Here is a 144,179-nt window from a genome sequence, read left to right as displayed (position 1 = left end):
TGATGTGAGAAAAGGAAAGAGTCAGTCTACAGTTGTCACCTAGACACAGAGGAAGCAAGATGAGGATGCCTCACTGATAAAGGTACCAAGCCATGTGGCTAACACAGACAAGAATTATGGGCTAATATAAGATGTAAGAGTTAATAGAAAGCCTGAACTAATAGGCCAACCAGTTTATAATAATTTAGGCCTCTGTGTATTTCTCTGGGACTGAATGGCTGCTGGACCAGGAAGGACAGAAATCTCTGTCAACAGACAGTGACCAAAACAATCAGTTTCTAGAATGTTCATGAACTCTGTGTAGAAGTAGACATTTGAAAAAGTTAAATTTCTAATTAATGGGCATCTCTCTCACCTGGACAAGCGAGACAGACCCAGGCCCAGGTGTCTTCTGGGGTTCCACACCAACTGACCCTGATTCGGGAACACTGGGTCAACATTTCCTTATAAACTGAGGAAAACACATATTTGGGTTTGGGTTTTGAAGGTGAAGAGGCCTGTTAGAAGTTTTCCATGTGGTTCAACTGGAAGATAATAATTTATCATTGAGTTTTGGACAACATCCCAGCTAACTCTGTGGCTTTTGTATCTTCTGTATGTAACTCACTGCCCAGAAATTTCCCTTCCTTGATATCGCTTGAGGAAGGGGTGAGTCTGATGCTATATGATAGCCATTATTGGTTTCCTGATGACTATTTGTCTTATGGGTGGCTAGGGTCCTGAAAATATTCAACAGTCTATTAAAGAGTGAAGGCAATTCTTTCTGCTCTCAATCTACACCCATTAGGTTGCATAAGGTTTTTAAGAAAATTAAAGGAGCACAGACAATACAGAAGAAAATAAATGTCTACATGAAAAATGATGACTTTAAAATAGGAACAGCAGTCAGATATAGCAACAGTCAAAGCAGAAGTAATAAGGACATGTGAAGTATAATCTATGCATGTGAGCTCTTGAAAGTTCAATAAAAAGAAAAGAGAGAACTAAGGCAACACACACAGAAAGCCCATGTTCCTGAGTTGGGAGATGGCTTTTAGTGGGCAAAATATTTGTGCGGAAACATGAGGCCCTGAGTCCAGATCATTAGAACCCACTTATAAATATTCTGGAAACACAATGCTGCAGGCCAGAGCAAAGACAATTAGATCCTAGGAGCTTACTTGCCAGCCAGTATAGCCAAAGTGATAAGCTGTGAGTTCAACAAGACCTTGTCTTAAAAAGTGGAGTGTAACAAAGACAGACATTCAATATCACCATCTGGTATTCACATGAGCATGAATGGATGAATGTACATGCACACATGTGCATACCACACAGAAAAAGGAGAAGGAGGGAGGGTAACAGAGAGTTGGACCAACAGAGAGAGTCAGAGAAGTTGAGGTTATTTTTAAAAGAAAATATTGAGAAAAAAATTGGGGATTAAATATTTAAAATTTTGTAATATTTCAACATAGATTATCTCTCATATTTCCTTTAAGTATAAGGTTGTCTGTGATGTGCAAACAGGCTATGTAGTGACAAGATGTATTTTGGAACAACTGAAAAAATTTTCCAGCACCATACCTCATTTTACTATATTACTAAGCTGAATTTTTCAGTTTATAGACTATGAACATTACAATCACACATGGACATATATACACTCAGAGTCATATACTCCCACTCACTAATATGCCGTGTTGAAATACCTAGTGATGGAAATAAAGACCATATTAAGAGAATAAAATTAAAGACATTGGCTGATTTGTTGCTGAATGTGACCTTTGTATATGAATAAGGTAATTGATAGTCATAATAAGACAAATTTCAAAAATGTCATTTATCAGACAATTGTTCTCAGAGGGAAAAATTTTACAGAAATAAAAGCCACTAAATGTCATGCATGGTGTTTTGGGAATGGAAGCATGTTCTCAAATCTGCGTATTCTCTGAGTGTAGTACCAAGACCGTGATGTCCCTGTTGATCAATGTTCTCTGCTCCTCTGTATCATTTCTCAGTGGTATTTCCCCAGTGTGGGGACTCGAGAGGTTCTATGTTCAACTAGAAGTGTTACTAATCATGGAAGTGGACAAAACTCAGGACTAGACAGAAGAAGCAGAGATTATATGGTTTTCATGTGCAGTTATGGAATTGGTCTGCACACAAAGCCTGTCTCTAAAAGAACACATTTGCAAAATGTCCAGCTAATAGAAGTATTGACTTTTGCACTCTCTGATGTTTCCAGAAAAAATAGAACTAGTAGAAGACATTTAAAAATATGTAAAAATGAGATGTAAGCCAGAAGGTGGTGGCACACACATTTAATCCCTGCACTAGGAAGGCAGAGGTAGGTGAATGCTGAGTTCAAGGACAGCCTGGTGTAAGACTTTTGTACAAATACATGTGACATCTGTAAAAGTCCACTGATCTTCCTTCTGCAGGCTGAAGACCCAGAAGTGTGTTGCTACAGTGTGGAGACCTGACAACAAAGTTGAAGATTTCGGTTCCAGGAATATGCCGAAGGGCTGAGAACAAAATCAGCACTCTTTCATGGACTTGTTCCAATCACACATTGCAGTGATTCCCTCCCACAATGGAGAAGAATGTCTCTTACTCAGACTACCAGTATCAAACTAATCTCTCCTTGAACCCCTTCAAACACACAGATATAGGCTAATGTGACCTCCCAGGGTACAGAGCTTATATAGGGTTTTTGGGGGGTGGAGCTTTCCAGAGGAGGGGTTGGGGTTGGTGACATTTTGAAGCCTGATTCTGGGGCAAACTTGGGGATTGGTGGGATTCTGTGCTCAGGACTTGGTAGGACTCAGCTGGTGAGAGTTCCTGCTCAGGAACCTCATGGATTGGTGGGATTCCGTGCTCAGGAACTGATGAAGATGTGAGAGTTAGCTAATAAGAAGCTAGAGATAATGGTCCAATCAGTGATTTAATTAATAAAATTTCTGTGTGGTTATTTCAGGGCTAAGCCAGCTGAGTGGTCGGGAGGAACAAGCAGGCCCTCCTCTTCTACATGGATTTAGCTAGCACCAATTGTAAGAGGAGGGCCCTCTCACATCTTGATTTAACCCATTTCTATTCATCTGTGTATCGCCACATGACACTGGCTTACCGGAAAAGACTTAGGGAAAAACAGTGGTTTTGCCCTACCTCATAATTACGGGATTTAATATGACAAGGGTATACAGACAAGCAGAGGTTTCAGGGCTCAATACCCTGAGAAATAGTCTCATATTTACTTCTGGATATGTGAATAATAAAGGAATTTGCTTGTTATATATGTATTTATATATGCATTCTTATATGATGAGAATATTTGTACTGATTCAATTGCCTAAGCTGAATTATCATATCTAGCACCTAATACATTTATTGTCCTGTTTTGGCAAAAGCATTAAAATGAAACAACTAACATGGAACTATTTTAAATGTATAAACTCTTTACTTTTTCAAGGTGGTCTCACTATGTAGACCTTCTCTGGCCTGGAATTCACTGTGTAGCCTGGAATATTCTTGATCCATAAAGATTCGCTAGCGTTTTCCTCCTTGATGCTGGAGTTAAAGGCATGTATCACCATAAAATAAGGAACATGCAGGTGACGACTACCTTGTATCACCATAAAATAAAGACCATGCTGGCGATAACTACCTTATGATTTTCTGTGTTGTGGTAAGACAAATAGATAAGGGGCTTCCCACTCATCGTTTTGTGCATGAGAGTAGCAGAAAGAGAGCTGTTTCTTCACAGACAGATCAGACAAATGCCTTCAAGGAAATCACATTTGAAGAAGCTATCTACCTTCTATCAAAAGCAAAGTAGGGATATAAATTAGAAACCAAAGGCTAGATAAAACTGCTGTTTCTCAGAGCCAGAAATTAGAGGCTTGGGGAGAGGGGCATGCATGAAGCCATTTCTTTCAAAACGTAAACATATATCATTATAATGGAGTGTTTTCTTTTTAACATAGAGCCACAGCTGTATACAATATGTAAATATGTGTCTCAAATTCAAAACACACACTAAAATGGAGTTAGCAGCCTGGGTTTCGTGCATCTAAATTTTGATATCAAGGTTATGCCGAGTCTCCCAGCTGCACACAGTGGCAAGGGTCCATCTTTAGTCTGGTCCTTTACAGGGGGTCGTCTGGGCACTAGACACTTACTGGTGATCTGCGAAGCAGAGGCTGTAGCTTGTTTTCATTTTTCATCCTGTGAGGTCAAGTCTCAGTGGGGAGAGACCAATACCTGTTAGCCTTTGAATTGTCTGCATTAGCAGTGAGTAAAACGAGGGTGATGGCAATGCGGAGGAGGAAGAATGACAGCTTTTATCCATGTCCCTTGGTGGAAACCAAGAGGAAGAAGACCAGATCATAGCAAAGAAAACTCTAGGAAACATCTAAGACCTCGGTGTAAGAACTGTGGTAGATAGGGAACAAACATGAGCCTTGAAGTTGTATCTTAACTCTGGTTAAAGCAGACTTAGGAGCTTTCCCTTGAAAATGATAAAGAACAGAGAAAATATGCTTTGGACTTCTGCAGAACAAAGGTTACGCACTAGTGGATGTTGGGACCAATTGAGTCCTGGCCTTCAGCTGCTCTTCCCTGTTTAGAGCCTTCTAATTGAAGCTGTGTCTAGCCTAGAGGATCAGAGGATGGGATTTTCACCTGTTGGCCATTGACTGCAGGGTATTTAAGCCTTCAAGGCGCTATTAAAGAGGGGCTTTTTGGTACCAGTGTTTGAATGTCTGTGTGTCAGTCTGTTTTTGCGCGTGTATTCTCAACCTCCAGCCCCTTGCCCAAAGCTCGCGAACTGGGTTCTAGCTCATAGAGCACAGACGGGAAGGGGGGCAGGGGAGGCGGTGAGCAGCAAGTGGAGTGGAGGATATTCATTACATTTCATATCACCATGACAAAAATGACCTGTCAATATAATATTGGCTGATGTAAAGAGAGTCTGTTTGGCCATTCAGGTCTCAGTTTCCATCCTTCTCCGTGGGGAAGGCACAGTAGAGTTCACGATGGTGAGTTTCGCAGGTAGCAGAGAGGCTCCAAGCAGAGAACTCACACTTGAAAACCAGGCTGACAGATACTTCAGGACCCACACCCTCTGCTAGGTCAGCCACATGCCCAACAACTGAATCCACAACTTCCCCAAGCAGTGCCACCAAGTGGACATCATGTGCCCTAATACCAGGACCTCTGGGAGACCTTTCACATTCTAGCCATAGCGGGATGACTTCAAATCTGATGTATACATTATCTAAACAACAACAACAACAAAAAGAGCAATTGCATATTGATTATGTAGCTATTCTATAGCCACATCTATCATGTTCTTTTCCATATAGACTATACATGTGCAGGTAACAAGAACCATGTCTATTCTAACAGGTCTTACAATTGGAGGAAAGTGATCCTATAAGAAATCTCTAAATCCTCTCAGGTGGAAATTAAAATGTGTCTTCTTACCATGTTGTGCTGGATGCTGCTGGCACTACCTCCTTCTCACTGTGGTGTGTGACCTCAGGGAAGAACAGCTTCACCTCCTGTCCTTTATCTCTATCAATATAGATATTGGGATAACAAGACACACAGGATGGCCATGTGAGGATGCAGCCAGCGATGGCATTTTCAAGTCAGGGAGAGATGTCTGGGATGGATCCTTCCCTCATACCCTCAAAGGAACCCCCATGCTGGCATGCTGGTCTTTGACCTCCAGACTGCAGAACTGTGTTTGTTTAAGCCATCCAGCCTGTGATCTTTTTCTAATATTACCAAAGTAGAATAATACAAGTTCCCATAAAGCTTTGCCATGAAGACAAAGAGAGTGGAAGAATGCAGGCGGAAGCAACTCTGGAATTGAACTGCCTGTGGTTTCAGCTTCTCCTTTAGATTGTCTGGAGTAGCTTCATCCTTCTAGCACCAGAGTGGACACCTTTATCAATAAGGACACCCTGGAAAGAAGTGCACTTACCACAGACAGAGAAGTAAGACATTCCTATCTGTGTCAATATACAGATTTATTTTGGAAGATGATTGTGAGAATCATTCAAAATCAGCATAGGAACCAAAAGCAGCCCATAGTCTCCCCCAAAGCTTCTGTCCTTTTGCAGCAGACTTGAGTCAATACTGTGTTTTCAAAATAAAAGTCTTGACTTTTCCATGCAAAGAGAATTGGAGTCTGGAGTGAAATGAAATAGCTCTGGAAGGTCTGTGTCAGCATCTATTAATGAAGAACTACTTACGGCAGCCACTAAATACAGCATTCGCTGTAAGTTGCTTGCACTGGGTAATATATGCAAATGGTATATTCAGTTCCATACCGTGGACCCAAACAAACTGCTAAGGTTCCAGTGCAGCACAAGAGGCTAACGGGGAACATGATCAAGGCTCTCCATCTAGCAATGTCATCACAATCACAGGAACACCAAAAATTCCACAGCAATCTAATAGTATCTTGCTGCCAATAGCTCAATCTTTTTATTACTAAACGTTCTCTTGCTCCTTTGCTTGTGGCATATTTTTAAAATCACATAGTACAGCTTATGTTTGGGAGAGACCAGATGATATCTCTAAACCCTGAGGTCTGACCCCAGCAGCCCATCAGTTAGCACTTGTCGGCTATGGACTATGTGTGCGACATTCTAAGTACTTCATTAGTCTGAGGCCATGCTCCCGGGGCTCCCATATAACAAAGGGTATTATGGGTGCTTTCCAAATGTTCCACTGTTATAAATCATTGTTATTAAAATGTAGATGCTGTAGAAGGAATAGAGTCCTAGTATTTTAGATGGTGCTTTTGAAATCTTCCAGTTCATGAATGGTAAGTAGACTTTACCCCAGTGGTAAGTTTATAGCAGTTGCTGGTGACTACCTAAAGCATCCTATCTCATACCCAAGAAAAGTCAAATGCAGTAAGGATAGGTTTACTTTTGGCTTATAGTTCGAGGGACCAGCCCTACATGGCAAGGAAGTCTTAGCAGCCAGAATATACAGGGTAACATAACAGAATCATATGACAGCTGGTCACATGGTACCCACAGCCTAGAGGCAGAGAGGAATGAGTGCTCACGTGTAGCTTACTCTCTCCCTTTCTACATTTTATTCAGCCTGGGATGCTAACTGTACTGTAAGATGGTGCTGGGTGCCTTTAGGATTAATCTTACATCCTCAGCAAACCTTTCTAGAAATATGCTCAGATGTGCCCCAAATTGTCTATCTGAAGTGGATCTAAATACAATAAAAATGAGCAAGCACAATCTTGGGAAATGTGCTAGCACCAAATCGAAAGGGAACTTCCTCCAGCCAATGATCTGCAAGAGTCTGGACCACGTTAGGACGTGATCTGTTAGGTACCCAGAGAAAACCCGTCAGCCTCCCCAGGGCTACTTGTGTCCTTACTCCCCCTTCCAGTAACATCCGGTGCCCCATGTGAGGTTCAAATTCACAACCCTGGTACTAAGAGTCTCATGCTTACATGAGTCTTACCAACAGCATCCTCACTCCCAACACAGTTTTTCCTCAGGTTTTGGAACACTATTTAGGGGTTGATTATTACTTGTCTAGGGTAGAGGGTTAGAGTAGAAGTGATATAGGTCCAGAGATCTCTTTAAAAACAAAGAAGAAAAAAATGAATGGGATAATAGGTAGTTTAGTATAAGCTTACATTAATAATAATAGCAAGTAAAAACGTAAATACTCGTGAGCTATTACTTATGGAGGACTTGCATTGGTATCGATTCTTGTGTATTGATACAAGTTAAAATTATATTTGTTATTTCTGTTTACAATATTTGTATACCTTTGTAAGTTATTTTGTCAGATTGTATACATGCATGTTTCTACCTCTGTTTAAGACATTTTGTTTATTGATGTAATTCTTAGGATATATTTATCATATTGCATTATGTATTTCTACCTCTGGACTTCATTCTCAAAAGAAGCTGTAATCCAGACAGTACTGCTATCCGGCTTCCCTTCCCGACACAGACATGATCTCCTTTCTTTAGGGGTTTCTCCTTTGCATCTGTGCAGGGTCCCCTTCACCCGAGAAACTTTTTTGGGAGGGATTGAGACTAGGGACAGGTCTACATACCAATACTCATCTTCAAATGGTGACTAAGCATGAGGTCTGCATTCTGTATGTTCCACTCAAAGTGCTAAAGCTCTGAGTTCTTTGAAAAAAAAACTAGTACAACGGAATATAAATTTAGTTTGTTAGCAATATGCCAAATACAGGTAAAATATTAATGAACATAGAAATATAAAATATCCTGCAGTTAAATTGGACAAACCATGGGGGGACCTAAAAAATGCCAGAAAACCTTTTTGAAGTAATAAGAGCAAGGAGTTAAATTTTAATTCCTTTTAGCAATTATTTTCTCCCCTGGGGAAAGGACATTAAGAACATTGTATGGCAATGACATCTATTTTTTATTATGCCCATGAACAAAGTACATCTCTCCAAACTGCTGCTATTCGTTGCTTTTAAATCAGAATAGATGAGCTTGAAAAGATATGAAGATTCATTAGTCCCAGCTCTAAATATTGCCAGAGAAATTATTCTCAGCTACTGCAACCTATTGAAGACTCAAAGGACAGTCAAGTAATACCCTTGAGCCAAAGACTGTGTCCTTGTTCATATAAATTCAGAGGCAGCAAGGCATTGTCCCTTTGCTCACTAATCCAAATAATCGTGCATTCTAACCAGCAATGTGCATTAGAACTTCACAGGAAGGGCCATTTCTGTGTGGGAGAAGGGAAGTTTGCTTTTTATGTAGAATTTTAGATATTTTGTAATCTTTAGAAATATATTATTAGAATCCACTTATGATAATAAAATTATAACCTCCAGAATACAATAATGGGATGGTATCTGCTCTCTGCTGGAAACGGGTATGAAGAGCCATGTATTCTGCTGAACACTTGGTTGCTGGTTTTAGCATCACTGTATTAATTGGCACAACATTGTAAGTGAGTTGATGTTATAATCATATTTTACAGATGAAATATTGAGACACTTAGGACATATATGACTTAATCAGAGGATGAGTGACCAGCAAATGTGAATGTTTAGGGAAAGCAAATAGAAACTACAGTGAGTCAAGACTTTCCATTAGGCTAACATGAAGTCTGGTAACCAAGTCACATGCTCAGAATTCAGATTTTTCCAAAGATCTTCTTTATGAATAAGTAGACATGTGCCCAAACAGGCAAGCATCTGGTTCACAGCCTCACATGTCCAACCTGGGAATAAAACCTCTGATCCTTCCCAAATATTGGAAAGACTAGCGTACAGTTGTTCCCGAGGTGATATTTTAAATGTGCAGTACACACAGATATTAAAATACAGGGAGAGAAGCATTGCCACACCTCATTCATTTATGACATTCACTTCACCTTGCTTTTTACTAGATTTTGTTATTTCTGTAACAAGGACAAACATTGCATCATACACCTTAAGTCACCCACAGCATTTTTTACCTTGCACACAGTGGGCGTTGAATGCAAATAAAACTTCCTGATTAAGTGAAGGATCCATCCACATTACCGTGACAGAGCGTCCTTAGCTGTCAAAAACAAACACTCCCCTTCTAATTCACCGGTGACTTTTGAACAATTTCCGGATATAAGAACAACCCCCATCTGACCTCTTTTCTCAGCCGCTCACCTGGTTTGCCCTCAGCTCTGCCACCTTCACTGACTCACCCCGGTGTAATGAGGCTCGAGGAGAATGACTCAGCACCTATATTTTCCTTTTTTTCTCTTTCACCATTTGCTTCATTGCTAGTCCCAGTGACTCAGCTCTTGGCTTAACGGAAGCAGCGTTTGTTTTCAGCATATATAATATTCCTTGTACATAATACATTTTCAAAACTCTTCCACATCTACTGTTTCATTTGATGACAGAACTTCCTGAGATCACCAGGATTCATCTTTGGGGTTTTATACCATTGAGAGGACAGAAACACAGTGTAACTTGGTCAAGGTCACATAGTTAAGCCACTTAACAGTAGACTCGTGTATCTCATATTCTTTTCAGGTTTTGCTTCACGTGACCTGTGGCATTGTTTCCATCCCCCAGGCCGAAGTTTTACTCCATTTTCTCAGACCCCCACCTTAGCATATTGAATACTAGGAAACGAGACTCTAACTTTCAAAAGTTTCATTATAGTTCTTTACATTGTTACAGCTTTCAGAATTGAAGCAGTTCTGGGAGAATATTTTTTGTTATGAACAAAAAACTGTCAGAAATATTTGATATTTTGATTTGATATTTCACTGAAATCTTATAAAAAGTAGATATTCTCTATTCTCTCTTCTATGAAGATTTGGACATGGAGGTGGCATAAGAATATGAAAACTCTCTTTTTTATTTAACTTCTGTGTCCCAGAGAGGCATCCTAGAGACAGAGTTACATGAGTAAGACTCCTAGGTAGTATAAACCATGAATGGATGGACGTGCAAGGGTTCTATCTTTAGAAAAAAGGAGGCTCGTCTAGGAGGAATTGGAAAGTGAAGGGATTCTTGGAGAAAAAGAGGACATAGACAGAGATGTGGAAGTTGGTGGGCTAAGGGCTTGGTTACAATATACATCTGTGGGAACAAGGAGGATTATACGTATTCATGCCTGCTTCTTTATTTCTTTTATGATGGTTTAAAAATATTTTCACGTGAAAGCATTTTGTGACCTGTTAGGTGTTACACTAAGGACAAATATACAGCCTCTTAGCTACGTGTACTGGGGTTGTTTTTCTGAGCCTCAGCTTTCTGTCTCTGAAACAGTGATGACTTGGTGCACAGTGTGGCAGTGCAGTTAAATGAGATGACCTGCCTGGTGCGGATGGTTGATAGGGAATTTATCTGGATGGATTTCTTGTGCCCCTCTTTCTCCATACAAAATGAATGTGTCCCAAACTCTCTCGATCCTCTAAGGCCAGATCTCTTCAAACACTCTTATCAGTATTTCGTCAACCCAGAAGTATGTTGGTTAAGATAGGTAGGTAGGTAGGTAGGTAGGTAGGTAGAGAGGTAGGTAGGTAGGTAGAAGATGGGTAGATAGAAGCAAACATATAGATGGAAACACACACGGAAAAAAATTGAGCATCATAGGAATTCAAGTATTGTTCTCACCCTACCCACACACTACAGAAACTCACCATTTAATCTTGCTGAAACCAATGCCTGAGTAATTGCAAATGATACTTGGGTGAGGAGGTTTCACTGAAGGTCCTGGTTATTTATATTTTGTCTTGTTACTGAGCAATGAGACATCTCAGGGAAAAAAAAGTAGAGGATAAGAGAAATGCATTAAACCTACTCAGACACTAAAATTGGGATCAAATAAAAGCTGGGAAACAAAGAATGCACATTTTTTCTCATTCTGATTGTACCTTTTCAAATCCTATAACTCTGTCATGATTTCAATGATGCCCACTCCTCTCACCCCCATACCGCCTTTCCCCTGCCAAAAGTACCCATGACCTCAACTATTGCCATGTAGCTGGGAGGTAACTAAAATTACTGTTTACATGGAACTCAGGAATGCTAAAATTTAATCTGATTGAGTAGGAGTGAAGACTGGAACTGGAGAATTCTCAGAACAAATGGGTGGTGGCAAGACCTGTCAAAACAGAGTGTATTGGAATCGTCTATCCAGGTTTCATATTCCTGGAGTAGGAACAAGTCCCAGGACTAGCATTTTTACTGACCACCTCCTGTGTTCAGAGAGTTCTATAGTTTGGATCTGAAATGCATCACAAAGATCCTGTGTGGAAGGCTTGGTCTATAGTGCGTTTTGATACAGTAGTTTTTAAAGTTGAAGATTTGGTACAGTGGTTAGATCATGATGTTTCTGGCCTCATTGATGTTTTAGTTAAGTTATTTTATATTAATGGGTAATTTGGAGATGGCGAGAAAAATAGACACGTGGAAGGATGGAAATTAGAGGAAAAAATGAGGTCATACCTTGAAGAATGTATTTTCTGGCCACCTTAGTAATAATTTGGTAATATCTCTCTCTCCTTCCCTTCCTCCCTCTCTCCCTTCCCCTTCCTTCTTTCCTTCCTTTCTCCCTCCCTTCCTCTCCCCTCCCTCTTTTTCTCTCTCTCCAATCTGTTTCTCTTTCATGCCTGTCTGTCTCTGTCTCTTTCTCTCTGTGTCCCTCCCTCCCACTCCCCGCTTTCTTCTTCCTAACTGGCTTGAGATTAGTAGCTCAGGCCCACCATCCGCTCTCTACCACAATGATTCTGCTTTGTCACAGGCTAAAAAATGCTGGGAGAAGCACCTGGATGCAGGGACTGGATCCTCTAAAACTGGAAAAGCTGGTTTTCTCAAACATTTTTCACCAACAGAAGGCTACCTTGCACAGGGAGCATCAAGTAAGAATGAACACATGTCTGAGCATAGAAAAATCCATGTATTAACTGCCTTGCAGCCAGAGACCAGAACATCTAGGATTCACAGCCACAATGGAAGTGGCTCTGATTTTTCCAGCCCGACTCCTAGAATAAAAGGATGTTTTACAACTAAACTTCCCATAGTTCAGAACTCATTTTCAGCTATAAAGTGTTTTATATCTGCCTGTGTTGTTATAATGGTTGCTAACACTTTTGCAAGGCTTATCCTATGCCAGGCACTGTTTAAATGATTTTTGGTATATTGATTTCATTAATATTCATTCTAATCTAGGGATGGAAATGATAACATGTCATTTCATAAATATAAAGCTCAAGGCACAGAGAAGTAACTCACACAAAACCACACAGCCAACAATGGGGTTCTAGATACGAGCCCAGGCATTCTGAGTGAACTGTCCCCATTCCTGCCAGCTAGGCTATGCCTCCTCCTAATGAAAGGTGTGCTTTCTCTGGAGAATGAGTCAAGGAAGGACAAAAGGTACATCAAGAGACACTTTAAGTTAATGCCATACGGATGAAAAATAGCACACCTACTGCATCATTTATTTGCAACCCATGAAGCAACACTGGATATGTAATTCCTCTTTACGGTCTGCTTACCCTGATAATGTATGGCCAGTTCCCATATACTGAATGCCCACAGTTCCCTACTTTTAGTGTTTTTACTGCTTCAAGGCCATATCTACCCCCTTTGGATGCCGACTGAACCCCTGAGTTCCTAAGGTCTTCATTATGGTCGTTTATCTATCCATCCTATCTTGACTCATACTTAAATGAAGCAGAGTTCTAAGATTTACTCCTACTTTATCCACCAAGGACTTTTTTTTTAAAGACAGATGATCTCGAAACACTAGCTTACACTGTACAGTTGATGCTGATTCTTGGAACTTTGAAACAGAAATATCAAGAGATCTTGGATTTGAATGTTCACCCTCTAAAGGAACAAATAGAAACAAAAACACAGGATCGGTTCCAAGGGCATCTTCTGTGGCATCTGATTTACCAGCTTTTAAAAGACAATTAGAGATGTCTGGTCAGTGGAAACAGCTGTCTGGCGTCCAGAACACCTTCTGTGAAGATGACAAGGTTTTGGCGAGTCCAGGGTTGCTTCAGACTGTGACTTTCATGTGAAATGTGAGACAGAGTAAGAAGCACGTCCCTGCAGTCCTTACAGATGACACAGCTGCCAGGAAGATGAAGCAGATGGATTTAGGGGTTTGGGAAATCTGCCTGGCTGCTTGTTCCAAATAACGGCATAATGGGAGTGGCGCCTTCGGGTCAGATTCCGAACATCCCACACAGTCTTTCCCGACTTCTTCCAAGAGCATCCCCCTGAAAGGGATACAGGTGCTGTTATTTAAACAAACAAACAACAGAAGAGACACAGTAACACCTGACGAGAGTTCCCATGTAGAGAATAAAATTGGAAATTGTTACCCAATTCCAAAGTTGCTGGTACCTGGTGAGTACGGGATTGCGTACTATTCGTGAATCCTATATTTACCACAGGGAGAATTTGTGGGTTCATGATCTACATTTCAGCTGAGAAGTCTTAGGTGATGCTCAGGCTAAGTGCAGCCTTGAATAAATAAAAACCCTCAAAAGGTAGCAAAATAAACCACGTGTGATTTTTAAACGACCTTTCTGAAATGGATATTCTATCACTGATTTGGAGAGTTTTGATGTCAAATTGGACTACATGTGGTAAGTTAGTGTATTCCTTTCTATAAAAGCCCATGTGACCTAACTCTGGTGTTCACCTCTGAGATGAACGAGATAAGAAACAGAGGATGGTCTCAAATAACTTGCCATTAACGTATAACACAAGACAACTGTGTTTGACTCCTGCTCAGAAAGAGCCTTCTGAGTTGACAACCAGGAGAACTGAAACATTCTTGTCCTTCACTTCTGAATGGATTTCCTCAGACCCTTTGTGATATTTGGGGACTTTTCTTTAAAAATAAGTCCTAGTTCTCACACTATATGTGAACACAGCAGCAAGGTGAACACAGATTAATCCTTGCAAGTCAAACTTTTATGTGTCTCAAAAATAAGAAACATGAGAAAAACTTGGTAGGCTTTGTCAGGCTCATACAGCCTTTTAGTTTGTGTTGTCAAAAAAAAAAAAAAAAAAAAAAAAAAAACCTCAAAATCAGACGCACTGCCTGCCTGTGGGAGAGAACCCGTTAGGGACTGGCAGGATCAGGTCTCTCCATCTGAATTACACAGACAATCCAATTGCAGATTGACCAGGCAGAGAACAGCTCTGGCTTCAGTTGTTTTTAATTAGGATGAATAAAAAGAGACGGGAAGAGAAGTGAACCTGAGTGTCATGGGCAGAAACAGCTACTTGAGGATAGGAAATGCATTTTTCCTGGTACCTTGGAAAATTGCTTCATGTGTCTGGTCCATTACTGACACTATAAAATTTGCACCTAATAGGCTCAAGGATGTTTCTGACAAATACTTCCAGAAACCCAATCTATAAGAGCTACATGGGCCCAGACGGTGAAGGAAAAGAATGGATATGATTTCATTTTTATTTATAGTGAGTATATTTCTTAGATTATCATACATGATTACCGTGTTACCTCATTCTCTCTCTTTGCATCTTCAACTCCTCCCATGCACCCCCAAAGAATGACTCTTTTGGTCTAACCTACACAAAAGATAGTTTTCCGTCTTGCTTTACAGAAAGCACTGTGCTGAGGATGTTGTGAAATGTAGATATCCATCCGATAATCATTTAATTTGTACCTTCTGGTGTTGTCTGCTCTGTCTGGGGCTAAACGCACTATTCTGTTACTGTATTTATAAAAGAAATGAACTTTTAGCCTATGCAACGTAGAGACAACTTTAAAAAAAAAGGTACAAGGGTAGAAAGAACTACATGGACAAACCACAAAACATACCAGAATATTTTGTAGGAATTCTTCATGTTAAAACATCCCCCCCAATACACTCCTACTTTCTAGCCAAGAGTGAGATTGGAGAGTTATTTTAATCTTAACTCTATTTACGGGGCTGGAACATTCCAAAGAGAAGGAGGGTTTTGCTGAGCATTTTAAACAATTGATTCCAGATGGAGTCTCTCTGTATCATTTCTGGAATTGTTCTCTGAATGTGTTCTAAAGATAGAATGTACATGTTCACTAAAGCCTGAAGGATGCTGAACTATTCAGCAATACAAGAAAGCAAAACTTTCTGCATTTTTGGTCTCACTTGGCCAAATGGTTTTAATTCTCACTCTTTTTTTTTTTAGTTTTAGTTTTTGGAGGTCACTCATTCTCACATGTGTGCATATGTGTGTTTATGAGGTATCCAATACATCAACTCCAGGAATATAAGATCTACAGGAAAAGTACTGTGGGACAATGGTCTGTACCCTGTCAATTATATTTTAAATAAATGCTGATTAGCCATCAGCCAGGCAGGAAGTATAGGTGGGGCAACCAGGCAGGGCAATGAAAATTCTGGGAAAAGGGAAGTTTCAATCTGTAGTTATCACCCAGACAGAAAGGAAGCCAGACACACAGCAAGCAAGATGTCACTGCCTCCCCGAAAAAGGTACAAAGAAGAAAGCCATATGGCTAACACAGACAAGAATTATGGGCTAAAATAAGTTATAAGAGTTAATAAGAAGCCTGAGATACTAGGCCAAACAGTTTATAATTAATGTAGACCTCTGGGTGTTTATTTGGGACTAAATGGATGTGGGACCTGGTGGGACAGAAACCCCCAGTCAAAAAATGGTACCCAAGGTGTGCATCCACATAAAGCCTGAGAGAGCTGGGAAAGTAATACCAGACAAAAAGACCAGAGTTGCAAGGCTTTTTGGTAGCATTTTCTCAGGTGGGCTCTGTTTGCTAGAGGCAAATGTGCCTCATTTTAGAGAGGCTTCCTGACTCAGCTTTAGCTGCAAAACCTTGCAGCTCTTTTAAGAGGACCTGTCACCAAACACTTAAATGGTGTTTATGAATTGCCAACAGCATGCTTCTTGGTGATGTCAGGGATCTTGAAATGCCATAAAGTTGTGGCAATAAACATGGCTCTGGTACTTTTGCCTTGAGGCTAGATTTTCAGAAAGCTAAGGAAAGGGTTGGATCCAGCTGTCAAAGCCACAGCTTTAATCCTAACCATATTGCTTAGCAAATTAAAGACTCACGTGGTCAGAAAAAGAAAGATATACAGTAAAGATAGATTCAGATGAAGAAAACATCATGGTGGGACAGAAATCTCAGCCAACAGATAAGTATATCCACTATGCACAGCTCCACTCTACTCAGGTAAGTACTATGGGACTATCTTATTATAATAATGCATGACTTTTCTTTTGAACTAGATTTTGGAGTGTTTAGACTGAGAAATGTGTGTGTGTGTGTGTGTGTGTGTGTGTGTGTGTATTAGGGGTAGAGAAGGAAAAACTGCGAGTAACTCATTGCCACTCACATTGTATGACACACATCCTTTTATTCTATTTGGTTTCTATCCAATAATACTCTATCCAAAACTCATGGTTAAGAATACCCTTAGCGGATCCCTAGAACCAATCAAAAACAGAATGAACATCAGTCATAGCTTCCAGGCTGACTGTTACTGTGCAACAAGATGAATATCAGCCTTGAACTGATGCCCCACAGTCCGACCCCTCGGAACAGAAGTGAATTACTGTCCTCTTCCATGGCAGTAAGCATACTGTGTAGATACAACTGAATGAGCCAGAACTTTACTTCTTAATTAAAAACCCAGCTTTGAAACATAGCTAAGTACAAAATTGGAATCTCTGTTTTGTGACAAAGAATGGCTAACATAGAAAGAGACTTGTCCAGAGAAGTTAAAGAGTGATTTAGGAAGGAGAAAAAGAAATTCTGACAGGGAAGGCATTCAAGGAATCAGAAAACAGAGGGAGAAAAAAAAGTGAGCAAAAGGGAGTTAGATGTTGAGAATGATACATTTAGTAAACAGGTCCCAGTGTGCACTGTCAACAGAGAGGCGAAGGTTCCAGAACAGCTGAAGATCTTCAGAGATGATCCAGGCGTTTTGACGCCTTGCTGTGAGAAAATTGAGGTTATTTCCTGGCCATATACATATTCCCAAGTGAGTGTTGAAATTCCCATCACCCCGGCTGTCACCAGCCTCTCTCAGTCCTATAACACAAAGCAAGCTAATCATAGCTACAACAATAAAGTGCATACTGTACACCAAATATTTAAATCATTTTTTCAGTGATTTTCAAAAAATTTGCAAAGCATGTATCATAATTATGTTATCCATTGTACAATAAGAAAATAGAAGATATGGAAAACTTTCTTTTTTAATAAATATTAAATATGTAATTTTAATTAGCATAAAATTACATCATTCCTTACTCCATTTCATCACTCCAGCCCTTTCTAGCTACCCTATTTTAAGCCTTTCCTACATCCATTATACTCTCAAATTGATACCTTCTTTTTATTTGATTATTAATGTTACATACATGTATATCGGTGTATAGGTGCATCTGTTATATATGTTAGATTATATTCACATATATGTATTCATATTACATAACATGCACACACACACACACATTGAAAGTAATTGGCCCCAGTACAGTTAGATAGAAAGAATAAGTCTAGTGTTCTACAACATAAGAGGCTGACAATGTCTGGTAATTATTTATTATGCCATCCATAAAGTACTGGAAGAGACAAGCTTCCCCACATCTATGACCAATATTTAAGGAACTAGAAGTACTCAAATTCATCAGGACACACTGCAAGCATTCATCAAACTGTCACCCTGCTTTTTACAAACATGTGCAATTATTATGTCAATTATCAAATTCATAAAGATAGTTGTAAAGTTTTCTATTTTCATTCTTGAGTGCTGATGGATTTTTAAAACTGTCAACTGAGTTCATAAAGCTGGGATAGAAGCCAGACTTTCTGCACACCTCTGAACACAGCTAGAATTGAGTTAAGTGGCTCTAAAGAGTAAACAAGATGGATGAGAATTAGATTTGGCTCAGTGACTTGAGGGCACAAAGACACCAGACATTGGAAGAAGGACCACTGAGCATCATCCCAACCTTCTACTCTCATGGCGGCATTTTCACGGACGGTGACACCGAGCTACCCTCTTTCCTTTTTCCCCACCCCATGTCCCTGACTAAGTGCCTATTTTCTTCTAGCAGAGAGCATGTGAGAAAGAGAACATGGCTGGAGCAGATGATTGCATTTCTGTCCTGTGGAATGTTATAATCTCCCACTTAGGAGATTTATTCTAGAAGAGCTAGTCCTTGATTATATCTGAAGAGAAGCCTCTGAGGACCCATAGAACCTTCAAGTACAGCCCCAGTGACACTCACTATTACTCATAGGTCTTCCAAGCTTGTATATGTTATAGAAACAAACCCATATACTGAATTTTAGTGCTATGTTATCAAGTACATACACACATATGCCCAGAAAATTATTACATAAAAAAGAAGTGCCTCTAGCTATAACTGGAAATGTTTTAATGCTATTTTTCCCAAGCATTTCCCAAGGACTTGTATCATAAGGTCCTGTAGAAAATTTTAACCTATGATCTTTATTGAATTCAGTTCTGACCAAGACAAAAAGAGAGGTCTAAATGATATTTTGGAGTGTTTCTGGTAAACAAATAGACTGGGAGAACATTTTCATCTTGTACTTTTGTCTGTAAATTTAATTTGCTTTTATTTGGAAGGACATTGATGCAAAGTGTTCATAAACATGATTACCTGGAACAGATGTTATTGAAGTATGATTCTCCTGGGTGCAAAACAAAACTTGCAGTTAAAATTCCATTTGCTTTAATTATCTCAAATCAAAGTAAACAAGAAAGTTTAAACCTGTGAACAATGGAGGCTGCATTTTCTCCCAGGTCACTGGGAGAGTCACGTGTGTGTGTGTATTTATGTGTGTATATAGATATGTATATATGTACGTATGTATGTATAATTTTGTGTATATGTGTATATATAGATATGTATATATACATAGATACAGATGATAGATAGATAGGTAGATGGATATAAAGATAAAGAGATAATAAAAAGATAGATAGTAGATAGATAGATAGATAGATAGATAGATAGATAGATAGATAGATAGATAGATCAATATTGATAGTAGACAGTGTGTGCATGCATGTGTGTGTCTGTGTACACAATTTTCTACAGGATATTGTGGCACAATTCCTTTATCTTTGGGAAAAATAGTCTTATTTCTTTCCAATTACAGATAGATATTTTATTAATTCTTTGAGAATTTCATGTGTATACACAGTATATTTTGGTCATATTCACTGGGAGTTTGTGGACAGACTTACACTAATGTATTTCTAAATACTATGATTTTATTTCAGGTCTGAATCCCTGTAGGGTGTTTGTAAGTCTTCTCTAAGGGGAGTCTTGAATGGTTTCTTCCATGAAAAGAGCAAAGCTTTTTAGCTTCTGGTAAACTTTATTTCTTGCTTCCGAAAGGATGGTCATCATCGAGAGTTTTGTTGAGGTCATGCAGGAATGGTGACTTGTGGTGCTGATAATGGTGGTGCTATGGGAAAAGTGGAAGGGGAGTGACAAAGAAGATGAAGATAGCCAAAAGCTCTTACAGCTGAAAGGAGTGTGCAGTAAAGATTTCTCGGTCTGGCCAGCAGATGCCTGCCTTTCAAGTCTCCCAATCAAGACATTGTGGTGATTTTACTTGGATTTAAAATCAGCACATTATTATTATTTCAGAGCTGTGTGTTTAAAGTCATAACCAGGTTTATCAGGGATATTTTGTTACACAGTTTAACCTACTTTTTGCAAAAGTTTATGTTTAATCAAATGTGTAGAAATACACATTTTTGATGCCCTGAGGAATTCTTATTTTGGGATATCACCTCTCCCCTTGATGTTCTAGGCAATACTTTTAGTTCAATAACATCCTTTTATTTTTTTCTGCACTTCCTTTTCTTCATCAATTTATTTTTAAACTTCCAATAATCTCCTCTGAACTCTATGTGCCATGTTTTATTTTTCTAGCAGATTCATTTATTAATTGCCCTCACAATGTAATGAGAACCCAGTCTGTACCTTTCCTTCTTCTAGGTGTCTTGGGAGCAACAGCAAATGAAATACAGCCCAGCGCTCATGGATGTTGTGCACTAACAATAGGACATATTAAGGACATAGTAAGGAATGGATAGACAGAACTTGTACTCCGTGACAAATGATCTCTGAGAAAAACAGAAAGCAGAGAGTAAGAGAATAGTGCCAGTTTTACAGAAATCTGAAAAGACCTTGACACAAAGCAGCAACATGGTTCCATGAGGACATATGGGAAAGAGTGCACTGGGCTTCATCTACCCAGTAATTTATAGCAGGGATGTTCTTGACAGGTTTAAGTTTCAGAACAAGCCAGAATGAGCAAGTAGAGAGTTGACAGGCTAAGGAGTAGGTCCTTGAGGGACTTTGCAAGGACAGTGAGATGGGACCTCAGCAGAGAAGATTTGAATAGAGAGAAGTGTGCTTGGTTTACATTCTGACATGATAGGTTTGCTTCTCAGTGTACTAAGAGACTGGAAGGAAGAAGCATGCATTGCCTCTTCCTGGTATGGGCTGTCAAGGATGCAGCTACTCTTTGGCTTGGAGGAGCATCATTCTAGTCGCTGTCTCCATAATTACACAGCAGCCTTCTGCATGTCTGCAACTCTGCATGCTCTCCATTTGACTGACAAAGACACTGGTTGCCACTGAGGGCTTTTGCTTATGGATTCTGTCTTCATCTTCACTAATAAGCTGTATTGAGCCTATTTCCTGTCACTCTCTGATGTCCTAGACAGTCATTGTTGGAGGAAGCAAGTCAACTTAGAATAATTGGTGTTTTTGAGCTCTTGTAACAGGTTTATTAGAGAAGATGGAGGCTTAGACCAGCAAAGGAGGTGGTCTTCTGTGATTAGATCTGAGAAAAATGCTGAAAGAATGAGCTGCCTGGGGGCTGCAGAGATGGCTCACTAGTTAGGAGCATTGCCTGCTCTTTCAAAGGTCCTGAGTTCAGTTCCCAGCAACCACATGGTGGCTTACAACTATCTGTAATGAAGTCTGGTGCCCTCTTCTAGACTGCAGGCATATATGCAAACAGACTATTGTATACATAATAAAAAATATTTTTTTTAAAAAAAGAAAGAGTTTTAAAAGAGGAATGAGCTGACTGAATGTAGATACAAAGAAGTGGAGTAAGGAGATCAAATTTCGGGAGTCTGAACAACAGCAGGAGGGGTGGGAGGGAGAACTGTGGTTCGAATGTAAAATGAAATTAAAAACTAAATAAATAAATTAAAAATAACATAATTCCTATTACAGAGGCAGCAGGAACTCAGGATTTTAAAGAGAGACAGAGTTTTGGTTTGGCTAGAGGGAGTGTAAGGTGCCTTGTCTCTTACTGCATGTAAGAAATTTGTGCAAAGTCAAGCCAATCAAAATCCAGTATGGATGGCACAAGAAGTCGTGAAGTCACACCCCTAGCTGAGGAGTCACTGGTGACTGACGGCTGCTGGGGGAGGGAGTCGGTTCTCTTCAGGAATGCAGCCTATAGAGGCTGCCCATGCTCCAGTAGATGGCTCTGACATATGCACATGCAGGCTGCACTAAGTTGACTCAGTGGAATTTTTAAAAAGAACATTTGAAGGTGGGAGGTAATAGTGGTATGGGGGATGGGGAGGGACTAAAAGGGAGGGAACGGGTGAATTTGATCAAAACATTATACACATGTATAAAATTCTCAACACTATTTAGTAACAGACTGAGAAAAGAGAAGACAAACAGGAGATGTCAGGCAGAGGATCCCTAATTGACTTTCACAAAGCTCCGTTATTTAGTGGTCGCTAGCTTTCCCTCCTATTGGAATTAAGGCTTAAGTGTGCACAGAAAGGCCTTGCTCTGAGCTCTCTGTCGGAAGCCTGTATAAAGAGCATCTCCCTGAAATTCTGCAGTCTTGGTTTGTCAGTCACACCATAGGCAGTCCAACTCTTTACTACTTACCCAAGAACACGGATATCACGTCTGGAGTGAAGAGAAGCAAAGGGGACGAGGATGGGAAAAGAACGGGAGCGGGAGAAGGAAGCTCTGCTTTGAAAGAACAGCTGCCTTCTGCTCTGCACTGTGTTTTGTGATTAGTCCACGGACTTTTCCTTTACCTGAAATTTCACTGGAATCTTTCTGTCCAAAGAACCAAAGCTTTGTTACTCCTAACCTTTGGTTCACTTTCTTGGTCTTGATTTTACTTTTCAGCCACACCTGGTAACTCTTGAGGTCTTCTATTTAGAAGCAGTCCTTTTGACCTTGGCATTTGTATTTTTCAGTATTTCTGTTGACTTTGTGAAATTCTCATTCATATTCTTCCCCCTCTCTCCTCCCCCCTCCTCTCTCTCTCACACAGAGAGACAGAGAGGGACAGAGATCATCTCAGGGCACAGCTTTCTGTTTTCTCTTGTGGTGTTAGAAAGGGAAAGTCATTTTGCAAACAGAAAACGTTTGCAAATAGGAGAAATTGAAAACATGCAGATACTGCTGGCTTGTTTGGAAAAGTGTATATAAAATGTTTTAGAGTAAGGTTTACACTTTTAGAAAAGTCATATCATGAAGACTCGAGAGGGAATTACTTATTACTCTCAATCTCCCACGTGCTCCAAGTGATCTGTAGTTTTTAGGACAGTGTTGTTTAAAACAACCTTGTTAGCCTTGGCTAATTAACAAGATCAATAGCAGCTGTGGAGGTGTGGGTTTAATGTCCAAACACCCCTGGGATCAGAACTCTCAGGGTTACTGCAAACTACAGCACTTGCTTACATGATGGTATCTGTTTTCTTGAACTGATAAGAATTAAGCTAATTGTGTAAAGTACCATGGTAAGATCCTAGAACTTGGCCTACTGTGACACGTCATATGGGGGGGGTGTGTGTGTGAAATAACCCAAGATCCTCTGCAAGAGCAGCAAGTGTTCTTTATTTCTGAGCCATTTTTCCATCCCCTAATGTGTGTTTTATAAATGACACATTAATTGCTACATCACAGGTAATTGTTACATTTGGGGCCAAAATCAAATTTGTTTTGTTTAACTCCTCAGGAAAGGGAAGAATATTTAGGCATCATAACAACAACAAAATGGTGTCACTAATTCTGAGATATGATGGCAGGGATTGGAAAGAACAATTGGGCTCTAATGGAGCAAAAGCAAGGGGTTGGAGAACACAGGTGGTGATGCAGAAGCAGGCACTTGATTTACTATGGTGATCTCTCTCTCTCTCTCTCTCTCTCTCTCTCTCTCTCTCTCTCTCTCTGTGTGTGTGTTAGGACCAGTGTGAGATAAAAACTCTACCAGTGAGTTAAAAATCTAACTATTCTGCCATATATTTAGTTAGTGCAACATATAAAAATTAAATTTTATTATTATTTAAAGAAATATCAGATGACAAGCTGTAATTACTCTGAAGTGTTTAGAAGCTTTTGTTAATGAAGAAGCCGTCTTCTATTTCATGAGACTGTGATCAGCCTTCCTTTCTGAAATCATGGTTTTGATGTCTCCTGAGAAGAGGGAAAGGATACATGGCTGTCTGGGGGATGCTCTGGTGTCTCTGTTGTTGTACATTACCTGATCCAGTGGAAGCAGAAGACACACTCATGCCCCAGACCTGGGCTTGCAAGTCTTAGTGCTTGCTGATGCATCTTTGTGGTTTTCAGTCCCATACTCTGATGTCACCCTTGTGAGGAGGGAACCTGTCTTGCCTTGCACGCCCCATTTCCCTACACACAGTGCCCTCACTTCTGCAACATGTCCCCTTCTTCCTAAAGTGTTCTCTCCACCTCCTCTTCTGATTTTCAAATGACCGCCCAGGCTTGAGGAGCCAGGTTCCGTGGTATCCCAGGGACAACCTCTCCTGATGCCCCAAGGACAACTCTTCCACACCCCCACCCCTCCAGACTGCTGCATCTCTTAGCTCACCTGGAACTGCCATGTGTGATGCAGGACTATAGTTGCTCATTTCTTACCTCCAGGGCCTCAGTCCATCCTGCTAACAGTGTGTAGGTACTACACCAGTACCTACAAACAGGTCTAAAGAAAAGCATACTACATTCAAAATTGAGAGCTAACTTTAAAACGATGTGTTAAGTCACAAAGCAAACAAGGAGCCTCTTTTTTTCTCAGAAAAATGTATTTGCAATTCAAATGTTCATATATAAAAAGCATAGATTTTAAAAAGTCCATGGATGTACGATTAGAAGTGCTATGGTTTTGCCATTCATTGCAATTACATTCCGAAATGTGCAGGTTCCACTCTCTGCTGCTGCGTGTATCTGTCACACGGACGTCACTCTCATTACCACCTCCCCAGAGCCATTGTCTTCTGACCCATCTTCATGGGCCCGCATCCGATTGAATAGATGTAATAGCACATAGCCACACTGAAACCGTGGTGAGGTTAACTGCGTGGGGTGGACCAAGTTCCTGTTCCTCAGGGCTGACAATGGTAACCACAAAGTCCTACTTGTGGAAGAGTCTCCTCGGCTGCTCTCTTCAATGTCTGTGGCTTTGTCGTAATTTAATACATCCCAGTGCAAGTTGACAGCTCGCCATCGCTTGAATACTCTGTAAACTGCAGCTCCTTCATGGACAATGAGGCCTAAAATTCAAAGAAAGAAAATAACTATTGGCAAAATGTTGGAAGCATTATCTTGTGTAAAGGAATTAAAAAATAGACTTATCTGTTCCCCATCATATCAGAGAACACAGCACTCTTAGGAATGGGGTAGCTACAAGCAAACTACTCCATGATAGGTAGAGGTGCTCATTATTTAGAGATAACTCAGTAACACGTGGTGAGTTTAACTGTCATTAATATAAATGTTTTCCAACATCCTAGCTCAGAGTACACAGAGAAGGATCACATTGCTTTTGATCATTGGGTTCATTTTTTAAACTTGACATTGTGCCAACTGTGTATCATTCAGCACGTTATTAACTGGGATTGAATGGGCCATCTAAGAGGTAGATATGAGGGTCACCACCATTTCCCTGCTCTTAAAGCGACAGATGACACAACCATGGATGTCTTGAAACCATAATAAAAATGTCAAAATCACAGTGGGAGGAAATGGACCCTTCTCACAGCATGATTCAAGTGAAGAGCACTGAACTTTTTTTCTTAGTAGAGATATGTGATCAATGTATAAAAATATGAAAAAGTGAGACTAGGGGACCTTATAAAAGTCCTTTGAATTATACTTCACATAAATAAATAAGGACACATAATCAACTGTCATTCTGAGTACTTTTGCACCTGAGTAATTCAAATTTCCCAGATAATAGATAATTTATAAGTATTCGAACATTTATTGAAAACTTTAGGGAAACAAAGATTTGCTACCTTAACCTTGAAAAGCAGAGAAGTCAAAGTCATAACTAGACTACAGAAGGAAAAGGAAGAAAAAGGAGTCTTCACAGAAGGAAATAGTTGGAGTTGAAGTAACAGAAAAGGGCACAAATCAGCCCAGGGACTTTAAGTTTGAAAGAATGAGGGATTAAAAGAGCTCTGATTTACCAGACACTCAGCAAGTGGGGGTTGAGAGTATGCTTGTCTCGAGAAAATTGCCAGCCCCTTCCTCTCTTTCCCCCTCTCCCTCCCTTCCTTCTTTTCTTCCTTTTGACCTTCTCTTTTCTCTTCCTCCTCTCTCCATCCCTTCCATACATTTATCAGTGAAAACAATGCCAAGCAGGTGATGAACATATCTAGACCTTGAAAAAAGAAGTCAGACTTTTATTCGTTCACATTGCCCCCTTAGCAGAAGAAAAGTTTCTTGTATATGTGACTTAACAGCTCGCCGGGACATTTACAGGCCCACTAAAAATGTGTGTGACCTGGTACATAAGCACATCTTCAAGGCCAAGTCCTTCATGTCTCAAATAGCAGGAAAAACATGCTCTGTCCATCGTGAGGATAATCAATGATGAAGCTCCTTTTCCTGAAGGAATGACAGAAGTTGACCCAACCAACCAGTTATTTACAGGGAACAGCTGGAATTACAAGTCAAGATGACTATGTTTTAATTGGTGCTTCTATTATTAGCTTCCAGAATTAATCACAGCCAGTGAGTTAGTCTGCCTGACTTTCTCTTTCTTCCTTAAAATGCAATTGAAACACCCAAGTTTTGCATTGAGCCAGGGAGTTTGCAGATAAATTGCAATTCCTCAATACTGAAGGACTTGGGTTTCCTCTTAGATGGTAAGTACATAAATGTAAGAAATTACTCTGAATTACAAAATCAATAGTGAGTCTATGGATGTGAGACCTTGTTCACACTAATCAAAAAGCAATTACAGTCCAAGGTATAGCACATTCAAAGTGTCTGCGGCGGTGATGAGGGTTGCAGGATGGCTTTATCATAGAAAACACTTGTTTTTCTGACATTTTATTCCTTTCCCACTAGCTCTCTTTGAAGGGCTAGAAGTTGGATCATTTACAAGAACTCAGATAGAGTCACTTTCTAGGAATATACTTTAGAATCCCTTCCTTGAATATAAAAACCACCCCAAAGTGCAGGAATAAGTTCTCTCCCCTGGAGTACCTTCTGAGTGGTGTTTAAAGAGAATCCCTTCAAAGTTCTCAGAAGACACAGTCCTTTTTTTCTGTCCACCTCTATAGGTTACTTATCAATTACATCAGTCATGAATCATGTCTAGATCTTGTTTTAGTCCTCATAAGCATTCAGAGCTGCCCTTTGCCTTCTGAAGCTTAAATTCCCCTAAACAGAATGAACCCCATGCTGCCTACAAGGAACCTCTTGTCTCCTCTTCAAAGTCTCTGAAGCTGTGGCAAGTGCTATTTGAGCTGGTGCCTATGGGAAGACATGACTACCAGGATCTTAAACTAAGGGTTAGGATTCATGCAAATCTAGCTCATTGCGCTGAAAAATCAACATTGAAGCACTCTATCAATGGTACTTTCCCACAGGTCAAAGGAATTTTTGTCCTGAACATTTCAGGCTACATAATAAGAGGCTTGAATTTATATTTCACTTTAGCCCTTAACCTTGCAGAGAAAAACAATGATAATTCCTATAAAATATAAATATTGACTGTTTTAGGATATGTTTTATATTTCATATCATAGATGCCAACAGAGTATGAGAGTTGAAGAGTGTGGCAAGCACGTAGTCTTTTTTCTTGCCAATACATTTAATTGAAAATATTATTGATATTCAAGGGGCACTTTTGTTAAGCTTAGATAGGTTTTGGTTTCATCGACATAAAAAATTTATTTAAGTAAAATCAATCCCAAATTTCAAAGTAGTATGTTAGCCTCAATTGTCAAGGACACAGAGCCTAAGAGGTGAAGGAGATAATCAAGGACTATGTATTCACTTGGCCACATGTCTGTCCACGTGCACACATGTTCTCACACATACACACAAGCTGTAGCGGCGTAAATGAAGGCAGACAGAAATTATAATAAAATATTCAGCTTTAATTAGGAAAAGACTTACAGAACCCAAGCATCCTGCGTAGACCAGGAAAGCAGAAGGGAAGGGGGGAGCACACCAGCAATATTTATTAGTAAAAAATATCTTCAGGGGACCCTGCCCTACAAACTAGGTGATTGGCTGAAGCCATGTTTGTCTCTACCTATCTTCACACCTGAAGAATTGAAACTAATGGAGAGTTGGGCTAGGGGTGTGTCTCAGTGGTAGAGCACTTGCCTAGGTATATGTTGCACTGCCCTGGGTTCAGTACCCAACACACAACAGAAAGAGGAAAGGATTGCGGAGGGAGAGACTTTCAAGCTTTCTAATCAAATATAAATTATATCAGACATGAACTACAAACCCTCTGGCAAGCAAGGCAATGTGAAGTTATAACAAGGAGATGTCAGTCCTAATGCCTCTATGAGGTATAAAGTATGCCAGCACCCTGAATTATCTGACTTCCAGAACCACAACAAATAAATGTTTGCTGTTTCAACCATCCAGCCCCTAGTATTTCATTATATCTTATAATCTGACTTCAATATTATAGAAAATCTATCGTCGTCTTCATTTAAAACTTAAGTAAATCAAATACTAGAGGTTGCAATTTGAGAGAAGCTACATAACTTGTTGCTATCATCAGAACCCCTGTGCTTTAGTGACATTTAATATTGATAGGATGCTTTCTATCCTATGACAAAATCCCTGAGGGAAATGATTTAATCGAGAGGATGGTTATCTGGTTCTCAGATTCAGGAGTTTCTTCACTTTTAAGTCTAAATAAGTGGAGCTATGCACACATGGTGGTCCAGGGAGGGGCTTGGACTAACACCAGGTCGCTTGGTGCTACTCCTGGTTTCTCCCACCTTCCACTAGGATCATCAAGTCATGGATTAATAGCAGATTAATTAATTAAGTAGGTAGGAGCCCACAAATCCAATCACATCCTCAGAACGCCACCTCTGAAGAGAGCACTAGGGATTAAAACTTCAGTAGAGCCAGGTGGTGGTGGCACACACCTTTAATCCCAGCACTCAGGAGGCAGAGGCAGGTGGATCTCTGACTTCGAGGCCAGTCTGGTCTGGTCTACAAGAGCTAGTTCCAGAACAGGCTCTAAAAAACTACAGTGAAACCCTATCTTGAAACAACAACAACAAAAGTCTTCAGTAGAACACATGTCTTCATGGGATAGTCCATAGCCCTAACAACAGACTTCAAACAGCTGTGGCCCTGACCAACCCCCTCTACTTCATGGGGGAAAAAGGTCGTAGAGTCTTTTTGAAAGACAGTGTCACAAACTGTGAAGACTTTGTCTAGTGATTGGGTAAATTATTTTCATCTCGGTTTTCCCAGGCTGCGCAGCCCTCTGTAAGTCTTGCTCTCCTCAATCCAAATGCCTTTGGCAAAGCTGGTAACGGCAGAGATCTGGCCAAAGGATAATTTTTGTTGAAATCCGCTAAAATTTCTAGTTTAAATTTTCCTTCGTCCCTTACCAAGACGTCACTACCCCAGTACATGCAGGTGTACACATGTACATTTGCATGCGAGTGTATGTGGTCAAATGCTTTACATGACAAGATCAGGCCCTGCAAGGGTCTGCACCTGTCCTCTGCATGCACGTTGTGACTGTAAGCTTGATGTTTTTGTGGAATTTTTAACTGTGGGCGTGGGTGTGTCTTTGCAACTCACTTCCTTCTGTAGTATTACCTTGTCCAGCTTCAGTGTGAGGGCTTTTGCCTTTTCTTGCATTTTGGTTGGTTATGATTAGTTGTTAGAGTTCTTCGAAACATTAAAGTAATATTTTAAAACACTGGCAGATGGATTTAAATATGTGATTCAAAACTGGATTTAAAAAAAGCCTAAGGGGTCATTGCCCTATTTTATGACAACAGCTTTGCCTTCAGGGGAAAACAAGGATGAAGAGAAAGATCATTAGTGGCAAAAAAGTTACAGGGAGTTTTAGCCCAGCAAACTGTGTCCTTCTCCGCTCTCTTGTCAGCCTGGTCACCAAATACTTGGCTGAATCAAACAATTACGAACCCAGATGCTTACAAAATGACTGGGCCAGGACTAAAGTTTAAAGAACAGTATGGATTCCTCACTGTTGCTACTGAGAAAAAAGAAAGATAACAGAAAGCAAGCCATTTCTTCATCTCAAACTTTCTGCATGTCAATTCATCAATTGGTCATATTTTTTACTGTTCTGATTACTTAGTACTGAGAGACTTTCTTGATCATTCAGTTACTAACCTTGGAGCACAAACCTATCACTGGTATAGTCATAGAACGTTTCTCCAAAGCTGTAATAAAATGCTGCAGGTTATAAATCCAGGGCATGGCAAACGCTCAGCAGAATAATACTTACATCTTCTACAATTTTAGCCGGTAATCGTTGGAAAGGATCTGTGGCTAAAGCTTTCTTCAGTGACGTAAAGAAACAGGCCTAACGTGTTGGTAGGTAACAAAAGTAGCCATGATGTATAATTAGGAGCACAGATCAGAATTAGTTAACCAGCTGAAGGAAACATCAGTGTTATTTATCAATGATAATGAAATATCTGGTAACAAAGCAGAAATACCCTGTAGCGTGGGGGCTAAGGACTGAAGACAGCCTGGTTGGCACAGTGGTCACTTCACTTCAGAGTGACACAGCACTCTTGTTTCACTTGTTTGGGAGGAGAAAAGGGTTCTGATATCTAGAGATGGATGTGACGTGGGTCATTCAAGGGCCTGAAGGTTAAATGTGAAGTTGTAACGTACAACTTCAGACCTCAGAGCCAAAGACCTCAGAAGTCAAAGCCAGGCATTCCTGACCACCGAGTGGTCAGTGGCAAAAAGGGAGATTATACTACTCAAGAAGAAGATGAAATAGCACCCAAGGCTGAGATGAGGCCTTTTCCTAGTGAAAGTTCAACAAACACACCGGGTTCCCATTTCTTACCCAACTAACAAACTCCTACTGAAAACTCACAAAACACGATGAATAAACCTTCAAAACTGGGATGATACATGTACTGCTGGGTTGGTTTTGAGGGGTGAGAATAATATGTTAAAACACCTAAACTGAAAGATATAACTGAGTGGTTAAAAGTGTATTTATCTTTTTGAATCATAATAGGCTTCTTTGTTTCTGTTGACATTTTTTAGTATTTCCCATAGAATATAAAAGAAATGGGAAAAATTTCCAAACATATAGGGCCAGCTAAACATTACAATAATGTTTGACTCCTCTTTTATTCTATGAACCAAGCAAGATACTTTCTTTGAAGATAATGAAATTTTTAGTTACAAATAAAAATTCTCGAACTTTAATTTCCTTAATATTTGTTCTGTAACCTAGTTAAATGGAGAACTTCAAGCTGAGGAAGGAGTGTGTGTGTGTGTGTGTGTATGTGTGTGTGATTGGTGTGTATATATATGTAGGTAGCTTGGCATGTGTATAGAGATCAGATGGCAACTTCATAGAGTTTGTTCTTTCTTTCCATCTTTTATGAGTTCCAGATATGAAACTCAACTCGGCAGGCTGACATTACAAACAACTTTGCCCACTGAGCCTTCTCTCCAGGCCAGATAAGATTCTTCATATGGATAATTTTTATTAAGAAAAACAATGGAAACAAAGAAAGGGTTTATGAGACAGGTTATCATGTTTTATACTCCCTTTACTAATACTTCTATACTTTTATGTGATTAATTATAAATAAGTTAATGAATAAAGATATATATGATTTTAGGGAAAAAAATTTTTATCTAAAATCAGCCCCTCCAATCATAAAACTTACTCTTTATGCCATATTTTCATATTCTTCCATTATTATATAGACATAGTTCCCATTATTATATAGATGATAAGCTTTATAAATTATTCCAGTTTAGCACTGAAGGAGGGTTTTCTGGTCAAATAGGCAATTTAATTCACTGTCACATAACTATTATTAGACTTTCTACATAATCACTGGAGCAAGAGAATGCCGATCTTAGATCTTGTTTCTGGTCTGTGCAGCCATAGTCATGGGCTGTCTGTACTCAGATTTCTCAACCCTAAGACGAGAATGACAAGGGCAGCCTCACAGTCTTCTGTGCAGGTCAAACATGAACACTGAGGTGAAGGGCTTGGGATGGTGCATGGGTCCTAGTAACTCTGACTTCAGAAATCTCCTAGGATACATTAAAAAGATCTTGTCTATTTACTTGTCAGTAGCTGTGAAAACACAAAGCTCCGACTTCTGGGCCACTCCCCTTAGCTCCTGATGACTCAAAGCAGTGTTTCTCTCCTTTCAGCCTCCAGGGTCCCAGTCATCTGTGGAGGAATAGTCCCTTGAGTGAGAAATGTATCTCAAATTAGTTCAAAGCCAGGAAGTGCCCAAAGGTCTAGGCATCAGATGAGAGGGACAGTCGCAGGGTTTGGGGGATTAGAGAGTCGACTTTTCTGTGTCCTTCTGAATGGGTCTTCTTGCAAGTTTGGCCTCATTGTCATGTGATCTAATTTCTTCTTTCTCTTTCTAAGCTGATTTATCTTTCTTGACCTCGTCATCTCACAGGGCCATGGAACACACTTGAGTTTCTCTAAGATCCGAACTGCTGCTTCCGAGTCTTACCCGTTTCCCAGGCACACAAAGCCTAGTCTAGAAAGTACCCAGGTCACAGAATGCCTCTTTACCCTCACATAGAGCACATAATTACAAGAGATGTGTACTTAGACCCACTCCACAAATGTCTACAATCAAAGAAGGTCTGCTTCCTATGCCTGCAGGATCTGTGGAAATGCGGGTTCTATAGACTCAGATGCAAAATCCTCTTCTGGGCATAGCCTGCCTCCTGAAAGCAAAGTCATCTCCAAGCTCCGACTCCACTTCCCAGTCCTCTGCCCTACCCACTCTCTTCACCTTGATGCCCATTTTTCAGAGGCTTTGCCAATTTCATTGCTAGTTTGCAACATTTTTCTTCCCTATAAGCCAGTAAAGAGCTCAGCCCATCCTGAGGCTGTTGTCTCACCTCCGAAGGTCAGATGCATGGCTACTCTGTCCCAGAAACTCTGTCACCCAAATCCCACCTTTATCCCAGATACAGCACTTTATCCCTCTGAAGTGCTGCTTCCTGGGATAAAATGTACTGTCTGGCTGTATCATGCAGGGCTGGTAATCTTTGGCCTTGGGAGAATGCGGGATCACTCCCAGTGGCTCTTCCTATTCCTGGGATCAGCTAATCCCTCATCGCGCTCAACAGCCAGCCACCACGTTTATTACTCTCCCGAGACTCTTCTTCCCATATTGTGCCATCTCTAAGAAGATGCCCACTCCACCCATCTTACAAAGGGTAGAGGCTGACTCCATCAGTGGCATTCTCTCCAGCTGTGCTCACCCTCCTGCTTCACTCAGGGGAATGGTCCAGCTGTTACTGGGCGTGGAACTCTTGCCCCCTGGAAGCTGCTCTCGGGTCTCGGCACTCTGGGGGATGTCAGGCTGTTCCTCCCCATCTCTGGAGCTTCATTCTCTCTTCTGACTTTGAACAAACATCTCTCCTTACCAATTGTCTATAGCTAACCCTGCCAATAAAATGTGCAATCCAGTAAGCAACATCTTTCTCAAGCCCACATCCCTTTAGGTTTTACCCGTTTTTAACTGTGTCCTCTGTCGGACAAGACTCACGAACTCAATGTTTGGGGCCCTCTTGCACCCAGCTTCATGCTGCTGTCACCTCCTCTTCTCCATGCCCCCCCATACTGCCAAATCAGCTCTGCCCTCCCTTCCTGGGATGATTTCTGATTGGGCCACCTTTCCAACTCTGGCCATGCTCCTCTGCCCTTTCTATCTCCCCGTATTCCTCAAGCTTCTTCTCATCCTGCCCAAATCATTTCCTTTGTAGACACTGGTCTCAGAGACCACATATAAATCTCTAGCTTCAACTTCTATCTTGAGCTGCAGATGCTTAATTCCAGCCGCTTGCTGGCCACATTCCCTGGGATTCCACAGAAATTCTGACAAAAAATAAATGTTCAAGAGGAATCCATTATTTTCCTCTCCTTCAACCCTCTTTTGATGTCCCAGCCTTCAGGAACTGACAGTAGCTTCTGTGGGTCCCAGCAGAGGGGCTCTCCCAGTATCCCCAGCTGCAACGCCTCCCAGTTGGTACCAGACCAATCACTGTCGTCTGATTCATCTCTCTTCATTCTGGTAGTTCCCTACCGGGACTAAGAAATCCAGAATCACCCTTTCCTACATGACTGTCCTCTCCACCTATGATTATCAACAACATTTCTTCAGTGTCAGGATGTTCAACAGCACAGAAAAGGATTTCTTAAGGAACTTTTGAACTGCGGTCCAGAAGTCAGTCTGATTTACATATCATGCTTCAGTCCAGCTAGGGCTGTGGAGTGAAACCCAATCTTTAAGAAAAAAAAGGAAGAAAGGAAGGTAGGAAGGAAGGAAGGAAGGAAGGAAGGAAGGAAGGAAGGAAGGAAGGAAGGAAGGAAGCTATGCACTACTATATGTATGTTTATAGTTATGTTAGTCCCAGTCATTGCCCCCTCTCTGGCCCTTTCCAAGTTTCTGCTCTTCTGCGAAATTCAGCTCAAGACTTTTTCTCCACGTGGGTTTTACTGACCCTTTATTATCTACCCCTCCTTTTACCAGTTTTCAGAAATTTCTCTCCTGGCACTTTCCAGGTTACAGCCAATCTTTTCTTCCTGTGAATGTCTCCCGGTAGCAAGTAGACAAAGTGGTGGGCATGTTAACATCCCTGCTTAGCAAATGCAAAGGGGCCAGATAGGGAATTTTTATTTATGTATTTAATGTACATTGTTGGTTTTGCCTGCATGCATGTCTGTGGAAGGGTGCCGGGTCCCCTGGAAATGGAATTACAGACAGCTGTGAGCTGTCATGTGGATGATGGGAATTGAACCCAGGTCCTCTTGAAAGAGCAATTAGTACTCTTAACCACTGATTCAACTCTCCAGCCCCAGATAGTGAATGTTTCAGGCTGTGCAAACCCTCTGGTCCCTGTTGCAACTTCCTATTGAAAGCACACATATACATGGATGAGGCTTTGTCTCAATGTAATGTTATGAGCATTAAAAGTTTCAGTTCAATATAATTTATATGTATTGTAAAATGCAAAAAATACATCAAATTATTCTCAACGTCAAAAAACAGGCAATGTGTGCTGACGACTTTCTGCTTCTTTCTCTGCCCTGCCCTTCAGGAGAAGCACACACTATAAATACATGATGCAAGCGGCATGTGTCTCAACAGGCAACTGACGCCCTTTTGGCTCCACAGTGGAGAGACACAGCTGAGAGTGTCTTGATTTCCCATGTATGAGATGGAAGTCAAGAAATAATAGCACGCTTGGTCTGCTATTTGGTTAATTTGGTTAATATTTCTTCAGAAGAACTAGGTCTTTACAAGGTCATTACGATAACGGCTTTCTTGGGTTTTTCTGTTCTCTTCCTCAGAGGAGACCTATAGGGTTAATTAGTATTGAGACCATTCCAACACAGCCCAGAAAGCTTGGGTCAAAGATGAGTTCCTTTCTGTTTTAATCCCCGAGGTTCAAAACGCAACAGTATCACTAACAGCCAACCGAGATAATAATCCTTTTAGAAATTGGTAAACATCACTATGATTAAGACATAGAAAACCCTATAATTTATACCTCCAGGGAAAGAGATAATGACCTACTTCTCAAAGCTTATGAAGTGTAAAAGTCTGTTTTTCTTTAACCATTTCAAACATCCCAGGGCCACTCTGCCTCTTCCCCCAGCAGGCACTCAAATTGTGGTCACATTCTGCAGTATTGGAGGCTGGGGCTGGTGATTAGGGTAGACTTGGTTGACTGATGTATCAGAGACTTTCTGAATGAAACAGTAGCATTTCCTAGGGTCTGAAGCATGTTAACCTATTCTGAAGTCAAGGAATAATGATATGTTTATGTATATAAATTCTACTACAACTAGGGAATGATTTCTAGTGTGCTAGCACAGTATGCTTTCTGTAGTAACTGTGGTCAAACATGGCAAAGACTCAGACAGTGCAGTGAACCACACAGCCTATGAGATGCATTCAACGGGGAAACCCCAGAGGGTTCAGGCCAAGAACAGAAGAATGTTCTGTCCTTCATATAGAAGCAGAAGGGTGAAGGTCTCTTAAGTAGCCAATTTATAGTACTGAAGGAGGTGGGTACCTGATCAAATACAGTTCCAGGAAAAAAAAAGGAATTTTCTAGTCTAAAATTGCAGTGATATAAACATTCAAGAAAGGAAACACAAACTAATCAACTGCTGTGGTTATTGTGCCTAATGGTGTTTAAGCTCCTCCATCACGTGTCTTGTGAATCATGTGACGAAGGAAGCCCAGCACCACCATCACCCGGTTGATAATTTATTTTTTTAACACTTCTGTCTCCTCTGTAGATCCATTTTTCACACAAACCACTTTAAAATACTGTCATTTCAAAAGGCACCAGAAAATAAGAATTAAGTCTTTTCTTACTTTTTTTTTTACTTTTATTTTTCTTTCTTTTCGTTTCCACACCAGGAGATCTGTTTCTTCATTGTGTTTTCTTATGCCAATTGCTTCATATTTAGTGAAAGCAATGGCGATGACCCACAGCCTCATTTTGAGTGGAAACTTTTGGTCATTATGGGGGCACCACCGAGGAGAGAACGTATTTATGGTCTTATTGAAATTTCTTCTTGCCAGAATTATTCATCCTTATTCACATAATATCAAGAGTTAGAAAATGTACTTTTAAATTTTCCTATTAATACATTAGACCACGTGATTATTTAGTGCTCTGCCTTGCTTCCTCCCTCCCTCCCTGTGTGTGTGTGTGTGTACAATGTATGTGAACACATACTCATGTGCCACCAAAATGGTGTAAAGTCAGAGGATAATTTTCAGTCCTAGTCTTTACACATTTTTTATGGATTTACTTTCTATGGGTATGAATGTCTTTGCCTGCATGCACTATGCACAGCACACACATGCTGGCAGAGAAGGACCCTCAGACTCCTTGGAACTGGTGCTGCAAATGGCAGTGATCTGCTCTGTAGGCGCTAGGAACCAAACCTAGGTTCTCTGCAAGAGTAGGAAGTGTTTGTAGCCACTGAGCCATCTCCACTGTCCCTGTCCACAATGGTTTTGAGACCGGGTATCTCTGGGTGTGCAGGCTAGTGATCATGAGCTACATGGCTGCTTTCCTGTCTTCACTCCCATTTCCCACAGGAACAGTGGCTTTACTGGAACCTACTGACATAGTACAATATGGGGGTCAGAGTCGTCAGGTCATCAGGCTTGCGTCACAAGCACATTTACACACTGAACCATCTCGCTTTCCCTATTTTTAGCTTTCTACCTGGAAAAAATTCACAAAGTGAAACAAAACCACCTGTACAATGAATGGCAATCTAAATTTAAACGCCAAATAAAAGCATTATATTGACTCGTTAAAATTACTCTTTTATAATATATAAAGTGTTTCTCTAATCCAGCCAACCAAACACTGACTTTCATTTATCATTCTTATACTCTACAGTGAAATGTGAGTGCATTGGTGACTGTGACTCAGAGAAGCTTGTGAGCCCAAGAAACTTCAGTTGATAGTCAACTATGAAAAGTACATTTCAATAGGGCTACCACCACAATTATAGGAATTGCTGGAATTTAAATAACTGTTTTGATTGAAAATCTAAGCGAATAAAAGTTTATTTGGGGTAAAATGAGCCTCCTGCCTAAGAAGCATATGTTTCAGTGTTGACTGCACTTGGTACGGCAAGAAGAAAATATTTTGATCTGGTTGCCATTCTAGCACATCCCAGTTTACTTTTTAGAATTCATAGACTTGGAAGCATCCAAAAGCAGCACAGTGTGAATAGTCATATCAAACTCATGTCATTATTTTATATGAGATCAGTTGCATTTAGGGTGTAGACAAAGTCACTGTTGCAAAAGAGCCCTGAGAGAGTGTGTTGGTTCCTGGTGGGTACAGTCAAGTGTGTGTTCAAAGGTGCCTGAGTATGTCAATAGCCCTCCATTCTGTGATCCTGTGCTTTAAATTCAGAAATTAATGGGGAAATAAAAGTAACAGATGAGTATTTTAGCTGGTAAACCAAGTGAGAGAGCGAGGCTGTTGTCTTCAACTATTTTCAGGCAATGGATTCCACACAGAAACCGACAGTCAATGGAGCAGAAGCAGCTGGCCCCAGAGCATCTAAGTGTATTGGGGAAATCACAGTATGTGAGAGTCGGTCGGTGCCATCTCCATCGCCCATGCTCAGCTTCACCTTGGAGAGGAAACGAGGAAATGACACACAGGAAACTTTCTCTGTCTTGTGCATTGCTGTAGGAAAGACCAGCTGCCCACTGGTGTGACCCATGGCAGTCTTGCTTATTTTCTTAGATAAAATGTTCATAATGATTTAATTATAGACGTGATTTGGAGAAACTGAGTCTAATATTGTTCTGAATAGCTGAAGCCACCAGTGGCAAAGTCAGAGAATGGTGCTATCCATGGCTGTCAAGGCATGGGAACACAAGGACTTTTTCTTGGTGGGTTCGAAATAGTAAAAGCCATATAGTGCGTTATTGAATGGTATCTTCTAAAATCTAATACACAGGCCTACTACTCTAGTCACACTCTGCTCTCAGGATTTTGTCTGCTACCACAGTGTCCCTCCTGGCAGGAGGGACACTGAGCAGTGACGTCACCATCAGCGGATAGAAGGGGAAGCAAATTGTGGAACAACCAGCAGAGAAGAGAAGGGTCTTGAGGTCACATTGCTGGTGAAAAGGATTATCTGCTGTACGTGTTTGCAGAGCATAAAAAATGAACTTCCTCAGAATCTGTGTGTGCATAACAACAAAATGATTTGGATTGACATTTCCACAAAGGGAACGTCACACCAAGAAGAGGTGGGTGAGTGAGGTGGCCTTGTGATAACTGCAGGTGCATAGTTGGAAACAGTTTAAAAGAACAGTGTCAATCCATTTTAAAAGAAGGGAACAATAATCAGTGCTTTCCATATTATCCCAGGAAAAAAAACAAAACCCATCTTTCAGTCATGGATTTGCCATCAAATTATGGGGTTTATTAGAATTTTTAGAAGTAGGCTTTCTAACTCTGAGATATTACATAAACAAAGATGTGGTAAGTTTAGCAAGAAGATATTTCAGGATTATTTGCTGTGGTTACTACAAATAAGTTCCCTCATCGGGGATGCTTATGCAGTGACACAGGGCTTCCTTTTCACAGGAAGCTGTGGGAATACCCCTAATAGAGCTTTAAGTCTGTTGCTTCTACAGTGTGCACATTCTCACTCCTCCTGAAACCGGGATGGCTTGGGAAATACCTTCATTTTAGATGCCAGTTAATAGACTGACTCCATGTTCTTTCATCTCCTAGAATGCCCAAATTAGTCATTATTACCTTCCTCTCACAATACAGCCTCTGAATCACACAATCAATGGGTGTATGACCTTCCGTCCCCCCTCAAGGTGCAATGTGAATCCTCTGGCCAATGTCCTGCCCTTCTCCCCACACTGGCTCTTCCATTCTTGGGTTTCTAACTTCTCCTGGTTCAGGGTGCAAATCTTTCTTGGAAAAGCCAGCAAAAGTCTATGTTAGTTTATACTTCTTCCCACGTTATGATCTCTGACTATTCATCTCAGAGACTCAGGCTGTCCTGCGAATGACGATGACCTAAATGGCACCCACTAAATGTTTGCAGGAGATCTCCAAATACCTTTTCATATTTCACTTGTTGGAAACAAATGTGGGCTGTACATAAAAGGTAGGCTGAAATTGTAGTTCATGTATAAACTTCAGAAATCTCTCTTCAAGGTTCAGAAAAGGGTACCAGAAAAAGGACAGCTGTCAAGCATGTCTCCAGCTTGTGGCTCTTGGTCTCTCTTTTGGCATCGACCCTCTCTTTCTTTCATACTCTTCTCTTAGTCTTTCTGAATCCCTTGTCACCTTACTCCTCTCTCAGAACTAAGTCCCTTTATTGTTAAGAACGTCAACCCATGTATTTGAGCAGGGTGAAACTTGTTTGCACTTTACTTACAAAATTTCAACTTACACAGTGGCCATTCTGTCATCTAATGGTTTTCATTAGCCACATTCGTCTACTTAAGTTAATTTAAACAAATCTGAACTTAGAATCTAATTTTCTCACAATTTAGATCCTAAACAGTCAATCATAATTATATTTATGGTACTCAACAGCACATATATGGACCACTTTTATATCTATGGAAAAATTTCTACCTGGCAGACATGATCTCAACATTTCAAATTTGACCCTTGGGATAATTTAAAACACTAATAAAAGAAAGATGCTAAATCTTAAGGGAGAAGAAAAGTGAATGATTAATAATAAAAATATATGACAAACCAATACAATGTATCAGGAAATAAGTAATCAAATGCCCTCAATTAAGGATGTCTTCTGGGGTTTGGGAATTTATCTCTGTTGTAGAGGACTACTCTACCCAGCACAATGCCCTGAATTTATTCCTAGACCCAGAAAACAGGCTCAGAAAAAAATCTTTAAATTTGTGTTTAATGATTCAATTTCTTACACATTTCATAAAATAGCTGCACTTTAATTTTTATCCTATAATAATCATCTGTGTATTTTTCTGGGTTATCTTTTTTCTTTTTTCTTCATTTTTTCCCTTTACTTCCCCTCTCCTGATCCGCCCATCTTTCCCCCATTACACTCCTATCCACTCCCCCAGAGAGGGTAAGGCTTCCTATGGGGAGTCAACAAAGTCTGATATATCACTCTGAGGCAGGGCCAAGGCCCTCCCCGCTATATCTAGGCTGAGCAAGGTATCCCCTGAATTATTCTCTAAAAGAACATTCACACTGTTTTTCTTGTTTGAAAATGAGCAAGTTTGAAAACCTCGTAGAAGTCCTTCCAGTGGTGGGAAGGGGGCATTTCTGCTTTAACCAGGCATCAGCATTACCTTGCTTAACTATCACTTCCAAAGCAGAGATCACTCCCTGCACCACTGAATGACTATTTACCTGTCTATGGTATCACATCCCGTTTTTTTCAATTACATGTTTACACACCTATGCTCTCTGTCAAACTAAGTAACAAACAAAGAAAGAAAGTCTCCAAAGAATTATGCATTGTAACAGTAATGAGAATATTGATACAGCTTAGATATGTGTTCTGAGAAATGGAGGCTGGCAAAACTTTATAAAGAAAAATGAAGGGAAGTAGATAAAATACTTTGAAATGACAGTCTTTGACCACAGGGGTTAAAATCAACTCTGCTCAAGGATAGTTACCAAGGGAGACACCAGTTCAAGGTCAAACAGGGAGCCTGTTTGGCTACAATGTCCTACAGAGGTATTGTCTGTGTGAGTTTGTGCTGGCCTCTGTTCAAAGCTGTGGTTCTGTCTTCTTTGGAAACGGTTCTTACCAGGCATAGCATGGACTTGTCTTCTAGGAAGTAGATTTAAGGTGTAATCTATGTGATTGTTGTTAGTGTGCACCTTTAATGAAAACATTCAAATTAATTTGTAATGTTGGTTGGGGCTAATACTGGACATAATCCAGCCGGCTAATGCATCCTTTACTATCTGACTTCCTCAGTTTCTTATGGCAAAAAAAACTAACATTTTCATAGTCTAAAATAAACTAATGAATGAGGTTGCCAAATGAAATAACATTCCATCTCAATTATTTAAAGTTTTTCCAATGCTGCAAATAGATCAGTGAATGATGAGAGCTGGGGTCTGATGAGCCAAAAGACAACAGAATGGGTTTTCAATATTTATAACACAGATAAAATTCACTTTCTAAAATGTCCCCAGAAAATATGGCAACTATTTTTCTTTCTCAGGAATTTGACTTTTATAAGACGAAAGGATATTCAATTTTTAAAAGAGGATCCCAAATATAGCACATATTTCCTGAAGATCACTGGTTCACATGCCTGTGTTCTTGAAGGTAGTTCTAATAGTCTTAATTAAAATGCCGACAGTAACATGTAATAACTTAGCAATAACTGTACACCCTGAAACTCATAGAAATGATTTCCTACTTCAGGTCCTTCTTAGTTTTTCAAGGAGTTATGAAAGGCAGCTAGACTTCCCCCCACAGGCTAACTTCTGAGCTTAATGATCAAAGTGTGTGTTTGTTGTGTTTAACTTTCTTTCTTAAATTTATTTTAATTGGTTCACAAAAATACAAAACTGAAGCTATTAATGGAAAACAATGTTCATATTAAGGAGTAAATAAATCTGTCCCCTCCTGAATTTATCCATTATTTATGGTGAAAACTTCCAAAATCCCTTCCTCTGGGCTAAGGAAGCGCTTCTCCTGTGATATCGAAAGCATGGCACATTTTATACCAGACATTGAAGGAATTAACACATTCTCTGAGCTGCTGGAGGGATTTGGTGTGCTGAAGGGTCTCATTACTCCTCTTTATTTAGAGCAATGCCCTAGAGATTAAATATGAAGAGATTTGGAATTTTCAAGCACTTGCTTGGGCATTAGCACATTCACGGTAGAGTGCACTCCTGTGTGTGATCAGACTAATTATCCAGGAAGCCTGTGCTTAGATTACCGTCTTCACAACATTTGCCTCCTTCATTTCTCCTTTGAGACTTAACTTTCATCATTTCCTTTCTCGTTAGTCTTGTATTAGTGACAAGGGAAGAAAGGAAGGAAGGAAAGCGGGAATGGTTACATTTTAAGTGTGTATAAGCTTCCTTTTATAAAACAACAGAGGGTATGAAAATTCCTTGTTAACTTTAGACTCTCTTAAGTACAGACATTAATTCAAGCGGCCGAGAGTAACTTGGGTGTTTCTGACTAGTGTTTACATATCCCATCTGCCATTGCCTACTAACCATGGGTTCTTCACAGTCGCTGCTGCCTTCATTTAGATTTGCATGGTGGAAATTGTTGTTCCATTTTGTGGGTGGAAAGAGAGAGCCTCGAGTAAAGGCCAGGATTGGAAACCAAGTCATCTGATCACCCAGGCATCATTTCCCGAGGACTTCCCAAAATCCTCACCACTGCAGAAAATGTGGACAACTCAGAGGCCAGCTCCACTGTCCGGTTTCTGGTTCAGTAGGTCGGGGGTGGGCCTGGTGGATCAGCATTTCTAATCAGTGACAGGATGCCACTCTTGCCAGTGGTCTGGGGACCACATTTGGAGCAAACTGTTGCTTTCAATCATGGCTACCTTTCCATTTGGTTCTTTTCATGACCCAGGAGGCTGTGAACCAACTCAAAGCTGGCAAATTTTCCTGAATGTCTTTCTCCGGACAGCCTCATGGCATCCCCACCAGCTGTCACTCTCACAGTGCCTGCAAGGACACCTCGCACACACACACACCATACAACGTTGCCTAAGTCAACTTCTGGTGAGTGGTCCGGTGAACCATAGCCTAACCTTCCAGTGAAGTCTGACTGAGCTACACTTAGGGAAAGGAGGAAGCTTTCCCTCTTCTTAGACACTGAATTCATTAAGCACAATAAGAAAAAAAAATGAACAAGGAAAATGTCCCCATGCCCTCAACTTTCCGAGGGGCCATTTATGTTCCCAAAGGAATCTGAGCACCAGTTATGAAGCAGGATTTTTAGGGAACAGTCATCTCTACAAACACACAATATTGCCGTTAGCACTGGCCATTCTTCCTCAGCTTTTGAAAGGGCACCGGTTTGTTCTTGCTTCCTGGAAACAAGTGGCAATCCTAACATTACTGCCCATCCCCCACCTATTAATTTCCGCAGCCACTCCATCTTCTTTTTAGTTGAAAAATATGCCACATTCAGTGAACACTACCCTGCTTTTTTTTTCCCCTTTTCAAACTACCCTGGAAGCAACCAAGTTGTGGCAACCTCCTCTTCCTGCCCCAAACCTTTAACCGGAAGTCAAGATAATTTATACGGCAACATTCTGCATATATTAGACGCGCTGGCAAAAGTGCAGGTGCTGAAAGAGAGGCGTTACGGACAGGTTGTGAACATTGAACACCGTGGTCTTACCTATGCACACTAGATCCATAAAACCATACATTCCATAGCAGATTTGAAAAAGGATGTCCTTCCTCTGCCACACTGCATAGGGGCTGAAGGCTGACCAGAGGAGCCAAGTCACACTCGCTATTAAGAACAGGGATCCTAGGATTACAGCAATCATCTGAACTTTCTCAACCAGTGTTATAGAAATGCTCTGCCACTAGAAGAGAAACAGAGGCATGTAAGAGAGAGGCGCCGTGCAGACTCAGACAAAATTTACAAAATCACATTCTTTGTGTTGCTCGACATAACGCCAGACCCCTTCCAATTTGATCGTCCCCCAAATGAGTTTCTCCATCATACCCAGGATAGAAAAAATAGACTGCAGAAATGATTAATGAATTGTCTTTGACTCCATTCTTGTCATTAATTTGCCATTCTCAAAGTGTAATGTGGTTTTAGTCCAGATAATAATACTGAGTGTGAATGGGTCAAGAACACTTGGTATCTGGAAATCACATACCCACATGAAAATAAATACCTTCTGACAATACACAATGAGGATTCCTCTGTCTCATGCTCTTTGCTCCTTCGCAGATTTGGTTTTAAAGAAAGGAAAAAAAAATTCTTTCTTGTTCTTGTAGAAGAATGTAAAAATAGCAAAGTATATGTGATCATCAGTGAAAATCGTAATTGAAAGTAACAGAAAGTAATCATACAGGAGTCACAAATCTGCTCTTATCTGTTAATGGGGTAGCTCACGTTCTCAGACATAATTGCTCTTACTAGCAGTGGGTAAGCCATGGAGCATTCTTATCAAGATTTAGAATTTGTATACCAATGGCAGATCTTAGAAACACTGGGAAGCAAAGCAGCACACAGTATTCAATGAAGAGTGACTTAGTAGAGCCTAAGTATCAGTATTTCAGAGGAATTACAGGGCCTGGCAATATCCTGCAGTGGTCCTATTAGATTGAGAAGATCAGTTAATCACGTTCTCACTTGTATATGCTTGAGAAACACACAAGACAAGAAAATGGTTGACCCAGAAGCAATAAAACGCGTAAGAATCTCCTCAGTCTGTGGAGGAAAGGCCTGGCTCTTGTCACTTTGGGCTCATTAAAGAACCTTTCCCAAAGGAGCTCAACCTTTATTTAATGTCCATTAAATAAATCTGAGTTTTCTTAAAACTCATACTTACCTCTGTCTGCATATACCTGTCTCTAAACAGCAAATCGGCCTCACTTGTAATTTCCCTCTGTATTCTCTCTTCTCTCCTCCCCTTTTTCACAGATATCTCATCAGCAGACAACCAAATAATCCACTTGTAATATTTTAAATTGGAACTTAACCTCCAGTATTTACATATATATTACTGAATTCTCTGGTATTATGGGTTAAATATCAACATACATTTAAGATAGTACTCTATAGTCATTTACGTAACAGAGGACAGAATGAACCGACAGTGAACAACTGTTCACCCTGATAAATGAATTCTTCATTTGAGTGTGGGCTTTCCTTTTATAGCTAACACATATGAAAATAATAATAAACTATTGTGTGTTATTTCCTCTTTATAAGTTAACGGGGTTGCATTTCAAGTGCATTTTTGCTTTTTCCCTTAGCTTCCTGATGTGATTAGAAACACATTGATCCCCCCTGCTAGGGATTTAATGGCAAAGCATCTCCAGCTTGTTGTCACCTGGAAAGCGGCAGGGTAACTGGTTCTTGTTTACCGTGGGTTTATGTTAGAATTTGCCTTAAGTACAGCAGCACAGGAAGCAGCACAGAAAGCCGCCATGCATCCTAAATGGAGGTGGCCACATCTACATGTAGGATCTTCCCCTGAACCCATCCCTCTGGGTAAACAGAAACAAAACATAAAACAAAGCATACATTTGGGGGTTTGCTTGTCAGACAAGTCCTTTATCAGAGCACTGAAGTCACAGTTCTCTTGCTGCACAGACTCCTGACCACACAATTGGCTCTAAAGTAACTCATGCTTTTAAGTTCACAGAGCAACGGTGGTGGTGGTGATGGTGGTCGTGGTGGTGGTGGTGGTGGTGTGTGTGTGTGTGTGTGTGTGTGCATGCGTCTGGTGGTGGTGATGTGTCTGTGTGTGTGTGTATGTATGTGTGTCTGTGTTTCTGTGTGTGTACTTAATTTTCATCTGGAGGTTCATATACCAAGGAGAAAGGACTTACAGGACTCCTGGATAATCAAAAATGCATGAATAGGATTCAGCGAGTATGTTATTTTACACTGGTCTATATTGTTCTTTTTCAAATAATCTGTGTAACAGGAGAGTGGAATTTTTAAGTTGAAGAGTTGAGCGTCAGGTAAGTCATTATACTCAGTTTTGGTTAGACCTTGTCTGCAGGTCAAACTTCTAACCTAGGAGATATGCCCCTCACTGGCAGAGAAGCCAAATGAGAAAGGGACACTTCCAGGAGCAAGAAATACGGATGCGTCACGCTTGTCTGGTTGAGGCCAAATTTAAGGTGGCTTACTGTGTGGATGCCTGTAGGTTGAAGGAACATGTGTAGGCTCATGAGAGCAACCACAGGGAAGAAAATTGATCACACTGCACTGGGAGGGTCAATTATGTGCTGTTATAACAGAAGTTTCCTGGGATTTTTCAAATTTAAAGAAGGATAAACCATATATAGTCTATAAGGAATCCTCTGTAATTTTCTGGTATCACTCTGTGAATAACTCAACTTTCTCCATTAACAACACAAACTTTCCAGTACGTTTATGTTCTTCATGTGCTGATGAGCGCTAAATATCACATCCCTTTACTGGATAGCTAGTGAGGACAAACACTGTCAAAGGCAGAGTTCTGGAATGTGGTCATGCGTATAGGGGCTTCTTTCGATATAGGAACATCAACTTGGTAGTTCCTTTGCTCTCCCTTGAAACTCCCTCATATTTCTAGAGTTAACTACAAAAGGGGAGAGAGTTGCCTCATTTCTCCCATAGGAATAATAGATCTAGATTCTCTGGTAGGGAATTCAGCCAACATCGTTACTCTCAGAAGTAGGAGAGTATCCATAGTTTCCAGCTCAGAGACCACGAGACAATAAAAAAGTAGATGATGATGACCATCTTGGGGCCTGTCTTTCCACCTCATGGTATCTAAGGACTAAACTTCAGTTTGGGAAACATTTGAAACTTGAGCTAATTTTCAATGGTGAAAATAACTGTCTCCTCTGGAGATACCATAGTAGTGCATGCCTGAAATCCCAGAACTCAGAGAAGGAGGGAAACTGCCATAAAACTGAGCCAACCTGGTATGCTGAGTAACTTCTGGAATAACTAGGACTACATAATGAGACCTTGTCTCAAAAGGATGTTTTTCTCATATGCTCCCTTTGTCCCTCTCTCCTCTCCCTCTCTTCCTCCCATCCTCTCTCTCTCTCTCTCTCTCTCTCTCTCTCTCTCTCTCTCTCTCTCGTGATTTTTACTGACCTCATGCCATTGATGTGTAGAAAGATGATACACCAGTCCCTAAATTAAGTATGGTTTCCCATACTTAATGTTATTTTATTTTTAGTCCATGAGACTTGATTTACAGTAGTCTTTAAAACTATTTGTATCTATACAACAAACTACTATTTCTTTAAGAATTGGAACCAAGAAGGTCCTCTGTTGGATGTTTACCCTCACTTAATGTCCTGGAGACAACTTAGTAATAATAACTTCCATTCATCTAGGACAACATGTGGCTGTCATCTTGCATTAATTCACTGAATTACCATAGCAACTCTGTGAGAGCAGCATCATCGCTTTAAAGAGAAGTATATGTGGGCAGAAATGACAAGATACTTAATATTGATTACTAACTTGACAGGATTGATAATCACTTAGGAGAAGCCTCTGGACCTGACTGTGAAGGATTATATTGATTAGGTTAGTCTTTGGTCATGTCTGTGAGGGATTACATTGATTAGGTTAACTATGGTGGGCGAGTCACCAATTCCCTGCTCTTGGGTCTTTGACAGAATAGAAAGGAAAAACCTAGCTGAGTACATTAATTTGTCATTCTCTGATTCTTAACTGCAGAAGCCATGTGATCAGCTACCTCACGTGTCTGCACAGTGTGTGTCAGAATAAACCTTTTCACCCTTAAGTTGCTTTTGACAGGATATTTTATTACAGGAGCAGGGAAAATAATTAAGACATAAAATTGATGCCAGCAGTGGCATCGTTATTGTGATAAACCTCACTGAGCACGAGGTCTCTAGGCCTCTACAACTATTCTGTGAATGAAATGTGAACGAGCTTGGCAGTTTGGGCTTCAAACCCCTTTGCATGCTGCCACCCGAACATGGTTGGTTATTCCGGTGGGGGCTTGGAGGACAAGGATCCTAAAAGAAATGTGCATAGCAGAGGCCCCCGAGTTCATGAGCTTTGGGAGGAACTGAACTAGGAGGCTATGTGTGATATTTTGACCAAGAACTTGTCTTCATTCTGCCAGTGTCCTGAGAAGATGAGTGTAGTTGAATTTAAAGATGATGAACTAATCTGTTTGCTGGAGGACATTTCAAATCAGCAGAACATTTCAGGTTTGAGCATAGCTGATGAGTTTTTATGGCTCTTATCCGTTCTGTAGTAAAAAAGAATAAATATTGAACAGATAGATATTGAAAATGTTCAGATTACTGAGGAAGAGAATGGCTTAAAGAAGTTAAAGTTTGCAGTCTAGGTGCACGCTGAAAAGAGGGTTGCAGTTCTTAAAGAAAAACACCCCGATCTTCACAGGAACAGTAGGACATGCGTCTCAAGAGCATCCTTCCTCTCACCAAATGCAGCTCAAGAGGGTCCGTGGCCCATGAAAGGGATTGCCTGGGCCAGTGTTTCCCCGTGATCAGCACAGAGACCTTTACATATCTGGGACCCTGTAAGGCCTGGCTACATCTCAAGCTGATGGACCTGGCAGCAGCATCAAGGTGATACCATCTTCAAGGATGTGACATATGCAAGACTGGGGTAGCAAAACAAGGTCTAAAGTTTCCTTCTGTAGAAATGACTTCCAACCAGCAAAACATGTTTGTTGTCTAGGAAACCACTTAAGAGATGTGTCTCCGTCCTGTTATCTAAAAGAGTTAAGGCATTTTCTAAGTTAAGAGGCCAGGTTGCTCCTGGAGAATAACATGTGCTCAGAGAAAAGCAGCCTGGACTTGGAGAGCACAGTCCCGTTTGGTAAGCATTAAATCACTGGGTCCCAAGTACTGTGTCATCTTTGTTTCTACAAGGAAGGCCAGATATAAATCATAAGCTCATGGGCCTGTAGTCAGTGACAGGTGGGGTTATTCGCAGGGCTGCTCGAGAGAACATCTGTTCCTAAGGGGTTTAGATGGTACCTATTTTCAATCACCTTGGCGTGGTGTTTCGACTGCAGTCTTAGAGTCAGGATTGAAAACACGGGCAGAGAACTTGCTACCGTGGAATCAGAGTGACAGGAAGATGCAATGTCCCCTTGATTATAGGTTCTATTTGTCATAGAGTTTTTAATAGGCTGCAAGATAGAAGTGGCTTCATGGATTGAACCAGGTCTTCTCTGCTAGAAAAGTATTAACTTTTCAAAGCTGAAATAAAATCAGACAAAAGAAAGCTGAAACCTGAGCAACTTCTAGAAAATGATCAGAAAACATAACTATACTTTTGGAAAAGTTAACAGCAACTTGCAATCATTGGCTTCTTTTCAGTCAATTTCATACTATGTATGAAACAGACAGATGCCATGGGGGGGGGGGAATTACTTTCTCAAAACTGGCACATGGAGAAGAGGAATGCATGGATAGCTTGATAGGTTATGTAGTCCAGGCTACCCCGTGAACCTGTTATGCATCTCAGACTAGTTCTTCTCCCTAAATCCTCCTGCCTTAGTGTCTTGGGCACTAGTGCACCACACTCATCTCTGAACCAAAGTGTTTAAACATGCCTTCCACGCTATTCCTCAAAGAAATTAAAGACTCAAGTGATTTACAGTTAAAGATTGAGATGTACTGTTTTTAGGTAGTTATTTCTTTCAAATTTAAATTCTAGATAAAATGGATTTGAAATGTTATCAGTTAGACTGTTTCTTTGCTATTTATCATATATTTACTCATTTAAAATGATCATCTGTCAAGAAGTACCCATCATTCCAATTTTTATTCTCTTGGATAACAAGAGAAAATCAAAGCTCCAAATCTCTGATTGGGTTGAAATTTCTCTAAGAACCAGACAGCTGGAAAATCTCTGAGCCTACTTTCCTATGTGAAAACTGTCTTCATTCTAATCTCTTGGCTACTAGAAAGTCATGCAACTGACAGACAGTGTCCTGGCTGTAAACTGTCACTTTATTTAACTAAAATGCCTAGACCCAAGTCATATGATCAGAAAAATAAAGCAAGAGGGGAACAGGTTACTCAAGTGTCCCAGATATGAGAGCTCCACTCTATTGGATAGTATTCAGAAAGCCAAAGAGACATTGTCTTCCAGATACCTGGAAAACTCAGAGCAGAATAGATAAGGACAGGAAGGAATCTGGCTCAAATCATATGCAGAGGAGACACACAAAATGGAAGAGGACAAAGGAAATTTGTAAGCCTGAAAAGTTCCAAATTCAACCCTAGAAGAAGGCAGAATCAGTGAGAGATAGAGGTTGGGTTATGAAATGAGTCAAGGCAAGCAGAGGATGGGGACTTGGATCAGAGAGGGTGCTACCCAGGGAGCATCTGTGAAGAACCAGAGACCAGAACAACTATTGCAGGGATCAAATGAGCCCTTCAGGGTGGGGTCTACCCACAGTTACCCCCAAGGAAATTTGACCTTAATTTACAGGCCAATTATCTGAGAATAGGTGAAGGGTCCTTTAGCCACAATTTGGAAGCTTGTTAAGAAAAAGCATATGTATTTCTCCATTATTTTCTCCTAATTCCCAAAGAAATATCCATAGCTCATATTTCTCACTTGATTCTCCAGATAATTTTTAGATTTTCATACACTGGGCAAGGTCCTATGTATCAAATATATATATATTTCAGTTCTTAAAATCTTGTGCTACATTTTCCCTCCCTTCCTAATTTTTTATATCATGTTACATCTGTCTAATATCAGTAGCCTTGATCTCGCCACACATGATTTAAAGGTGTGTGCCGGTTCGTGGTGCGTGCTTGTCTTATTACTCCTTTAAATAAAGACCCAATTATGCTGGGCACCCAGGAGCCCTAAATAACATGTAAGACTATAGCTGGCTGAGTTCTTCTCCCCACAAAGATGCAAGAACTGTCTCTGCTAAAGGAGACTATTACAATTTTCAGTGTTTCCAAATTTGCTTTTCCACAGAATTTCCACTGCTGGCAGCTGCCTTATCATCGCAGTTCATGCAGAATGTGCACTGAGAATTCTGTTAGTGGGCAGAGCGGTGCCCTTGGTAATGAGGAGTGACAGCAGAAGGCAGGCAGCCGCTTCTGTGGGATTTTTACCATGCTTTCGTCTCTTGCCCATGGAAAGGCAACATAATGTGGTAGGACAACGATTGGAGGCTAAGAAGTGGCCCCCAAACCAAGTACTGCATCTCATTGAGACCTCAGTGGCATTCTATGTGAATGGCACTTGATAATTGCAATTGGCACAGTTTGGATACGGTTTTCATATGCTAGAAATTTTATAAGAGAAAGACTGAGCAGTGTGTAATTATGTACTTAGGAATATGTATGTATATACACATACATGTAGTATATAACAACAACTTAAAAAGAGGCCACAAATTTGAAAGAAAGTAAGGAGGGATGTATGGAAGGGTTTGGAGGGAGGGAGTGGAAGGGAGAAATGATGTCACTGCATTGTAATGTCAAAAATACATATTAAAGCCCTTTGTAAAAAGGAAGCTATATTCCCAGAGGAGTAATGCATGTCTTACCCAGCAAGTTCTCCTGAGTGAGAGCAGTTATAAGAAGAGGAAGCCTGGCCCTGCGATCTCCTCTGTAAATGCTCCTGATAATATGATGCCATTTACCTGGAGGGACTCTCAAGAGGACGAAAAGATAGGGCCACCTGATCCAGAGCGTCAACCTCCAAAACTGTGAGTTCAATATTTTCTTAATAAAGCACTCAACCTTAGGCATTTTGTTATATCAAATCACTAAATAAAAGGGAACTAAGAACTAAGACAGTTATCTCAGAAAAACTCTACGCTTACGTCATTATAATGAGCTCTGCTTCCCTAAAGAGAGGGCTGGGGACTGGGTCAATGGGAGAAGACCACAGAGAGGCTGAGCCCTGAGGAAAGACACAGTCTGTAAGATGGGGGGGGGGTGATTCTGTAGCATCTACTGCATGCAACTGGACTTTGCTTTAGTTTCAGGTTTGAGAAGTCACACTATGGCTTGACACCACCAATGTAAAAGGACACATAGAATTTTCATACACACACACACACACCTCTTACACCTTTTTAGGACCAAAACATAAGCATCCATTCAAAGTGCATTTGTCAATTGCCTGGCATATGTAGTTTGTATAGAAATTACTAACTTTGTGAAAAATTCCTATTCTCAGGAGATCATAAGCCTAGGTGTACTCATGGAGAAGATGAATATGATACTTAGCAAGGAGACATATTTCCTTTTATGTGGCCATCAGGGAGGGGAAGCTTCCAGAAAAAGTAACCTGAATCACCTTAGGAGGATGAGTAAGAGAGTTTGGTGAAGAAGTCCCTGTAGTCTTGTGGGAAGGGTGACATATTTGGAAGGATACTGGTGGGAAAACAATAAGGTTTCTTGCTAGAAAGTAGGAAGTAAGGAGGAAAGTGCTGGAGGGTTTCCACCATCAATCACAGCTTGGGTCTTTACCACAACGCACGGAGCATCACAAAAGCACCACAACGCCATGGCTCTGACTCAGAGACGCCTCCTGCTTAGATCAACCTTGCCCCTTCTCTTTCTTCCAAGGATAAACAAAAAATGGTGTATCCCAACCCAAGTGCTCTTCTGTCACATGGCTCTTCAGCCATGGAGTGGCAATCATTTCTCTATCCCTGTCAGTAAGGGAACACATTTTGACCAACAGCACAGGACAAGAATGAGCCTGTGTCTACCCCCAAAAAGACTGTCCCTGTGTAGCCAATGTGAATTTCCTAGGTTTTAGAAACCGCAGCAGTTAACAAATCTGACTTCCTTCAAACTGGCTCAGGCTATGTGGGTGGACCTGGGCCAGTGGAAGAGACACTGTGAGGAAAGGAGCTTCAAATTTTTAGTCAGGTGATAGAGGCACAACCTGAAACAAATTCTCTAGCTCCAAAGTACAAAAGCTGGCCACAGTTACATAGCCCAGTCAAAACTCTTGAGACCTCAGAATTGAATGCAAGATAAAGACAGTCTCTTAGACAGCTGACATGGGTCAGTTTCTTCTTCCAGTTGTGGTGAGAACATGTTGAGATTGATGGTGAAATATTCTGAGACTTATGATGAGAACATACTGAGACTGACTCATGGTGAGAACTTGTTGGGATTCATGGTAAGAACTTGCAGAGATTCATGGTGAGAACATGCTGAGACTCATGGTGAGAACATGCTGAGACTCATGGTGAGAACATGCTGAGACTCATGGTGAGAACATGCTGAGACTCATGGTGAGAACATGCTGAGATTCATGGTGAGAACATGCTAAGATTCCATGGTGAGAACATGCTGAGACTCATGGTGAGAACATGCTAAGATTCCATGGTGAGAACATGCTGAGATTCCACAGTAAGAACACGCTGAGACTCAGAACAGAAAGTTCCTAGCATTTCACCGACTGATTTGAGCTGTACAATTTCACGACCCCTCTCTTTGCTGTCTTTGCTTAGGATTCCAGGCCATGACTCATTTGCTTCACCACAAGGAATTTACTAATTTATGGCTTAATCTGACCTTTATTCCACATCTCCTTTTCCCTACATTTTAAGAATTTTGTAACAATTAAAACAAACCAGACAAACAAACAAACAAATAAAATACTTAAAAACTCTAGAGATGCTTCGTGGGTGACAGAAGTTTAAACCCTAAAGACCCCTGTAGTATACACTCAAAATAAATGAATTACATGGTATGTAAGTCATATCTCTGATAAAACTAAAATTTAGAGTTCTGAAATAAATTTAGAGCCTTAAAACATAAAACGAAGGACCTTATCTTACTCATGCTTAAAGTGAACTAATAGTACAGGCTGGTGTGGCTCAGTGTTAGAGTTCTTATCTAACATACATAACATCTAGAGTTCAATCCCAATGCCAAAAAGAAAAAAAAAAAACATAAAACAAAAGAGCAACACTTATTTAATATGGTTGCGGTAAAGGTTAAGTAAAATCATACACACTCATCATATTCACACACACATATGCATATGCACGCAGAAGGGAGAAGCTACATTTAGCTATTTTTTTTTCAAAGAACAAACAGCCCTCATACACATCTTCCTTGAGAAAAGAAAATTCCCAAATCCTCTGTTTTCAAGAAACATCTGGTAGAGAATGCCGCTGCTGTGCCTGTGTATGGCTGCACCATTCGGCTTCCTGGTTCAAAGTTCTCATCACCATATGATGTCATATATCACGTTAGCTGAAGTCCAAAGGAATCTCTTTCACCAACACAAGTACTGTAACCTCCAATGTGCAAAATGGTGACTCATTGCACCCTTGTAAGGAGTGCAAGAAGAAGGAAGGCTGATGCCCTATTTTATCCTTTACTTGGGAAACACGTTAATAAAGTAGATGAACACCTCTCTGGAATCATTTGACCTTTTCATTGCCCCTCCAGTAAAGTAAAACAGACAGAAGCTATTCCTCAAGGGCATCTTCCCCTCACTTAAATGTTACACCACTTGCTCACACGAGAATTGCGAACCCACGAATCTGATGGTCTTGCAAGAGTGCAGGCTGCTGCTGCAATGAGATGCTCAGCTCCCAGACAGAGCCCCGACCATGCAGTGAGAGTGAAGGCCCCATGGCCAATGACTGCTAGGAGACCCGGTAATCCCAAGACACAGGGATACAGGAAAGTAAGTGTGATATAGAGGTTTAAAACATTAGAAGGGAGAGATGAGGAAGAAAGAACAATGTCCCTCTGAGGTACAAACACTTCTCAGCTTTTTGTTTTCAAATTTGACCTTTGCTTGCCTTTGTTGAGACCTGTGAGTTCTCTCACCTGCTTCACTCTGCAAGTCTATAGAAATATTCAAATAGCAACTCCTTTAGTGAAAAAATCTAGTATAACATTTGATTTCTGCCATCAATGTACAGTGCACGTGAGCAATATTCCTACTGGATGAGAAATGGAACTGAGCCATACATTGTGTCCTAGAGTCACGAACTATGAAAAAAGACTGTGTCCTTCCCAGTGGGCATTGAGTAGATGACAATTCCAGCTATGACAAACCAGAACCACTTCCTGGTGGAAGTAATTCTTTCTGTAAATGGCAGGGAGAATCTGAATATACAGGTCTCAGCTGAAACCATCAGCCTAAACAAGCACCACAAAGGATATATGCATGGGTTTCCCATTTAAAACAAGCCTGTGCCTACAAGACTCCAAAGGACCCAACTCAATGGTAAAAGGTACATTCAGAAATATGACTGTAGAAATTGATCTCTATGGCATCAACAACAGGATGAAGTATGTCCCTGTAATTCCCACTGACCCATGATTGTCCCTCTATATGTCTGCTCCCCCGACATCATCATGAGCTCTCACAGCTGGGACTATAACTTATTGATGCTGAGACCTTGGAACTGAGTAACCCGACACAGAGTGACATCAGAACTTAGACACACTGGGCCATGGAGCAAAGCTTGGTTTTATCTTAACTGGACAGACAGAATGAAAGTATCTCCAAAGTCACTGTAGCTCCTAGCCCACTCTTTCTTAGACACACATGATATTTTCCCTCAGCTCCGCCCTAAAGCCCAAGTTTATTCAATAATTGGTTGCCATTTTTACAAATGGTTCCACTACCATCTGTGAATACTGCTAAACACTGTGTGACATCCAAGGCACACTCCTCAGCAAAACCAAACCATCAATAGTAGCAAGTTCAAGAAGCCCAACCCTGTCTATTACTTCACAATTACTGTGTCTAGACCTTGGATGTCCTGGGGAAGCTTAAAGTGCATTTGTTCTAATTCAGCCATAGTTATTTCTCGTCAACCCAGGGAGCTGGCATCGAAGCAACAGAAACCACCTGTGCCATCAATGCCAAAGGAGACATTGCGGGAGGGCTCTTAAGCTGTGGCTTTGGCTGCAAGTGAGGGAGTAGTGTATTATTTCCTATGAAAGCTTTGATTATCTTGACAAGCTCTCCAAAGTAATGAATTTTACAGAACAAAATAAATCTGAACCCTTTTGCCTGGTGACTCACCTATTACCAGTCTATTAAGCAAGCCATTTATTCATCAACAAATGTGGGGGGCACGCTCCCTGGAAGGTCCTTCCACTTAGATCCTCAGAGGAAAGAGCCCAGAACGAACTAGTGGTTTCACAAAGAGAGAAAGCACTGTTGATCTTTTTCTGAAAATCAAATAACCCTATTATTGGTTTCCAGTAAGTTGTGTCCCCATTAAAGGATAATTTTGTCTCCAACAAACTTCTCTGGGGAAAAGAAAAAAAATTCCTATGCTTGGAAGAATTGGAGTTACACCGACAATAGTAAAATAAGAGCACTTAAAACTTAGAAACAATGAACACATTGTTGAATGGAGCCAATGATGCTAAATGTGACCGCCCTTTTCCACACCCTCCATGGGAAGCAAAAAGCTTCAGAGTGTTTCAGAGCCAGGAAAGTGGGAAGGGAAGACAACGCTGGTTTCTAGTAGTGAGGGAGCGATCTTGGAAGACAGTGCTGTAGCTTCTGTCATAAGAGAAAGGGAGCTGAGTGCCTGGGACAGACGTGCTGCCGAGGTAGGACGGATGTCAGGTAAAGAGTAGGCTGAGGGGACAGAAGGAATCTCAGCTGTGCTCATCCAAGTAGCTCTGTGTCAAGGCAGGGAGGGGGCAGGAGACGCTACAAAGCAAGATTCACAGAGCTTGAAGGCAACAGCCCATAATGTTCTTTGGAAAGTGCCTTCTCCTCCCATTACAACGCCACAAAATTCAACACAAGGTCAGTATTTTTCCAGGGAGCCACTGCACCTGAAAAAGCCGCACGGTATTTTTCCCTTGCAGCTCTGGAAGCCAAGCTGTGTTTGGAGCACATCATGAAGACAGTATTTGTGAAATGTGTGCAGATGGCTTTGGGCACACACACGTGTGTGACGGGTCCTGTATTCTCCATCTGCTGTTGAAGAGGGGTTAGGCCTTGATGACAGTTCTAATTATTTAGTTATTTAACCCTTTCTGTTTAACCTCAGGAATATGCTTGACCTTCAAAACCTTGGTATCCTCAGCTGAAGGACAAACAGAGATAATAATTCTGACCTCACTGCTCTGCAGTGAGCACCGGTGACATAACCAGGAATGTAGGTGCCTCATGTCTGTTCCCATTTCTGGGCATATGTCTCTTAAAGCTATCGGGCTCTCTAAAAGAAATAAGCATCTCTAAGAGTCACAAGCATCTTTCTGTATATTAATGAGAAGACTGAGATCTGCGGGGATCCTTGGGTAGCATCAAGATGATACTGCTTCCACAAGAACCAAGTACATAGTTAGAGGACATAAAATTGCATCCCCTCCCTTTGATCTTCAGTGAGGAAGAGGAGTTGAAGGCTCACCTGACTACTAAGGACCAATTAAGATAATCACCTCCACACAATGAGACCTCTATTGAAACCTAAGAGGAAAGAGCTCAGAGAACTCTGGAGTGGCCCTCAGAGGCACCTTTTTGGTCTTTTACATTGGCTATCCCTACATCATGTCTTATAGCCCACCAATTCAAATGCAATTAAGGTATTTCCTGAGTTTATGAGTCATTATTGTAAATTCCTGAGGTGCAATCTCAGGAAAGGGCTTGGAAATCTCTGATCAACAGCTGTCAAATACATTAGAGGGAATTCAACTTGGACTTACGATTGGTGACCGACAGCCAAGTTTGGGACAGTCTCATAGGTCTAAACCTTAACCTGACCCAATGTCGACTCACGTAGGTCCACTCGGGGAGTGTCAGAATTGAATTGAGCCAGGAGGCACCCAGTCACTGTGTCTGCAGAGAACTGGAAAAGCGCTTGATGTGGGAAAACACCCACACATACGGTGCGGAAGTAAAGCATGTGGGTACAGAGAAGAAACAGTGGATTTTTAACAATCTAATATCTGTATTAGTCATCTAAATCATAAAGGCAAAATACTTGAGGCTATTAACTTACAAAGGAGAAGACTTTTGGGGGGAAGCTGAAGATGCCTGAGCCTATGACTGGAGGAACTTGCTGCTTTTAGATCTCTGACAAAGGTGCAGGATGACAAGGTGGAACAGGAAGTGAGGCATGGAATGAAGAAGGACACTTTCTGGCCAGAAAGCAGAAAAACAAACAACTACATAGAGAGGATGGGATCGAGGTCCTGCAGTCCCCTACAGAGCATACTCTCCAATGGCCTGAAGCCCTCCCTCGAGGCTCCACATCTGACCTGGCAGTACTACCCTGGAATCAAATCTTGAAACGAATTTAACACTGAATGATAGTTATTCAACACCAAAACTCAGCATCCTGTCCCCATCCCCCAAAGCTGCATGCCCATTTCACGGTTTGAAATGCACCAAGCCCATCTTTAAGACTTGCTAAGGTTTGATTTGTTGCAGCCTTGCTCAGCAGCCCGAAGTCGCTTTGGGGATTCAAAGCAAACTCAGCTGTGAGCAACTGCAGAAAGTATAAAAGAAATATCTGCTTAAGATACAATGGTGGAATACAACATCCCAAGGTGCACTTGGGCAAGGTCTGCCGAGGGCTTGGGTATCCCTACCTTGTCACTCTGCAGGCTGCTGTGCATGTGGCCTCTCTGTCAAGCTCATTTTGCACAATGCCTGTAGCTTCTCTCAGCATGCAATCCTTGTTCCTGGAAGCCTAACTTCCAAAGTCTCTACTGAAGCTTTGACGTCACCTTCATACACCACCCTATGATGGTTGATGGCAGAACTCTGGTTTATGTACTGCGGAGCTTTTAGGCTGGTTTTTTTTTTTTTTTTGGTTTTTCAAGACAGGGTTTCTCTGTGGTTTTGGAGCCTGTCCTGGAACTAGCTCTTGTAGACCAGGCTGGTCTCGAACTCACAGAGATCCGCCTGCCTCTGCCTCCCGAGTGCTGGGATTAAAGGCGTGCGCCACCACTGCCCAGCCTTAGGCTGTCTTTTGAAATTTCAGTACCAGATACCAAGATCCGTATACCATGTTGTCAAAACTAGTCTTGCATATACATCATCGCGGTCTATTGTTCATATAAGCCATACAAGGTTCTGCTTCAAAAATAGCTGCAATGCCCCCTCACGGACTTTCAGGCTGAATACAAGGAAACAAATCCTGTAGTTTGGGGCCCAGGGGGCACACCAGGACTCTTCTCTAAAAAGATTCTTCCTTGGAAGGTCTTTGAAAGAATTCTGCATTTCTAAACATCTGAGCTTGTGAGAACTGCAATCCTGACAATTCCTGAAATGCCTTTGAAACATTTTCCCTGGGCACAAGCACTGAGGTGGCCCCTCTTTTCTGGTGCTAGCCACGCTCTCCTTGGGCATACCTCACATAGGGTTTTTCCCTAGCTCAGGTTGCATTTCCCTTTTCCATTCTCCCCACCGAGCTCCACGACTTCTATTCCAGGTTTGCACTGTGGAATCACAAAAGCTACCTTCTGTGAGGCTCTGGAAGTTTGGATGCTGAATGTCTCCCCTCCCCCAGCACACACAGGAGGCCATGCCATAAAGGACTGGTCTTCCAGGTGGCACTATTTGGAAATGATAGCTCCTTTGTGAGACCCTCATTTGCCAGGGATGATCCCTGAAGGGATGGTGCACCCTGTCCTTTCCTCTCTTCTGTTCCCCAGCCACGAAGTGAGCCATTTACTCTGACATGTTGTCTTTGCCATAGCCACCAAGCATGCCCCACTGGAACCCTCTCCTACTGAGAGGATGTGGAGGGGCCTTTGAACTTGCTTTACAGGAAGAGTTCAGTCTCATGGAGGAGCAGACTAGAGAGAGCTCTGTCTTGGAAAAGAAGCACAAAGGAAGAACGACCAGTAACCAGTTGCTGAGATGACTGAGTTACCAGGAATCCCCCAACTGAGTTCTAATAGCTAGCCCAGCAAAAAGGAACCATTGTGCCCATCATGGATTGCCACATGATGCTCCATTTGAGAAATGGAGTTAGTTCTCCAGAACTGGTTTAGTTCTCCAGAACTGACTTATTCATTGTTCTCAGTTAATCCTAAGATGAACCATGCCTACAGTTTTAAAGCGCCATCCCTTAAAAGCAAAAGCGACAGTGCAGAGAAAACTGACAGCGTAGAATCCCTTAGTAAGACATGAAGCTCGTAGAGTTTGCTCCTGCATTCACAACCTGCTCTTCACAAATGAGTGATTGTTCTGTGTCACTGGATGAGAGGAGAGCTGATGGGACACAGACAACTGTCCAGAAGACATGCTTAGGTAGTGTCCACCACAGGCTCACGTGTCGAGTTGGGGGAGGACTAACACGTCACACAGGAAAGAGCAATGATGCTGCAGTGCAAACATGAGGTGTAAGAGGGTGTGTATCTGCGCTGCGGAGGTTCCAGTACCAGGATCAGTGCTCAGAAATCCTCTAGTCCAAAGTATCATTTAGCAGCCACTGAGGGCAAAGGCAAGGTGACTACCTACAAGGTCACAGCTAGTGAGTGCGCAGCAGAATAAAAGCTGCAGGCATGCTCACTATAGAAAGTGGCCATAGACTTGGGAAGTCTTCCCAGCCTATGACATAATGATTACTGCATTCCCTGAGGTCTGACAAGAAGATGGGGAGAACCTGAACAGAAGCTACCTGAAGAAAAATGATGTAAATAGAAAACACAGTATGCATGCTAAAAACACAGCCCAGCACACTAGGAAACAAAATGGAAATATGTGATATATTTGAAATAAAGTCAGCTTCAGCATATATACAATTTCCTCAAAATCACTAGAGCTTAAGGTGATTGACCAATGTCCCTTTATACATTGTATTGGTGAGCTCTCCATGACATCTTCTGACAAACTATCCCAGAAGGAGGCCAACAAGACATAAGGTGCAGGTCACTATGTCACTGGGTAAGTCATCCCCAGCTGACCAGTGTGCCAGGGGAAGACCTACCTACACTTCAGAATAGCACCGAAAGAATTGTGTCTTATTGCTGGTTGACTTTACAAAGGATGGGTTTCAACAAGAGAATCTTTTCAGATGGATGCAACCTTCCTGCATTACACAAAATGTATTGATTCATACATGGAATGGGGGTCCAGAAGGACTCCATGGAAGAACACCAATTAGAATTTCAGCACCAGGCTGTCTTTGAAGAATCATTAACAATAGAATCCATTTTTCTAATTCTGAAATTTTTAACCAAGAGGGTATTTTTATTTTCAAAGGAACACTATTATTTCACTGTTTTTTTTTTTTTCTTTTTGGTTTTTCGAAACAGGGTTTCTCTGAGTAGCTTTGTAGCCCAGCCTGGAACTTACTCTGTAGACCAGGCTGGCCTCAATCTCAAAAAAAGATCTGCCTGCCTCTGCTTCCCAGGTGCTGGTATTAAAGTTATGTGGCACCAGCACCTGGCTCATTTTAGTTTTTAACAGAGATAGTTTGTAATGCCAGAATTAAAAGTAGCAGAAATCTTTTCACAAGGATAACCAAAGGCAAAACAGATAATTTGGGAAATCCTGCAACTTCTCTGCTTTCATCCTCATGGGGGCTATGTTTAAGGGCAATCTCCAGCATGCTCGATTTTTCACATCTACCTTTGCTTATCTTCCAGAAATTACCATTATTCTGTGTGGTAGTAATCTCTACGTTTCTCCCAGTAAACCTGAATCCCACCCTGTTCCCCAAACTTGGTAGCAGGGTCCGTGTCCTTACAAGGTTTATTTTGCCATTAGGATGAAACAACTTTCATACTTATTAATATAAAAATTGACTATAACATGTTTGTTCATTTTTATGGGTCACATTTTCTTTTGACAAGCTGGATTATTGTTTTGAGGATTAAAATCATGGTCTGAAAAATTAAAAAAAGAAATCATCCAAGAATTTCTGCTTGTAGCATTGAATTGTTCTCTGTGCCTCAGGCCACTGCGATTGCTTTGTCCGTTTGCACAGAAAACAGGGAGGTTCATAGAGGAGACCGTGAATCCTGGCTCTGCACTGATATTTTTAACAGAAGCTGAGATGGGAATTTGTAAATGGCATTTTGAAGGAAGAATAACTTAAGATGAAATATTTAGCCCATCTCCTTATTAAGACAAAATTTGCGAGTCTAATTTCAGCCATTATTTTGTAGTGAGTGCCCTCTAGTTCCTTAATTCGTCAATTTCCTCCATGGCACTTGCATTAGCTGTGCACTTAGCTCCCTTCCTGTGCTGGCTCAGGCTCCGCTCATGTTCTGTGCTGCCAGCTTCCTCCCAGCCAAGGACCACTGTCAAGTGGCTCTTGATTTCACAGCCTCATCCACTTAGGGGAAGAGAATGAGCTCATCAATAAATCTGAGCCCTGAGCCCCACCCCCACCGCAGAAAGCCTGAGAGAAGCTGAGCAACTTGCCACAGGGAGGAGAGTCACACTGTATATTCAGAAAGCCCACGTGGTAACAGGCAGGAAGCAAGAATAAAACGATTCCCATGAAATCGACATGCCAGTAAGTGGGAACTTGGAGATGTTTACTTTCTTCCATAGTTACCTTTGTCAGTGAAAATGACTCTTGCTCACACTATTTTCAGATGCGCTTTTGGAAGACCTACATTTTACAGCAATAGAGACACGGCTCCGTGGGAAAGCACTGGCGGGCGTGGGATGTGTAACAGAAGACACACTTCAAATGGTAAAGAAAATGATCTCTTTTGTGTTTATCAACTCAGCTTCAAAGGAAAGAAAGTGCTCCTGTAACTAGTGCCTTCTAATGAAGCGTTTGTGTCAGTGACACAAGGCTTTCTCTGGTTTCTGAGGGACAACGCCACCAAGCTGGATCCACATGGATAAAAGCAAACAGACCATACACTTCCGTGCCTGGGACGTGCAGGATCAATTCTCAGCACAGTCCACTACACTAGCCCCTGCTCCTCGCATGCTCACCTAAACAGGCATGGAGCTGCCCTTGCCCGTGCTTAGAGCTTGACCAAACTAGATTTCTCGTGGGGACGACCACTACTGGAAAACTGTCAGCACTTTCTAACTGCAAAACAAACAAACAAACAAACAAATGATACTATTTGCCTATTCTTCATGATGACATCACATCTTGTAATACCTGGAGTCAAAGGGTATAACATCGTACTCTATGTAGCAGCTGTGAGAAAATGCTTACACCTAAAAACAAATGCTTAGGAAGTCGGACATGGGCAAATAGAAACTTTTTTCCCTCTGTTCCCAAAGGGTCAGACAACAGCTCTAAGGTGTTTTACTTCCCGGGCAGGACACTTGAGGAGGACAGAGAGGCAGAGTTAGACTCAATATGAATAGCAATGTCGCTCCAGCCACTGGGACTTCAGGGCAATTCCTAAGTCATGGGATGGAAATACACGGAGAAGGACAGATGTGCTAACACTGCGGCGGTGACTGCACGGATTTTACCAGCTTGATCAGGACAGCAAAAGACGAGCAGTGCTGATCTGTCTCCTCCAGAACACTCACTCCACACATGCTGGACCAAGACGCTGAGTACGGGACCAACCACTCTGGAAACTCACAGATGGATTTTCTCCAATACAGAGATAAATAAAATATGACTCCACCGGCTTTCCTATAGCATGATTCATTAGGGATGCTGTGAATTATTTATTCCTGACTATCTGTGCTGCCTGTTTACTCACTAAGCTTTAAAGCTATATGGTAAAATGGTGGAAACTTTCCTTAAACTGATTCATACTGATTCATTTAGGTAGACATTTGAAACGACTATATGATAGTATATATATGTGTGTGTGTGTGTGTATATATATATATACTCAATAGCAATGCTTTCTGGCCCTTAGAAAGGTGGAAAGTACATGAAATTGTGGCTGTTTAATTTAAATTCATGTATCTTGCAAAATAAAATTCTTCTTGCATCAGCTTAGTGGTCTCTCTGCCCATACATTAGTGCAGAGACAGGAGATCAGAGGAGGCCCTCTCATATAGCATGTAGCATGTAGCCTAATAGATACTATATTTAAAAAGATTAAATAAAAAGGTCAGGATGTAAGTCCATGCCAATAAATTTGGAGGAAGAGAAAGGGGGAAACTGAAGTAGATTTGGGATTCCAGGAAACCCCTTTTATAAAAAAAAAAAAAGAAAAAAAAACAAGAAAAGAAATAGGAAAAAAAAGGAAGGGTATTTATACCAGTCACATTTTAGTGACTATGACAAAAAATATTTCAGGTAACATGGTTAGTTTTAATCGTCTCAATCTGACACAGTCTAGATCCACCTAAGAAGAGAATGTCAGTAAGGGCTGTGTCCATTAGGGAGGCCTGTAAGCGTGTGTGTAGCTGACTGTCTTGACTAACTGCAGTGGGAGATCTGCTCACTGTGGGTGACGCCACTCTCTCAGAAGAGGCCTCTAACTAAGGGAGAGTGGAGGCATGAGCTAAGCAGGAACACACAAGCTTGATTCATTGCTCCCCACTTTTGGCTGTGGGTATCATGTGACCAGCAGCCTCGGGGTCCTGTTACTTTAATGTCCTTGAAATAGTGACTTGTGAGCCAGAAAGCCTTCTCTCCTCTATGTTGTGCTTGCCATGGGATTTTACCATGGCAACAGGAGAGTGATTAGACAGAGAACTTAAAGGACCAGAGATGGACTTTAGCTCACCCTTTCATGCCCTTTGGTTCTGGGTTATTTAGTGCTGTTCGTATGGGGACTCCGGCAATACAGTGAGACATCCATCACTTGACCAAATGGACAAAAAAAAAAATATTTTAACCTCATGATGGTTTTGAGCAGCGAGAGAGAAAAAGGAGGTGAATTTCAGTATACCCTTCAAGATCATATACCCAGGGACCAAACTTCCTTCACTAGACCCCACCGCCTAAAGGGGACTGTTCTTGATGGATGATTCTTATGGATACATTTCGAGCATTTTGTTATAACTTGGCTCTGGACTGTTGAAAAGTCAAGAACAATGGCACTGGGTTTTGATCCTACTGCACGTATTGGCTTTGTGGGAGCCTAGGCTGTTTGGATGCTCACCTTACTAGACCTGGAAGGAGGTGGGAGGTCCTTGGCCTTCCCACAGGGCAGGGAACCCTGACTGCTCTTCGGGCTGACGAGGGAGGGGAACTTGATTGGGGGAGGGGGAGGCGGAGAGGAGGCAGAAATCTTAAATAAATAAATAAATAAACAAACAAACAAACAAACGGGGACACATGGGCTTAACAGAGGGCAGGGCCCTGATGGACAGACAGCGTTCTGAGGCCTGTGGAGAATACAGGTAGCAGGAGACAAACCAGAAACAAGAAATGAATTCAAAAAAGCAGGCAGGACCAGCATCAAAATGGGCTTTAGTTCTTTTAAGGGAACTGAGATTTCTCCCAAGCTGGCTAGCCAACCAACCACTAAAGAGGCCAACAACTGGCATTTCCTTGTTGCTCTATGCAACATGAACCTGGGTGGAGAAGCAGCAGAAATGCCATTTAGAAGATGATGCCATTGGTCTGGACAGGGTGAGCTGGACCAGGGGAGCTGGGTTTGACGTAAGTGAGAAGAAAAATAAAACACTGAAATGTGGAGTTCAGATAGCAACGGCATTTCAGGAGGAAAACATGAGTTCTGTTACAGGCCCATTTAAATTCCCTTTCTCATTAGATGCGCAAAAGAAGTTGTCAATCGACAGGTACTTATTTATTCACACAAAAGAGCTTCCATATTCAGGGTTTTCAAAAGCCAAAGCGAAACACAGAACCAAAATAAACCTGAGCATTCTAAGACACAAAGAGAACTCCAGAGGAGAAACAGCAAGAAATGAGTCACACTGCGAGATATCCAAAGCCCCTTCCCGGAAAGGAGGCCAGGGCTGGCTTCGAGAACGCTTCCATGAAAGCAATGAGGGGGCACGATCAGAAAGTGAGAAGACGCCGTGTTTAAAGCACCTGGGACAGGGAATTACAGCAGCGACAAGGTAGATGGAAGACTGTGGGAGTCTGTGTAATTTGGACCTTTGGAAATAATCCAACGGAAAGGAACGCGTGATACTGGGGAAAGCCGGATGCAGAGGAGAGGACAAAAGCCTTGAGGCAGCATCTGGACTGAGCTTCAAGAGTGGAAAGATAGATCTTGAATAACTTAATGGTCCCTCAGATGGACAAACGTCACTCAGGGGCCACAACTCGAACATCTGATAAAATTTGAGGGAGGATTCACTCATACTTCCAAGCCTTAGAGTTATAATACTTAGAAGATTTACAGTTGTCAAATGTTAAAAAAAGAGGCTAATAAATACTGTGCTTGAAGATACTGAAGTCTCAGGAGATACACACACACACACACACACACACACACACACAGAGTTACGTTGCGTGACTTGCTGACAATACCATTTAGGGCTCCTCAAGTCCTTGAGTTTATTCCACCAATTATTCCTTTAGAGCAAAAAGCACAATGTTCTGTTTTATTACTTCTATTTATAGTAATAAAAACTCAATCCACGGATTCAGGGAAAGAAAACAGAACGCAATGGAGTAAAATGAAGTAGCTTAAAACACAGCACTAAATAACCCTTCACAATGGGTCTCCGCCTCCCTTGGCTTCGTGTCCACACATTTTCTGCTAAGTGCTGTAAGGGGCACTCCTACCCCAGCAGTCAGTCTAAGGAGAGCAAGCACAGACGAGCAACTGCACAGCACTCAAAGGCAATGGAGAACTCCGACGGAAATTCTGAGAAGGGGATCCTATCTGGCATTTTAAATTCCCTTGATTTTGAATTCGCTTGTTTTCAAGTGTTTTTAATTGAAACACAGTCACACCATTCTCCTTCTTCCACCCCTCCCAGCTACCCTCCTTTGAATCCCTCCCAGGCCTTTCAACTCCCAAGCAGATAGTATCTTTACAATCTTTCATTTAACCAATATGTACTAAAAATTCACAGTGTTCCAGGTACACACTGAAAACATTGGGAGAAAGTGAGACAGTTCTTACCTATATGCCAAATCTCACTCAGGTAATGACAGTAGACTCCTTCCTGGGCATTTGGCATCTGCTCTTGGGTTTCTATTGAACATAGTAACCTGGATTTGCTTCTCAATGGTTATAGCATCTCAGGCTTGAGCTCAGCTCCAGACCCTCAGGAAGCTTTACAACTCATACAAACAAGAAGACAAGTGGAGTTAGGCACGAAATCTAAAAGGAGTCTCATCCTCTCCTTCTCTTCCAGACCTGCTGCAAGGTCTCTTCTGGCCAAGAAAACATTGCAAAAGAGACAATATTGGGGACAAGCATGGGATAACTTTTAGGATAGTAGACCAACATGGGCCACAGGTAAGCAACCCCACATAAGCACCACAAGACTGACCAGAATCCAGCCTCCTGGGTCTGCTACTGAGACTTGCAGACGAACTGCCTGGCTGAGCCCAGCCAAATTGCTGATAAATAGGTTACTGAGCTAAACAAATAGTGGTTGTTTGAAACCATCAACTTTGTGGTAGTCGACCCAGGTAGACGCAGGCAATTCCTTCAAATTTCTGCATAGCTTCAATCCATCAGTGAAGTGAAGCCCTCTGCAACAGGCCAGATAGTTTTAAGCCTAAATGCCACATTCCAGATGAGCACTTCATAGGTTTTGTTCATAGGATTTACCACCATCTGGCATAGTGTTTTATTACTTATTTACTTGTTTGTAATCCACCTTGCTCATGATGACAAGGCATTTCTTCTATTTCATGCTTTCCTATTTGCCTTACCATATTCACTGACTGTGACATAGCAGCGACGTAATACATGTCAGTGACATAAACAAAAACATGAATGAATGACCCAAACCAGGAAATAAAAAACTGACCATAGCCGTCATACAGAAACTTAAAATATGGTAACAAGTGGTGGTTAGTGGGTCCAGTGGTAAAATTAGGAGCCACAAATTAAAGTAGCAATTGAGTGGATCCTTAAATTCAAGGATTTCTCAATGATGAAGGTCCAAGTTGCACTAGCAATGCTGCTGTTGCCAAAGCCACTTTACTATTTATGGTGCAATACCTCAGTGAACAACCTCCATTGCTAAATCTAAAGAGCAGGACTGAGGCTTTTATTCCCAATGAAGTAAACTTACCTATCCTGGGGCAACTACCTTTATCCCAACTGCCCCATCAATGTCCTGCCACCAGTATCACTACAGCTACAGATCTCAGGTGTCTAACAAAAACAATGCTAACTTTTTTGAGCACTTGTACTTTCCTGGGCACTGCTGTTGCAGAAGCACTGGGCTTTGAATCGTGGTTACTAAATTATCTTTACTCTAGTACTTAGTGGTCCTGATAACAATAGAAACTCTGAGACAGAGTTGAGGTACTCTGTCTGATGGCATATAACTGTGAAGCCATGTCTAAAATAGGAGAATGTAGCTCCCATGCTTCCACCTTCTCTCATCCACAAATGACCCCTCACATCCATCCCAACACCTTATCTAGAATCACAACCAACGGAAACTTCTGGTTCCAGATGTCTCAGCATTATGCCTCCCCAGGAAGCTGTTAAACCAATTAGTTCATCCTCTTCCCCACTCAGCAGCACCATCAAAGCAAGGGGAAGGAGACTCCTTCCAGGAGAGAGCTGAACTGAGCTTCTCCACATTTGCAGTGGAAGACTGTCTGGCCCAGCCACCTGCTATCTGACTGTCTCTGTTACTGGATATTTTCTTGGTCAGTAATCTGACAAGTTAGCTCCCAGCATCCATGTAGACATGCTTAATAGCTTCCCAGTGCCTGGCAGAAATGAGCAACATTTAAGGGGAGCATTTTCCAAACAAGGAGAAGATGACACAAATTATAAAAGTCCAGACATTGGTATTCTGGTTCTGCCCAGTGGTTTTACTGCCCTCATCCCTGCATCCCTGTTGTCTTTTCCTCTTCCTTCGTGCCATCACATAGGCTCATAGCCCTGACTTCCCTCTGCATCAACCACTTCATACATTGCATCCTCACCAGACTACACTTCCTTGGCAGCAAGGCCAGGGGCCAGGCACAGCAGGGGTATGTTCCCCCTCCTTCAGAAGAGAAGACTCCATCAAAGGAGAATGGTGCAGAAATGTTTAGAAGAGTTGATCATACACACATAACCACACCACCTGAAGAGACTGTTCCACAGGAGACACACTTCATTAATCCCAAAACGTTGGCCTGTGCCATCTTAATGCTACATATATTTCTTAAAATGAGTGGTCCTTTTACAGTTGATGCTGAGAGACTGTGTAGGCAATGATTTCCCCATGAACTTGACTCATCCCTTCTTACTGAAACAGCCTGACTGCCTCTAACTGTGGTTGACAGCGTGTAATGGGGCACAATAAAAACAGCTGAGTGGGTTGCCTTTGAAACTGAGTGGTCTTGTTGAAAGAAGAGTGAATAAGGATGCAGGCACACAGAAACAGCCTTGTGAAGAGAAGAAAAGATGGCTCCTGCAGCCAAGGAAGAAACCTGGAACAGACCCTTCTCTCACAGCTCCCACAGATCTTGCCAGCACCCTGATCTAGGATGTCCAGTTTCTACTTGAAACAATAACTCCCTGTTGTCTAAGCAAGCAGCTCAAGTGAACCAATACACCACACCCAGCCTTGGGATATATGCCTCGTGCTGCCTTGTCTCTGGACTCCTGGGCTCTTATTTTTGATTGGGCTTCATGGTGAAGCCATGGTGTCCTGTATTATTATTTAAGCCCTATATGGACTCATTTCTACACCAAGGTCAAAAGACAGAAATGATGTATTCTTATTTAATTGCACAGACATTTGTAGTAACATTACCAATGTCATCAGAATCATCATTTGGAAGAATCTACACACATGAAGATGGATATGTAGAAGACAAGCATATGTACTATTGCCATATGAAAAACTAAGTCATGGGCCTCATTTAATATATAGGTACAAAATATGCCTTTTACAAGCCACTGTATGGCATGAAAATGTTCATATATCCATGAGTCAACAGAATAAAATGCTGAAGCCGGGACTGCTTGGGGAAAGCTCAGAGCTTTCCTCTTAAGTAAATAGAGTTGTGGTGTGTTGGTTTTTCCAGAGCCGTCTGGTGTAAATCAGGCTAGCATCTGAATGCAGGAGATGAGGAGAACACAGCGTGCATCTCGTGGGCTTGTTGCAAATTCTGAGCATGAAATTAACCTTGAATGAGAGCAGGGATGGGCTGAGGACAGAAAAAGCAATTAGTGTGAAGTTGTAAAGAAGAGAAGATGAGGAATTGCTACTAGGAAACGGGAGCTCAGACTGCTGAGGAAGAGTTACGTGGAGTCACTCACAGGAGAGGGGGCAAGAGCACCTGAGAGGGGGAGCCGCGAGAGCCAGCGGGCTAAAACTACACTGCCTGCCTTCCTAACAGCATTTTCTATGAAATTCACCATGTCCACAGAGCTCCAGGAGGTCTCTGTGATCACCACATGGACTCTCAGCATTCAAGCTCCAGGAATTTATAGGATCATTAACTGAGGGACACGATACTACAATGAACTACAGCTGATACGAGTCTATATTTTTCATCTCAATTGGTTTAGGTAGGATCCACTATAGGATCCTATGCAAACCAAGAGGGTGGGGTGGAGGATAGCTTGGCTTCTGGGATAGGTACTAGGGGGCACAGCTATAGCTGTCTGCAATGCCGAAGAGAATCAAGTTTCCAAGCCAGGGAGTGGGGTGCCTTAGCAGTCCCTGGCCTCAGTCCCATCAATGTTGGAGGTGCATTGGGCGGTCTCTGTATTGGTCCTATGATGAAGAGAAAGTAGAAACTGAAGTCTGACATCAGACGTAGCAGCTGCCGTAAACAAACCCACAGAAAGATTTGGAGAGCCCCTGCAGCCTCCCTCACATTTCCCTTCTTTGTCCAATCACTTCGCCCATTTGAGAATCCCGTCCTGAGCCTCTGTCAATGCACTTGAGTTGACTGCACAGACCAGCAATCACACCGTCATACCAACCACGTCTAGGTTTCAGCTGATGTCTATCATATCTGATTAGACTGCTGGGGGTGGGGCTTGTGTGTGTGTAGTTTTTTGTTTTGTTTTGCTTTGCTTTTCTAGAAACGTGACAGTATGCATTCAAAGGACGCCAGGTTTGTTACGTTCTTACTGTTTTAAGTTTACTATAATTCTCTCCCATCAGCGATTTCTTTGAAGGAGTGTTATTCAGCCTCCTTTTGTCAGCTGTGTGAGGTGGCATGGTGTTTGAACCACACAGTGTAATAGACAGTATCAACACACCAGGGCTCCCATGACTCTGACGGGCCACATTGTGCAGAGATAACACACGGGTGAAGACAGCGCTGATGACAGCAGATTCGTGACCATCCGACTTGGATGTACTCCAGGCCCCTGAGCTGACCTCCACACTAAACACGCGTAAAGCTGCTGCTGAATGGCTGGGATAATACACATAGCTGGTCTAGATCTGGAGGAGACATGTTAAATATTAAACCAATCATGTTTGTAGCCTAATCCTAGAATCCTCAGGGACAGAGACGGTCCCCAAATGGTCCCATGCCGTGCGGCCTTCAAAGCATGGGATTAACTTCTGAGCAAAGCTCGTTCCGCCCTGAGGAACATAATCTCCAGGCTTGCTCCAGGAATGGATTTAAAGCCTGGAAAAGCTGCCAACGCTGTGGGACTGGCACCACTACCAAGGTCACCCAGCCCGTTAACCCCAGCTGTGATAGCTTCGTAGTATCCACGGCTTTGATAGAATACCAAAAGGAAACATTTCAGGACGCCGAGAGTGCCCAGCTAGGAGGAAATCCTATTGCACCTGCACCATGAGGTGGGGAAAACGGTAAGTCGATGTCGTGAGAATTTTCTCATTCTGATTTATAAACATAACTTCTTGCTTGAAAGTCTCTAGAATGCAATTGGATTTAGATTAATCGCTTGCTACAGTTGCTGGCTTGGATTTCTTAAATACTATCCCTTTAGTCGGGAATCATTGTGCACAATAAGTATCATAAACCACTCCAGTAGGAGAGATTAATGGAGGGATAAAGGACTCATGAATGTGGCTCATCAATGAGATTTGAAGCTGAGGTGGTAGATGAAAGGGGCAGGCGTCCTATGGTTTGTATATTGTTTGAGTGTTTTACCCAAAACTTCCCTTTCGGAAGCTCTGATGCCAGTGTGGTGATTTAGGAGTTGGTGAAGGATCCTTAGGGATTAAGTCAAGGTAATGAAGTTGCTGCAGGACTCCTCCCCTCAGGGAAATCACGGCTATGCCCCTGGGGGGACACTGTTGAGTCAACTGAGGGTTGAGGGATGGCTCAGTAGGTGTCGTGTGAGCATGAAAAGCTGGGCTTGGATTACCAACAACCAAATGAAAAGCTGGGAGAAATGACACATGACTGCAAAGTCAACTCTGGGTGACTGAGACAAGTAGATTCCTGGGGCTTGCAGGCCAGCTAATCTAGGAAAAATGATGGATTCTAGGTTCAGTGAGAATCCCTTTCTGAAAAAAATACTGTGGATAAGTAACAGAAGAGGACGTTAACATGCAGCCTTCCTATAGGCAAGAACATACGTCTGTACCACACAGATTAACCTCCCCAGCTCCACACAACACATAGAGTAAGAATCGAGTGTCTTTGGTCTCTGGCTTCCCATTTCATCATGGGATTTTCCCTGATAACATGCACTGGCTCTTTGATGCCTTTGACCATGTTGTGATGCAGCCAAGGAAGCCCTGACAAGCCCTGGTTCCACATCTCTGAACCTTCAAAGTGGTGAGCTAAATAAACATTTTTAGAGCGTTTATCTTTCCACTAGCACATTTCCATTTTATAAAACAATTGACTCTGTTGTGCTTTCAACCTCGGGCACTCCACTCACATTCGCCACCAGTACACTGTACTTCCTGGTCCCCAAGTCCCACTTCCCACTAGTCCCCATCTGTTCTTCTGCTCTTATGCCACATCTAGCTTCCATATACAAGCATCATTTGCAATTTTTGGCTCGCTGAGTCTCACTTATTCAACTCAATATGAGGATCTTCAGTGCCACGCATTTTCTTGTAAATGGCATTATTTCATTTTTTCTGGTTGAATAGAATTCCTTCAGGCATACACACACACAGAAAGACACACATAGACACAGACACACACACATCACATCACACTTTCATTATCCTTCTCTCTCTCTCTCTATATATATATATACATATATATATATATAATGGTTATACAAGGTGGCTTTATGAATAGGATTTTAATAAACATATGTGAATAGGAATATAGTAGCTTATGACATGGAGTCCTATGTGTATATTACTAAGGTGGAATAATCAAATCATGTGGCAGTTCCATTTTTGGTTTTCTGAAGATCCTTCCTATTGACTTCTTCCAGCATGGCTACACTGGCTTCTGTCCCACTAACTGGGAAGACAGGCTCATTTCCTTCTCTTAGTCTCACCTTGATGATGCCCTCCTGCCTGGGATGAAATGTTATTTCAGTGTAATTTTACTTTTTATTCCCCTGATGACAATGATTGTTGGGTATTTTCCCATATGCTTATTAGTCATTTGTACTTTTTGGGGGATGCCTATCTTCAATTAATTTTCTTATTATTGATTGGTTGTTAGTTGTTTTGGTAGAGCAACACAAAATTGGTTAATACAGCATATAAAGAAAAGGGAATCAATAATTAAACAGTTTCTGATTTACATAAAGCTCACTGATTCCAAGAAGTTGTATGCCAAGAATGTACTATATAAATGCCACTAATTAGCAATGTAGTCATGTATTATGTTGGCAGTTAAATTAATTTATAACACATGTATTATTATGTTCCTTACTCCTAGTTTTAATACTTTGCATATTAAATTAAGCTTAGGTTCTTAACTACAAAGTCCCTGTTTGTCATTAGCATTATAACAGATACATTTTTATGCCCTGCACATACATTTTTAAAATAAAAATCAATTGTTTGTAATAATAGAAAACTCAGTACCATAGAGTGGACCTAAATTTCTTAGGGCAAGAAAAGGTAAATAATACTATATTATCTCCTGGGCTTTGATCCTGTGTCAAGGATTTTAAATTTCTCATACAATGATGTCTACATAGTTAAGACTATAATGAGCATGGCATTAAATAAATTCATCCTATACATTGTTCATTAGTAATACAATTAATGTTTTTGACCTTAAGAAATGGTACCTCCTTTGGTTTGCATCTATTTTTCATAGGACTAGATATAAAGAGTCAAGTTAGTAACTTGATTGAAGTATCAAAACTTGGGGGAGCATAGCTAAAGAATCCTAAGCCTTTACTGACAACACAAGTCTGCCTACTTGTACTGGCACAGTTCAATCAGGAGAAAAAGCTTTCCTCCATGATTTGTTCAAACAATGCATGATGAAGTTAGAGCAATATATGTAGAATAACTTTAAATATTCAAGTTTTACTGAGTATAATGTAAATTTCTGGGACAACAGGACTTAATGAATATTATAATATGTGGAATGAATATTCAATTGGCTCCAACTCACTCCAGTCATGTTTAGAGCTGAGATTCACGTGTGCTTAGCCCAGACTATCAACCATCTTTAAACCTGCCTTTCTCTGCAGTCAGTTGAGGCAATGAAATCATGTGGTCGATTAGATCTGAGTACCCAGGTGTCCCCATGCAGGGATGGCAAAGATTAAAGATTGTCTTATGTGCTCATCATGTGCTCTCCTTTCTGGTGATTCCTAAGGCTCCAAATTCCAGAAGGTATCTCCCCAACACAGAGGGTATTGGACAGGGACATTAGTGTCTAACTCATGTCCCTTAACTAGCCTTAACTGTCAACTTGACGCAGTTTAGAATCACCTGAAAGGTGTCTCAGTTGGGTGATTATCTTTACCAGGTTTGTCTCTGGACATGTCTGTGAAGGATTCTCTTCATTGGTAATGGATGCAAGGTGGCCTGGTGGATGGTGGGTGGCACTATTCTTACGCAGGTGATTCTGGATGTATGTGGAAATACTAAGTACAAATCTGTGAACCAGCCAGACAGCATGCCAGCATGAAGTGTTAGGCCATGGTTCCTGATTCAGGGTTCCTCTCTTGAGTTCCTGGCCTGACCTCCCTCAGTGGTGAACTGTGACCTACCCTATGAGTGTAAGATGAAATAAACACTTCTTTCTCAAGCTGGTTTTGGTCAGAGCATTTTATCACAGCGGCAGAATAAAACAAAAAGAGCAAGCAAGCAAGCTACTCTGTTGAGGAAGCCACAGAAACTTGATTGGCCATGTCAAGCTACTTCCTGGACTAATGCATGCCAGAGAAGGTCTGTCACACACTTGAGTCGGCACAGTAGACATGCATTTGCATGTGTAGCTGGCTTTCTGGACAAGGTCTTGATAATACAGTTACAATCTGGTATTGCTCTACAGAGGTCAGAGGCTGTCCAGTGTGTAGGGTCACATCTACTTTGCAAGATTTTACTCTGACCCAATTCTTGGGCACTACGCTTGCTATGCTGGGAGATCTACAGGAGAAGCTATGTGCTAAATACTCTTGATTGGACCTTGTCTCGATCCTTCTTACTCTCCTATCAATCCTATGAGGTCACCTGCCCCCTGGATTCTAAGTAAATAGGATCAACTGAGGGGAGTTTAGGAGGTCAGAGGGTGAAAATAATAACATTGTGGTATTGCTTACACATGGTAGTGAGTGAGCTTCAGCAAACCCTGCCTGCCTGCCCAGGAATGTGGCAGTGGCTATGTTCCCCTATATGTTCCCCTATATGCCACTCATCTCCTTTCCTAGCCACAGCCCCTGATCCTTACACAAGTGGTTCTCATCCTAGGGGTCATGACCCTTTCACGGGGTTCACCTAAGACCATTGGAAACACAGATACTTACATTATAATTTACAATAGCAGTCAAATTACAGTTATTAAGTAGCAACAAAATAATGGTTGGGGTCACCAGAATATGAGGAACTGTATTAAAGGGTCACATCATTAAGAAGGTTGGAAAAAACTGCTTTATACCCTGCTATTGCAGCCCCTGGTGCCTATCAACTCTGACTGGTTTTCATAACCCGACCTACTACATTGACAAAACCGACCAGTCAATCCATGGCCTACAGGGGGTTGGTGAGAGCTACATGGAGTTCAAAGGGCTAAAACTATTTGTGTGGAATTTTCTAAAGGACACTACAAGTAGAGGTTGCACTGCAGAAGAAGCAAGTGTACTTACTTAGTGAGATGTCCTAACGTGGTTCAGTGGGCTTCTTAAGGCCACCAGAAGCACACAGTTTTACCATGACTACCGTGAGTGTGGTTAATTAGCATCGCTACCTGTGGGGTTAAAGGACAATGCTTGTCTGTAGGCAGTTCACATGTGGATGGAGGCCGTGGCTGAATACTTTTGCTCAGTTCTACAAAGTTATGAATAGCCATTAGCTTCCAAGCCATGTTGCAACCTGCTAAAGGGAAATGTTGATTATTATCTTGATTACATTGATTGAGGTGGTAATGCCTGGCTGTCATGAGTAGTGCAATCCTTGGGAGGATCTAAAACAGCTGCATTCACTCATTGCTCTCTGCTTCCCAATTGAGAATGTGATCTCAGCAGTCACTCCAAGGTCCTCATGTTTTGATATCCTAACACAATGGACTACACCTTCGAACTGAGCCACAATCAACCCCTCCTTTTGTAAGTTACTTGTGTCCAAGTACATTACCACAGAAACATAAAAGTAACTAAGACATGAACGACATGACTCCAAACTGATATTGTCTGGGAAAGACTCCTAGGAGAGGGTTATGTGGGGAAAGGCACGTAGAATACATTCCACAAAGAGAAGTAACGTTAATGTCATTGGCCATGGATCCAACTGTATGCATGCACGCCTCTGCAAGTGCATCTTTCTGTGACCATCAAAACACATTCAGACTTCAAAACAGTTCTTAAAAAAATATGTGAGCACGCGTTGGCATCTCTTCATGCCAGGAAATTAGAAACCATTTGGGTATCAGATTGGCACTTAAATTTTAGAGACTAAACTTACCCTGGAATTATTATGCCTGGTTCCTGTCATTGAGAAAACAGACTCTTTTCTTCAGCAAGTATGGCCCTGCCCTTCTATCACTGACATTCTAGGTGAAGAAGGGCCATCATCCTTGACAAGCCCAGGTTGATGGGAAGATGTCTTTGTTTTGGAAGGGACCCTTGGGTTTAGCACCATAGCTCAGCATTGGGTGTGAGAACCAAAACTCCTCAGGTATTCACACAGGCCATGTGACTGGCAGAGGCTGGCAGAGGCTGGCACTCTGCAGTGTATAAGGGTATACCGTATATAAAGTGTATAAATAAGGGCACAATGCTGTCTTCATCTGAAGTGACCAGTACCTTAAACTTTAATGTTGGAGCATTCCAAAGGCCTTTTATGGATATTTAAGATCAAAAGGGACTAAGGATAGTGGCCATCACTTCCTCTCTATTAGTAGTATTCCCTTGGTGATACTTTCCTGACACCTATCAGGCAGACTGCTAGCAGAGAGGTTATGCCTTTGGGTTTCGGGGCTTTTGGATTTTTTTTTCTGTAAAGTAAAATACTAAACAACTTATCAAGTAATAGTTTACAATGAGAAAAATACTTGTTTTTGAATGTTTAATTGAAATAGCTTTAGTAAATTTAATGATAAGATACTCAAATAAAATATTTATTTTAGAGTTATATTATAGTCCCATTATGGCTTAATTAAGAAAATTAACAACTTGCCGGCTCAGCAATGCTTTCATTCTATGCTGAGTTTCAGTGACTCTAGGAAAAGCTGTGTAGATATAACTGTACAGGGGTAGGGCGACCCCGATGTCTTTCTAGAGCTTGCTTTGGGTTTCAATAAATAGTGACCTCCAGTTGGCATTCATTCCAGAGAGTTATATAATTTTTTGGATTGATAATGTTTTAACTTACTTTAATTTTACATGTACTAAGAAAACCAAGGATCCAAAAAGAAATAAATGAATGTACAGAAAGTATGCATTTAAATTTATGATATAAAATCCAAAATAGATATTTCCTTCTCTTTTCCTTTTTCATGTTTTAAGCTCTATTTCATTTTAAAAATCAACAAAATCACCATATTTCATCAGTTACAGGGAAAAAGTGAGACCAGGGTTTATTGCCCATTAATTGACAAATATAGGTGAAATCTACTTTTAACAAATCTTAATATTATAACCAGATTCAGCTTGAAAATTAGATCGATCACTCAGATAACAACTCACATTGATTGTTCTATATACTCACATATACATATATTGGGTAACTGTCGGCCTCTGCAACAAATCAGTTAAAACTACCAGAGCTTCATCAAGACTGGGTGTACACAGATCTGGAATTCTAACAATTGTACTATGCAAACTATGCTCACACATTGGGAATACTGAGGTGCTTTGCTCCTGACATTTGTGCATTTTAAATATAGTTGTATTGTCACACAGATTCTGCAGGGATTCTCCCCAGGCGGTACTAGAATATAACCAAGGGGGTGCTATTAACCAGAAATAACAAACTGTTCTTTGAAAAAGAAAAGAATCATGTTTGTGATTTAGAAAAAAAATCAGTTGTTCTGCTGGTGGAACACCTGAAGAAACCAGGTTTAAAGACAACTACTCAATTCTTTTATGAAAATAATTCAAAAGGCATATCTGAAAGCAGTAGAAGAATGTTCAGGATATGCTTTAAACTTGAGATGTAAAGAGGGTAGAATAGAAGCCTCATTACCACAAATCAACCTCCCTCCACATCATACATGGACTTTGGGACCAAATACTCCTACAACAATGTTATCAGGTGTGGTGTCCACCCTCACTGAAGCTAGGTCACTAAGTCTTTTACGTTTGACATAATCATTTCAACAAAGGTATCTGTAAAGTTGGATGGATTTATTAGAAAGATGAAATTGGATAAATCTTTCATTTCAAGCAGACGTATGCCTCTAATGGCACGTGTAAATCCAGCAACTCTGTGTGTTTTCCATTTATCAAAGGTTAGTCTAATGCTGTAAACTGCAGAGAGGAGAAACTGACACTTTCCCCTATGTAAAACCAAAGCAAGTCAACAGTTAAGGCAACCCCTAAATGTTAAAGATTCTAATCATAGTGGTGGCAATCCTTCAATCACAGGAAAAGAGTGCACAGGCATCAGGAGGCATAACAGAAGTTGCTTTTGTTCAGTAAGTGACCTTATTATTAAACCAGAATTGTCTTCTATGGATACATGAAAGTGGGAAACAATAAACTACAGCTTAGGATGATGCAAGAGTTTCTCCACAACAAGAAATAGATTCCGGAAATGTTTTTAATCCAATTTAGAACAGATAAAACACAATGTGGAAGAGCACTGGAACCAAAGCGCAAGCATAGACTGTAAAGTAGATGGAGGGGGCTTATCAAGAAGGAGCTGATGGAGGGGGGGAGGACCTTGGACTTCCCACAGGGCAGGGAACCCTGACAGCTCTTTGGACTGGAGACAGAAGGGGAGAAGAGTGGGGGGAGGGGGAGAGGAGTGGGGGGAGGGGGAGAGGAGTGGGGGGGAGGGAAATGGGAGGTTGGGAGGAGGCAGAAATTTTTTTCAATAAAAAAATAAATAAAAAAGAAGGAGCTGGATGTGGCGGGGGAGGGCAGGACACGGGAGAGATTCAGGAGGCCCCAGCATACCTGCTGGGGTCAGGAATGAGGCAGTCACACACTCCAGCCTGTTTTCTCTCGGAAGCCTTTTCAGTTCTAATAGTCTGGCAGCTGAAGCAGGAAGATCACATTACTGTGTGCTGAAGAACAGGCTCCACCTGCACCAACTACCCACTCAGCTCTAGTTTTTTGCTGGTTTGAGGCTTCAGAAACTGAATGCTGGTGAATGCAGGCACAATTTAAACAGCCCGAGTCATTAAGTCATTGAAAAAGGAAAGTTCACCAAGGTAGAAATACAAGAAGTCGGAGAAGAAGCTCCCTATTTGACCCATGAGTGTCATTTGGAGACTGGCTGCAGAGAATTCATTTTAGCATGAGCTTAGCTGCAGAAACAGTCCAGAGGATGCAGGAGATTGCATCCTGAGTATGAAACACTTAGGGAAGGCTTACCACAGTGTTGAGAACCAAAAATAAAATCAGCTCTGTCTGAAGTGTCTAAATAGTCGAAGAGCAAAGGTGTGGTGAAGAAACTATAGTGGCAAGTTGAGCACCTTCCCTTTGGCGTGGCCTCATGGACCTTCGGCCTAAAATTCATGATATTAATGTATGTGTCTGTCAATTAGAAGTTCAATAACTTTAATCTTAATAAGATACATTGGACTCATTGCTAATAGCATCAGGTAAGAAAAAGCTACTTGGAAGTTGAAGAATGTGAAAACTATAGAAAGTCTAATACTTGCAAGCATGACGTCAAAATTTCCATAGTAAAACCGTGAAAAACTGCAGCAGTGTGGGGATCACTAAAGAGTTTGGAGAAATCCTTCTGGAAGTTCACAACTTTCGGGGGAATAAGATATAAGAATAAAGCTACAAATAGATAGACACATAAATGGAAGAGCATATCAGAAAAACAAAGATGGGGTTTCTTTACAAATGTCTACTGAATGCGTTTACTATTCACTAGTTTTTTTTAAAGTCCCTTTAAGCTATAAAAATAGAAAGGAACAATATTGTTTGTTCACAGTGCACTGAAATGGAAAATTTATAAAACCAGAGGGAAAGAAAGCCTATCTACCATCTGTAAAAGTTGAAATTCTCAAAACTTAGTTGTCAAAAAAATGAATTCAAAAGGAAAAATACACACTATTTGCATAATACTGTAAAACAAAAGAATGATCTCTTGAAATCTCCAGAGTCCTAATATATTCATAGGAAAGCCCATTGGTCACTATGCATACACTACTTATGTAAGTAAGTATGGAATAATAAGACTTTTTAGAAAGAATTTTTCTAAGACAAGAAATATGGTAAACCCTTAAATAGACAAAACGGATGCAAAGAAAGGTCAGAAAATGGAAATCACCCAGAGCACCCATGAAACATGTGTGTCTTGACAATTATTTGGATTAAATGTTTTTTTTTTAATTTTTAAATTATATGACTGTGTGGAGGGGCGCATGAGGTCAGCTGCTCAAGGGGGCAAGAAGAGGTTGTGGGATCCCCCAGAGCTTGAGTTACACGTGATTGTGAGCCACCAGGTATGGATGCTGGGATTGAACGTGGGTCCCCTCAAAACAGCAAGTGTTCTTAACCTTTGAATCATTCCTTTATGCCCCTTAGAAAGTAACTTGATGATACATAAAAACTTAGCTGAATGGATCTTGTAGACCTACAGCCAATTACTAGAAAGGAAGATGCCGTGATTTCTCAAGGCACAGCCTTCCCCTGAATGCACCAGATGGCATCTACTTCACACAAGCAGACCTGACAAATCCTTCAAGGACAGACGACGGCCGTGTCTACTGTGCACACAGAAAAGGGTGTGAGTCTCTGAGTCTTCTCACACAATCAGCACAATCTCTAAACCAACACCCAAGCATGCATACAGTCATGTTCTCTCACACGTGTGTGCACAAACAACCCTATGGCCTCATTGTAAAAAATCTTAAACCTACACCATCTAAATGGCATAGAACTGTTCAACAGCTAAAACATGTGTGTCAATAGAACTTCTTGTGTATTTTCAAAACAGCAGACACCAGGCGGAAGCCACAGATCTCCTGTCTAGTACAAACATGACAACCACTGTTTTTTTTGGGGGGAGGAGCTGGGACCAGGTAAAGGACTTGGGGATGGAGCAATGACTAAAGAAACTGTCCCAGTGAGAGCTATGCTTCTTCCCATAGATACCACAGAATCTTAGAAGAGGGTTGAAGATAAGGAGTCCACGATGGGAGATGGGGATCTTGGGATTGAGCTTGAAAGATAATCCTTCTGGGACCCCTGGCCTGCAACTCCAGGGCAGCTGTGAGGGCACCTGGACCTTGTCCTCAGCATCAAGGAACCTAGAAGTGTTCAGAGTTAAGCGCAGGTGGCCGGGAGCAGAGATCTTCTTATTAGTATGTCGGAGAGGAGAAACAATATTTTTCTATTCAAAGTGAGAAGGAAATTGACAAATTTAACAAAACTTAAATGTATATATTTAATTTTTAATTTTTTCAATTTTTAAAAACTTTCAGAATTAGAGAGGTGGGAAGAACACTAACACCTTAGGAATAGGAATGGCTAAGATTTGTGTGGTGCTTATATTTCTCGCATCTTAATAGATGTGTGTGTGTGTACAATGGTGAAGTGTGCCACACCACTGGAAAGGAAGGGACTAGGGCAAAGTTCTGAAGCTGAGAGAATCCCTGCACTCTCAACGGTGGATGACTATCTAGTCTACACCAAAGAGGAGGAAACCCACGCGCTCCATCATGCAGGTGTTTCCACACCCTCCACGGTCCACCCCGAGACTTTATGTATGGGCTGAAGAATTACACAGCAGCGAGCAGACATTCATAACTCAGAGTCATTACTATTATCACTGCGGAGGCCAGGATCCTGTGTAGGGAGGTACCCTTTTAATCTTTTTTCCACTTGAATCTTCTCTGGGTTACTGGGAATATGTGATACGATTCAACAGTGGTGGCTTTTTCCCATTGCTACAATGTTGAAATAGGAAGCGGCGGGCTTCCTATTTCAACACTACAACAGCAATGAAACTGTCTCCACTCCACTCAAGGAACAGAGATAAAACATTTTCCTCCTGAGACCACCGTGTTTCCAAATAGATGGCTCTGAGGGCAACCAGGTGACAAAACAGGTCACAAGGAACTCTGACAAAGCCTGCCTATATTCTCAAGGCCACAGTGCTCACGTGTCCCAGTTGCCAGCATTTCAAAGGAACACAGTGTACTATTTAACTCAGTGAACCAGGTCAAGTTCCCAGTTATGGCTCTCGTTGCCCTTGTCTCTCTCCTTGGTGGGTCTACTTATAGCAAAGCTGTTTACATTCTTTGCATATCATGTTTGAATGGATAAAAGATAACTACGTCAGACTTAAATGGAGCAGAATATTCTACGCCTATGCTGTTTTTCATTCCCTTTCTCTTTTTTCCTTACTGGTCCTTGGCATTTCACACTGACCGAAGCACTTCTGATCTTTTGCTCTGTATCTGCTCTTCATTTCTGATACAGCACAGATTCATGAGAAATCAGAAACCACCATCCATGAAGGTGTAGGCAAGGAGCCATGGAGGGAGGATGGGGTGTGGAAGACTTGACTCCTATTCCCCAGTCCTTTTCTATCTTTGTAACAGTGAGACAAAGCAAACTGGCTGTCCTTGGTCTACTCTGCTTGGTTTCTTCTTCCTCAGCACCTTGTAAGTGACAGCTAACCAGGCCACTGAATACGGGTATCCTTTCTCTCCAGGAAGGACTTTCCATGCCCTACGTCTGAGGTTCTCGAAGCTGTGTATCGGGAACCAGCATGTAGCCTTGAAAGAAAACTTTCCTAAACACAGCTAAGCCCTAGCCAACACTATAAATGGAGGTGCTTCTGCCTCTCAAACTCAGCCTTTTTGTTTATTCTAGAGACACTAACTGTAAAACGGAGCAAAATCAAAGACCGGAACGCAAATGACTCTGAAACTTTTGTCTGGGTCCAAGTGGAGGGAGGCATTTGGGATAGGGTATGCAGCCAGAATAACAGTAAAGAGGTTTGTGTGAGTGCCCCACGAACAGACCTTCCTGGGACAGCCTGCTGGTAAAACCTTCTCAGTATATGGGTAGGACTTCAGAAGTATTGGGTAAGTATTCCTGAATGAGATGCTGAGAACCATGGGATTTCAGATTTGCTATCTTCTTTTCAGAATTTGGATCTTTACATATGCATAAAGGGATCTCTTGGAGATGAGTGCCAAGCCTAAATATGAAATTCATTTGTGTCTTATATACAGTCCACACCCACAAGCTGGAGGCAAACACTGACAATGCTTTAACAGTTTTGTGCACGAGGCAAAGTTTCAGTACTTTGAATAGTCACACTTGTCTAATCACATTGGAACTCAAAATGTCTCCGAGGCTGGGATGGGTCAGGTGCAGAGATTTTGGGTCAAACATATTCAACTTAAATTTTGAATGGAGTATGACCTGCTACAGTATAGAGAGTACAATCTAGAAACCCCTGAATGCCTTGGTGGGCTAGCTAACCCTGTGTCTTTACTACACGGCACTGAGGGAAGCTGAGTTTATAACAAGAGAATGTTGAAATTAGGAGCGGCGGGACTGCATCCCCGGCATCCGGCCGCCCGCATGGCTAGCTTATGCCCGAAATAATTACACGGAAACTGTATTCTTTCAAACACTGCCTGGCCCGGCTAGTTCCAGTTTTTTATTGGCTAGCTCTTACATATTGTTCTAACCCATTTCTAATATTCTGTGTAGCCCACGAGCTGGCTTACCAGGGAGGATCTTAACCTGCGTCTGTCTGGAGCGGGAGAATCATGGCAACTCCTTCACTAAGCTTCTTTCTCCCAGAATTCTCTTCTGTCTACTCCGCCTACCTAATTTTCTGTCCTATGAGGGCCGAGGCAGTTTCTTTATTATAATTAACCAATGTCCTTCCTCCATCAAGAGAACACTTATTTAGCTCACACTAGAGATATAGACCAGATCCAGTGGCCACACAGGCTTGGACTTTGGAGAGAGCAGTCCCTCATGAGAGCTGCTTGTGTAAGAGAAAATGTATAAGCTTGAAGCAGCCTTTAGAGAGCACACCTACAGTTACCTAAGGACCTCCTCGAGACCACTCTCTTAAAAGTCCATAGCATCTCTCAATAGCGCTGCCTGTGACCAAGCTGTGGTTTTAATATACCAATGACCAGGGAATGTAGCTAAATAGTCAAACCATACCAGAACCACAGCACCAAGTTGAGTCCAGCATTCTCTAGATGTGGTCATGTCCATTTTTTCTTGTTAACAAAAACTAACTGAATTTAAGTGAAACCAAGTTCATTTCCTGGTTCGGTGTCATTTGTCACATTACCAAGAATAATTTTATTTTTACTTCCCTAAGGCCCAATGGACCCATCTACAAAAAGAAACTAATGATTAAATCAGTAGTTTGGATTTTCCTAAGGCGTTTTATAATGCTAATACACATGAGAACATTTTATACACAAAATACAATTAAGTATTAATGGCTATTGCTCAGAAAATTCAGTCTGATGCTGTGAAATGAGTTCAGGAAACATAAAGGACTAAGACACATATAAATATTTTCAAATATTAAGTTGACCATTTTTTGGTCATTTCCCCCTCCCCCCGCCCTGCTCAGTGCTATTTTGTAAAGACACAAAGTTAACTATCCCACCAAGGTATTCAGAAGTTCCTGGCTTGTTACATGTCACACGATAACATTCCATAGTCCATTGGAAATTCAAGTTGAGTATGTTTAAACCAAAATTGCTGTCTTGAGGTAAACTTGATCAAATTGATCCACAATACTCAGATCGTGCGTGTTTTCCCCGTGTGGCGCCCATCCCCATGCACAGCCTCTCTCCATCCTTCCTCCTTCCCAGCACCGACCTCTCCAGGAGCATCCGTAACAGGCCTGTGTTCTCCAGCACTAAACCATTAAACGTCTGTTCGCTGCTATTCTCTCTTTCTCATCCTTTAATCCTCCCTCTTGTTTCCCATCAGCCTGCTTGATTGATTTGAGGGTTTAGTGTTTAGTTAAGCCTTGCATTCTGATTCTTTATCAAAGCAACACATTGCAATCTGTGTACTGAGCACACAGAGGAATACACAGGGGTGAGTTACGTGGATCTGAATTTGGAAAAATATGTCAAAATCTAAGAGCCACATGGGGATCTTCTGGTGCCAAATAAAGTCTATAAATTCGTAATACAAAATGCTGTGAATGTTACTAGAATGTAGCATTCAATTACTTATCTAAGTATTCAGTCTGTTAGGCAAACATCTAAATTGAATAGAAAGCTGGGGATAACTAGTGAAGTTTAAGTGTTGATTTGGATTTCAAATTTCATGTGCATAACTTACGAAACCAGCGAAGTGAAAGTGATCACTGACTTATGGGAAGAGGCCGCCTGTGAAACCCACGGGGAAAGCCTTCCCGTCTGGGTTAGGATAAAGGTTCAAACAGAAATTTGTGGTGTAGGTTAGTTGTAGGGATAAGTCCCACCCCTTAGGGGGCGTGTTCGCCTCAGGCTAAAGTTCTCCTATAAAATTGGTGAGCATGCTCCCAGCGTCCTCTTCTGCTTTCCTGGTCTCCGCGGGAACAGTGGTTCTGTAAGTCTATTCCTCCATTAAAGCTGTCTATATTTTGACAATCTGTCTGCATTCGCTTACGCCGTTACAGTTAGTTGAAGAAAGCTGAACACATTTAAACAAAGATCTTCTACTTTGAGCATAGATTGCACATTCTGGCTTGTTTTCAAGGAATAACTCATGGAAACAGGTGAGGGACTTCACAGTGGGGTAATGTGGCAAACGCTGCGGCAGCTACTCATTTGGGTTCGAAGACCTCCTCTATCATTCACGTTGCGGTGGCCATGTAAGGCCAAGACGTATCCTGTTAGAGTCCTATCCAAGAGTTTAAAGGAATGGGTTTCACTGACAGCTGGAAGATGTAGCACACGTTACTTACACAGCAAGCAGTCTGTCGAGTTAACTGTAAGATAAGTTAAGTTGATGTGGTTTCTGAGTCCTCAAGTCATACTAAGTCAGGCCTCTCTTCCATCTTGTCCTTGTCTTCTTTGATACGTTGGTGTCAAGTATCCTCTGCAGCCACCAGGGTCCCACAGCCAGTCTCCCAGGTGGGTCTGGGGTGGTCTTCTTGGTTTCACACCCCCACCTCCATCTCATCTTCTTTGCAGGTTCGCCAATTCTATAATTTTATATGTGTGTGCTTGTGCATCCGTGTGCAGTTGTGTGTGTGTATTTGTGTGTGTGTATGTCTCTGTCTGTCCATCTGTTTGTCTCTTTGTTGGTCTATGTCTGTGTTTGAGTGCTGGTGTCTTAGTTAGGGTTTTTATTTCTGGGAAGAGATACCATGACCATGGTAACTCCTATAAAGAAGACATTTTATTGGGGTGACTTGCTTATAGTTTCAGAGAGTATGGCAGCATGCAGGCAGACATGGTGCTGGACCTGAGAGTGTTACATCTTGCAGGAACAGGAAGTCAACTGACTGTCACACTGAGGGCAGCTTGAGCAAAAGAGACCTCAAAGCCCACCCCCACAGGAAACACTTCCTTCAACAAGGCCATACCTCCTAACAGGACCACTCCTTTTGGGGGGCTGTTTACTTCCAAACCCCACAGTTGGTGTATATGCACATGTGTGTATAGAGACTTCAGACATTGTTCCTTAGGAGCTGGCTGCCTTGTTTTGAGTCAGCTCCCTCACTTGGCCTATCAATTATTATATAAATCAAGCTGGCTGTGTAGTGAGCTCAAGGGAACTGCCTTTTTCCCCCTCCCAGCCCTGGAATTACAGGAGCATGTAACCATGCCCAACTTTTCTTATTTTACTACCGAGTATCAAACTCAAGTCTGTGCTTCCGCAAGGCAAGCACTTTACTGACTGATTCTCCCTCTTTAATTTTTGTTAAGGAGTCAATTTATTCATTACAGCTAACATATAAATAGCTACAGAAATCTTTAGGTAATAAGTGGGCCATTTGGACTAATGTTTAGAGACAAAAAATAAATTCTAGGGGGACAGGAGTATAGACATGGAAGGCTGAGACTTAGTACAATAAGCTTTATATTCAAACAAACATTTCTAGAAAATTCATTAGTAACTACAGCCAAAGCCCAGTTAGTTCCCATACTACTTCTTTGCCACATCTCACTTTTCAGACTGTTCTAACTCTTTAATACCCTGAAAGAATAAAGTTATCACCCTTTTGTCTTATATCTGTCGGTAAGAAGCATATTGTACTTGTGTGCATACGTGCAATTGTTCGCTTATGCACACACATCTGGAGATATTAAAATTGGAATTAAGTTCATTTTTTCCTTCCAGATCTCCATTGGTAACCACAAGTAAACTGGTTATACATTTTATCCTACCCTGATATTGTTTGTAAACCTATAAAAAGAAAAAGAAACTATTAACCAAAGAAGGGGACAGAAATAAAATAAGTTGCTTTTTCATTTTCTTTTGTTGGAATTTAAGAATGAAGAAAAAGATAACATTCCCATTGACATGAGCATAGTCGTGTGTGTGTGTGTGTGTGTGTGTGCGTGTGTGTGTGTGTGTGGTCCTTTCCTAATTATCTAGCTCTTCCAGAATAATTTGAAGTAACCTTGGAGAGAGCACTAGTGTTTTGATGCCAGCACGGGATTGTTCTTTTTCCAGTATCCCATTCATGAAGTCTGAGGTTTGTCGTCGAGCTTTATATTTTTAATTTCTACTTCCCTGTCCTACTATGAAGAAATATTTTTGCCAAGTAACATTCTTTGCATTTATCCATAAGAATGTGCCCTAACCAGTCTACATACAGTGGTGATGGTACAGACCAGACAGCTCCTGCCTGACCAGCCATATAGCAAATGTCTACTCCTATCAAATAATGAGACTTATGCCAGGTTTCTAGGCCACAGAACATAATACTAATAAAACGTGATTTTAGTATTTCTTTGGAATAAGAATAATTTTGTCTCATGCAGCCCATATCACAAATCATTGCAAACTCTGATAATTCATCTTTTAAAATACAACCAGCACCAGCCTACCTTTCCTCAGGATTCATTTGGGTTTTACCAGAACCCGGTTTTGTCTTGTAAGGATTTGATCACCAATGAGACAAGAACAGCTGTGGATGGCCCAATCAATCACCTCCTAACATCATCTGAGCAGAACCAGACCCTTAACTCCTACTCCAAAGGAAACACAAATGTAGCCAAGATATCTCACCACCAGCTCCCAGAGTCTATGAGAAAACTGCCCTGAACAAATTGCAGGAGCTGGCGTCAGTCCTGAATTCTGCTTCCTCTACTTGGCTAAGAAGGAATCAACTAGATATATAGATGTGCTTGGGTTGGACTCTAGTGCTCCCTGCCACTAGCTGCCGGCCATGCTATCTCTGAACTGAACGTATCTGTCCAGTCACTACTATGATTAATCACCAATAATGTTATTTGGACCACACAAAGTGTAATTTCTTGAGTGTAATATGATTGTTTGGATTGTGTAAAATAACCTTTTGGCACTAAGTGCACACATGTATGTACACGAACTCATCTGTCAGCCCTGGTTATCAGCGTGCTGTCCAGTGTTCTGCTCTGCATACAGACAAGAAGAGAAAAACACAAATCCTGTCCTCAGGTGTCTCACAGAGTGGCGTACACACACGCGAAAGCTTACCTCCAAATTCCAGAAGCAAAGACAGATACACTTCAATTCTTAGGGTCAAAAAATAGTTCAATGGTTAAGAGCATGTGCTACTCTTGCCGAAGGCCTGGGTTCATTTCCCAGCACCCACTGTGACGGCTCATAGCTCCACGGAATCCGATAGCTTCTGTACTTCCAGGGCATCTGCATTTATGTGTGTATATACACAGCCCATGACTTGTATAGTTTAAAAATGAAAATAGAATATTTTTAACATAGTGCTGAGGGGGTTCCAAGAGGGAGGTGAGGGAAACAATGGCCCAGAGACTGATAGTGACAAACAGCTTGGAAGACGGTGGCTTTGGATATGCCTCAGAAATCTAGAAGGGATTGCTCCATGTGGAGAATAGAGTGAAAGAATTAAAAAGTGAGAAAGAAGCCTCCTCAGGGAAGGGGCAGAAGCAGGAATCTGTCTGTGCTGGGAAAGCAGGAATGACTATGGCCCCATAACCAGTCCTAGGAAGTAGGAAAGGAGTGAGCACAGGCCTGGCAGCTCAGCTAGCGTCCTGAAGGCCTTACTGCCATACCAGGAAGCATGGCTGTCCCTCTGCATTCAAGTGGGTGTGATTGAGAGGCTCTTAAACAATAGTAAACAGGAGGCGTGGTGTTGTGTATTAAGATGTAGAAAAGCTGAAAGATAAGCATTGCTGCGAAGTTCACATCCAAAGCTAAGTGCAGTATTCACACCACAAGAGATTGGAATAGATTAAACTATTAATTAGTGGACGCGCTTGTTGGTAACACTGGCTATAGTGGAGAGTGATAATTGCCCAGTATCTACTCACCCAGTTCTTCATAAAGAACTAATGAAGTTTACTTCAGTAGATCTCATGTTAACCAGAACAAATACAGCACATTTGGGCTTATCTTCTCTCTATACACGATCATATGAATAAGTTGTGGTTCATGAGATATCATCTTAAGAACTATAAGCAATTTCTGAGAACTCCCTGGATATTGCTCGATGTGTCTGGAGGGAATGTCCTTCTCCCCTCCATGCCCCACCAAGGAATGTGGATGTGGTATCTAGCACTAAAGTGGCCATGGCAGACAAGAAGACAAACTTGAGGATGAACTCCTCTCAGTGGTACAAGAGTGGAATCCTCAGCCATACAGAGTAATAGTTCAAACAATAGGAGGAGGCAGAGAGGCGGCTGTTGTCTCTAGCTGATGGGCCCACCAGGCCCCAACAGATAGCTCATGTTCACCAGGACAGACCCTGTTAAAGTCAGTGTTACACAAAACATAACAAAAGGGACTTGTGCGGAGGGGGATGGGATCGGAAGGGTAACACCATGTATGTGCTTAAAACTGACAATGAATAAATTTAACAAAAGATTGTCTTTAAAGAATGGGATTTATACAAATGACACAAAAGGAAGGCATACTAATGGCCAGCAAACCCAGGAAGTAGTATTCAGCCTGTCTGATCAGAGAAATGAGAATTAAAATAGCAGAGTATCACTTTTATGTAGCATTAATAATTTAGTAATAATTAACTATTTATGATTTCCTTGACCGTGAGGATATGAGAGACAAGCACTGTCCCAAATGCTGATGGAAAACTCAGGCTCCTACAGTGCTGATGGTGGGCAAAATCCGACCCTTCCCCGTCTGATGTGGTCCCACAGCAAGGATCCCTGTGTGCATACAGAACTCATGATTTTACCTTTATAAGAGTGAAGATTAGGAGCTGCTAACAGGAAAGCAATGCAACTGCCAGATTCATTCTAAATAATACAGTCCATTCGTTGAACAAAGCAGGAACATACGTACTGAGAAGGCAGCCCGCATGTAGGGGTTTCCCGTGAGGAGGGACAAACAACACAAGTAAACACACACAGAGATACACATGTAAACACATCTGCAGGAGGCTGAGAAGTCTGTGGACCTTTCCTTTTCTCAGGATTTTCCCAAGGAATCATAGACAGGTTGAGGCCTGGGAGCGAAAGAGAGATCCTACCTGTTTCTACTACACTGGTTAGTCTGTTTTTTAGGTTTGTAAACTGTCAACAATTTTATGCTGTTTCGAATTAGTTGTGTAGTTAGGAATGAATCAATAGACTATATGAGATTTAATCCAAATCTCATAGTGTTGGGCAGTGCTTCGTGAACTCTCTAAATGGATGGGAATCTTCTACTTCTCCAAACTGACTTAAGCTTTTAATTTCAGAAGTTCTGGCTGGTCCTGTGACTCTGGGTACAAAGCGAGAAATGCACTTCTAAATTCATCACCTGTACACATTCCAGGTGTGTCGGTCCTGCCACGCACTCTGAGAACACACAGCACATGAGCACTCCCTAAGTGGCAGCTGTCAACACCGCCAGCATCTCAGGAGCTAGGGTTTGTTTCGCAATGTGAAGTTGGTAATATAGGAGTCCCTTATTCAGGATCACTAACTTTCACCTAGTTGGCTTGAAAAGTGTTTATGTGGTAGGATATAGAAACATCTCTACCCTTCACTACGAATGATTTTAACCATATCTTTAAAATGTTTTCATTCCTAAAAGTAACACCTCTCTAAAAACAATAAACACCTGCCTAAAAATCCCATCAGCTTCCACTGCTGCTTACTGTGCAAAGAAGTAAGCCTTAACTCATGAGTATCCATGTGAATGAGCAGTTTTTTGTATGAGTCCTAGATACATTTGCCACAAAAGATATCGACTCTAATCTAATCACAGCAGCAGCGTTTTGTGGACTTTGCTTGGTTTTCATCAAACGTTGAGAAGGGATTCCATTACCAGACTCTCTGGTAAGATATGAGAAATGAACTCTCCCGCTTCTAAAGTACCGGACAGATTCTGACTCAAAACTGATGAGAAGTTATATACCAATTTTCTATCATAAAACTGCCACCTATTCACAGTCAGTACCTTATTTGAGGGGCTTTGCATTTGAACTCTAAATTGAAACTGCCTTTACCAGTGTGGAACATCTTAGCTCCTCATGAGGAGACTGTTCTTCAGTCAGTGAGGGTCTGCCCAGAGATGTTTAGGTGAGTATAATGCACGGCACAGAAAGCACCACACACACACACACACACACATTAATTTAAGTATTCCTTTCTTTACTCAGTGAAACTTTATGCTATGCTATTGAACGTTTTCAGTTTGGAACAGACCCTTTATTAAAACATGAATTATTTTTAGTATTATAATATTGTCATACAAAATAGTATGCTATGCATGGACATAAAGGTTTAACTATTGAGACCATTTTATTGACCATACAAACCAGCTTTCAATTTACTGTGTGTTTATTTCATTTACTGCCTTCACTTGCTACGGAGAGAAAGAGAATATTTTCAAAATAAGTGTCATGTTATTTTTTTATTAAAGTAGGGTAGAAAATATTATTCAAGTTGAACTAAAACATATGCCCTTGGAAGATATGGCTAACAATTAACTGTATCCATTTGTGTTAATGTTATGTTTAACTTTCTAAATAGTCTGTACAAATTAAACAGATCTATAAATATATTCCAGTTTCCAGTAGAGCAAAAGCATTATTTGTACATCCTTATATTTAATACATTTGATAGTTATTATTCACTAATTAATTATTAGTTATTGTTAGTTATTATTAGTTAGTGAATAACTAATTATTAGTTATTCGCTAATCTCTTTTGCAGGTTACATCTACTTTAAATGGGTTTAAATAGACTTTAATGCACAAACTATACAAAAAAAGGAGCTCTTTATATATTATGAAGGGGATTCAGTTCATCAAGACGTTTTAACAATTGGAAGATATATACGTCATACCAGAGCAAATGCATACACACAAGAAGTATTAATAAGTCTGAAGGGAGAGCTAGATTAATGCAACAATCATTTAGGACTTTAGTAACTCACTTTCAGCAAAGCTCAGAACACTGAGACAAAAGTCGATAAGTAAACATCAGACTTCAAATATACTTCAGACAAAATAAGCCCAACCAACTAGTAGAGTTATTTCCATAGAGTGTCTCCACAGCACACATGCAGCAGTCTCCAGAATGCACTGCATTTTAGGCTGCAGAGCACGCTTCACAAATGAAAATAGCATCAAGTATGTTTTTCAACCACAATCACAAGAAACCAGAAATCATTAATGGTAGAATTTAAGAAAATTCCAAAATACATGGGCATTGAATAACAAACACATTAAAGGAGAAATCAAAAGTGAAATGCAAAAATGTCATGAGACAAAGGACAGTATATGAATCTATATAGGATACAGCAAAAAGAGATCTAAAATGTTTATAGTGATAAATTTCTCTATCAAGAAAAGGCCTCAATAACACCACATTTCAAGGATCTAGAAATATATGAAACTAAGTCCAAATAATACAAAGGAATATAGAATATACTCATAATAGAGATCATATAACTCTAAATAAGTCCACGTAAGACAATGAAATGGAAAACCAATAAAGTAAGAATTCTTTTGTGGAAAGATAAACTAAATAAAATATTTTAGATAAACTGGGATAAAAAGAAAATCAGAAACAAAAGTGTTTCAAATGATGCTATTAAAAGACAAACAGGCTAAAGGGTGACTTTGGGCAATTGTGTGCCAACAGATGGATAACCCAAGAAACATGTAACTTCCTGGATTCATATTCCACCAAGAGTGAATTACAAGAAAATAGGAAATATGAATCTAACAATAACTAGTAAAGAGATTGCATCAGTAGCCAAATAAATAATTAAATAAGCCCAAGACTTGATGGCTTGACTGTTGGATCTATCAAATATTTATACTGTTGCCAATCCTTTTAAACTCTACGACAACGTCTGATGTTGGCAACTCACTGCTCACGGTCCTGAGATTTTAAGGTAATACAAAGACACTATGCGGAAAGAAAGTTACCAATATCCCTGACGAGAATCACCAACAAAATACCAGCAAACGAAACACCAAAAGATAAAGTGAGGTTTATTCTCAGAATGTGAGAAAAGTTCAGCTTATGTAGAGTATAAATATGACACACCAAATTGACATAATTAATAATAAAAATATTATCTTAGTACATGTGGAAGTACTTGACGAAATGCACTGAAACCTTAGGCTCTAAGCGTAGAGAGAACTACCTAGTAACACGGAGGATAAGTATGCCTGTCTCATAGGTCGTATCAACCTCAGTAGTCAGAAGAGGTTTTCCATTCTTTGACAGTTTCAAACTTGTGTATAAAGAATTTCAGTCATTTTCACCCCATCATGTTCTCTCATCTCACCCTCCCCCAGGTGATGTGGGACTCCCCTCTGTATGCTGCGAATACCATTGGCTAATGAAGAAACTGCTTTGAGCCTATAGCGGGGCAGAACAGAGCTAGGCAGGGAAAATTAAACTGAATGCTGGGAGAAAGAAGGCCAAGTCAGGAGAAGCCTGACCCACTGAGTTTATGAGTTGCTTACATAAACGTTGGTTTGTTTAGATAAGGCACTAAAATCACAGACATCAAAAATGAAGTAATAAATAATAATGAAACTTAAATTTAAAAGATCCTATGTAGCAAAGGAAACTATCCATTGGGATAAAGAGACAACCTACACAATGAAAAAAATATTTGTAATCCATGCATTCATGCAGGTAATAGTAAGGAAATAAAACCTGCATTTAAAAGACCCAAGTCAATATTTCTGAAAAGGCCAAAGGCATGTGAAAAAAAGTTCAACATTTCTATTCATCAAGGAAATTTAAGGAAACCTCAGTGAGTCATCATTTCATACCTGTTAGAATGACTATTATTGAAAAGATTATACAGGGAAAGAATATAGAGGCAAGGCATCTCCACACAGTGTTTAAAGATGATATATCTGTGTAAAGGCATGAAGACAGCTCCAGAAGTAGAAAACAGAATTACCACATAGCCCAAGAACCTTAACACAGGGTATGCTCCAAAAGAAAAAAAACTTATTTGGTACTTATAAGGGCTACTTGCACCAACACAGTCCGTTACAGCATTATTCCTGGCAACCAAATAGGGAATCCACCTGTGACCATCTATTGCACGTGAATAGATAGAGAAAATGTGGCATCTACACATAGATACTAGAATGTCATGTTAGATCCAGCCTCTGTGCACGGCTCATCTCACAGACACTCTCAGGTATCATATTGGACACTACTTGTCAATCCTGAACTTCTAGACCTGCCTCCATTACGATCACCTGGAAACTCAGTCTACATCAAAGAAAGGATACATTTGTTCCCTTCTGCCTGGGACTTAGAGACTCTAGCTTCAAACCTCATCCCTCAAAAGGTATAAAAAGATGTTCCCTCATCTGCCACATGGGCTTGAATTTAAAGACCTTGCCATGATATCTCTCTCTGGTGTTGGGGCCTAAACTATCTTACCATGTTTTTGTCCCTCTGTCTGTCCATAGCATTAATAACACTTATAATAAACTCCTCAGTCTCCAGTGTTCCATCCCAGTTTCTACTTGAGTCAATCACCTATTTCCAAAATCTAACAATGATATACAATCAGCTTTGCATAAACAAAGAGAAATAAATTTCTCTTTATGATGACATAAATGAATCAAGAGATACTACGTTAAGTGAAATAAGCCACATACAAGCATGAATGTATACACACACACACAGCAAATATCATATGATCTCTCCTTTGTGTGAAATCTGATGATGCAGAACTAAGAAGGAGAAAATAGATCATACTCACCATGTGCCAGAAGTGTTGGTCAAAGGATTTAATTTTCACTTAGGAAGAATCCAGTTCACGAGACTATAGTCAGTACTATAGTGATGTATTCTTAAAATAACTAAAGGGTAGATTCTAAGGATTCTTGCAACAAATGTTGAGTGTGTGTGTGTATCTAGCTTGATTTAGCCTTCTCACTATATATATATATGTATATATATGTATGTATGTATATATAATGTAAATATATATTATTGTTTTACAAGATAAGCATGTGTAATCTTTATCTGACCATAAAGTAATTAATTTTAAATGAATAGACAAAAATACATCAACAAATGTTCTCAGTAGTTGAAATCCAGTGGTCCATCTTGAAAAGGTTATGTAAATGAGTAAAATAGGTTCAATCAATGTTATGAAACACTATCATCAAATAGACATTTGCATGCCTAAACTCAGCCCCACTTCCTTGGCTTCCCCAATACAAGACTGAAATCAGAGTTGCAGTGGATTTCCCTGACAGAGACAGCAATGTCCCCACTGTTTGCCACATTTCCACACACTTCTTGGCACATTAGTGATCAGTCAGAAAGGTGGGGACAGATGAACGGGTTTCTTAGAACAATGCCCTTAAATGATTGTGGTTTTGGTGCCTCAAGCCAAGAGAAATTTTGGCTTCACTAATCCAAAAAGATAAAATTTAGATGTGTTTGCAGACAAATAATTTTTGCGTAAACAAACTGTTCAAGTTGTTAAAATGCATTGTAACTCTAACGTTAAATTTTATGTCCCACCTAGAAAAGTAAAATGATTCACGTCTCTCCTCCTTCTTCCTTAGATATCTCTGTTATCTCCAAGATACACCACTAGGGACTCACAACTACACAGAAATATCCATCACACATCTGCTCACCATGAAAGTACCTTGGAGATACTCAGTGCCTCAGAAGTTACGGTTTAATTAATGTTCGGCTGGTTCTTAACTAAGAATTAAAGCCGCCTGGAAAACAGTCCTCCCTCAAGCATGACGGCTTGCCATTAGTAAAACAATCAGTAGTGATGAAAAAAATCTCATTTTCAAATATCGTTCATAAGCTTTACATCATTAAAATGGTGTTTCATCTAATTCTCTTTAGACGTGTGGCCCCAAGCAATGTAAAATGTTTTCTCTGAAATGATATAGCAGAAGCTAAAAAGTGATCAGTTTCTCTTTTAAATAATAAAGTCTTTCCAATTATTGGTCAGTAGTTACTTTTATACATGTGAGACCAGATAATTATGTTGTTAAAGAATTTATGCCTTGTTCATCAGTTTGATTTTCAGCATATCACAGATATTCTGATACTACTAGGTGTTAATCATTACCTTATCTTTAAACATACCCCATCCATAAATACAATGAACAATAATAATTGAATGCCCTCCCTAAAATAAATGCAAGTGAATTTACACTCTGCTTAAGTCCACAGGCTTTCTTTTCTTAAATTGCCTTAAAAATTATTCCAAAAATGACTGAAGAGTTTGACCCCACCAACAAGAATACTAGTAGATAGATAGATAGATAGATAGATAGATAGATAGATAGATGATAGATAGATAGAAAATGTTTTGATTAAAAACTGAGAAAAATAGAAATTTTTCATTCACACTTATTAGGTAAGCAATTATAGATGATACATCTTTTTAACACTGATTTTTAAAAAAATATATTTTAAATAAATTCTAATTTTAAAATGAAAACCTTCAATGATTTCATCTTGGCTTTTTCATTTCCAAGGAACATGAGAAAAGTACAGAGACCCTAACTCAGAACTCCAGAACCCAAGAACACTATGACCATGGCTCCTCTGAAACACTAGAGGGCAGAGTTGCACAGGGAAGTCTATCTGCCACCAACCTAGAAAGAGATGCAACATGGGGTTTTCTTGCTCTATAGACTGATTTACTGTATAATTCACTGATTTATTTGGAAATAATTTTAACCTTTCAAAAGGTGGCTTAAGCTTTTCCAATATGAAACCAACAAAACACAAGAAACCCAGAGACGGGCTCATGAAGAATAATTCCCTATGAATGACCACTCCTCCTTCTTGCCTGTATCCATAACGAACATCTCATTCCTTAAGACATAACTGCTGCTTTTCTTCTGAATAAAAGACTTAATAGCCAAGGTACACTTGTACACTCTAAAATCTTAAGATATTGAGTTAAAAATGCTTTGAACCATCAAATTCGGGGAAGCAACTATTCCATCTGTGTTAATCAAGTACTATAAGATCAAACAAAATGTCTCCATACTATTAAAAATTTTCTGAAGATGGAGTGAATTCTCACACTCCAGAACCTTTTATATCTATATTTTTTATCAGTGGCAGAGATGTTAAAACAGCATGGGCTGTCCAGCATCCCACTACACCGATAAATGAAATCCATTTATTTTCTAATGGATTCTGGAGGCCCAAATATCAATTTGCACAGCTCCAGGAGCAATAGAAAAAGTCATTTCCCACTCCTTAAGTCCAGGCATGTCTTTCATGGTGGCCAAGTCATTCAAGACACTTTAATATATCTCAACTATATTATGCTGAACATCAGAGCACAGACAGTCTTTCTCCAAATAGTCAAGTTTCTATTGTACATTCAAAGAGACAACTGAACTCTCCAAAGCCATTCATCCTAGGAACTATGTGCTTCAGTGAGAAAAATTTTACAGCTGTCAAAAAAAGAAATCATATATTTTACCTGTTTTATTATCACTACCTTATAAAACCAGCACTAAAAGTAATTTCAAGGCATAACATAATTAGCCATGTATGAACATTTAATTTGATTTAGTCATTCCAGTAGCATTAAAGAGTTGATAGACACAGTTTTTCTGCTCTGCACACAGCTTGGCAAGTGGCTGAGCTGACACTGGTCTGCATATCCAAAGTCTATGCTCTTTCAATGATATTACAATAATCCTCATATTATCTCAACCCTTGCAAACGATATGTGGCACTTTTTAAGGGGCATGGCATAAATGACAATGGCTAGTTGTGCCAACTTGGCATCCTCCTCTGGAGAGTCTAGAGTTGCAGAGGGTATTAGCTACATTGAAACAGTAGTAAGTGTTGTGTTTCTATTTACTTGTAAAAGTTAATCTCTAAATTCTTCATTTCTCATACCAGGTCCTGGGTGATGGGAAGAGAACAAACTAAGAGAAAAAAACCCAGACAGCTCCCTCACAAACTGTTGATGAGGACAACTACAAGAATGTATAAGTTAACACATGTTCACAGAAAGTTCATTAGAAATTAAAGAAAACATTAAAACATTTAAAGAAAATTAAAGAAAAAAATTAAACTAAACAGCACATAGGAACTCCTGAGTGTAAATCTTGGGTTCTCTAAATTGATAACTTTATAATCAGGGTATAACAAGTATTTGTTGATTTTTAAAAATAGTTATCTCTGTTCCTCTTATTAATGATCTCAGCTCTAGAATCAGAGACCCTACTGGCTTGAACAAACCTGGCAACTCCAGGGCTTACGACAGTGCTTTATAATTGATACATAAATGAAAAACTAGTCAATCACAAAGTATTGATTATATAGCACATAGTACAAAATAATCATGATGGAACATTCTGTGGTTACCTCTGGGACATGAGTAAAATCACCTTCCAGGCCAAAAATAAACATATGTGTATTAATTGCTTGTCTTGCTACTATGACAAAATATCTTAAAAAATCAATGAAGAAAAAAATAAAAGGTTATCTTAGCTCATAATTTAGGGGTTCAATCCCTTAAGAAGGCCAAGGCAGACTGAGCTCAAACAACCTGGACACATCATATCCACAATTGAAAAGCAGAGAATAAGTAATGAATGCATTGTCTCTTTCTCAGCTTGCCTTTTTCTCCACTTTATAAAATCCAGAATCCCATGACCAAGTAGTCTTGTTCATGCCTAGGACAGGTCTTCATGTATCAGCTAACTTCACTCTCCCCACAGGCATGCCCAGAGGTCTATCTCCCGGGCAAATCTAGACTTCTTCAAGTTGGCAATTCATACTAACCATAATAGTTGCCTGTTCTGGTAGGCAACTCAAGGTGGCAGGAGCCTAAAGCAACTGGTCACACAGCATCATGCATCAGGAAGCAGGGAAAGATGAAGTTTACCACTCAGCTCATTTTCTCCATTTTATGCAGTCTAGGACTGCAGCTCACATGCATGGTGGATCCTTACAGCTTGGTTAACCTAACGGGCATGGCCAGAAACTATCACAATCACAATAGCTCCTCACAGGCATGTCCAGATGCTTGTCTCTTCTGTTACTCTAAATCCTGTCAAATGAACAATTATTAGCTATCACAACTCCACCCTATATCAGCTTGACACTCAAGCACATCGCCTTTAAGCCTATAACTTTCTACCCCTGTCTCCATAGGCTTACAGCACTCTCACAAGGCATTTGTACAACATTAGAAGTCTTCGAAGACTTTAAGACTTCCAACACTGTGTAAGAGATAGAAGAACAATTCTCATATATGAGATTCAAACAATATCTTAACTATGAGTTCCTACACAGGCAAAAGCAAATTGTATACTTCAATCTACGATGGCACAGAATTAACACCTACACAGGTAAAAAGGGAGCAAAACAAGGATCAGACCAGATCCCAGCAGAGAAGACATCAAATGCTACAGCTGTGGGTCTAGGGCTCTGGATGAGAGCACCTGGGTTTGAAGGGAGTTGAGCATCCCCATACCTCCAGGTATTACCTGCAGCACATACCCCCAGCTGCTGCCTGTAGCACACCCACGCCTCCAACTGTTGCCTGTAGCACACCCACACCTCCAGCTGCTGCCTGTAGCACCCACAGCCTCTTTCCTAAGCATCTTTTACTCTGATCCTGTTACTTTCTTTAGAGGAGGTCCCATGGTCCTGACATCTACAAAATCTCCCACCTCAATTTTGCACTTTTACACAGACATTCCCAGAGTCTAACTTAATCTAGATAATACCTCACAGGTATGCCCACAGGATTCTCTCTTAGTTGAGTCTCAGTTTTGTGAAACTGACACTATTAATTGTCACACATCCATTCCCAAGCTATCAGCATGCTCACGTTAGATATCTGCATCACTCATCGCTCATGGTGACTTGATGGGGAATTTCCTTATAGGCAACTCGAGAAATAGATGGTACTTTTCTTCTTGCAACTTACGAGAATGGAACTTAATCATATTCCAAACGAGGAGGCATGATTCTTTTTTAAGTCTTTTTCTGTAATGGATATTAGCCTCATCAGTAGCAGGTCAGAGGAGGAGACTTACAGAAGAAAGGGGCAGTCGTCACTCACCCTTTAAATCATTCAGAAATGTTTCAGTATCTGTGTCTTCTGTACTCCATAGCCTGAGAACCACACAGCCCAAAGCTACCCAGTGAATTTCAGACAAGTTCCGTGGAATCTCGTTAGCCAGCCTAGCATTTTATATGTTTTTGTTTTCACTTCTTTAACTGCTCAAGTTGTCTCGATCTAAAATGAAACCCACAGAAGCTACTGCACGATTCCTGAACTGGGCTATGAAAGAAAGATATTACAGCAGGACGCTTGAAGAAGCTGTGCTATCAAAATTCAATTCAACCTCTAGGTCTGAGGCTTGGCATTCTTGGTCCTGGGGAATGCTACTCCCTCCCAGGCATAGGCCACTCCCTCTCCTTCTCTCCAAGGGATTAGAAGATTCATTGGAAATTTCTCTTCTCTGCATATAAAAATGATGGAAAGATGATGTTTAGAAATTTAAGGAAGAGATGGGCCAATGATAAAACAAATAATGAATAAAAGAGACCCTGTCCTCTTTTCTATTTAATTAACAAGTTTTTCATGCACTTCATTAAAAAGAAACTAATAGGCCATTTAAATGCATATTCATCTGGAAATTCGCAACTGTAACACAGAGAAGTTAAGTACAGAAATTTTTGAAACATTCTTCACAAAACCATAAAGTTCCCTGAGATTTGTGAAAGAAGCTATCCTTTCCTAAGAATCTTTTAAACAAACCGAGCCTGTGTAAGTATCTTGAAATAGTTCCATACTTATCCGAAGCTCAGTATCATAATGGTAATTGAGGAGGAGGATGCCATTTGGCACAACTGCAAGACCATATATAGCAAAGTCGTACTCAGACACCTCCTGGAACAAGAGCTATACACTCAAGGAGGTCATCCACCCTCAACCCAAATTAAGCTCTCGGCCACTTGCATGTAATCAACAGGCTAAAAAGAGAAGCAAGACAAAAGGCACATTGAGGAAAGAACCTCCATTATTCCGATTGAAATGCATTGCCCATGTGTCACCAATCAAAACAAAAATGAGATAAAAATAGAAATAGAAACAGAGTAGGCTATTAGATGCAAGTTTGCACAGCATGTCAAACCTAAGGGATGATGGAGCAAGAAATGTCTTTTTCCTAAGTCCCTGTATTGTGTTTGCCTGTACTCATTTCTTCTAGGTTTCCTCCTATCCACCCACACAACAGTTTGCAGTCCACCTTTGCTGACACCAAGCTTCATTTGCATAAATCACATGGAACAGATGTTGAATTATGAGTTACGCTCACAGGGGACACGCTGTCAGATATCCAAGGATACAGAAAGTACAAGCCACAATACAGTTGTTTTCAGCAGAGTCCTCTGAATTGGCCATGCATTTACTTGTAATTGTAGTGATTATCTGCTCATCAGGCCACTCTCTGCCTCTCTGAATGGTCTGGTGCACTCCCAGTTTGTCCTCCGCGTCATCCTCTCTATTCTCAGAAGGCCCAAGAATAGAGGGAGCTGGGTTTCCTTTGTTCTGGTCCCTTTAGTCACAGCACAAGGAAGTCATAGTCAAGGTAAAGCAGGAAACAGGAGGGAGGAAAGAGCCCTCCCATTGCTTTCTTTCCCCCTGCTGCTGCAGTGTGCCCCACAGTCAGAAATCATCTTTGAACTTAGGTTACAGTGGTACAAACCACACATCAAAAAATTTAGCCTTGTTTTCAGTCAGGTGGCAGATTTCATAGCAAAAAGTTATATCCAGTAGACTTTCTCGGCAGCTCATCCACAGCTATGAACACACAGTGAAATTTCCAACAAATTATTCAAATTCTCCGAGCAAATGTTATGTGAAAGCCTTCAACCAGTGACAGTCTCAAGAAAGCAAGTGTGTCACACATAGCAATTCATTTCCACTGAGTCTCTTTTCATGACATTTTAAGTTTTTAAAAAAGTGGATATATCTCTCCGGAAGATTTTTTTCTTCTAAAACTAGGTTCTAAAAATGGATCTCTTTATTGCTTTTGAGGCTTTTTCTTGTGGTCTAAAAAGCTGAAAACATTTGTCCAGACATTCTGAACCTCACTGCTAGTAGATCTAAGAACACAAATGGAAAACGAACAGCCAGCAAACAGAAAGCCAACCAGTACTCAGGGAATAAAAGCAATTTTAATTCCTCAAGACAAAGTCTCCCTATAGATGTAACACAACCGCCATGCTTCTGGAGCCTTGCTAAAATGCTCACTCATGCATTCACACACTCACTCATGCATTCACACACTCATGTATTTACACACTAACTCATGTATTCACACCCTCACTCATGTATTCACACCCTCACTCATGTATTCACACCCTCACTCATGTATTCACACCCTCACTCATGTATTCACACCCTCACTCATGTATTCACACCCTCACTCATGTATTCACACCCTCACTCATGTATTCACACCCTCACTCATGTATTCACACACTCACTCATGCATTCACACACTCACTTATCGGTTCCTATCACCAGTACTCATTGGATGTTCACAAAGTGACCAAAAAGATAGTTAATTTCCAGCACTGTTGTGTTCTGTTCTAAAACTTGTTCTACTCAAGACTATGCATGCCCCATTAGACAACCAGGTCTAAGAATCCTAAGTAAACTGGAGGAATTCAATCTCAGGGCATTCAGAAGGACACAGGGCGAGTGGCAGACGCTGGAGGGTTGTGTCAGGATGGGTTCACTAGCAGCACTCTGCGCGTGTGTGCCAGGATGCACTGAGATGAGAGGTTGCCTCCCTCCAAGGCTACTGAGGGCTTGTATGGCTCAGTACTATCCCTGTGGTCTGAGACACTATGAAACTTCTTGGACGGGACAGGGGGTTGAATATTTAGAGATAGTCAATATGTAATACTTTTATGAAGCTGAAATGTCCCCATCTTCTAAATAATGTGAGTTCATTAGGATTTTACTTAAAGTTGCAAACGTTAAAACTGAAAACACTTTGTCCTTGGGATTCTCTAAGAGACACTCAAGTTCACCTTCCATTGTTTGAATTACTGCTGACCACCACAGTGAAGACCCATCTCTGTAACTGTTTTTTGTATATACTGCAATTTTTTACATTTTAAAATGAAAGGAGGGGAAAAGTCAAAGGAACACCATTTCTTGAAACACTGTGATTAAGTGGAATTAAAACTCCGGTTTTGCTAAGTGGAACTTCCCTAAAATACCATCGCATCCATTCATCTATATGGGGTCTCCAGCTCTTTCCAAGCTAGGGCAGTGGCCATGATGTCCCTCAGAGCTTAATTAACTTTCTATTCTGGTCCTCTGATTTAAATAACCAGGCATCAAGTGAAGTTATGACAGAGACATACTTTTAGTCCTCTACTCAAATATTCTCTGATAGATTCACACATCTGTATTATAGATCCTTTCTCAGAGAGGCAGGTAAGTGAACAGGCACAGACAGTGAATAAGAGAAAAACTATCCAAACAAAGGAACGATAAACTTTAAAATATGGAAAAACAGATGCATGTGAAGGAGAAATTTCTGGAAGGTATTATCTATCTGATCTACATTGTCTCTCAGCCTTTCTCTATACAAATTTTTTAAAGCATGAAGCCCCAAATGCCCCCTCCCTCCTCCCCTCCCATTCCTCCTGCGTCAGAGCCATCTGGCTTTGGGACGAACTGGAGGATCAACAGTACACAGTGCTGTATAGCAAATATGACAGCTATAGTAGTGTACAAAGCTCATCTGCATATTTCATTCAGCAGAGAATCATCAGTCTTGTCTAGTGAGTGAAATGAAGATTCACATGTCTTGAGAATTGGCAAATAAATGAAACCAAAACAATTTCTAAAGAAAAGAAATTGTCCTGTGGTGTGGTCCCTGTTTACCTTGGCATTTTTAGTTGCCTACAAGTTATGCCAGCATATACATTTGAAATATAGGTCTGCACATCATCTTTTTGTTATTGGACATGATCATGAAAAGCGTTGTCTCTGCCTCTCATCTTCTGTTGAACTCATGAAAATGTCAACAAGAGCAACAACTAGATAAAAAGTCATAGTGAGCCAAGGTTGCACACACACAGACACATTGACATCGTCATGAGCAAGCGCTGGGGCTGTTTCCTAGTGAGAACATGCCAGGCTCATGGTTCCACGCTCTCACATTTTCTTAATCAACTTCCACAATCTCAGTTAATTTTAATGATAATCCATAGACTTCCCTTGGTGCACTATACTAACTATGAGGTTCAGTGAAGGTGAAAGTATCTCCTTCGTATCTCATTTATGAAAGTAGCCAAGCCTCCCAAGTAGATCTAAAAGCTGGATCTTAGAATAAAATAAATACAAACACTGCTAATTTGTACCTATTGTGGTGGACTGCAGTATTTTGGTAATACATTTAAAACTGAAAAATAATCCCATGCCCTTGACCTTTTTGTGGGAAATGTTCAGGTTATTCTTATCACTCTGAGAACTGTGGCCCAGAGTGCAGTCTGAGTGTTTAAAGGAAGCACCAGGGAAGATGAGTAAAAGCTTGCCAAAGTGCTATTTCTTTGAAAGGTAACTGGCCAGCATGCAAGTCTCTGTCCTTCCACAGGGAGACAAGCCAGGTAGACAGTACACATCTTTTCCCCTGTTCTGGTAATGGCCCAGGGGGGAGGGGAGCATGAGGGAGGAGCATCTATTTCCCTGTTGAGCTGATTCTCTGTGGTTCTCCGGCTGGTCACCCTGTGTAATTGCCCTCCAACAACCTGGAAGGCTCCCTAACTTCCCACTGAAGTTGAAATCCAGCCAATGGGGCCAATACACACTACAGATTTACAATGGCTCTCTGACTTTGAATACAGCTATTCTGTGAAATAACCACATTTAAAATTCTCAAGGTCTCATATCTCCAGATACATGAAGACTCAAGATGGCTGTCAATCAGACTCATGAGGAGAGACAGCTGGGCTATAACTGTGCTTACAACACTGAGGTCAGCATACCTCAGTGCTTCCAAAATGACTTACATGATAATAGTTTACAGTGATGGGTTCAGTTAGAAACTGAGGTATGTTTTGCCTTTAAAAGGCAAGAAGTAAAAATGTAGGTGAAGAATAGTGTGGAAAAATGGAAAAAAATGAAACAGAAAAGGGAACTTGCAATCACCTGGTTACAGATATCTGTACACCTACATATTGTGATGTCTATATACCAAAAAAAAAAAAACACTATTTAGTCTTAAAAAAGCAAAAGTAAACAAATAGAATCTCTATAACTTGTCACATATGGGTGAAGCTTAAGGGTTTCATGTTAAGTGAAGTAAGCCTGGAATTGGGTGATAAATACCATATGGCTTCACTTATACGTGGAATCCACAAAATATCGATGATTTTTTCCAGTAGAATGGCAATTATCAGAAGATGAGGTGGGGTTGGAGTATGGGAAAGAGGAGACGGTGGTCACTGGGTATGAAATTGTAGTTAGATGCAGAGAGTAAATTCTGGCTCCCCATGTTGTCAGCAACAACGTTCTCTTGTATTTCAAAAGAGCTAAGATATCGTGTTTTAGATAATCTGACCGCAAAATTTGTTAAATATTTTGTGTGGTGAATACATCAACTAGCCATATTTAATCATTCCACAATGAAGCATCTTTTTGTAGCCTGTAAGCTTATACAGTTAGTATTCACTAGTTAGAAATAAAACTTAGAGGGTTATATGGAAAGATAGCATCATCAGTTTAGTGACAATAGACAGGCAACAAGAAGCACCTCTTGTCAAAGGAGACCAAAACCCCCATCACTTAACGGGCTGGACAAGCAATAATGATGACAGACAAGGAGAAAGCGCAGCTATTCTTAGCATGTCTCTTGTATTTATGAAGCTAATGTACAAAATAACATATGGAATAGGTGTCATCATGTGCTTCCTTTTGAAGATAAGTCATTACTGGAGAAATGGCTCAGAGGTAAAGGCATCTGCTACCAAGCCCGATGACCCAAGTTTGATCTTTGAAACTCACATAACATAAGAAGAGAACCAACTGCCACAAGGGATCTGTCCTCTAACTGCCACAAGAAGAGCATGGCATATATGCACGCACACACACATACATACACATATACAAATACACATGCACAGACAAATGCACACAAACACTGAGCAAATAAAGGTAAAAACTATTACATATAAGTTAACTCATACATGCAATAATATTGTTAGGACTTCTCATGTATGTATGCTTTTCTATTTTTTATGGAGGCACTTCAGTCTGAGTTTTACCCATGGTTACCTCTTAAATGTTATCCCCTCAAAGACTCATATCACCGACAGCACTCATAAGCTACAACATGACTTCATCAGTTTGTAATGTCACCAACGACTGGAAGTAAAGGTGATCTTATATACTCATGCATCTCAATTTTCAGACATAATTATGTGATTCAAAATAGCATTAGCCTTTACTTTTAAAATATCATTAATGTATCATCTTGGGTGTAATAATAACTAGATTCTGTAAGTAAGGAGGAGGGCAAAATACATTTTAATCACATCAAATGTCTTAATTAACTCCTATTGCTAATGATGCAACAATTAAGGTGTAAATGTGTCTGCTCAGTTTCTCCTAGGTACTACCACTGAGCGTAACTGAAACATAAAGCAAACGAGTGGGAGAATTTGTATCCTGATGAGATAGATAGATAAATAAATAAACAAACAAATAAATAAATAAATCTCAAGTGTCAGGCACTCTGTGGCATGTTGTGCTCACACGTGCCTGTTTCCTGGCAATCACTGTCCCTGTCTCTCCGTGAACATCCAGGACATGATGACATGATGGTAACAAACACTCCCGGAAAAAGCTTAATGACGTCAAAACACCAAGGGCGAATCAAACTTCCACGCACTGATAGCCTCCTTCAGCTCAGAGCTCCCAGTGAAGAAGTTTGAACAAGGCCTGCTGGTCCACATGGACCTGATGAAGATCAGATAGAGAAATCAGGGTGGGAAGGCTGCACAGACTCCTGTGCAGTACACAGACTCCTGGCCACACTGCACATTTTTTCCTGCAGAGATGGTCTCTCTCTTAAAAATGTCTGACTCCAAGAAGTGGAGTCGGTTTGCCCTTCTCTTGAATCAGAGTCAGACTAGATTTGCTTTAGACCAGAGAATGCAGCAGATGTGAAATCATGTCATTTCCAAGGTTGAGCCTTATAGATTAGTAATGCTCACGTGCTTCCTCCTCAAAACCAGATGCGACAGTGCTGGAAGCACAAGATGGGGGAGGAGAACTGGGGAGTCAGTGAGTATCTCCAGACTGAACCCCAATCAACACCAAGAACAAGTCAAATGGCAAAGTTATCCAGGATGCTCTTACAAGGCCAAGCCTTTGGATTACAGTTTTAGGTAATTCTTTGTGCACAAAAACCTCACTAGCTGACCTCAGTCAATACACAGACTCCTGTGAGATAATAGGTTATAGTGACTGTTTAAATCACTAAGAATTTAGAAAGCAAAAGATTTTCTAATCCTTCCTAGAGATCTGTGTTAAAACCAGCTCCTGCTTCAAAAGACCATGAAAATTAAGACTAGCTAGCAGAAGACTGAGAGGAACTTTCCAACACAGTAGTAAAGACCATGGACCCTGAAGCCAGATTGAGTTAGAATCCTGATATACCCGAGGAGAGACTGGCTGTGTTCCAGTTTCACATTGAGTAATGTAGAGATAACAGCATTGCTCAAATTACTAATATGTTATAAAGACTAAATATCATAGCCTCTGTGTGTAAGGCATTTAGAAGAGGGGCTGGCACAGACTAACGGCTCAGTAAATGTTCCCACTCACTGTTATTGTTTATTCTCTACTCTGTTCTCATCCTGTGAGCTGCCTGCTCAGAGCCATGAGATGACCCTACTCTTAGGAGACAGAGATAGACAGGCGAGGGAGAACCTTGCAATGCTTCCTGTTGGATTCTGCCCTGGAGGAGGTGGCTTTCTATCAGGCCACAGGAACATGGGAGTGATGCCTGACAACTCTCAGGGTCTTCACATTAGGAGTCAGGGTGAAGGCTCAGGTTGTGGGGCATCCACAATAAAAAGAACTGAGAACCAAACTCTACCTCTTCATCTGGGCATTGAAAGTCCATTCTTTGAGGTCTTATGACCAATTTTTGTTAGGTAAGGGTAGCAAACTTAGATTTGGAGTACAGCTCAGTGTTTTAGAATATTTGCATCATATGTGTGAGGGTCAAAGTTCAATCCCTAGCACCTTAAAAAATGAGCACCAAGATTTTTATGTATGGAGTATAGTTATGTAAGGTTCTTTCATGCAACAACATGCTAGCATATCATTCATATGAACCTCTTTCTAAACACTACTTTCCATCTCAGTGTAATAATCAGGTAATGACACAAATCATATCTATAAGTGTATGTATGTGTATATGTATATACAAACATAAATGTATATGTATCACCATAAAACTAATCTTAAATACATTAGTAATGTTGATTAACTTGGGGGATTTTGATTTTTTGAAGGGAAAATGGGAAACGGCTTTTGTTAAATTCTTTTTTTTTTTTTTTTTGGTTTCTCGAGACAGGGTTTCACTGTAGTTTTAGGGCCTGTCCTAGAACAAGCTCTTATAGACCAGGCTGGCCTCAAACTCACAGAGATATGCCTGCCTCTGCCTCCTGAGTGCTGGGACTAAAGACATGTGCCACAACCGCCTTCAGAATACTATATTTTTAATAAAGCAAAAGGCATGAATTCCTTTCCCTCTCAGATCATAATGACTATAAGAGCATTATTTGCCCTAGACTTTTAACTCCGTTCAGTGGTCATAAAGAGCCTATTTCTATGTACTGCAAAATTAATGCTCAAAGAAATGAATATATAGTATCTCTCAATTAAAGTTTTTGAAATATCTAGTGTTCCACTGTAGCTCCACACACCGTCTTACTGGGCTCACTACTGAGGATAAAACTCCTATGTCATACTCTCGTGGATTCTACTTATCACAGACACAACGATGTCAACCATGCCATGACTTTTGGGCACAGCTCCAGCTGTTTTTCAGGGCAGCATATGTAGGTTCATTAACTCATGCACAGTCAAAAGTTCTGGAAGAGGTGCCAGGTCTGTGACTGACTGCAGTGCGGCCATACCTCTCATTAAAGTAGCTCCCCTTTTACAAGTAACTTGTAAGCCTGCAGGGGAGAAATCCCCCTTTTCATTTTGTGATTGCTAATCATGCCTTAAATGCAACTCTCAGAGATGCAAAGTCACTGCATAATAAATAAGGTACCAACTAAATACTAAGAAATTTAAATTAGTAGTGTAATAACAATTCACATTCTGGGTTCCTTCAGAAATGCTACAGTGCCATGCATGTTATTTAGCTCAATGTAAGATGGATTTGGTAGTTTAGATACAAACAAGGGACGCTAGGTTCCATCATGTTCCCTTCTCCACTCACCCACTGCCTCTTTCATGACTGTTGAATCCCTCGTGCTGAATTTCCCTGCCAGATCTCTGCTACACCTTTCCCCACCTTGTTCTAGGATATCATTCTTAATATTCTGCATTTTAGACTTCATCAACCTAGTCAAAGAACTTGAGTCATTTCTGCCAAGAAAAATAAGGGGAACTGGAGAAAGAAGCCTATTGTTGGCATTCGTATGCCTATGATACTGTGTCACTGTGTGATTTTTAAACAAAACTTTGAAACTATGTACAATTTCAGCAGTGTTATTGAGCTAGCTGCAGGGAACATGTCTGCATCCACTATGTAACTGAAGCCACTAAGAATTAATATGGAAAAAATTAACTCATACAAAACAGAAGCTTAAGTATGAAGAATACAAGAGTTGAGCTGACAGAGTCACCTGTAAGTTTCTGGCCTAGTAAGTAGCTACTTTATTCGCATCTATTTTCCATAAACTGAGCTTGGCATAGTTTAAATAAATGTAAAAATGTCTGCTTAATAAGCTGTATAACATCTCTAATTACTAAACCAAACTCAAGTAGATTCTGTGACATTTTACCACCATACTCTTTAAGAAATGGAACTAGCTATAACTTGATTAGTAAATAACAAATTATGAAGGTTATTATTTGGTTAAAATGTCCTCTGCATTTTTCAGACAGAATGTCACAGCTTTCTCTAAGCGTGTACTACAAATTCTAAATCTTGGGCTTACTTCAGTGTGCATTAAATATTCCTAAGTAGCATTAAGAGGATTGCTTAAGCAAAAATAAAAGTCAAGTGCACCCACGTTAACAAGAGCATGCCTGGAAAAGCAAGCGCCGTTTCTACCTGGCAAGGTTGCTTCATCTTAATGGCTGTGACGTGGTACCTATAGCAGCACAGCTCACAGGTCCAGGAGCCCCTCTCGCTGATCCACTTCAGAAGACACAGCTGGTGTGTGTACCGCACAGACCCGTCACATCGGCAGGGGTTTAGCAATTCACCCTGGAAAGAAAACAGCTCACTGTGAATATTCCTGTTCCTGCCTCCACTTAAAAACCCTAAGCTCTCTTTCTTTCCCTTCTAAACAGTTTGCCCAGATGGATATGAGCATCAAGCTCTATCCCAGAAAACCAAATTAAATTTTTATATGTCTGATGGGAATGATACTAAAGTCTTAAAAAAAAAAAACTATTTCCGAGATAGTGCTTAGAGTCATGACATAAATGTTCCACTGACATACAAAATGTCTGCAAGACATAGCCCCCAATACCCTTGGGAGAAAGCTCTACTATTAAATCTCTTTAATAACTTTTAAGTGGATGGTCAGATGCATTTCCTCTGCAGTTATTCTTAATCATCGCTGGAGAAGAAATGCATGGCAGAAAGCAGCTCACAGTAGCATTATGCTTTTACTTTTTCTAAATGCAGCATCATAAATATTGACTTGGGACATTATATTTCTGAAAGCCTGCATATTCTTATGCAACTTCCTTACTTTTAAAGATATCAAACCTGGTGTTTTCACACACTTTGGAAGGGCAATACATTATCTTTTACCCTGTTTGATGATTCTCATGAAAGTTTGCATGTGCCTCTCATGGTGTTTATAATTTCTGAAATGTGTTTCTAGCAATGCATCAAGTCCATCAACTGGCTTTTCTCTTAAAGTGCTTCTTTCTGCAGAACTGTAGCGCCTTTAGCATTAATAATTTGCAGTAATTTTTTGCAATAATTAATAATTTGGTATTGTAGCATGACTTATTACCCCCACCCTCCCTTCGTTTGTAGTCTAAGACTATGCCCTCTGGATACATTAATTAAAAAAAAAAAAAACAGACTTTGCTTTTGCGTCCTATAGATTTGCTTCTACTTGCAAACTAAAATGCTTTGAGTAATTCACAGGAAACGCTTAATGGTGTTACCATTATAGCACCTGAAGCGTAATCGACTGCAAAATCAGTAGAGGGAAAAGTGTAGGTTAAATTTACTTCTCTATTGGCCACCAGGACACTTTATCTGGTGGAGGACTGGAGTATAAGAAGCTGCTAAGAGGCGTGCGCTGTCCGCGGTGCTGAAAAGGCTGACAGCCGGCAGACCTGGGGTCCCTCTGGCCTTACCTGCTCAGCGCCTTGGAAGCAGATCTTGCAAATGGGCTGATGGTGCTGGTGATGATGCCCCGAGCGTTGGTCTCCACCGCCGCCGCTGCTGCTGCTGTGGCTGCTGCACACGGAGCGTGTTTCGGGCTGGTCTCCCGTGCCGCGCCGCTCGCCCTCCCCACACGCGCCGGCCTCGGGCTCCCCCGAGCCGCCTTTCTCCGCCGTTTTCTCGGGGACCGCCACCTCAGGAAGGTGCCTCCGACCTTCGCAAGAGTCGCCGGCCGCTGACACCTCCTGCTCGCGGGGCAACCGAGACGGCGGCAGCCGCTCATCCGCACCCTTGCGCCGCGGGGCCACCTCTAGCGGCGGCTCGCCTGACCCCGCGGTGCGCTCTGGAGGAGCGGGCAGAGGCGGCCGGTAGCGTGGGGAGGTGGGGACCAGGGCCGGCTCTCCCGGTGGCGGGGTCGGAGGCGGCGGAGGCAGGGGCGGCTGGGCTTCCCGATGGTCCACCCGGCTACACCGATTGCTGCCCTCGTCGCTCATGGTGGAGCCGCCTCCGCCCTCCTGCCCGCCCTGTGGCGGGCCGAACAAGGACTGCAGCCAGAGAGCGAGAGCTAGGGGAGGCCGGAGAGGGAGGAGGAAGGAGAGCAGGAAGGGGGACCAGGGCACCGGGACTGGGAGGGAAGAACCGGGAGGGGACACGGAGGACCAGCGCGGCAGCGGCGGCAGAAGCGGCTGTTGGGCTGAGCCGCCGGCTCGGCTCTGATGGAGGCGGCGTAGAGTTCGGCTGCGCGTGCCAGGCGCGCGAAGGGTGGGTGGGGGGAGGGAGGGAGCGCGGAGATGCGCAGGGAGGCTGGGAGGGAACAGGCGCGGGACTGGGGAGGAGGGTGCGAGTCGTGCGTGAGAGGGAAGTGTAGGGTTCAGAGAGGACCCGGCTGGAACTGGGGGATCCCCGGACTGCTTCCACCAACCCCGCCCCTGGTCTTTCACGTCGATTCCGGGGCGGATTGCCCCTCTTAGAAGCGCGAGGCACTGCGGCTCCCGTGAGCTAGTAAAAGGGGGAGGGGTCGGAAGTTGCTGATCCAAAAACCGTTGCTGGGTGGGTCGGGGGGGGGGGGTTCAGTGACACCGGCCGGGTGGGGGCGCGATGAGTCAAGCGGAGACGCGCGTGGGAGTAGGGGTGAGGGAGAGGCAGGTAACCCTGTAGTGTAAGGACCCTTTGAACAGAGGCACGCGGGAAAAGACTCCTGGGGGCTGATCCACTGTTATTTGGGAGATCGCAATCCTTTCCCCTTCAGAGGACTCTGCATCCCAAGATTCTTCAAGCAGAAGCCTCTGGAACCTTTATCATCTCACTGTTTCATTTCCCCCCCTTGAATCCTTCAGTGCCCATGTCCCCTGCAGTATGCACCCTGGGTTTGTAAATTTTCCAGATGTCTCAGAGGTTGGAGGGTCACATCCCGTAGAAATGCACCATTGGGTCTCCTTCATACCTTAAGTAATGATGCTGCCTCCTTCCCAGGAGAAGGGGCTACAACCTTGAACCTCTGTTTGACTCTGTGTGAGTCCAGTTTCTCTAACTCCTCAGGCCTGGTTCCTTTGTGAACATTTCCCCCCTAACCCCTTTTCCCGCCTTCTGGTAGGGTACTGAACAGAAATCTGTGCTCCTGTACTCTGGCAGAGTGTGTTTCAAATCTGGCAGTCTGAATTCTTAACTCATTGGATTTATACCCCGAAAGGTGTCTGTTTATGCAAATCAATTGTGACTTTTCATGGATGTGGCACTTTAATGACTTTGACACAAGCAACTGGCCCCGGAGACATTTCACTTTGGCTAACTTCACAGCTGAAGACCCAGGGTCAGATAGGCAAACCACCACATAGCTCAAGGTCACCAGCCTGTAAAAGGAATTTTGAGACTAACTTCAGCTTTTGGGGCAGGGGCTCTGGCACCAGAGCATGTGTGTGGGGGGGGAGTGGGGTGGTGCCTGAATTCACTCCCAATCCTCTCTTCATTCTCTTAAAAATAGTTCTGTAGTATGTGGTTTGTTGGGTGTCTCTAACTCCAGTTAACAGATTTCGAAATGGTTGAGACAAAACATCAGCTTAAGTTTTTCAGTTACACATTTGGCAGTAGGAAGTATATTTGCCTTTTACAAAAGAGAAAGAGAGAAAAGATCAGGGTCTTTTGACATATATCAGTGTGATGTGGATGAAGTTGCAAAAACAGAAAAAAAATCAAGAATGCTTTGTCACAAATGGCCTCAGATGAAACAGCTTCCAGGAATGTCCTCTCACCCTTAATTCCCCCTCAGACCGGTTTATTTTTGGTAGCAGAGTGGCCAGCAGCAAACACGGCTTTAAAATAATCCTTGCAGGCCCCAGGAACTTAGCACGCTGAGGAAATGGGATTGTAGATCAGTGTTGTTTGGGTCTTCACCTGTCAAAATTGCACTGCACACATCTATATATTATCCCACTCTTAGAGTTTTCATAAGAATTAATATAATCAGAAGCCTAGATCATAAATTCTTAAAGGGACACAAAATTTATATACAATGCCAAGTAATGCAATGTATTGCTAATAAATCTCTATGAGATATGACAAAATATGTTTTTAAAGGACAAAATGAAGCAGAGCTTGTGTGGATAGGGATGCAGTAAAACAGCACCTAGGTGCATCCTTTTGGTTGCTGGTTTCTGTGGAAAAAAAAATCCAATAACTGAATAACAGAAAAGTCCGTTTCCTTAATATGGCTAACCACGTAAAATCTGAAGGAAGCATTGCTTCCCATCTTCATTAAAATCACAGGTAAATTTCCCTCCTCCACCCCCAAAAAGCTTGTTCAGGGTCTTTGCTTTACCTACAGAGTCTTCAAGGGGCAGTAGAAACTGTAAATTCTGACCTCTGCTGTAAAAGTGTGGAGTAATGAAAGACATGGAAAGAGGAACTGCCAACACCCAAATGGAAGAGAGGAAAGAGACACATAAAGAATGGCTGAGGAAGGACACCACAGCTCTGATGGTCACCAGAAGCTGATGTGCATCAACCTAGTTTTTTAAAAAATCAAGTTTTATCAAGTGAATGTTGAAAAGTATATGAAACCATTCTTAACTTATAGAAATAAGGATAAGGCTAAACATAACATAGCAGATTAAACATAATGCTCCCTGCATACATCCTTCAACACATGGGCTGTTTATCTATAAAGTATAAACCCTTCACATACCACTAGCCGAATCTAAGGATGGTGGAGGAAAGGAGAAAAAGCCAGGCAAGTGTCGGGTGCTTTTTTTGTGGCATTCCTGTGTGTCCCTAAGAGTTTCTTCTGCAGCTTCCCTAGTGTGCACACCCTGGAATTCGATACTGGGAAAAAAATAACAATAACAGAAAATTCCTTCAAGAATTCCAACAGAAAAATCACTTTAAGAGAAGATGGTTAGACAGCAGTTAATGCCGGCCATGGCAGGTGAGGGTGATTTATTCTAAATCTGGGCTAGGCATGATGGCCTTGGTATGTCCTTCAAACAAACAAAGATAGCTGGGAGAGCTTTCTAAAATTGCTCTTTTAACTCTTTTAAGTGTAGCTCTAGAGACATTACAAGGCTGTTCCTTTGGCACTTTTAGGATATGTTGATGCCTCCAAGGAGACAGAACATAATACATAGTATTCTCAGTTATCTCCACATACCCAGGAAAAGAAACTAAGAATCCAGCCTGTACTTCATCCCAGAGAAACCATCTCCCTAGCCTTCTGCTGTACTTGAGGGTGGGGCTCTACAAGCATCTCACCCAGCACTCACCTGTGCAGAGTTTAGCTTTGTAAGGCACCAGAAACTAAGCAGTGTCCGTAGCCTCAGAGCGGCATGGTTCCATAGAGAGAGAGGCCCACAATTTACAGCTTCCCTCCTCTTCACTTAACCCTAGTGTCACATACTGGCTTTATCATCCAAAGCCACATCTCACAAAGCAGGTCCTCTCCAAAAGTAGAGGACACCCCAAACCATTTCTCCTCTGCATTATGCCAGAAGTTATTTTGCTCACTCATTCTGCCATTCAATTCAGAAAATCTGATGTCATTCTTGCATTTTATTTTCATATTAGTGTATGAAATTAAAAAGTCCTTCAAAGGTACTTTCAAAATATATACCAAATTCTACTACCTCTTTTCACTGCTGTGCCCACCGCCCCAGTTCAGGCTGCCATCCTAGTGCACCTGTACCATCAGCATGGTTCCTGATTGCTTTTTAGCAGATGTCAGTTCTCCCATAGTTTGAGAACACTCTTTCTTTCCATCACTCTAGTCTTGGTTACCACATCTCCTCACAATTTTCTATTCCTGATAATGTTTCCATGCTTCTAAAGGCTTCCAAATCTATGATAGCCAGGTCCTCTCTTCTTTTGTTATTCTCACTGGTCCTCACCAACTTCATAACTCTGGCCACAGTCCTCCAAGTCTCTGGTCTCACCTCGAAAAGCTCTAGGATACCCAAACTCTGCAAACAAATAAACATCGTCAAAACTTCCTGATTGTAACCAAAACCACCCCTCTTCAGCCCCCTCCCCAAATGTTCTAAGACCTTGAACACAAGAAACTGGTCTCTGAAAGAGATTTGTAAAAGATCATATTGCAATAAAACGTAAGGAATCCTTGTGCTTTCCTCTGTCTTGAACCTTGAAAACACAAAAGAGTTCTTCCCCTCAGAGATGTAAATACCCAAAGTACCTAATTAAAACGCTGTGGATGTCTGCATGCACAGGGCATCCAAAACCAACCTGCCATCTGGAAAACTGTGAAATCGATGTCACTTGACAGGTCAGCCAAGCTCTAATAAAGCCATCTTTGATTCTGCCCAGCTGAAAATTATCTTGTTTGCTACCAAACTCATACATTAAATGTGATTTTATGCTATATATCAAATGCTATGCCTTGTGTTGTGGCACTAAATATGTTTCTATTTGTGACTTTCCCATTGTTCTACATTTTAGCCCATTTGAATTGAGTCTGTCTATGCATATACAACTTTTTTCTTAAGGGCTATAATTACTATGATGCTCAGTAAGCATGAATTAAACATTAAATCAACATAAATTTTAATTCAAAATATCTTATTTTTAATCTATTAATACAGTTTTAAACAAGTAACAACTTAAAAAGATGTATGTTCCTGCCATGCTTGGGTAGAGGGCAGAGGAGTCAGCTACAAGACTTGGTAATGCAGACAACCATTTCATAACTAGCTTGATAAAGACTCAGGGTCCCTAGGAACCATTCGAGAGCTACAGAGCGTACAGGGGAATTGCCAAGTTTCCTTACTCTTTCCCACTTTTCTCCTAATTGCTGACCGCGCTACCAGGACATCAGACCTTGTTGAGAAGAGTGGAAATCTGAAACAGGAAGAAACATGAGTTTGCAGGCTTTCACATGGATGTCGATCTGTCTGCCGTAGTGCCTTCCATAGAGGCTCTCTTCAACAAAGAAGGGAACCAGTTCCAGGTTTACACCAGACCACTAACCCCAGCGGCCTCCCGCTGCGCCATTTCCCAGACCTGGCACATCCCAAAGGAGGGTTGTGATGTCCCCACAGTACATCACACCCTGAGGACTACCCAATGAAGATCCCACCAATAAAAAAGAATCACTATGAGTCAATACCAATTCCTCAAAGGGAGGTAAATCTTCTTCCCAGAAGGACGACTGCTTGGCTAATAAAAATCCTCTTTATGCCTACTTCTTGGATGTAATGTGTAGCTTGTAGCAACTATTCTATTAACTGGCTTCTGCTATCCTCCTGGATTCCCACACCCACACAGCTAGCCCCCTCCTCAGCTAAGGCTATAGCATGGAACTTGCATCCAGATATAATTGTTATTGTGGTACAAACGCAAGCATTATAAAAACTTTAGTTATACAATGGGTACCTACGTGATAAATGTAAAAAAGGCTTGAGTAAAAAAAGCATAAATTAATCATTTATAAACATTTTAGGGGTCAACAAGATATCTCAGAGGGTAAAGGTGTCTTCTGCCAGGCCCAGTGACAAGAATATGATACCCACATCAACAGAGAGTAAGGGGATCAATACAAATTGTACTCTAACCTACACACACACACACACACACACAAATAAAATAAAATTTAAAATGTAAAACTATTAAATACTCCAGATTGATTGTAAAAGAAAATGTTCAATCATCCATTAGCAAGTAAAATCTGCTGGACGGCACCCTTTGACTGATCTCTTAATGCCTGTAGAAAAACTGAGAAGATGGGAACATAGGATTAAACTCATTGCATAGACTAAGAGCTGTACGATTGAAAGTGTCACGAAAGTCCAGAGATGCAAATAATTCTCTATGGAAAAGGGCACTCATTGCAATAAAGCTTCCCTGAATCCATCATTTGAGCTGGGTTTACCTGACAGACAAGAATATGTTAGAAGTAATTCAGCTGAAACAAATCAAGGGACTAGAGAAGCTGCTGGTCATGTATAGTAAGTTTAGTATGAAGGCTAAAACACAAGGCCTGGAGCAGCTGTGATGAAAGCAGGAAAAAGCGTGACGAGGGAGAAGAACAAGAACTTCCTGCTCCAAACCACCCCTGCAAGTTCTAGCATTTACCTACCAAGGAGTCAACTACAACCCAGAGCTGAGAATCGGGAAATGAACAAGCGGCCCTCTGACAGATCACCTCAGCCCATGCCCTGAACATTCTCACAGATTTATATGTTAATATTTTCACTTCTTCAGGTGACATGATATGATCTTCTTGTTTTAACCTTAAATAGAACCCTACTAAATATGCTCCCCCAATTTCCCTGCCCACAGAAGACTGCTAACAACACATTTGGAAATGTAAGCAATACCCCTAGCATTTCAAAATAACTGCTAATGTTAATCCCCTCAAAAAAATTAAAGCCAATCTCTTAAAAATATTTCAGCAGCAGGAGTTCATTTCTGAGCAAAAAGCTTTGTGCATGCATGAGTTAGCTCCTGGAAATATGGCCTCATAGCTTCCACACTCACTGGCATCTACAATGAAGAGTGTGAGTATCCAAGGAAGTATATATCTTTCGCATATTGCTCTGGAGAGCACAATTACTTAGTAGGCACCATTCCCTCATTCAATCATCAGAACCTTAACATTAAAAAATGAGTGCATCACCCACACCACGTTTGTTGGGCACTGAAGAGGCTTCTCATGGAGTCTGTTAGCCATTTGGCCAAAAAAACTGCTCTTGCCTGGACTTTTTCATGAACTGGACATGCAGGACTAGCAGAAAAATGACTGGTGAACTTGCCTAAAGTTGAGATGATCCTTCGGGTTCCTGCTTCATGAAAGAGTTGACCAGACATTCTGCAGGATAAAGAAAAAAGTGACTGACAAACTTCCAATATAGGTAGAACTGTCTTTAAATTTTCCTATTTCATGGAAAAGTATGCTAGATACTATGGGCCTGTAGGCTGAAGACAAATGCCCCAACAGTACAGAAGAACTTTGGGTGACTGCTCAGGCAGTGAGATGTGTCTGTCAATTCTAGAGTTTTTGGAAGTTGCTTATAATGCACTTCCTGTTTACTTAGGTAATATATCTTTCTGTAGTCTTTGATGGAGTTGAAGAATTGATAGTTATAGTTTTCCTTAGTTATGATAAAAGATAAAGTAGATACAGATATTGTAACTGCAATTATTGCTTAGTACCTGTGTTGTTATATGTAATTTTACTATGTTAAAGATAAAGCCTTTCTGTTTATTTAAAAAGAAAGGGGGAAGCAGTGTGGAATTACCCTCTGTGTGCTGTGAATAACATTGGTTAATAAAGGAACTTCTTTGGGCCTAGAGCAGAGCTTTAGGGGAACAGACCTAGGAGGGGCAAAACTAAACTGAATGGTGAGAGAAAGGAAGCAGAGTCAGGGAGAAGCCATGGAGCTGCCACAGGAGATAGACACTAAAACTTTAGCCCATAAACCACAACCATGTGGTGATACATAGATTACAAGAAATGGGTTAAATTAAGATATAAGTGTTAGCCAATAAGAAGCTAGAGCTCATGAGCCAAGCAGTGATTTAAATAATATAGTTTCTGTGCAGTTTGTTTTTTTTTTTTTGAGGCTGAGAAACCGGGAACCAACAAGCGGCCTCCTTCCAACACATGGCTTCTCACTGACTCCGCCTACTTTCTCCCAGCATTCAGCTTAGTTTTCCCACCTAGCTCTATACTGCCCTATCACAGGCCAAAGCGGCTTCTTTATTCATTAACAAATAAAAGCAACACGTTTACAGAAGGACTTCCTACAACAGGTTCACATTATGCCTGTCACTGCCTTGACTAGCACTACTTTCCACTTCAAGTTCCCCCTCCTTCTCCACCAATAGCTCACACATCATTTGAGGGCAGGTCGTTTATATTCATGTAACTTTGATAGTTTTTCCCCAGTGCCTGGTGCAAATGTCTAACCCATAATGGGTTTTCAGGAAAAACTTACAAAGGGAACATGCAGAATGAAGTGATTGCAACGTTTTCAAAAATTCGTCTTAGAAATGAATGAGCTTTCAACTACATGAGCAATTCTTTTGCACTTATTGATGATAACTGAAATTAATAGCTCATTTACTAGGTCAGGCACTGTTCCAAGTGCTTCATATGTGCTAATTTACTTAATCTTTGTTTCAGGGCCAGCATCCAGGTGCCATTATCTTCATTATAGTGAGGAAAAGAGGGGGTCCCAAAGAAAGGGAGCTGCCCACTCAGTACGCTGGTGACAGAAGCTTATGTTTCCACTCTGGCAAATCTGCTCTCAGCCTATTCCATCACCAAACTTTATGTGCTTCTTATACTAATAAGTCCATAGTAGACCAACTCAAGAGAGCTGTGCACCTCATAGTTGCAAGACTATGGCTGAGAACATCAACCAGATTTACCACTTTGAATGGCAACACAACTTCCTAGGGTAGCATAATCTTCTGAAGGCATTTGTGATGGATAAACTTGATTGTATGGTTCAATTAGGAAGCAAATGATATTAAGAAAAGCAAATACTGGATGTGTCCATGAGGGTATTTCCAGAGAAAAAGAGCCAAAGTGGAAAATTCTGCTCTTTACCACTATAATTTGTTTAAAGATTGGAAACTACTTTTATTTCTATAATAGAAAACTATATAGTTTTGTCTAATATAGTTTTGTCCCAGCTTTCTGTAAAAGGGACTTGTTTTGAAGCACCCTCAGGATCTAGGTTCTTTGAGCCTTATAAGACTCCCTTGTATTTGCCTTCCATGAGCCTTATTTTTAAGCATCTTTTCGTGTTTCATTCATTTTTCAATGATCATGGTTTGATCATGCCATAGTTTCAATGTACATATATAATAACCCATATTCTGAGACATATAGAAAGCTGATTTACTATATTAGTAGTATCCAGAATTTAAGAAGGATGTCATCTATATTACATACCAGAACTCAGGAAATCTCTCCCACACCAGAAGTAATATAAGATGAAAAAGTAGGTTTATGTATACATAACTGTTAGTAGAATTTCATCCATTATGAGGTAGGGATTTAGTTCAGGGCTGTGTGCATCCTCAGCTCTGGGAACAGTGAGTATCTAGACACGGTAGATGCTCAATAAATATATGTAGAGAGAATCAAGAATGCCAGTCTGCTCTACCTAGTGCTTGGAAAGAAGCTGATTTCTTCTCACCCTAGCCTTTCAAGTGGACTTTTTGGATGGGCTCTACACTCAGAAGACACAAAAAGACTAGTGGGTGTTTGGTTTGACTCATATTCAATGTAAAGAGGATGGTGAGCTTTGGATCCACTCCTGCTCTGGATAGGGAATGAGCCAAAATAACGCCAGATGCTTCTATGTTTGGAGCTATGGACAGGCTGTTGTCTTAAATCTACCTACATTTCTGGGTTGTGTGTCAAGGAATGTCTCAGTATGTAACTTCATCAAACTGTCACACATGAGAAAATGTGGTCTGCTGTCCAGCTCCATGACAAAGCCAGTAAGGTTCAGCAGTAAGAGCTGGAATGAACTTCTCAATAGTCACAGACTAAGAAATACCTGAGTCATAATGAATAATTTCAATGAATTAGGCAGGTCAAGGGAGCCATTGAAAAGCTGAGAACCTCCAAAGAATTGGAAAATGCCAGATTGAGTTAGCATCCGTGAGAGCCTGGAGTAAGAGAGCTCCAAGTGCACATCAGTCCCAGCCAGGACAAACGGATCTGACAAGAAAGGGCCACCACACGTCCTTACTTCTCTCATCACCCTACTTTTACCCAGAATAGCTTCTGGCTATAGAAAAAGATGAGCCATGGGGAAAACGTGAAAGATACAAGAATTAAGATCATCCCCATATGTCCCAAGCAAACTCTCTTCACACTGGGGTTGAGGACAGGAAGAATTTGGATCACCACCAGACAGTAAACATTTGAATGACTGAACTAAGACGTTAAATAAAAGTGGGGCAATTGGTCAAGAATGGGCAAGAAGCTTTAAGGCCAGTAAACATCACCAAGGGTAGAAAACACTAGCTACCACCACTTCTCAGCACACTTCATCTACATAATCCAGCATAATTTTTGACCCCTATATGAGTTGTATTCATTAAGAATGGATTTTAAAAAGACAGATATGTTATCTGGAGTTTTGTGGGAGGAAAACTTATTTACTTATTGTCCTTATTTACTCAAGGTTTAATGACTGAGATTTCTGTGAAACAAAATAAATAAGAAAGAAAAAAGACACAGATTTGTGCAGTACAAATTGTGCAGCACACAGGAGGCTTTCTGAATAAAGACAATAACCACAGAAAATTATATTCTCTTCAATTTTTGCCTCTGATGGAAGAGTAAAGAGGCAGGACAAAATAACTATCTGGTAAAAGGGTAACCTGACATTACTAAATTGGAGGGGTTAATCAAGGGCTGTACATATTGTTCTCTGTGTTCCTGAGTCTTAAGAGACAGAAATTTCCTCCCTCAAGGCAAAGGGATGGTACTGGTCTCACAAAAGTCATGTGACCTGAGTTACAAGAAGGTGATAGTATTCTTTCACAATTTTTATCAAGAAAAAGAAGACAAAAGACTGGGAGGAAGAGGGGCCAATCAGGCCTTTCTGCTTCCGCTCTTTGATCTAATGCCAAGATGTCATGTTAAGATTAAGGTGACCTCACCCCCATTAGTATCTATTGACACCTACTCAGATTGTCTTATGCTCACTGAGGAGGGAAGAGAAGCTCCAAGGCTTGGGAACAGAATACTATAAGTTAATAGCAGACCCCCAGGGTAGTGCCAGCTGTGTACTGAAGACTTTGAACCAGAATTCCTAGAATATCAAACCCTCAAGTGCTAACAAAGAAGAACTGTTGACCCAAGTCTCTGTTCCGTCACAGGAAGTAGGGGTGGGGTGATAAGAACAGGAGAGTTCTGGGATGAGGAAAGACTCAGTCTGCAGTCGTCACCCAGACACAGAGGAAGCAAAATGAGAATGCCTCGCTGAAAAAGGTACATGCCACATGGTTGACATAGACAAGAATAATGGGCTAATTTAAGATGTAAGAAAATTAATTTATAAGAACCCTTAGCTACTAGGTCAACCAGTTTATAATTAATGTAGCCCTCTGTGTGTTTCATTGGGACTGAATGGCTGAGGGATCAGGCAGGACAGAAACCTCAGTCAACAAAGAATATTCAACAGCTGGAACATACAGCCTATAAAGATGAAAGTATTTACTGTATAGGCCTTCACAGAGAATAAGGAATCTTACCCCTACTTTCAACAGCACAAGATCCTGAGAGGAATCTGGGGTTCAAGGAGATGAACAAGCCTTAACAAACATTCCCTGACAAACATAGCATGAAAGGATGTGATGGGACCTAAGAAAATTGTATTTATGAAGGACCAGACTGAAAGATAGTGGGGGAAGGAATCTTTAGCAGAGCTCAAATTGGTGTTCATGTTTCTGCCCATAAAAAATAACGGGTGAAGAAAGGATGGGTTGGGGCAAGAAGGCTAGGCCTGACCTTCTGAGATTGATGGCATGAAGTAACATAACCACACTTCTTCAAAATTACTTTTTGATTCTGCTGACAGAAAGAAAATCACAGGAGTGGAGGGTCATTGAGTAAGTATGACATTTCTATCTGTGTTCTATCAGAAAAAGACAGCCTACACTAAAATGTCTGCCTAGTTCCCTGTCTGAAAAGCAATGAGTTTACAAATGATAACAAAGGCCTAAACTCATTCTCATCCTGTGGTTCTTAATAAGAAGCAACTTGGCCAACATCTACCTAACTCCTACCAGCTAGGGATATTTAGCAGTTGTTTGTGAGCATTTTGAAAATTTTGTTGTTACTATATTTAGGAGGGTAGTTCTTCAGATATCAGGATGTGTAGACACCAAAGATGCCAATGAGCATCGTATGACAAACCCTGCCCCCCCACATACATATATCATCATAGCAAAGATATCAACATTATCAGTGTAGAAAGACACTGTCCTAAATAATAGTGAATTTCTTTAAAAGATATTAATATAGCAGAAACAAACAACTTTAAATGCCACTAAGTGGCCGGGAAGATGGTTCAGTGTATTAAATGCTTGTTGTACAAGTGTGAGGGGCATCATTAGACTCCCCCTGGACCCATATAAAAGCTAGACAGGCATGGCAACTTCCAGTAATTCCATTGCTTGGGAAGGGATCCCCAGAGCAAGATGGCTAGCTGGATAAATGGGAATCGTCAAGCTTCAGGCTCAGGGGACACCCTGCTTAGTAAATGCAATGGGAAGCAGAAAGGATGACATCAGCATGAACACATTTGCACATGACATTCCCATACACATTGAATATCTATATATAACAGAATGCACACTGCACATTTATGCAAAACATGCCACTGAAAACCAAAGCATCTACACAAAGAAGGATACTCTAAAAGTTCCAGAAGTTTAAACAAAGTGACAGTAAGAATTTAAACACTGGAGGCTGTTGTTGGATTTTTATTTCTTGACTTGAAGGAAATAGGAGGTTTAGGACAAAGGGCAGTGTCTGAAACTATCTGGGTAGGCTATGCACAAAACAGAGACTTACGATTAAAGTAGAAGTTAATTTAAAACGGAATAAAGACAATGCATGTGGACCAATGATATGGCTCAGCATGTAAAGCCACGTGCCACCTAACCTGTCCAATACCTATGGCACACACGGGGAAAGTTGTCCTTGGACTTCCACAGATGCAGTATGGCATGTGTGCATCCCCCGCAGCAATATATGTATGCATGCATGCATGTATGTGTGTATGTATGTATGTATGTATGTATGTGTGTGTAGAGAGAGAGGGAGGGAGGGAAGAAGGGAGAGAGAGAAAGAGAGAGAGAGAGAAAGAGAGAGAGAGAGAGAGAGAGAGAATAAACAAGTGTATTGAAAGCAGTGTGATTCAGCGTGGTGCAATGGGAGAGGAAAGGCATCTCCGATGAACGGAGTCACGTCCTTTCGCTCATCTCTCATTTTCTCCAGTGCTCCATGCAAAGGTTTCCCACCGACTTCAAAGGACAGTTTGGGTTTTTGCTGTGGAAGCTGAAAATTAGACTTTGAAAGTTATAGCCCTCGGTGAATTAGATTTTAAATCTCCTCGAATGTAAAAGGCATGCTTATTCAATTTGTGCCGAAACTCATGTACTAAACGGAAACAAACATTTTGATGATAGTTCGGGGAATGAAGTTTGTACTCCTCAGAGGTGACGCTGGAAACGAATTGACTAGCAAAGTGCAATGCAAATCAAGAACTAAAAAAAGTAAACAGAGAAAGGAGAAACAATAGCTAATGCCGTGTAGAGGACAACTGTTTGTTTTTTTTTTTTAATTTCAATAAACATTTTTAATATTTGTATTAATTACTTGAGAATTTCATACTTTGTATTCCACGATTACCCCAACTCTCCTCTTAATTTCCCCAGATCCACCTGCACCTCTCTCTACCCCTGCAACTTTGTTGTTGTTGTTGTTACCTCACTTCCAACTAAGGCATTATACCCGTTGCCTGTAGTGCTACAGTGCATTGACGTTTCCTTCCCTTGGTGATCCTTCTACCCCAGTCTGGGGAGTCTTAGTTCTATGTTCAGCATGTGAGATGGTGTCCAAATGCCTGGCTTTGGTATCGCTGTCTCCAGAGTAGATAATGCAGAGTCAGGCAGGTAGAAGTGTGGAATGAACAAGCACTGGGCAGTGGCCAAGCCTGGCATTGGCATCTGAGCTATTCGTAACCATCCCAAGAGCCCCCAACTCAGTATGATCCTGCTGGAAGCCAGGACCAGATCCGGCTCTTCTCCCAAGTGCAGGAGGGGCTGAAGTAGTTCCCTGCCAGCATTGGCCTTTTCAGTGTCTAGCACAACCCAGACCTGCTTTCTCCAGTACTGCTCAGTGTGAAATTTCTTAGGGAGAAGCTAAATTTGGGGGTTAATTTGCACTATTACGAGGTTCTCAGCTATGAAAGCATTTCTAACAGTTTATTAGACCACTTCCCTCTTACACTCCCAAACCACAGGTTTTGTTATACAACTGGCAGGGGCCACTCACCCTACAATCTGTGTAAAGTACCATGTCTCTGTTCCCTCATTTAAAATATGCATATATGTATGCATATTGTGCGTAAAACATGTATAGAATATTCTAGGTACAATTATTCAAGATATAATTATTTGGTCATGTATATTGCAACATTTTGTATCTTGTAACAGAAACCTTTTATGTGTGGTCCAATATGTTTATGTGAATGTGAATATCTTTATGCCTTCCAGTAATAAAGCTAGCACAGATACATGGTATTAACCATATACCTTGGAAACACTGCACATATATTAACCCATAGTTCAGAAGAAGAGAGAACAGAGGAAATTGGAAAGTGTTTTAAGCAGTGATGAAATACAACGCAATAAACTTAGGGTGTGTTTTTTGCCATTAGGCTTCCTAATTAGCTATTGCTCATTCTTAAAAATGTTTTCATTTCTGGTCATTTATTTTGGATTTGGTTCATACAGAACAGTGCCTCAGGCAGAGGTCTTATGAGTTATGTCAGTATTATTATTCTAAGGAGTGGAAATGAGGCAAAGGGCAGAGAGGCGGTCTTCTGAGGATGTGCTACTATGGGGGACACAGCCAAGTCACACACTCAATGCTTGAGGCCTCTCTGAGGGAATATAAGCTTCACTTCAGGATGGCCTCAGTGGGGACAAGGAGGAAGAGGAAATTCTTCATTGTCTGTCTTCTTCCTTATCTCTGGGACATCAGGCCCTTAATTTCTCTGCTTTGGCAGAGACCCAACTTAATCAGCTTGCTTCTCTCCGGGAAATTCCAATTGCTTCTGTGATTGCTCTAAAAGGCACTGGAGACTGCGCCGAGGTCATAAAAGCTCATCTTTATGTTTTGTTTGATACATCAATTTTCATTGATACTTATGAGATTTTATCATCATATCTATGTATATATACATGCACGTGTATATATGTGAATATACATATACATGTGCAGGCATATGTTTATTCCTGTTTTGTAGCAAATAACTCCTAAAACCACCAGGATCTCCAAGTGGTAAGTGTCTTTCTATGCTAATGAGTTATCTGATCTATGCTAAATAGTTGTCTGATGGCTGGGGCCTAAAGATGTGAGTGACTGTCATTTCATAACAAAGCACCCATGGGCTTTATCAGACTGAAGAGTAACTGGATACATGGAGATTCCTGGAGAGTGGTCCCCTTCCCACATGCCTAGGCCTGTGTATCTCTTCCATGTCATTCTTTACCTGTATCTTTTGTATTATCATTGTAAGTGGTTAAATTGTAAATGACCATTACCCTAATTCCTGGGCGGTGTGAATCACGAGAACGGCTGTGAACCCCCAGCTCATTGCTCGGTGGAAGTGTAAATAACAACTTATTATGTGTGAATGGTAATTGATGAGGGATTCAGTCCTGTGGAATCTGTCACCAGGTTTGTCAGCTTAAGATTGAGTTAGAAGTGTGTGGGTGCCCCCATCGAGGTCCTGAGTTCCTTGCTCCTGCTCTCTCTCTTGGTGCTCCTGATTTGGACCTTGAGATTTCAGTCCGGTGCTCCATTGTGGGTCTCTGTCTCTGTCTCCTTTCATCGCCTGATAAAGGTTAATATTCAGGAGGATGCCTACATGTTTTTCTTTGGATTCTCCTTCTTATTTAGCTTCTCTAACTCACCAAGGCCAGCTGGCCTGGGTCTGAAAAAGCCTGGGTTAAAACCGGTCTCGCTGAACATAGCGGACAATGAGGACTACTGAGACCCCAAGAACAATGGCAATGGGTTTTTGATCCTACTGCACCTATTGGTTTTGTGGGAGCCTAGGCAGTTTGGATGCTCACCTTACTAGACCTTGATGGAGGTGGGTGGTCCTTGGACTTCCCACAGGGCAGGGAACCCTGATTGCTCTTTGGGCTGATGAGGGAGGGGGGCTTGATTGGGGGGGGGAAAGGGGAGGCGGCGGTGGGGAAGAGACAGAAATCTTTAATTAATTAATAAAGAAATAAATAAATTTTAAAAAAATAGGTAGGCTAAAAAAAAAAAGATTGAGTTAGAAGAGACCCCGCTTGTGTCCATTGCAGACTCTACTGCTGAAAACCTGGGTACGTATGAAGAGAGGCTACTCAATACACACACAATGTGGTTCCCAGAGGCAACCCGCTTTGAGAATTATTTAGGAACACTTACACTCTGATGTCTTCCTATACATTATACTCCTTTTTGTAATCAATAGTTCTAAATTTGATTACATCTTCTCTAATAAATTTTGGCTAAATCATCATCACTTAAGATGTTTGTTGGATTTTTAAGACTTAGCTTCTGTTGTGTAACAAAAGCCTCTAGGATGTGGTAAGTTAGGACAGACCGTGCATCATCTCAGCCTCGCTGTGGATCAGGAGGCTGGGTAGAGATCACCTAAGACCCCGCTACCATGAAGTCTCCCAAGACAGACACAATTTAAGTTCATCCATGACTGTGTCTGTATCCCCACGCCCATTGGAAAGCCCCCAAGCTCACTGGGGCCATTGTTGGATGAACTCTTTTCCCTCAGCATGTCTGGATGTTTGTGCCCTTCCTGTCTGTGGGCAAGTGTTAAGTTCCTTACCATGTGGGCATCTTAACATTGCAGTCAGCCTCAGGTAAGATGAACAACTGAGAGAAACTCCAGCAAAAAAAAAAAAAAAAGTCAGTCTTTCATAGTCTCAAGTTAGTAGCGGCAGGCTGTTGCTTTTGTTGTATTCAGTTTCTTCAGAAGTGATTTACTGGGCTGCAGGCATATGCAAGGTTTTAGCTATGTGTGGGAACAAACTCTCTAGGTGAGGAAGAACTTCACACCTGTGGAGAAGAGGAGCTTAGCATCCTTTCACTGGCTTCCTAGCAGCTGGAAGACAAACGCCCAATCTGCCCTTGTCCACTTGGATCTATCATTGCAAACTTTAAAACAAAAGCTACTTTGCTGCTGCAGTGTGACAGGGGCGTTCAGGCTGGTCTCAAATGTTTGACCTCCACACTCAACTTCCCAAGAGTCAGGATTACACTGTATGTGTTTCCAAGTACAGCCTCCTTGCATGTTTTAATACTCTAAATATAGGCATGGATAATAAAATTCTCTCAAAGAATGAGACTCTTAAGTCATCAAGCAATTTTACAAACTAAGTAGAAGCTGTTTTTAAGAACGAAAGCAAACTATCCACAAGAGTGTCTTAGGAGCAAGTCACTAGACAGTGAAGCAGCTTTGGGAAGTTGAGGGCAAATGCTTAACCATCGGATCCTTTGAAATTAATCTTCATTTGCAAGTTTTGCTGTTGCCCTGAAAAGGCCTGCTCGTTTAGAGAATGTAGGCCCCATGTCCACATATGAGACCATCAGGGTTGAACATCTGGTACTTTCCTTGGCTCCCTTACAAAAATGTGGGCTTTTGATCTTTCTTCCAAACCAATTTCACCTGTGTTGATTACTGGCATAAACATTATCTTGATCTTAATTATGTATTTCTTTCCTTTTATTTCTTCCTCTTTACCATTTAAATTTAATTTCATGGATTTTTTTTCATTCAAGTGGGAGTTTCTATTAAGACTGCCAGGGTAATTTCATAGTGTGCAGTTAATCTACAGCAGTCTTTAAGATAATTTGCCAAGATTTTGAAAGAACTGAAGGTTTATGAGTAAGTGGATGCTTTGTTTGCAATATTGCATTTAAGATAAAATTAAAAGGACTTTAAAAATCACAGTTCTTTTTCATAGAATAAGAATCAGTTGGATTTCAAGGTGGACCTGCATATAAGTATCTAATAGATGACAACATGAAAAAAATCTATGAAGAACCACTTAAAAGCATGTTCTAGCTTCCTTTCCATTGCTGTGATAGAATAATGTGACCAAAATCGACTTACAGGCACAAAGGGTTCACTTGGCTTACTCTTCCAGATCATAGTCTATCACTGAGGAAAGTCAGTGAAGGATCTTAAGCAGAACTTGAAAAGAAACCATGGAGGAATGTTATTGGCTGCCTAGCTCACAACCTCCAGCTTGTACAGTATGGAACCAGCTTCCCAGATAATAGAGACACCCACAATGTCCAGGCCCACTTACATCAACTAAGAATCAAGACAATCTCCACAGATACAATCATGGGTCAATCTGATCTAGATAATTCATCAATTGAGACTATCCGTCGGATGACTCTGAGCTACGACAAATTGAAAAAGCTAACAAGGATGAGCAGGAAGAATTTATTTTGGATCCTGGTTTTGGTTTGCTGCCACAAGGCCACATTGCTGTAGGCCTGTAGTGAAGCAAGACATCAGGTTGAGAAGGACAGTGTGAAAAGAGCTGCTAGCATTGTGATAACTGTTGAGCAGAGAGACAGGAGGGTGCTGAGGACAAGGTACATCCTTCCGGGGGAAGCCCCAAGTGACCCACTTCCTACAACCAGGCCAACACCACATCCCTGAAATATTAACAAATTGTGAACTCACCAACAGATAACCCTTTAATAAAATTAAAATCTTCATAATCCAGTTTCCTAAGGTCCCAGTCCCAACCTCTGCTACACTGGGGATCAAGCTTTCTATATATAAGCATTTGGGAGATACATCACCTTCAAACCCCAAGAGCCCTCCTGTTCAGATGTTTAGATTCCTTATTTCTCCCAAGGACAGATGAAACAACACTGGCAATAAATTATAACTACCAAAGGAGGACTTCAACTTCAGAATGAGTTTACCAAGTTCGTCCCTCCATGTTTGCTTTAGTTACTGTTCCATTGCTGGGAAGAGACACCATGACCCAGGCAACTCTTACAAAAAAAAAAAAAGCACTTAAATGGGGACTCACTTGCAATTTCAGAGGTGAGTTCATTATCATACCACGATGAATAGGAATGCAAGGCAGAAGGCAGACCCGGTCCTGGAGAAGTAGCTAAGAGTTACATCTTGATCGGCAAGCAGACAGCAGAGAGAGAGAGAGAGAGAGAGAGAGAGAGAGAGCGAGCCTGACATGGGCCTTTGAAACCTCAAATCTCACCCCCTAGTGACGCACTTCCTCCAGCAAGACCATGCCTACTTGAAGAGGGTCACACATCCTAATCCTTCCAATCCTCAAAACGTTCAAACATACAATCCTATGGAGGCCATTTTCATTCAGACCACCACAATGTTGTTGCTCGAAATTTCCACTATTTGAAAAATTAGTGCATACATCTGAGGTATAGACGATGCTTTGGTGCGCATTTTATGCAGTGACGTAAAATAATTGCTATAGAAAACAATTCACATATCCATTATCTCATAGTGTTTTTGCCTCTCTCTGTCTCTACTTGTCTCACATTTCTCCAGCATATACACTGTGAGGATGAGCCGTCATATGATGCCTCATCCCAGGAATGGGGGAGAGGATCAATGCCACCATGAAGGACACGTCATCCGTTCAACAAATTCTCCTAAGGGCTGCAGTGGACCATGCCCTCCCCTAGTCTTGAAAATCACAGGGCTGTAGTAAAGCATAGTTTTGAAAACCACTCCATCTTAGTGATCTAGTACTTCTGGTCTTGAGAGTCTTCCACAAGAAGTGGGATCTAGGTGATGGAGAGAACCACTCAGCAGTCAAGAGCACAGGCTTCTCTTACAGAAGACCTAGGTTCTAAACCCAGCACCCACACAGCAGCTCACAATCATCTGTAATTCCTGTTTTAGGGGAGCTGATGCTCTTTTGGCCTTCACAGGTGCCAGCATACAAGTGGTAAAGAGATGAACATACAGGTGAAACACACAGAAAATGATATGTTTTTTTTTTAAATATCTTCAAAATTAAAGCAGTGAAGTAGTACCTAAGACCCTGTTCTTTGGGTCTGGCTCTCCTTTAAGCACTGTGATTTGGTAGATGAGTTCACAGACTTCAGAAGGACCTACAACTACTGCCTGTTTCTCTTATGTGGCTTGGTTTTCTACAGTACTTTTATTTTTTGGTGAAGGGATGGAATGAGGGGTTGTCCTAGCATTCTGAAGCACCCTGACCTCCACACATTAGGTGACAGCAGCAACTTTCTTAGATCATAACAACCAACACTGTTCCCAGATGTTTTTAGTTGTCCCCCATCCCCCAGCAGACAGAGCACCCTCAGCTGGGGATCACTGTCCCCACGAAGCCAGCAAAAGAAGACTCACCAAAACTCCATACTGTAAATCACAGACAGGTTCCCATCCGCAGGGCCCTTCTACCAATACGCTGTATCCGTGAGAAGAGATCAACCCATCTGCCAGAACCCTCATTTGCAGAACCTCTGAGGTTTGATTTTTTCACATTTATTTTATTTATTTTGAGAACTGCATCGTTAATGTACCACATACTGGAACATTTCGTAGCATGACAATGAGAACCCCTGAACAGACAGAAAGTGAAATGATTATTTTTTAAATAATGGAAATTAGTATGCCGTGTTTTTTCCTTGAATGCTTTTTAAATTTTCATAAATTGCTGTACAGCACGCTATTTTGTAAATGCATCCATCCTCTCACGAGTTTAACAAATATTTATCAAAGAATCACTTTTGGTGGCATCATGTTGGATTTTAGAGACACATCAAAATTGATATGTGGAAGCATAATTTGCAGACTGTTTCCTTCATTTTCTGTGTAATCTAACCAGTTGCTCGCTTTTGTGAGGTGATGACCCTGGCATGACCGTCACTCTCGTGTTGGCATCTGCTCATGTCCTTTGCCAAGACTTTCTCTTCTCTCTCCGGTTCCCTACGTTCTGTCCACATCAGGCACAAATGCAGCTCCACCTCCAGAGTAAAACCTGATCGAACTCTGCATCCAGAAGCACGCTCATCCTAATGGCCCCCATTTGAGCTCTGAATATCACATGCTGCCATCCTTTCTCACGGTATGGTCTTTCCTTCTGCTCTGTACTGAATACAGAAGCCCTGACCACCTAGTATGTTAGAGTCTAATCCCACTTATGAGCACTCCCACACCTCTGGTGGGATCAGCTGCACTCATAAGTAGAATTTCATTGAGCAAGGCATTTCTTAAACTGACAGCCTGGATGTCTCTCACTTTCCTCTTCCCAGTTGCCTCTGGAAGCCAGAGTGTCTACTTCATTCTCTCTCTCTCTTTCTCTTTCTCTCTCCCCCTCCCTCTCTCTCCCTCTCTCCTTGTGTTTGTCTACTTTCCCTCCTAGTAACTTTAGCATCATGGGATAAACTGAAAACTCTTGTGATAATAAAGGGAAGGACCCTTGCTTTATTCTAACTTCGGCTGCACTAATTCTCCTCTCAGAGATTCCTGTACACAAGTGTTATCTCCAACCGCCCTTACTTACTCTTCAGTCTCCACGGCCTTTCCTACTTCCTCCCCCTACCTCCTCCTTCCATTATGCAGTCCTCATCCTCATCCTGTCTCTCTTGTGTTCTAGTAAAATGTCCTTGAAGAAGGTGAGGACTCATGTTGCTAAATAGCAGGCAATTTTCAGTTTCTACTTCAGCAGCCTCTGTTTTAACCAAGCCAGCTGCCTTCGTCCTCCTGCTTATAATCCCTTGGTTTTCCCAGTTTCCTCCCTTCTTCACCTTGTAATTTCTTCCCTCTCTCTGGTCCTCTTCTATGTAAACGAACATAAAGGATCTTCTTTTTCCTAGTTCCTGCTCCTCAGATCTTCTAAGGAGGGCATTTCCACAGTAGTCATAGCATCATCATTCACCACGGATGCTTTCTTAATCTGCGGCTTCCCAGTTCTGAACAGAGCTCAGAACGTATGGACTTGGCTGCTTCCTGGGTGATCCATCCATTTGTTCACCAGGAGCCTCGAGAACCACAGGTTCAAGACCAGATACGTCATCTGCCTATTTGACTATATTTACCCCGTGACCTCATCTGAGGGATGACATCCCCTTCTCTGAGCTGCTCTGCCAGCTACCTCAGGACCAATTCTTCATTATTTGAATGGCATTCCACATCAGTTCTGCCTTAGCTCAGGACCGACTTCAGCATTTCTACCTTGGATCTTTGCAGCAACCCGCTAACTGATGATCATCTCTAGCCCTGTCTTCCTGCCTCTCCTCTGTGCAGCCAGATCCCTCTTCTTAAGAAAAAATAGAAATCATGATGGTTACACAGAGTCAGTCTTCCTTGAGAATGACGTTCATGTTCTCAAAATTGCAGAAAGGACCCAATGGGGCTCTGCTCTCTTCCTGACTCCCCTCTTCCTTACCAGCTGCGTTCTGACCACACTGATTGTGGATCTCTGAATACTTCTCACACTCACAAGTCTATGCTCTTCTAAACTTGTTTGCTCTCTTATTGTGAGTGGAGGCTGATTGTTTATTCCCAGCTGCCCAGACTACAAAATAAAAGAATTCTCAGGTTTTACGTGGATTTAATCAGTCCCATGGTGGTGCGCCAATCTGTTGGCGGAAGCTGCTTGTTCGCTCCCTGCTCTCTTTGACTCCACATACTCTCTCCTCTTCTATCTGCTTGGAATTCTGTTGTATTTCCTTCTTTATGGTACTATTTTTTAACTCCTTTCTGCATTCACTAGCTGTACCCAGTTTTAAAACACTCAACCCATTTGCCAACTGTCTGGGCAGCCCCTAAAGGAAGACGACGCAGGATGCCTGTTCTTTTCTTGCGACTCAGCCCACCTGTTGCTCTGTTACAGCCCTTACTCATTGTCCCCTGCAAGGCTATCACAAAGTCATCAGAGCAGGGCTCTCCTCTGTGGTCCCTAGGTCCTGGTTTACTCTCTAGGTAGAGTCCTGCTAGATTAGGTGCTATCAATGCCTTCCATCACCACATTTTGCCTGTGAGTGCACGGTATGCTGCTTCTGTCTCTTTTGCTGGTCAGCAAACATCTATGAGAATAAGAATTTCTCTTTTCAAATCTTTCTCCTACCACACTCTCACATTCAGACACATAATGCCGTGCGGAACTAAACTGCCATATTGTGTCATACGTTGTCTTAGTTAGGGTTACTATTGTTGTGATGAAATCATGATCAAAAATCAAGTTGGGAATAAAGGGTTTATTTGGCTTACACTTTCACTTTACAGTTTATTATCAAAGGATGTCAGGACAGGAATTCAAACAGGGCAGGAACCTGAAAACAGGAACTGCTGTGTGTCACGGATTTGTGCTGCATACTGGCTTACTCAGCCTGCTTTCTTATAGAACCCAGGACCGCCAGCCCACAAATGGTACCATCATCAATCACTTCCATCAATCACCAGTTAGAAAATGCCCTGCAGTCTTGCCTACAACCCAATTACTGAGACATTTTCTCAGTGCTGACGCCTTCTTCTCCAATGAGTCTAGCTTAACTAGCCAATACATATATCCAGATGAACCTAAATGATATTAAGCAAATATATCAAGATGCTGACCAACAACAGGATGTCACCAAATTAAAACAGGTAGTGAACTGGGAATTTCAAGTCCTATCACATTTGTCCTTTCCAGGAACAGTGTGCTATACAACCTTTACCCAAGTAGTCTACAATAGATAGTTTGCATCACCTGTGACTCTTCTCAACCAGGGCGGTGTCCAGTCTACTAAGAGCTGAATTAAATAGCTACAGAACAATTCAACTCTCCTCGCTGTAATTGCCTGTTAACCAAGGCTATGTATTATTTATCCACTGGGCGATAGGATGTAAATAAATCCCCTACTCTGCTTCCGGGAAAGTGTTTATTTGGCCTTGAAAAATTCTGAATCAGGCCCGTTTGTGAGATTTCACACTCTGAGAACATCACCTGTGATCCACTAAACTTGGATGCATCTGCATAAATTTTGGCACAGCTATGACTTAATCACTTCAATACTGGATAAATGCCCTTGCATGTAGACAGATTTTGGAAACAAAGAGGATTTTCATATGATTTTGAGGGCAGTTTGCCGAAACTATTAGCTAATCCCACTTAACTTTTATTTCATCTTTTCTAGTTTTTAAGAGTCTTTAAGAGGTTTTTGTAATCGAAGTGTTGCACCGGTAAGGAGAATATAAATTTAAGCTCAGTAGGGTTTTACTTGTACTCAGGGTTGGTTCGGAAATCAACTGTTTTGGCAAAAATTGTGTGTAAAACAATTACCCTTGGCAGTCCCCTAGCTACACCAGACAACCCTTTTCTTCAAGTCCACCGCAGTCAGAGTCTCATGTCACCACACACTGCCAATTTGGTATCTGATATCAACCTGATATCAAATGAAGCTGCTGGCTTGAATTTAGGGGCTATCACATAAAGAACAGACAGTCTACCCTTTTATCTAAAAGAAAAGTAAGGATGCTATTTAGCAGTATGAGATATCCATGCAATCAAAAGCCAAGAGGATTGCTGAGCCTGCAACAGATTTGTTTCCCATTTCGTTTGCACAGGAACGGATGATGTTTGATATCGCAGCCATAGCAGACAGAATCACAGCGATGTTCTCACGCTCCTTTCTGTTGTGTAACTCACAGAAGCTAGATGTGTGTGCTTTGTCACTGCGATGAAACTTAAATGTCCTCAGATCTTTTGTCACAAATTTGTGGAAAGACCAGCAGGCTTTCTGTTCATTCCACCCTAGCACTCTTGTGTGACGCTGCCAGTCACACTTCCCTTCCGGGGTCCCAAAATACCCTTTTTGCAATCACTTGTGGAAAACTAGATTTCCCCCAACTCCCCCAGGTTCTAAAACATACGGAATATTTCCCTGATAGAACTCTCTGTTGTAGTGGCATTTCAATTGTATTTTAAGAAATAAAGCCTGCCTAAAGATCTGAGAATAAAACAGCCCCATTGGTCAGCCTTACAGACCAGAAAGGTAAGGACAACCACACCTTTCAGTAGCCACAATGACACGCACCTTTAATCCCAGTAGCCACAGTAGTTGCCATAGAAACCGGGCAGTGCATACTTTTAATCGTGGTCATGCACGCCTTTAATCCTAGCCCTAGAGAGGATTATAAAACAGGAGGAAACACTCTCAGATTCAGTCTCATCCTGAGATTCCTGGAGGCAGGATCGCCATTTCAGACTGAGGTAGAGGTAAGAGTCAGCGGCTAACTGCTTCGCTTTTCGGGTCTTCAGGTTGAGACCCAATTTCAGTCTCTGAGTTTTTATTAATTGCGCTTCATTCTGTGATTCTACTTTTAGGACCATGATGATATTTTTTAATAACTAATGATTTCAACTTTCAGAAACATCTGAAGAAATAGAACCTGGCATGTGGAAAGTGTTCCATGAATATACTACTGGGGACTTCTCATATGATGGTCTTCCACCTTCTCCTATCCTCTGAGATTCAAATACCACATGGACCCACTGAAGACTAAGGAAGATTTTACCTGGCATATGGGTGTAGCAACATCTCAGTGACCAATTTACTGCAAAACCGTCAGGAGGCAACTCCCCTTCTACTCATTATCTCTCTGGTCCTTGAAAAGTTGGTATGGGCATTACTCTATTTTACAAAGAAAGACATTCCATAGCATATCCAAGGCCATAGCCACTGCAGGTGGTACAGCAGAGACACAAGCAGCTTTCTCTGCCTCCAGGACTCCAATAGTTGTAGTATGCCATGCAATTAAAATTATCCATGAATTCCATGCTTCCTCTCAGCCTGTATCACAAAGATATTCTTGTTTATTTATGAGACAGTTTTTATTAATCAAGCAAGAAATGTTTGTGGGCTGATTTCTTCCAAAGATTTGCATCTAGTTTATTAAATTTATAGCAAAAATTCTTGGTCTGGTTATTTAAAAAGAGCTAGGTGTTACTGTCCACACAAAATGTATTCTGTTTCATTTAAAGCCCTTGGTTTCAGTTCCATGTCCCCAAACAGGAGTTCTCAGACCTAGATTTTCTCTGCTTCCCATTCTCCACAGAATAACCTCTTCTCTCCAGACAGAAGAGCATAAATCCAGGCTAAATCGGAACAAAGGAGCAGGTTTGGGGTCACCGGTTCACATAAATACTTGCTGGCTATCTTTCTGTGTCCACCGCACACAGATCCAATCTGCAGAGGTAGATAGAAATTTCGGTCTCCCCAAACTCCCACTTGAGGGCTTTTGTAATGGACCTCACCTTGACGTTCCCTCCAGCTCACGCTTCAATTTCCTCTGTGTTGCTAACTCTCTTACTTTCTAACTTCTGAAATTGCGTTGCTCTTGTGTTTATACCTAGACTTTTTAACTTGTGGATTTCTGCCTACAAAAGTCTCTACAAATGTTAACATTACGTTGGTTCAATTCCCCTCCCACTTGAGTGTTGATGTTCCATTTCCCTTTTCTCTTCCTCTCCAAGGGTTGTATACACCAAGGGTTACATACAGAAGTACTGGCATTGGTTAGCTCACACTTTAGCTACTGGATCCCAATAAGCCAGGTCCCAAGTGGGAAGGACGAACGGGCATCATGCTGACTAGAAAGAGTTTACGATTACTGAATAGCAACTAAATTACTGAATAGCCCAGTGACTAAACAAATCAGATATCAAATGCTTGATTTAAGGAAAGCGGCACAGTGGCCCTGTGATCCTTGCTTCTCTGGAAGCTGCATCCTACATGGGAGGACGAGACTCCAGTGGCAGAATCTCTGCTATGAATTGGCCACCATCCTGGACAACAAACTCAACTGGACCAATCAGATCATATCCACTTAAGTTTCAGCTTTGAACTAAGCTGAAAGAACTGGGGGTTAGCATCAACTAAATCAGCACGTGACAGCATTCCAGAAGGGAGCTCTTCAAACTCCAGTAGGGGGGTCTCAGTACCTACCCCAAGTCAGACATCACAAAGCTCAGGAGTAAGCTATTCTTTGTGTCCTGTGAGATATGGCTATATACGTATATCTTTCCAAGGAGCCCTTCCCTTTTAAAGGTGATTCTATCAATTACCACAATACAGGTGGCTATTGTGCTCCAATTGAAAGACAGAGTCAGATGTAAAATCTTCTAATTTTATGTTTGGCTTTACAAATTGAAGTCATCCACGATGGTGGTACTTATTTTTAAAAATGGACAAATGGTTCAAATTTTAGCTCTACTCCCACCCTCCCCAGGGCAAGCTGACTCTTAAACACTTGACAGCACACCACTGATTCTTATCCTGGCTGCAGCTTCCTTTACGCGCCAGTTTGTCCATGATTAAGTGGGTACAAAACTTCTGTTTTCCTTTGTCATTAGACAGCACGTTACTGAGACTTGAGCTAGGCAATAAAAGGAAGTAATGTAACACTATTGCAGCCTCTGCTATGAATATCCAGTGAGTAAATTCTCCATGCATTTTCTATAGTAAAGAAACAAGAATCCTAGAGAATAAAAATCTAAGTAATATGTTGGTGCCCTCCTTTCTCTTTTACTACATAGAAAATTTAAATTGCTCTTCTCGGAATGATTAAAATAATCACCTTTCCTAAAGATGAAAAACCTTGCCAGTTCAATACATTATTAGCTTGTATTTGACATAAATATATTTGACGAAGCAAAGATCTATAAGCCTTATGATCTTCAACTCTGTTAGCATCTATTCTAATACAACTCTCACCTTCCTCTTCCCCTCTACTCACATATAAAATAGACATTCTTAGATAAAATACTGATTGAAGTTCAGTTTCCAGCAAGGTGTAAGGATGAACAAATCCTATGTTAGATCCATATCTTGGGCTTTATGGACTCTGCTCTGAATGTTTGAATTAACATCGACTCTATGTCCCTCACTGGAAATGGTTGTTGAATCAGGACAGTGTGGCTATTTATCATTGTGGGGGAAAATGTTATGGGGTAGGCCATTCAGATAACGTTAGACAGCTACAACACGCCAGGTGTTCTGACTATTTACAGGACGGTTCTGAGAGCAAAAAGAGGAGGAGTCGCGACCATTGTGTTTGAAGGACAAAAGTGGAGACATTCACAAGGGAGTGCATCAGAAGGCAGGCCTCACGGATGAGATATTACTGACCTTGAGTTTCATCCATCTTATTTCCCAGAGCCGTCTTTCACACCTTCTCCTAAGAGGAGGACTTTATTAGGGGACTGCATTCAAAGATACGGTGAAACACAATCTCAAAACAAATTTGTGAGGAAGAGAGAAAAGCTAAAAGAAATATGTCTTTCACGTATAAAGCATAACCTGGGAAAATTTATAGGGAAAAAGAGAATATCAAGGCTTAAAGAAAACAAAGAAGGGAATAAATATGGGCAGGAGAGAGGTGAAATTTGCCTAAGACAAAACCAAAACGAAACAAAGACCTTTACAGCAGTGATGACATATAACGTAGCATTAGATCTTTATTTACTAACTACTCAAAATTGCACAGCCCTCTCAATCTAAGTTCTCCCTCCCATACCGGAATAAAACATGCAAAGAAAGCAGTGAGTAGACCCATACATCTTTCCAGGTGCCCAACACATAGGTCCCAACCAAGAACCTCCCTAGGTCTTTTATCTTTGAATTCTATCTTTGATTTAGAATGAAAAGCCTGGTCTGGGTAAAGCAATTTCAGGCATCATTGAGCAGGAAAGATTTGGCCCTTGGAATCTATCACCTGCTACCGCTTGTATATACCTATGTATTTTTAATTATTTTTTAGTTTTGACACAGGCGAAAATATAACTTCAAAGTGCTGGTAGCAACATTGAGATTGAGTAGGTGAACTTTTCAATCTGAAAATAAGTTAAGCATTTGTCACAATTAGATATCGTAATGGCTGTTGTCAAGGCTGACAGCCACTGAAGATCTTGTAAGCGAAAAGACTTAGCAGCTTCCATGATATATCACATCGGTAATCTCCTCCATCCTTTACTGATTTCCACACTGAATGTGTATTTACTGAACAACTATTCTGTGTCGAGCCATAATCATAGCATTTGTTTTCTGCAGAAAGTTAACACAAACACGCATACCAAAAACAACACTGCCCCCCACGTACATTCCATTAGAGGCGGCGGAGAAAACCAACTGAACGATTACAGAAAAACAAGTCAACTAGTGACAAAGTGTTCTACAGAGACCTGGAGAGTCATGACTATAAAGTCGTGTGGGCAGGGATCTCTCTGAGGAGGTCATGGTTTACTAAAGTGAGTATTTATAAGAAGAAACAAAAATGAAGAGAAATGGAGGACACCATAAGAAGAGGAAACAGCAAGCCGCTGTGAGCACCCTGTGCTAGAAGAGGAGGAGGGCGAGGTGAATCTCAAGTAGACTGAGAAATCACATCTCCACTTCAGGTCTGATTCCTGCGAGTCAAATGCCCCCTGGAAGACAAAAGGGGGTGGGACAGATGGGAAAAGGACAGAGGAAAACTGTAGCTCATTAAACTTCTCTTTAATCTTCATAACTGTCTTCCAGGCTTGAGCGCAAGAGTTTTTATTAAACAAATGGTTATTGTTTTCTTTGTGCACAAGCCACTTATATGTATCACTAAATTAATAAATTTGGCTTTGCTAAGAAAGGAATGAGTCTGGTCTCTGTATACATCACCATTATTATGCACTGAATGGAAACAATGTTATTTTTGGTCCCTTGTCCCCTGTACCAGAAAGCAATGTCACTTCAGCTGTTTCTACCACCCTTTCTTTTTTTTTGCAGGCTGGGGAACTTTGAGACAAGGTTTCTCTTTGTGGCTCTGGCTATCTTGGAACTTGTTTTGTAGACCAGGCTGGCTTCACCTGGAGATCTTTCTGCCTCTGTCTCCCAAGTGCTGGGATTAAAGGCCTGTGCTACCACACCTGGCTCAACTGTTTCTTAGTGTCGGACAACAGCCTGCTCAACTGTTTCTTAGTGTCGGACAACAGCGCATCTTCTTCATAACTAGTAGCAAGCACATTGAATGACCACCCATGTCAGACTTCATCTCATGTCTAACAACAAGATTAGAAATTATACCCTCTTTGTTATATCTTCTAGTTTTTCCTTTATGTTTTATTCCCCCCCACACAAACCATGTCCACCTGACTGCCACACAGGGAATTGTTTTGACCCTCCATAACGAGTTTAGGAGCTGTTTGCAAACCAGTTCCGCATTTGTATTCATGGTAAGCTGTGCCTAGGTGGTCTCCCTGAAAGAGCTCTCACATAGAAGCCAAGGGTCACTTTAAAGGCTGGTTGGTTTTCACATCTTTATTAAGAGTGTGAAGGAACGTAAAAACACTAGCCATGTAATCTGATTTTAAGTTGGGAATTTCTGTGCTGACAGAGGAATAAATTGAGGAGAAAAAACACAGAATAGCTGAAATTCAACTTGGCAAGTTATAATGTAATATATCAGCGATCTGAAAAAGAACACAAAATGTGAATTTCCAGGGAATGAGTGAAGTCTTCAAGGCCCAAGGGTGATAGCGAAGTTAACGGTGCATGTTAGCAGAACCGTGACTGGCTGGGCAATAATCAGCGCTATTTTGGGCCACATATGATGATTCACTATCAGAACAGAAAACATGAAGAATAAGGCAGATGACATCAGAATTGAGCATTGTGTTGAATTTGTCATTATGTGGAAACCCTTCTCAATTGAATATATATCA

At 41.2% G+C, this 144,179-nt stretch overlaps 1 protein-coding gene across 1 annotated transcript; it reads right to left on the bottom strand.

Annotated features, from left to right (window-relative positions):
* Positions 1–24,759: 24,759 nt before the first annotated feature.
* Positions 24,760–113,806, bottom strand: Marchf11 (membrane associated ring-CH-type finger 11). The gene is made up of 4 exons (XM_050120487.1): positions 113,159–113,806; positions 111,888–112,043; positions 43,941–44,133; positions 24,760–25,086 (listed from the first exon to the last, which is right to left on the bottom strand). The coding sequence occupies exons 1-4, from the start codon at positions 113,678–113,680 to the stop codon at positions 24,764–24,766; spliced, it is 1,194 nt and encodes a 397-aa protein (XP_049976444.1). The 5' UTR covers positions 113,681–113,806; the 3' UTR covers positions 24,760–24,763.
* Between the last annotated feature and the right edge of the window lie 30,373 nt (positions 113,807–144,179).

The sequence above is a fragment of the Alexandromys fortis genome, unplaced genomic scaffold (genome assembly GCF_014885135.2).
Source record: "Alexandromys fortis isolate MF-2015 unplaced genomic scaffold, M_Fortis_MF-2015_v1.1 scaffold_191, whole genome shotgun sequence".
Classification (NCBI taxonomy): Eukaryota; Metazoa; Chordata; class Mammalia; order Rodentia; family Cricetidae; genus Alexandromys; species Alexandromys fortis.
The sequence above is the reverse complement of the archived record's forward strand: the minus strand, read 5'-3'. Positions and strand labels throughout refer to the sequence as shown.

Bases quoted from the DNA above. Each gene is read 5' to 3' on its own strand.
- Marchf11 (XM_050120487.1), bottom strand. From the start codon at position 113,680: ATGAGCGACGAGGGCAGCAATCGGTGTAGCCGGGTGGACCATCGGGAA. The intron at 44,134-111,887 runs GTAGAAACGGCG...TTTCTCTTCTAG, and splicing joins AGATGAAGCAACCTTGCCAG to TGGCAGAGCATTTCTATAAC. The intron at 25,087-43,940 runs GTAAGACCACGG...TTTGAATTTTAG, and splicing joins TATGGATCTAGTGTGCATAG to GCCTCATTGTCCATGAAGGA.